This window comes from Cyprinus carpio, chromosome A14, assembly GCF_018340385.1.
Source record: "Cyprinus carpio isolate SPL01 chromosome A14, ASM1834038v1, whole genome shotgun sequence".
In the NCBI taxonomy this organism is placed as follows: Eukaryota; Metazoa; Chordata; class Actinopteri; order Cypriniformes; family Cyprinidae; genus Cyprinus; species Cyprinus carpio.
The window spans coordinates 6813016-6934911 of NC_056585.1; the positions used below are offsets into that span (position 1 = coordinate 6813016).

At 38.7% G+C, this 121896-nt stretch overlaps 5 protein-coding genes across 5 annotated transcripts; 1 reads left to right on the forward strand and 4 right to left on the reverse strand.

Annotated features, from left to right (window-relative positions):
* The first annotated feature begins 16992 nt into the window (after positions 1-16992).
* On the forward strand, positions 16993-23156 carry fgf16 (fibroblast growth factor 16). The gene is made up of 3 exons (XM_042769805.1): positions 16993-17626; positions 20291-20394; positions 22462-23156. Exons 1-3 carry the CDS (start codon positions 17365-17367, stop codon positions 22705-22707), a joined length of 612 nt encoding a protein of 203 aa, XP_042625739.1. The 5' UTR covers positions 16993-17364; the 3' UTR covers positions 22708-23156.
* Positions 23157-26136: 2980 nt separating this feature from the next.
* Positions 26137-74987, reverse strand: LOC109079918 (transcriptional regulator ATRX-like). The gene is made up of 35 exons (XM_042769806.1): positions 74804-74987; positions 73862-73956; positions 73689-73738; positions 72098-72147; positions 71449-71561; positions 71250-71366; positions 68264-68373; positions 68118-68185; positions 64090-65936; positions 62433-62499; positions 61952-62097; positions 59716-59880; positions 59499-59625; positions 53572-53671; positions 53304-53489; positions 53054-53195; positions 52473-52573; positions 52221-52376; positions 51773-51950; positions 48419-48556; positions 48020-48195; positions 47752-47869; positions 45133-45263; positions 44007-44101; positions 43787-43926; positions 41695-41845; positions 41485-41585; positions 39513-39621; positions 39247-39424; positions 38925-39116; positions 31519-31668; positions 29542-29661; positions 29242-29337; positions 28002-28130; positions 26137-27390 (listed from the first exon to the last, which is right to left on the reverse strand). Exons 1-35 carry the CDS (start codon positions 74821-74823, stop codon positions 27166-27168), a joined length of 6087 nt encoding a protein of 2028 aa, XP_042625740.1. The 5' UTR covers positions 74824-74987; the 3' UTR covers positions 26137-27165.
* An 805-nt stretch (positions 74988-75792) lies between these two features.
* Positions 75793-85860, reverse strand: LOC109079916 (nuclear pore glycoprotein p62-like). The gene is made up of 13 exons (XM_019095029.2): positions 85724-85860; positions 84824-85124; positions 82566-82798; positions 82173-82247; positions 81972-82076; positions 78584-78688; positions 78354-78459; positions 78129-78273; positions 77203-77252; positions 76422-76556; positions 76225-76336; positions 76067-76133; positions 75793-75974 (listed from the first exon to the last, which is right to left on the reverse strand). The coding sequence occupies exons 2-13, from the start codon at positions 85090-85092 to the stop codon at positions 75883-75885; spliced, it is 1494 nt and encodes a 497-aa protein (XP_018950574.1). The 5' UTR covers positions 85093-85124; positions 85724-85860; the 3' UTR covers positions 75793-75882.
* A 2870-nt stretch (positions 85861-88730) lies between these two features.
* Positions 88731-96608, reverse strand: cnga2a (cyclic nucleotide gated channel subunit alpha 2a). The gene is made up of 8 exons (XM_042769807.1): positions 96098-96608; positions 94434-94541; positions 94209-94319; position 93672; positions 91359-91531; positions 91141-91248; positions 90656-90762; positions 88731-90527 (listed from the first exon to the last, which is right to left on the reverse strand). Exons 2-8 carry the CDS (start codon positions 94538-94540, stop codon positions 89107-89109), a joined length of 2028 nt encoding a protein of 675 aa, XP_042625741.1. The 5' UTR covers position 94541; positions 96098-96608; the 3' UTR covers positions 88731-89106.
* Positions 96609-98914: 2306 nt separating this feature from the next.
* Positions 98915-120015, reverse strand: LOC109079907 (plastin-3-like). The gene is made up of 16 exons (XM_042769809.1): positions 119857-120015; positions 117543-117652; positions 115460-115623; positions 113188-113317; positions 112870-113002; positions 112698-112779; positions 112359-112524; positions 110952-111094; positions 108380-108475; positions 106231-106426; positions 104690-104768; positions 104437-104554; positions 104176-104312; positions 103866-103989; positions 103620-103744; positions 98915-99968 (listed from the first exon to the last, which is right to left on the reverse strand). The coding sequence occupies exons 2-16, from the start codon at positions 117601-117603 to the stop codon at positions 99836-99838; spliced, it is 1887 nt and encodes a 628-aa protein (XP_042625743.1). The 5' UTR covers positions 117604-117652; positions 119857-120015; the 3' UTR covers positions 98915-99835.
* Between the last annotated feature and the right edge of the window lie 1881 nt (positions 120016-121896).

The following is a 121896-nucleotide window of genomic DNA, read 5'->3' on the forward strand; positions in this document are numbered from 1 at the left end:
AAACAATTGTAGTTCTCTCTCTCTCTCTCTCTCTTCTTAAACCATGTTTTGTGTCATATGTTAGCTATATTAATACCACCAGGTTCTGTGCACATGGTAACGTAAAGCAGTACGTAAGCTGAAGTAATCTGTGTGTACAAGATCACTCTTACTTGCTGAATATTGCAATAGTTGACAACCTATTTGTATACATGAATTTCAGAACCTGTTTCTGACACTGTAAATATGTCATGTCCTGCTGTTACTTGAGCAAAAGCCATGGCAGGTCTACAGCCACTGCCTGAGTTGGACAGTAGACTGTTGCAGGGTGGGACAAAGGGCCCTAGAAAGCCACACTGACAGCGCATCACCATGGGCATCACCATGGAAATTATGGGTTCAGTTGAAAGAAGTAGTATGGGGCATCATTACAACCTTTGTTTCTTGCTTTGTTCCTCCAGAGGCCTGGCAGACTGTGCTGATCCAACACACCATCCACCTGACCTACCTTACCAGGCACCTGAGAGGTTAGTGGACCCATTAAAGGAAGAGATAAGGACAATGAAGATATTGGGAGTAATTGAGCTCTCCATGAGTGAGTGGAGCAGTCCCTTGGTCAATGTCCCAAAGAAGAACAACACACTATATGTCTGTATCAATTACCATAAGCTGAATGCACAATTAAGGTTTAATGCCTATCCAATGCTGTGAGTTGATGACTTACTGGAGAGTATTGGACAGGCACAGTGTATCACCACACTAGATCTGTGTAAGGGGTACTGGCGGGTGCCCCTTGATCGAGGATTATACTAGTTTATTTTCCTTCCCTTTGGCCTGCATGGGGCACCCACCACATTCCAAAGGTTAATGAATCTAAGGCTGTGAGGTATGGTCTGACGCTTACTGAGATGACGTGGTGATGATAGCAACTCTTTGGCAGAGCATCTGAAACCAGAGAGGATTCAAGAGGCAGGGTTGATAAAGAACATAGTGAAACGTGAATGGGCTTAGAAGGAAACCAGCTGCCTCAGGTACCACATGAGCAATGGCAAGCTACAACCACAAGTGGACAAAGTGGAGGCAATTTGGTAGAGCCTGAAACCCAAGATAAAGAAGGAGGTAAGGGCCTTGTAGACTGGTTCAGAAGATTTGTTCCAAACTTTGCTTCCATTTTTGACAAAACTACTAAATATGTGGGCCGAGGACTGCAAAACTGCATTTAACACCTCAATGGAAAAGATGCATTCCAGCCCAGTCCTATACACAGTCTAGACTTCTTACAGCATTTGCAACTCCACCAGTAAGCACTGGGAGCCCTCCAACCCCACAGCATAGCAGCTGGTTTGAGCTGGTGTAAGCTGCTCCTTAGTTGGTCCTTAGCTGGTTATTAGCAGGTTTAAGCTGGTCATGGGAATGAATGAATTATGCAGTTATATAGCGCTTTATTGTGTTTTTTGTACACCCAAAGCGCTTTACAATCATGTGGGGGTCTCTCATCAACCACCACCAGTGAGCAGCATCCACTTGGTGGATGTGCTGGTCCTAAGTAACTAGCTCCTGCTAAGGACCAGCTTATGGACTTTTGGGGGAAGTCGTGGCCTAGTGATTAGAGAGTTTGACTCCTAACCCTAAGGTTGTGGGTTCGAATCTCGGGCCGGCAATACCACGACTGAGGTGCCGTTGAGCAAGGCCGTTGAGCAAGGCCGTTGAGCAAGGCACCGAACCCCCAACTGCTCCCCGGGCCGCAGCAAAAATGGCTGCCCACTGCTCCGGGTGTGTGTTCACGGTGTGTGTGTGTTCACTGCTGTGTGTGTGCACTTTGGATGGGTTAAATACAGAGCATGAATTATGAGTATTCTCAGCCATACTTGGCTGTATGTCACTTCACTTATAACCAGGTTATAACCAGCTTATGACCAACTAAGGACCAACTTAAACTAGCTCTAACCAGCTGCCATGCTTCAAAAAATACCTAACCAACATATGCAGTTTTTTTTTCAACAGGGTGGAAAGCATTTAATTAGATAACATTTCTGTAATGCAGTGTGAGTTTTATCATGTTTTACTATCAGCTTCATCAAACTCATGGAATGAAGGGAGTCAACTATACATGTGCATGTTTTTAGGGAGACCCAACTTTGAAAACTTGATTTTGTGGGAAAAGCGACTTGATAAATGAGTGACTTACAAATGAGGAATATAACAAGTGATCAATTTTAAGGAGGCAATAACATGCAAAGTGTTATCAATACAAAATTTCAAACATGTCTCATGGGTAACACTTGAGTTTAGGGACCCATTCTCACTATTAATTAGTGGGTTATTGGCATGCAAGTAACTAGCATATTGGCTGTAAATTATTACTTATAAAGCACATATTAATGTCTTATTCTGCATTTTAGATCCCTTAATCCTATCCATTTCCTAAACTTAACAAATACCTTCTTAACTATTAATAAGCAGCAAATTAAGAGCTTATGGAGACAACGGTCACAATCAATAGTTAGTTAATAGTGACTGATCCCCAAACTAAAGTGTGAACATTTTTGTGTCATAACTGTTCTTATGTTTATTTTAGTGTGACTGTAACACTATGTTGGCCAATGCCAGTGATAGCTAGTGCAAACCAGGACCATTATTATTATATTCCTATTATTATATAGTACAGACCAAAAGTTTGGAAACATTACTATTTTTAATGTTTTTGAAAGAAGATTCTTCTGCTCATCAAGCCTGCATTTATTTGATCAAAAATACAGAAAAAACAGTAATATTGTGAAATATTATTACAACTTAAAATAATAGTTTTCTATTTGAAATACTTTAAAAAAATGAGTTATTCCTGTAAGCTGAATTTTCAGCATCATTACTACCTATCAGTGTCACATGTAAAAAGTCTATCACATGATCATTTAGAAATCATTCTAATATTCTTGTTATTATGAGTGTTGGAGTCTGTTCTGTCTAATATATTTGATGATAAAAGGTTAAAAAGAACTGCATTTATTCAAAATAAAAAAAAATTCTAATAATATATATTCTAATAATATATTTTCTTTACTATTACTTTTTATCAATTTAACACATCCTTGCTGAATAAAAGGATTGATTTAATTTAAAAAAAAGAAAGAAAAAAAAATTACTGACCCCAAATTACTGACCAGTTATGTATATTGTTATTACAAAATATTTATATTTTAAAAACATAGCTTCTTTTTTTATTTGTATTTTTTTTTTTACTTTTTATTAATCAAAAGTATCCCAAAAAGTATCACATGTTCTGAAAAAAATATTAAGCAGCAGAACTGTTTCCAACTTTGATAATGAATATCATATTAGAATGATTTCTAAAGGATCATGGGATAATGATCCTAAAAATTCAGCTTTGCATCACAGAATAAATGATAATTTAAAGTATAATAAATTTTAAAACAATTATTTTAAATTGTAATAATATATCACAATATTACATTTTTTTTCTGTATTTTTGATCAAATAAATGCAGGCTTGATGAGCAGAAGAAACTTCTTTCAAAAACATTAAAAATAGTAATGTTTCCAAACTTTTGGTCTGTACTGTATATCTTAACATTTTACAATAAGATATACAGTGTTTGTAAATGATAATCATGAGTTACATACCTATCTGCAGTAAAAAGTAAGATGAATTATTGTAATTGAGTCAGTTCTTGACAATGAGATATATGAACAATACAAAGAAAAGGTTTTTATTTATTACTTATTTATTTATTTATTTTACACTTTTGCTGCCACATAATAAGGAGTTGATTATTGTAGAGGATATGCAAGCAAACCCACGTACTAGCAAAAATATGTACTGCAAATATTTGTTTTCCACGTGTATTTTAATCTGCAGAAGTATGAGTTTTCCAAGCATCACTGTCTATATATGTGTAATTTACTCATGAAGAGTGATAAGACATTATGTGAATTTGAATACAAGTGACTTTAAATAAGTATGAGGTGCTTGCTTTAGATCACAAATTAGGTGAAAACAGAAATTTCATTAATAGGGTACTTCTGAAAGGACACAAGTGAATAAACTTGGACATTAATCTCTGGCATGAAACATAATATCTTTTGTCGTAGAAAGTCATGTTCATGATTATTTTTTTTTTTTTTTTTTGGGGGGGGGGGGGGGGGGTTCAAATCGCTTACCTCACCATATACTTTGTTTCTTACAGCAAAAACATCTGGCTAACAGGTTTTTCTGGCTTTTAAAAAGTTTTTTAAAGAGACATTTTATTCCACTGAACAGGGAGAGGAAGGTAAAAGATCTGCCAGAAAGGACTACAATCCATGATTACATCACAACTTTGAGACCTTGTTAGACAACAAGTCAGAGGAACAATGTTATTTCTTCTGAAAATCTGTTTCCATTATGTTTTCACCTGATTAACCTTATTATTGCAACTTTTCTCATAGTGAAATTATTACATGGATGTCAGCTGCGACTGTTTGGCCTTATATGAGACTAGTGTGTAATACACTTAAAAATGCATCAGAGAATAAACTGAAAAATGTGTAACATCAGATAACATAAAATGACTTCAAACTAAAACAGTGTTCTAAGTATGTCTGCATGCAAAATAATTCAAGCAAAACATTTTGAACAAGTTTTAAATTATATAATAGCCCTCGAGTTGAAAATTAAGACAAAATGTGTTGTGACATTTTGTGGTTTTGAAACATTAGTGGTTCATGTTCATAGTCAATGTGATGAACTACACCTGTGGTTACCCTGCCATGCTCGGATTTTTATGTGGAAGCATGGAATTTATAAAGCACAGACTCCAGACATTTTTTTAAACAAGTGTCTATCCATTTGAAGCCCCTTACTAATATCCGCCCTCATAAAAACAAAGAAATCTATTGCAATTATAAGATTTTTTTTCTACTTATTTAACATAATGGAGTATGAGTTTTCAGTTCTCCATTGCATCTGTTAACAAGAAATACCAGCAAAATGTGAACAATGTTAAGACCACCTCCTTTCTGCTCACCATCCTAATATCTAGATATGCAAAAAAATCAGATTCACAGTCTGAACAAGGCATTAGATATATTTGTATTGTATGCTACTACTAAGATGCTACTTCTCCTGAACTGAAGCCTTTTTTTCAATCATGGCCATTGGTTCGTGCAGTATATAAAAAACGAACCAATGACAAAGCCCGCCAGAATGGGTGGGGCATCTGGCTATATAAGTGGCCGTTCGCCACAGGATTCTCAGGTTACTTAGACTGAAGCGATGACTGAGTCGTGCAGCTACATAACACAGCTAGCAACGCAGAACTCGTTCCCGTATCTCAGGGAACCGATGTTACATTAGTAACCGAGTACATTCGTTGACGATACTACACTCGTACTGCGTCTGCTAAGATGCTATGGGAACACAGTACAATCACACCATGCTATGGTAGAGGAACAACTATAAGTATCATAACTTCCATAAGCAAACAATGCCCATAGAGAAGTTAACAACAACCCATGACTTCTTGATGTCACACCCAGCCTGGTTAAACATTCCAGAGTACTCCTGCAACTTCGGAACCCAGGGGTCAAGAGCTGACAGGTGAACTAATGCCAGAGAGCTTGAGCGATATGGTCAAGGGCTCTCTGTCAGATATGTTTGTGTAACACAGCACGTGGCTCTTCAAGCGGAGAGAATCCTGGCCTGCAAGGCTGGGACTTCCAGGTTGTAAAACCTTGCGAATGTGAATGGCGAGGCTCAGCTGGCCGCCTCACAAATATCCGCAATGGACACACCACTGGACCATGCCCAAGATGAGGCAATGCCTCTGGTAGGGCCATACTCCGATGGGACATTGAAGGACCAAGGAAGAGTATGCTAGCGTGATGGCGTCTACTATCCATCTAGAGAGTTTTTGCTTCATGACCAGATGCCCTTTGGTGCGGTTACCGAAGTTGACAAAGAGTTGTTCCGATTGTCTAAAAGGGGCGGAACGCTCAATGTAAATTCTCAGAACTCTGATGGGGCAGAGCAGAGATAACTCTCTGTCCTCTTCAGAGGGAGGAAGTGCAGAGAGTGTAATGACCTGTGCTCTGAATGGACTGGAGAGCACCTTTGGTACGTAACCATGCCTTGGTTTCAGGATGACCTTAGAGTTGTTGAGCCCAAATTCCAGGCAGGCAGGGCTAATGGAGAGCACCTGCAGGTCCCCTATTCACTTTACTGATGCTAGTGCCAGAAGCAGAGTAGTCTCCAGCGACAGTGACCTAATGTTGGTAGACTGTAGCGGCTCAAAAGGAGGGCCTTTCAGGGACCATTGGTTCATGCAGTATATAAAGCACGAGCCTATGGTGAGAAAGCCCGTAAAAGCCACCCAGAATGGGCGGGGCAGAGCCCATGAAGTGACGGTTAGGGGACAAGGCTGATTCAACCTCCTGGTGCCCCCTAAGAAGCGGATAACATTGCTGTTTCTGCCCAACGATTGGCCCACAATAGGGGCATGAGAGGCCACTATAGCCGTCACATAGACTTTGAGAGTGGCTGGGGAGCTTCCCTCCCCAAGCAAATCTTGCAGGAATGACAACACCTCTGACAAATCGGAAGTAGGAGGGTCTTTGCTGCAGTTTAGACACCAAGTGGAGAAAATAGACCACTTAAAGGCGTAGAGGCATCTCGTAGACGGGGGTCTAGCCTCTGAAATTGTTTAAGACTCCCTCTGGGAGGCTCGAAGGCACCCGTCGAGTGGCCAGAGGTGCAGGGCCCATAGAGTGAGCTGAGGGTGCCATATTGTCCCATTCGCTTGAGAGAGGAGATCCCGTCTTAATGGAATGGTCCAAGGAGCCGCTACCAACAGCTGAGTAAGCTCTGATAGCCACAGCTGGTTCATCCAGAGAGGGGCCACCAGGAGAACCCTGTGTTTTTGTTCCCTGATTCGCCTGGTTACCTGTGGTGTCAGGGAGATCATGAGAAATGCATAAAGAAGGAGGTTGGGCCAATCGTGGGCCAACGTGTCCTTGGTCTTCGAGAAATAAATTGGACAGTGAGAGTTGTCTTCTGAGGCAAAGAGGTCTACCTCGGCCTCGCCGAAGATCTCCCGGATCCTCCGAACCGTCTGCGGATGGAGCGTCCACTCCTCTGAGGGGACATTGCTCCTTGATAACATGGCCGCTCCTTGATTCAATTTGCCCAGTATATGCGCCGCTCTCAGCGAGCGCAGGTTTGAGTTGAGCCCATTCCAGGAGGTGCTCTACCAGAATGAAGAGGCGCTCTGAGGAGAGGCCTCCTTAGCGATTTATGTAGGACACCACCGACATGTTGTCCGATCGGATTAGCACATGGTGCCCCTTTAAGACTGGCAGGAAGAACTGCCATACCCAATGAAGCAGACCCAACTGTAGCGCAGGCAATGCTGCAGCCATGAGGCCCAACATCCTCTGAAATGTTTTTATAGAGGGCGAATTGTTCCAATCTTGAAGGAAGCTGCCAGTCTCCGTATGGCCAGAGCCCGTTCCGGCATGACTACAGCTCTCACTTGAGCTGAGTTGAAAATTATTCGCAGGAATGATATTTGCTGGCTGTGGAACAACATGCTCTTGGCAAAGATTGACCCTGAGTCCCAGGAACTCTAGGTGGCCGAGGAGAAGGGTCCTGTGTGATACTAGTTCTGCCTCCGACTGGGCCAGAACGAGCTTTTCTTCTAAAGAAAGGAAGTCTCCAGAGGGAATTTGCGCAAGGATCTGTTTCAACATAGTCATCCTGAACGACCTTTTCATGAGGGCGTGATTTAGGTGTCTAAGATCGAGGATGGGCCAGAGGCTGTGGAAGCCTGACTCGCTCTGAGCTGGTGGAACTGTTTCTATGGCTCCTATCGCCAGCAAATCCATTAGTGCAAGACGTGTGTGTCTTTGCTCTAAAATGAGGTGGGGCCCCGTATGGGGACCCCACACTTAGAAGAAGAAATTTGCTTTTCCTGAAAATGCTTTCAAAAAATGCTTCGCTAGACTTAATGCTCTCATAGCGAGAGCAGTCAGCCCCCATGCATGCTGCTTCACACTTCCAATTTGAAGCTGTCAGAGATAATAATCATAAGTGACAGCATTCTCTTTTAATCCCCTTAAAAAGATCAAACCGTTTTGATGATATTTATGCATAAACACTCCGGCAGATCAAAATGCTGCATGCATTCTCTCAGATCCACTTGTAGCGGACGAGGAGAGGGGCAGGGCCATTTTCATTGAAGAAGGTGAGCCGAGAGCAAAGCAGAGCGAGACATGAACTCTCGTAGTAAGAGCGGTCTGTCTCAACAGTGCAGCCTCAGCATGGGCGTGGCCCAGGCGAGTGGCGCATTCAAATATAAAGCTGTCAGCGATATTGAATCATTGGTGACAGCATTCTGCTCCAAACCGCCCAGAAGGATTGAGCTGCTTGACAATGAGGGGTGCCGATCCTCACATGTAAACACACTGGCAGATCAAACATTTAACTATCAGGCAAACATTTAACTATCAGGCATACATAGTGATAGAAGAGCGATCTATCACCAGATAAACAGCACTCACTAGTGGTCACCACAATACTTTCCACAAAAATTTAAACTCTAATGAAAAAATTAATTGGCTGTTGATAGCCCCTTTGATTTTGATTGGCAGTTAGTTCTGAAACCCATCACAGGGTGTCCGGTAAGAGACTTGGTTAATAGATGTCGTCAACAGGTGTCTTATATCTGGGAATATCCCTGTAACGATAAAACTCCATAGTCACGGGAAGAAGGAGGCGGGAACCGGCGAACATTCAAATAAAACTTTAATAACAAAATAAACATAAAACAGCGCGACAGCCCCTCACGGGCGACTGCCGCACACAAACAAAAACCAAACCCAAAATAAAGCCCAGGCCTGGTCCTCTCTCGTCCTTCATTGTCGTCGCTCCTCTTTTATATCATTCCGATCTCCTCCGTGGGACTCGAGACCGGTGAGTGGAGCAGGTGTCGCTCATTTCCCAATCACTCCACCGGCCTCGCTCCGTTCCCACGGCTCTCGGCCCCGCCCCACTCGTCACAATCCCTTTTATTTGTCACTACAACACTCAGTTACTTTTTGGGTGTATACAGCTGTATGAGGTTTTCTACAAAAAAACAGAAAATGCACATAAGTATAAACATACATGGTAGTAACCTTAGAAAAAACAATGTTAGAAAACAGATATACATATACTGAATAGTGGATAAAAATACAGGTATTCAAGGATTATTTAGGTAGAACAAAGCTTGTTATATCATACATTGCCATAGATTAAACAGCACACAGCTTTGCTATCACATTGTCTAGAATATAGCTTAACAGCGGTGCTTTGTCTGGGCTTGTTCCACGCACATGCGCATAGGGTTATTTACAACTTATGAATACTTAAAAATTAAAGCTTTAACAATTAAAGTGAACCGAATCATACATGAAACTTAAATAATTAACATCAATATGAACATCTAAGCATAAAAGTAATATATAGATTGTGACATCAGTTTAAATTAAAGATTTTATAATTTTGGTGTCTTACATATGCTAATGTACATCGGAATGGCAAAGGTATATATAAAACAGATTAAACGTAATGCACATATCATACTTACAAAGGTCAAATATCACACACTTACTTTTCATTGACGCACAACACCTGTGAAAGTAATAAACATATAGTATGCGTAACGGCAGAGGTTTTATGATGAACTTTATGACGAACTTTTATGCCGCGCAGGATGCTGCGCATCTGTCAATCTCAGCAGAAGAAAAGAAGTGATCAGCACTCATATTATTCTAACAAATTAATGGCCTTTTTAACATCTAACTTGATTTTTACATTTTCATGAGAATATATGATTGGTAGCATCGTAACCCTAAGTAGATCGTAGAACCATTGAAACCATCTCATGATCTCATGATGCTTTTGAGAGACACCACCCTGGCATATACAAAACTTGCCATCATGACGCTATTGCTAAGGGGTTTTGACTTTTGAATTTGAAGTCTGATTGTATTGGTATTGTTTTGTACTCACAAAGCACTGCAGCACAGAAATGTGCATTTAGCTCAGATAAGGAGCCAACATCCCATTGAGGCATCTGCTTAGATCAATAAGAGATGAAGAAACAGATGCCCAAGTCAGGTTGTAGGCAGCGGTTAAAAATGCTGAAAGAGGAGTCATCCAAGCAGAGGCAGGATGCCGCACATTGACCTTGGATCAGTGTCAGTATTGTGGAACTTAGAAAACTCTAAAAATAAAAGGCAACATGAAAAAACCGACTTGCATCATCCTGAACCACACTGAACATTCAAGTGGAATTAACTAATGTGTCTCTATTTGTCAAACGTTGACAGTTCATATTTTGTGGGCAACTTGAGAATTGTATTTATTTTTGTACAAGTTCTGAGATAATTTGCACCATCTAGTGTTTGCGAGTCAAGTGTCAGGCAGGTTGAGCCCGTATAAGGTAGAACAAGTGCTCAGAACAGATGGTATCACCAACTATGTCAAGTTTACTTTGACTGAAGACAACTACATTGACAAACTTTTTAAATATGCATTTCATATGCATGCTATAGCAACATTCGAAATGTCCAGAGAAGTACATGGCTTTGCCTCATAATCTCATTCCCAGAAGAATACAAAAATAAATGCTACAGTAGTTCAAAAATAAGTATTTATTTTATTTACTTACTTCAATTAGTATGTGGTTTCAAATAATCAAATAAGTATATATGAAGTTATTCCTGGGCAATGTAAGTCACTTTATCCTTTTTTCTTCTTCTTTTTTTTTTTTTTTACTCTAAAAAGGTGCAAAATATTCCTGATTATGTTGATGAATATTGATATAGATATTACTAATTATCAGGCCTACATGGAATCTGTGCTAATGTTCTACACATCAACTTTTGTTTTTAAAAGTAATATTTTGTCATCTAAATTAAATAAAGTTTGTTGGGGGTTTGGTGCCTCGCTTAAGGGTCTCACCTCAGTCGTGGTATTGAGGGTGGAGAGAGTGCTGGTTATTCACTCCTCCCACCTACAATCCCTGCCGGACCTGAGACTCAAACCTGTAACCTTCGGGTTACAAGTCAGACTCTCTAACCATTAGGCTACAACTGCCCCCAAAAAGGCTGTCCTGGCAGTAGTGGGGTTTGTTTACATAAACAGTGCCTAGTGATCATATCAGACAAAAATATGGTAAACAGCAGCTCAAATGTGCTTGCTTGATGCGTGAGAACAAATGTGCATTTAATGTGCTCTATATATGTGCAAACTTTAGAAATGTGGGTGGAGTGAACTAGTGGAATGGTACAACTTTCAATAGTTTCTCAAATTTAATTTATAAAATCTTCATTGTTTTTTTTAAGATAAATGAAAGTCTGATGGGTTTGGAACAACATGAGAGTAAATGATGACAGAATTTTCATTTTTGAGTAAACAAAGACTTAAGTTCATAAGGTTTAGTCTGTTTGTCTCACCAAGTGTTAAGATTCTTGAAAAATTCTCCTTTTGTGTTCCACAGAATAAGTCGTAGAATATAGGTTTGGAACCAAATGAGACTAAACGAAGGATCTGTCTGTGCCTAGTACTAATTAGTGGATGACTTACGAACAGTTTGATATGATATTTGACAGTTTTAAAATAGAAATGTATTCCAGTTGATGCAAGAGCCTGAATAAGGCAAACAGATACTGAGATAGATAGAGAGAGAGAGAGAGAGAGGGAGTGACCAGCTGGATTACCATGTAAATAGTTGTGAAGATAGGTAGAGTCTGGACATGTGCCAGGACTCTACAAAGGGTTCCTAACATCTGTTTGACAGCACATTTCTGCTCTGTGTTTGAGCAAGAAAATCACTCTTGCTTGGAATGAGTCGATTGCACATGAGCATGCATAGAGACGGTCGTTTCAGAATTAAGCAGCTCTGGAGTAACGCAGTCACACACTGGCTGCATTATTTAATGGACACGTTTGGCGTTTCCAGGAACGCTGTGGAGGAAATCTTTGTAAATGATCCAGCCGATTGTTTCTCACAACTGTGAATTTAACTGTTTTACCAGTCATTCCATGAATATCAAACATTCTGTGATGCAAGGTGTTTGTACGTCATGGAAAATGCAGACCTCACAATTTATCTGCCCCATGACAACCAGATTGAAACACATCTCGATCACTAGGAGTCTGATGATCACTTAAATCTGCCAATCAGAGGAAAATCAACTACACTGTCTGTCTTAATGGAGGTTAATTTACTTAAATTTGTCTTGACATTGAAAGAAAATGGGGCAAACCATAAGTTAGGAACAGAAAAATGAACACACAAACCCAAACTGCCAAGTGGCCATAGCATTTAAAAAGGTTCAAACGGATAAAGGAGCACGAGTGGTAATAGTGGTCGTCGGGCAGTAATATGGGGGTGGAGTCCCCCCCGCCAGCCCTGTACCTGGAGCATATGAAACTAATTTGTATAACAAATGTTGGTTTTAGACGGCATTCGTCACCCACTGATGGCTCCTCAAGGCCTGGAGAGCCCCATTCGTTAGAGCTTAAGGTAAAGCAAACAAATTAATTAACACTATCTTTACTAGGGATGGCCAAGCCAAGCAAACTCTGAAACACAACACCATTACTTAAATTCACATGCATCTGTCCATGTCTTCTCTCAGCTCTGGCTCTACGTGCCTCTTGCCCTTGACTGAAGTTTGAGGACCACCTGCATGAAAGAAGAGACCCAGTCTGTTATGTCTCAGTGATGAAAAAAAAAAAAAAAAAACACAGAGTCCAGCTCTGCAAACAGCTCGCTGCACGGATCATTTTTCTGTGCCGCGCTGGACACAAGAGTAAAATAAGAACAGATGATATCATACGTTGGGAACAGAGGTGCTTTTGCGTTGCCTGATTTAAACACTTTACAAAATGCCCGATGCAGCGTCACCAGCCCAGAGTTGGAGTCAAGAAGCATTCAAAAGATAGAACCAGACCAACAGCGGGGCCCCTAAAGCCCGGGCCAACACTAGAACCAATCTCCAGGTCCAAACCCTAACCAGACCTCCGAACACCCAGAGCAAGACCTGGTAAAAACCAATACTCCAGACCCAAACCAATCCTGGACCTGCCAAGACCCAGACCAAACCCCATACTTATAAAATGTTGAAATCCCTTTATAGTACTATATATATTTTTAATTAAACCTGTTGGATTGCTGTTATGGATCCTTACAAACAAATTCAAACCCCTAAAAAAAGGGTAAAGTCGAGGCCACTTCTAAAAGGTGTTGAATTAGTTCTGACATCCCTGAAGAGACAAGCAACCGATTTATATCTAACATGCTGTACAAATAAAAGATTTTATTCTGTGTGAAGAGTGAGAGAGGTGCTGGAGCATGAGGCATGATCTTGAGGTTGTTATCTTCACTATATATCCCTGGAGCATATGGGAACATTTTCTACACTCACTCATAAATCAACCATGTCAACTATAAAATATAGCTGACCAGCAACAGATGTCCTTATAGATGTAAAAAAAAAAAAAAAAAAAAAAAAATTCACTAGTGCCGAGAATGCAACCTGCTGAGTTCTCGCAAGCAGTTCCTGTGCAAATGACTGGATAAGGTGTGAATGTGAATGCTCAAAGCATGAGGCAGCATTGCTCTCACACCACAGACCACCTTCAGTCATCACTCCTTCGGGACTGAAGATGAACTGAGGTTGTCTCACAGGGTTCATTCACTACTATGCTGATTTGTTTTTTACTGTGTGAGAGACTGGCACCACTTCTGAGGACCAGTTTTTGATGAGCTAATGCTTGAACTTCAAAAGGCCACTTTTAGTCAGGATACCTGAGAATTGGGAAAAAGAATGTTTTGATTCAGACGGCAGTAGAGTGGTGGAACTATGATGTCTCTTTGTAGGCAAAAACCTCGAAGCAAATTAGCATTTTAGCACTTCCGGTTCCATCGTCCCGGAGTCAATAGGTTTTTTGAATGGGATTTTGGTTAAATCCCTAAAATAAGGTCAGTGGTTCACACAGGCTCAAGTTACTTTCATGTTTTATTCTACGACATAAAACACACCAGTTACACCCCACTTGTGATTTTTTTAAACTGATAAGTTTCTTAAAAAAGACGGTTGCTAACAAGTTGCTAAATGGGACTACAGGCACTGTCCGAGACATTAAATGTCATCACACCAAACAGTTTATCTATTTACAGTGTTTTCCAGTCATAGTGCAGGAAATTAAGTTTCTAATTTATTGATGGAAATTTAGTTTTTTCAATAATTTTATATTGTTGGTCGACAATGTTTTTTTGTTATGCCCTGAAATATAAGGTAAACTATTACAATTATTCCATGTAAACACCACATTTAATGGCCTAGTCATGGTGAAAGTTAAATTTTAACGAGCATATATATTGAGGATTTCCTAGAAGCAAGGATAAAATAACATTTTGTGTACCCACCCTAACAAAGCTGAAATGTGGTACTTTATTCACTAAAATAAGTTTAATCTTACCATATCCAAACACTTGCTCACTCTGCTGTTATTTAATAGATTAAATGCACTAGAATTTTATTGAATAGTACGTGGAGGCACATTTTTTATTAAAATATTCATATTAATCAAGGATTGATTGACTATTAATGCACATTATTTCAAAATGTATAGAATTATGTGTTTTTATATGTGCTTTAGTTATGATTATTTAATTTATTCACAACTTACTATTTATTATTAATGTTTCATTTCAGTTTTAGTTTGGCTCTAGTTTTGTATTTATTCCAGTTTATATGTAAAGGTTAATGTAGCATGGTTTAAAATTCATATACAGAGTAAATCATTTTCACTGAACATGTTAAAAATGAGTTTGATAAAGTTGTGGGAAGCGTGGTGGTGGTGACGCTGAAGGCGAGGGATCGTGGTGCTGTGGTAGCCTAAGTTTAGCTTTTAAGTTCTGGCGCTTTTTTCTAGGCTTCAAAATTCATCAAAGTTATATTGTTTTGTGAAGATTATATTGATGGACAAAACGTGTATGTTTCATGAACTATGGTTGAACACACGTCATAGTTCCCCCCTCTATAGAGTGTAAATCAGTGAGAAACATAAGGAATCTGAGCTCCATAATGCACATGCATCACATCATGCTATGGGGCTGTTGAATGCTTGATTCTGATTGGTTGATGAACATTTTAAGCTGTGCGATATCAGAACAAATAGAAATACAAATGCAAATAGACAAAAATGCAAACAAGAGCCTGTTTACTCTAATAATGAGAGGGGGGAAAATGCCATTGTTTTCTTGTAAAAGCAGCAAACGTTTCAGTCACATGTGACAGCCATGATGCAAAGCATTTTTTAAGCGCGTTTCTGTATCTAAATTACTTCAACTGATGCTGCAAGAAAGTAATTTACCTATTTTGGACCTCTTGTGAAGCAAAGACCAAGCCAGATATAAGAACAAGACTGACCTTTATCTATTCAGATATTAAACACAGAGCACATATTTGACAAGCCATATCTTTATGAGTGTGTTTTATGGATGCAACCCTGCCCTTGATTTGTGAGGTGCACATGGTTTGCTGGACGCCTCTGGCAGCACTCAGCATGCATCATTTCCTACAGAAGAACCCGTATGAAGTTTGTGGTCATCTGGTGTATTTCTCATTCCTATTTCATGTGACACATACATTTCACATTTTATGAAATTCCATCTGCCATGCATTCTCTGTACCGCTCAGCTTTCATAAAATACATCATCAACCTTTTGTATTTCTTTGCTCCTTTAATTTCTGCAGTTGATATCCAGCAGCTGGTCTGGAGAGGAGGAGGAAACACCTGCTTACACGGGGAGGAGGAGAAAGGACATCTGTGAAAACCTCAGACTGGGGTTGTGTCTCAAAACCTACAGAGCTGCCTACCGAGACATGCATCACATGCAGCAACTTCAAAATCCAGTGAATTAGACAGCGATTTTAGATGTGTGCTGTTTTTGGATAATCCCCCAAATTTCAGCAGACTCGGAATATCATCCTAAAGCTCAAAAATGATACACACAAATGTGATGCCTAAAAATGAGCTTTAGGTAGGCATTTCATATGCAAAGTTCAAAGGCCTCTAAATGATCAACATGATCAAAACTTTGCAGAGAAACCTGTTGCACACAATGCCTTCTGTGTTCTGATTGATAGTTTAAAGTAGTAAAGTTTTTAGCAAGTAAAAGGACTTTTAGTATAAAATGTCCACCTTCAGCTCATGCTTCATGTCCTTTTTGCTGTCAAATCTTTACTGATTTTTATGAAGTAAATGTAAGAATAACTTTTAAATTGTTAGTAATATATATGATAAAAATAGCTTTATTTCTACATCTCAATCATCATTGTATTGCATTGCATTTTATGTAAAATATATATCATAAAACTAAGCATTTAACTCACCAAGACATTATATGGTATAGGGATATATACTATTATATTGAATGATATTATATATAATGATAAAGACAACTGATATTTATATAATTTTATGTAGTCTGCTATATTGTTATAAAGATCTCATTAACTTACATTACAAATTATTGTCCATACAAATACAGAATCAGCTACAAATTGCATATGTTGCTCATTTTGGGCAACTGAATAAAATTTCCTCTTTGATCCATATTCTCACAGTATACTATACTAGCCCTAAAACCCTGATGTTTAATGGCTTTACAGGGTTATTGTCAGATAAAATGCTGCGCACTCAGAAAGTGCCAAAAGTTGTGCATGCCTGTAACGTTTAATTATGTCGACTGTTGTGAATGTTAAGATGCCCCAAACTGTTGCAGCCACCTGCCATGCCCAAAAATGTTACACAAACCAGGGTAGGCGTCTCACTGTTACAGGTTACTGCACGCAGCTGATACGCAAGATGATGGCTAGGTACGCAGTTCACTACAGTACAAGTTGCTGCAGGCGCACGTGACACCCAAAACCACTCAACGGCCAGAAATGCAGTCTAGGGAGGCAGCTCCTCTGAGTTTGAGACGCAGCCCGAAACTCCTCTAGAGCCTCGCAGCAGTGCGCGGTGAAAGAGAGCATTAAACACAGACACACAGCCAGCAGAACTTCGCGCACGGCGTGGCTTCGGTGTTTTTTTTTACGCACACGCAGACTTCAGACTCACTTGTGCACCGAGCGACAGACAGAACAGACAGCAGCATCAGGACTGAAAGCTGGAGCAGAAGACATGCTGAAGGTGAAGCAGCAGGGATGTCATCCAGGCGTGGCTCGGGGAGGATATGGATGTCTATATAAATGACTCGTTCAGTCTGATCACGGATGAAAAGAGCGTCTCTCTCCACTCCGCTCTCTGAACACGCAAAGTTTGCTCGCTATGGCAGAGGTGGCTGGATTCCTCGGGAGCATCGATCTGGATTTGCAGGCGTTTCCAGCATTAGGGAATGTGCCTCTGACGGATGGTTTGAATGAGAGATTGGGTCTGATTGAGGGCAGACTGCAGCGCGGGTCGCTCACGGATTTTGGCCACCTGAAGGGCATCCTGCGCAGGAGACAGCTCTACTGCCGCACCGGCTTCCATCTGGAGATATTTCCTAACGGGACGGTGCACGGAACCAGACAGGACAACAGCAGATTCGGTGAGAGCTCTGTCCACCCTTTCATTCATTCGTCAATGCAGCCATCCATCATCCAGCAGTTTTGGGCATCGTTGGCGCACCTGGTCATTCTGAGAAACGACTGCCTTTTTTTTTTCTTTCCAGAAAATTTGATTTTTAGGGAAAGTCCTTTAATAAACGTGAGGTCAGGCAAATTGTCTTATTTATAAACTGCATTGTGCAATCACAAGATAACTTAAAATGGGATATCTTAACGCCATCATAAAAGTATCAAGGATAAGAAAGTTTCAATTTAACTTAAGGACTCAAGGTCAGGACACTTAAAGGTGTTTACTGGACAAAAATAATTTACTTTACTTAACTATCTAAATGGGGACATTGCATGGCCTTGTATATACACTACTAGCTAAATACTAACCTACCTAAAAGTATATATTTACTTTATTCTCATACCGTCTTTACGATGTCCCCAAAAGGAGGTTTAGCTCACTTCTGGGCACAAATTTGTTCCCAAAATATGGTTATGTATACATACAATATGTATATATAAGTGTATATGCACACAAATATATAAAATGCACCGGTCTATAGCGTCCAAAATGCAGATTCAACGAGTGCAGAATCAGTCAATCAATCAGTTTGCTGTGAGTCCGCATGCATGCTGATTAGCTTTGATCACTTGGAAAACTCCAGAGAAATCTGAAATATGCAACTGACTGCTTCTTCACTATAAAGTAATTTGCCAGATCCAGTTGTCATGAGTTCTTTCATTTTAAAGATTGCATGCACAAGACATAACTTGTATGCATAACTTGGGCAGAATTCAGGGGTGTAGATCTAAGCTTAGATTTCAAGTGAGGCAGATATGGATTTAGGAGGTACAAGAAGCAGGAACCTTTTTTAAATTTTGAGTATGCTTCTGGGGTCGTGCCTCCCATGTCTTATATAATCTACACATCATATACATGCATTTTTGCATTTCATAAAATAATTGACAGTAAAGAAATATAGCACAATAACCCTTTTAACACAAATCATTAAAAAAATGAGAAAGAAAAGGTTTGTTAGATTTGAAATATGAAACAATATAGTGTTAAATAAATACAACAGTTCTGGTAGTGAAACTCTAAAAATTACCATAACACATAACTGACTCAGGAATGTTAGTTTGCTCAAGGAGCATTTGAGCGCAGAAGACACTTGGTTCTATATTTTGGTATTTAATCCAATGGGGTTTAGAGTGATTTAGGCGTCCAGATACTTTTTGGTACCACTGTATATCAATCCACCCATTAGGCAAGAGCTGCATATCTCTGAGTCTTACACTCGGCGAACTCCAGCGCAGGGTCAAGGGACGCAGGTGCTTCTCTGCAGTGGAAAACAAGCTCACAGCATGAGGCTGTTTTTCTCTGAAAACGTTCAAAGGACCCCAGCCGACACAGGCACAGACACTACTAATTACAGTGCTAATAAATCAGTCAAGGAGTGCTTGGTATTACAATGATAAACAAATGATAGCAGAGCCCAGACATGAGGATTTTTTTTTTTTTGCATTGCTCTGATCCGTAATCATTGTGCAGGTGCAGCTCTCGCTTGGAAAACAGGAATAGCTCTAAATTAAAGCATGACCACTGTGGAATCCAGTGGTAATGCTTGTTTTTAGGCCGAGACGAGCTGCTTTACTGGATTGGGTGGTCCGCGGTCATGTTTCTGGCATCCTTCTGGCAAATGCGAGCCGTTTGTCGGTAATGTTGCAAGCTGGTAATGTCTTTGATTAAACGCATATGAAATGTGCTTCTGCTTAACCCAGCTTCAGAGAGTTTTCTGTGTCGTCGTTTGGCATCCAAATCACAACATACTCGGTCCAGGTGGTGGTAAAAGGACACAAAGGTGTAGTTTTTGTTTTAGTCTTTAATCAAGAGCGTGCGCGCAGCTGGTTTTGGGTCAAGATTGGGCTGATATCCTGAAAATTGACATGAATGCACAGTGATCCAGACACCTTAACAGAATATCAATTTATATTTAAAAATGCATTTGACACACACACAAAAAAGTACAAAAGTAGTGACAAGAGGCTTAACCAAACATTTCAGAAATTATTGACTTGTTTTGTCTTATAATCAAAGTAGTAGTAACAAGACCTCGATTTTCTGTCCTTTTATGTTATTTATAGGTTGCAGCACATTTTTAAAAGCTTGTCTGCTGAAAGCTTACTTGTAAGGGCACAGGTGAGAAAATTCTTTCTGATGATAAACTCACAAAGTAAACGCCTCCTATAGGACGAAGGCAACAGAATACAGGTATGATGGCCAGTGTCAAAGATTTCCATTTTAAGAAATGACCTGGGTTATGAGTAAGTTTAAACTTGCTTGGTGGAAAACAACACCACAAACATAAACCAGCCAAAGGTGGTTTGGAAGCTGGCAGTCTGGCCAGGTTGGTGCGATTTGATGGGTAAAGGGGGTTTGGGGAATTTGCTCGTCAGACTGAAAGACCAGTTTGAACGAACTGGAACACCAAGTAGATCTGCTTAAAGAAACTACATCCAGTGAACCACCTTAGGCTTGTTTAAGTTGTTTCTTTCAGCTGAGAAGGGAAACATGACTGTACTGCATTGTTGATGTACAGCTGCGCTGCAGTTTAAAGGTGTCTGGTCATTGTCTGACGAGTGCTGTTGTGTGGCAGGTATTCTGGAGTTTATCAGTCTGGCCGTCGGGCTGGTGAGCATACGAGGCGTGGACGCTGGTCTTTATCTGGGGATGAATGAGAAAGGTGAACTCTATGGGTCGGTAAGTCAAACCCCTGTAGTGCTCACACACACTCCAAACAATATCCACCAACAGAAGGTTCTGCTCTATGAAGCGTTCCAATGGGAATGCAGTCAGAGCTGGAATGAGGAGCAAACGACGACCCACCGGCTCATAGTCTGCTCCCCATATGATGTAGAAGTACAAAAAAAGAAGTGTTTCCACTGCTGCCAGCCCTGACCTCTGATCAGCGAGGTCTACGCGTGGCTCACCTTGTTTTTGTCTTTGTAACTTTCCACACAAGAACCACCTCTCAGAGAGAGCTCTCAATCTCAGAGAAGAAAAACTGCCTCTTCATTTTGCTCCATATTTAAAATATTTACATATTTTCCAGGGACACATGAAGCGTGTAACGTATACACACCCACATATCGTGGATATACGAGCTGAGTGCTCTTGGTTTCTTGCATATCTTTGTGCTGCGTGAGGACCACGCTTTTCTCCGCTGGAGCTCCAATCTTAACGGAGACCAGGAGATAAAAGCATGATTTGCGTGATTTGACTTTTTGTATGCTAGCACAGAGAACCATATATAGGAAAATGCGCCTGGCCTCCCCCTCTGCAGACTTTACCATGCTTGCAGGAGAAACAAGCTATCAGATTTCCAGAGACAATAAGCGGGGGCCCCAGTAAGTTTCTGTGGATCCTGAGTTAAACAAACCTATTTAAAGCAAGAAGCGATGACTTCAAATGCAATGCGATAACATCCTATTAAATCAGACTGTAAATGCAGGTCAGACTCAGCCCTGGGTTCACTGTGCAGATTTAAATGCAGGTCCATTTTCTGTTGCATGAAGATAAAGGCAAGAAGGTTACCATTACTGGTGGTTAGCATTAAAACATCATGTAAATCGCGTGCATGGAGCAGTATTTATTCCAAACAGCACACTACCTAATTGAAAGGGCATAGAATCCATCAGTAATTTCACAGTTCCTGGAGAGGTATTCCAGTTGTTTTAAATGAATTTGTTTTCTGAAACTTTTAGTTGATAATCTTATTCTGTTTGCTTGGCCGACCATTTAAACAATTTAACTTTTAAAGTTGACTTTATCTTAAACACTCATTTTAAATGCATCATATTGACGCCAAGACTTGAACCTGGCCCATTGCATGACTGTTCTTTGGCAGGAAAAATGATGTAGCCCCAGTGTCTTCTATTGTTCTCAGCAGTGTAGTCAGCCAGCGAATGTTCACCTGCTTAACCCGAAGTCATCGCTCATGATGTTTTGTCAGTGGTGTAGTAGTAGCAGCCCACACAGACTCTCTCAAGCTGCCGTGTTTGTGATAGAGCGCTGGTTGCATCATACAAAAAGGTTAACAGTTTTGAAGAATGTTTTTGGGTGTAAACTGCAAAGCTTGCCCGTAATGACTTTCCCTTCTCTGGTGCAGGGAGCACCTGCTGTCTGGCCTCAAGATAGTTTCCACTCCACACATTTTGCGATGGTGACGAGGGTAAACTGTGCACTGTGAGAAAGAAACAGTACCACATCTTCACACTCTCATGCTTTCCAGCGCATCTGGCGGTCTGTAAATGGGTGGCGCATGTTAGTTCTTAAACATTTGGTCAAATGCACTTAAACTGCACTCTTGATGGACAGAGCATAGATTACTAGCTAGAGATCACACCGTAGGTTTTTTTTTTGGTTGGGACGTTTCAGGCAGTAGCAGTTTCCCACTTTGATTCACATCTTACATCTTGTCTTTAACCGTTTGTGTTGATCAGGGTGGCCAAATCCTGCTCCTGGAGGGCCACCACCTTGCAGAGTTTAGCCTAAACTTGCTTCAGCACATCTGTCTGTAAGTTTCTGGCAATCCTGAAAACCTTGATTAGTTGGTTTATACGCGTTTAATTGGGGTTGAAGATAAACTGTAGGCAGGTGGCCTTCCAGGAGCAGGACTTGACACCCCTAGTGTGCAAGAAGCTTATTTATCATGCTAGGACACAAGATCTTTCCAATAACTCTTCTTTAACTGACCATTATATTGTAGTGGATATTACATCTCCAGATAATCAACAATGTTTTTGTCTCTTTCTGGCTGCCTTGCAGAAGAAGCTGACAGCAGAGTGTGTCTTCCGTGAGCAATTCGAGGAGAACTGGTACAACACGTATGCATCCACATTCTACAAACATGCGGACACTGGAAGATACTATTACGTGGCTCTGAACAAGGACGGCTCACCTCGAGAAGGCAGCAGGACTAAAAAGCATCAGAAGTTGACTCACTTCCTGCCCAGACCTGTCGCGATCGAAAATATTCCCCAAGCTTACAGAGACTTGTTCCAGCATAGGTGACCAGAACATCTGTCAGAGTTACTGTGTTGGAGAGGCACAGTAGAGGTGCTGGATGGGGAAGACGGATGCTGAAGAACATTAAGAAATACAAGACCCTACTTCTCTCGCCTCACAGCTGTTTATATTTGGGTTCTGGTCCAAAATGAAGAGGCCCTCTCCAATGGTGATTGAGATAAACAGTACGTGTGTGTCCTGGATGACTCCGTTTCCTCTCCTTAATGGGTTTTAAACCACAGAGAAGAGGGAACATTCCTGCATCCAAAGCTGGTGCCAAAAGATGTCTGGAGGAAGAGGTGTTGACCTCAGGGCCTCATAACGAGTGTCATGCAATCACCCTTTCTTCAGACACTTTTTGTAAATTGGAGCACATTTTGGGCATGTTCTCACTGAAAAGAAGAAAAAAAAAAAAAAGGGTCTAAACCAGGGGTGTCAAACTAAATTCCTGGAGGGCCGGAGCCCTGCATAGTTTAGATCCAACCCTAATTAAACACACCTGATCCAACTAATCAAGTCCTTCAGGCTTATCTGAAAGCTACATGGTATGTGTGTTGAAGCAGGGTTGGAACAAAACTCTGCAGGGCTCCGGCCCTCCAGGAATTGAGTTTGACACCCCTGGTCTAAACCTAAATTTATTGAGTAACTTGTCACCTAAGCATAGGTGGTAGTAAAACTGCCTTTGACCACTGAGATAAAACTCAACATGCCCAGTCTGGTGACCCCGGGGCCAAACTTTCATTGAAAGGTAATGATGCAGGACTTACCAAGATGATGGACACGGGGAGCATTCCCCAATCCTCCTGTAGGACAAATGCAAAGCAAGAGTTCTTCAAATTAAATATACCTGTAAGGGCACTTAAAAGGAGAAAGTTGCTTTGAAGAACAATGACCAGCTTCTACCGAATCAATGCCAATTTTGAATAGAAAAAGCACCAATTGTGAGATGGTGAAAAAGTAATAAGGCTTTAGAATCTGTATGACTTCTGTCTACTACTTTTGAAGGTTCAGGAGAGTTAAAACCTTACAAATTTGGTAGAGCAAATCAGCAGTAGCAAAGTGATCAGTAGAAATGAATCATTTTCAAGCAGGGGAAATGAATGATGCTCGCTGAAGGGTTCGGTAGAAGCTTTGGTCATTTGACTGAGAGTGACGTAATGTTCAGGTTGTCAGGAACATTATTAAATGTAAGTGAAAGATGTAAATATGGGCAGACCTATTTATAAGATGTACTATATATTTATTTTCTACATATAAAAAATAATTATAAATCTCTATATAAATATATTTATTTATTTCAAAGGCTCTATTTTGTAATGAACTTGAAGTTATTGGAATTGTAGATTCTACTGAGATTATACAGAAGGGCTAAACCATTTGACCTGAATGACTGACAATAAAATTGTCATGCTATTGTTTATTGTTGGTGACCATATTTGCAAGGATTATCTGTACCAATTAAAATCTGAGAAACACTGAGCTGATTTGAGTTTGACTGCACACACAACTTTTCAGGTACTGTCATGGATTGAATGGTCGTCTTTGCTAAACAACACAGAAACAGAAATGCTGAAGGCTGTGAGAGCACTAGCTATTTAAGTCGATACATAGCAGCCACAAACCATTGTACTTCTATCTATAAGCTGAAAATCTAGTGTGGCCCTTGTTCAGAGGCAGAGCAAGTTATTACGTGTTGATGATTGATTACAAAAACAAACATTTTCTTCTTTGGAATAGTCTGGTCAAAGAACGTAGAGTGAATTTTGACTTCATGTTGTCTTCAAAGTAGAACACCTTTGATACCTCTTTCAGAAAATCTTCAGTAAGGGGTCAATCAGTCTATGAGATGTTGTTTATCTAGTGCAGCGTAAATTCCAGAACATCACCGCAGCATTCACAGAATAATCCAGCTCTCCAGAGATGTGGATGTTAGCTGATGATGTAAAAAGACAGCTCTTGGCTCGGGGAACCTGTGGGAAAGTTCTCCCCAAGCAGTCTATAGAGGCATAAATCAACGCCCTACAGAAAGCGAAACAATACGAGAGAACATGTTGCACTGGTGGGTGTCAAACCTGTTGAAAAGTCTGCAGCACAGCAACATTAATTACCTCTAAAACAGTGATAACAGGCGTAGAACTATTATTAATGAGGTTTTTTGTGAATCGGATGCATTGTAAATCACAGCAACACAAAACTCCCTTGGTGAATGAATGAAGATTTGGACCAGCACTGATGTGGCCCTGAATGGACTTCTATAGGGTTTCGGTCAACTTGCATCATCAGAAACGAACAGAACAATCCAGATTTAAAAACATTCACAACCCCACCCACCACCGATGCCTGACAACATGCTTGGCTCGTTCCTGCTCAGATGATCAATAGTCAGCTTTGCAGCCAGCACGCTCTAACACTTTCAGATACGAAAGTGCATGTTCATGTGAACGGAAGCAGGTTTTAACATCGGAGGATAGATGGTGCAACAGCTGCCCGGTGCTGCAAAGCTAGCTGAGTGCTAATCTGTGCATACCAAGGATGGGATCAACATTTCAACATCTGCAATTGTTGTAATGTTTCACTTTTGGCAGCTTTCTGCAAGCTGTGAACGCAAGCTCCCCTCGGGGGGTGGGGAGATGTGGGCTTGAGGGGGCGAATGGAAAAAAGGGGGAGAAAAACCCTGGCAGGTAAAGAAATGAAAATAATAGCAAGCAGTAGAAACGACACAGCAGATGAAAGACTGAAGGGGAAGAATGGGGTGTATGGGAGACAGCTTCTCAGAGCTGTCTAGAGAAAGCACATCTGAAATTTGGTATTGCTGTCATGGATCTCATATATACGCTCTCATTCCTGTATTCATTTAAATTTACTGAAAATGAGTAACTGTTTAAGTAGTCACTAGTACTCCAACACCACAACTTCCTAGTATCAACTTAAATCAGGGGCACAAGTTTCTCTTGTCTTCTGGTGACCTCATCTGACTGTCCACTGCACTGCTGCATCATGGGAAGGGAGTGGCCCATTTTAACATGCATAAAAAACAACTAGCCAGTATGCATCTGTCCCAAAAGTAATAAGTAAAACCAATGTCTAGAGTTCAAGGTTGCCAACATATAGTTAGGTACAGTAGGTTCTGGGGATTACTCAAACAATATATGCCTTCTGACTCAAATGAGTTCCCATATAGCATTCAAACTCTAAGTATCACCCAAGACCCTGATTTATTTAAGAACCCAAGACAGTTGCTACTATATGCAATGCGTCTTCGCAGAACTCTGGACAACCCATGGGAATTCTAGACCATTCTCAAAACTGATGAAACTGAAGATAATTTTTGTTGTTTTTGAGCATTTAGGACATGGATTTGTACATATAATAATTGTACATATACATATAGAAATTGCACAACTGAAATTGCACAAAAAACAAACAAACAAGACCTGCATGTAACTCATCCTTTTGGTCACTTTATTTAAATGTGATATTAAGTAGCAGATCATATTAATGGCAGAAGTTGTTGGTGTATATGCTAACATTAGAACCTTTTCAGGAGGGGAAACTTTCTCTACATTTCTGAATGACACCCTGTGGATATCAAAGGTCTTATGTTTGCCAATGAAGTGGAGATGTGCCCAAGAAGAGAATACAGCCTGAGCACTAACCTGATAAGGAAAGTGTTGGCATTATCATATCATCAGAACAGGTTTGAAGATCGGTTAAACCACACAAACATGTATCTAATACTCGCCACACACCAACTCAGGCGCGATCCCAATGCATGTGGGGAAAATAAACAGAAAAAAAAAATAAAAAATAAACAGAAAAAGAAATTATGAACAGTACTCACAACAATATGCTAGGCAACACTACAACGAGAAGACTGATGTAACAAAAGTCCGGAGGAATTCAGCACGCAGTTTTAACACAGACATCCCATAGCATGATCAGCAACAACGAGTTTAAATACCTAAAAGCAGATTAGAAAAAAGGGGTTTTAAAACTTTAGAAGAGATCTAGCTGCTTGATATAAGGCCATTTGACTTGACGTTACATTTAAGGCGTCTGCTGCAGTCTCTCTGGAGCACAGTACCAATGACAATCCACTACTAAGAAAGATATTAGCGCAGATAGTATTTACGGGGGCTCTAGAACAGAAACGCTATGGTCCCTCCTCAATCACGCTGTTTTAATTGCAATATAATTATTTATATATGCACAGCCCTTATTTAAAGGGGAAAGATACCTGCAATGCCTAAAAGCATTTGGGGAGAATATCTTCTTCAATCTTAAATACGTGAGAGAGGAAAAAAAGAACTTGAACAACATTAAGGCTATATACACAAAATGACAAACTGCGCTGCCAAAAACCCCTTTAACAAAGTCCCAGGATCCCCTCCCGTTACTGAGGAGCTCAAGTAGGTGTCCTCGCTGTATCAGTCCAGCTGTGTGTACACCGAGGGGTGGAGGCATCTACAAGCCCTTAGACGGGCCCGGGTTCTTGCCCAGCTGTGAGGAGGGGAGGCCCTGGAGAGCCCCGAGCTGCTGGTACAACCCCAGCAGATCCATCTGATTCATGGGGGCCCCAAGACCGTTCTGCATGGCCAGCTGGTTGAGCAGCATACCCTGCCTCGCCATGGCCATCTGCTGCTCCTGCACCTTACGGTTGGCCATCACCTTCTGCACGTACATCATCAGCTGGAAAGGAAACGGAGATCGGATGTTATTCGTCCGTTATGTGGCTTCAGGGTCTCTGCTGCACCTCTCAATCAGAACCGGCGCTTTTGAGATGAACCGTGACAAAGCACAACGCTCTTCGATTACATCTGAAGACATATTTTGACATCCAATATCTTTATGAAATCCCAAGCCTAAAATCACATTTGGAATTAATGAAATAATAACCATAACAAAAACAGCAATCGTTTGGCATACATGCAGTTTCTGAAACAGAGTATGCAGTGCTGCATTTTTCCATTGAACCTTGAACAGCCTTTTCAAGTATAATAACAACAGTTTTTTGTCCCTAGATTTAAGACCTCTTAAAATGATAATTAAGACTTGTTATACCATTTAAGATACTGAGCCTTAAATCTAATCAAACTGAATTTCAGACAGTTTATGAACCTGCTGGGACGCTGAATTAATTCACACATAACATTTAACTATTTTTAACAAATGGGAAATAAAAGGGGTGCCACAGGGCCCCATATGTAAAAATCCTGTTCACTCTATTTAATTTAAAAAGTTAACGTCACAAACACAGGTAGAACATAAGACGTCACAGAAATAGTGAGAGATGAGCGTACAGTTTGTTGCTTGCCGAGGACATCATGGTAAACATCCTCCCTGTGTTTGATTTCCATCTCGTAGCCGGCCTGCCTCCCAAGAGCCATGGACTGAACCTGGGCCTCGGGTAAACTCGGGTTCTCCTTCCACTGCCAAAAACAACACACCTGTTACATCCTGTGGACCTCAACAAACAAACACTTACACGATCATCACACACACACACAAACACGTTTAGCAGTTGTTCAGAACGTAGTCCAACATCTCAAGCTTAATACTGATGACACAGCAAACTATAGGCTAAGGTGTAGGCTTTGCCCCTAAAAGCTCACGCCATGAGACGAGGATATAGTGGCTCGTTGTTATGCAGGTGTTGTAAGTGGTTGTAAAGTCAATAGAGCCATGTTCTGTCCTCCAAATATGACTCAGGCTCATCCTTCAGTGTAGGTCTCTAGAAAACTTTTTGGTAATTTTATCACCCATCCAGAGTTTCATGCATGTCTGTAGCGCAAAGCTATGCATCAGAGGTTCGGATGTGGGGTAAGTACTAACAACAACAGTGATTCTGCTTTGGTAAACACCAAATGCAGAGTGAATTTTCAGTCTTGTCTGGGAAAGTGGGTTGTGCATCATTTACTGGTTATGATGGCTCATAGATTCAACACTGGACCTGGAGCATTAAGGCACTGATATAATTCAAAATCAAAAAAAAAAAAAAACTATTGTGAATTTTGAACAAAATCAGGGCAAAACAAAGTTCATTTGGAGTTTCCGGAAGTGTTCGCTCCAGCTGTTAAACACCGGCTTTTTACCATTGGTCCATGGCAAATACGTAACAAGTAGATGTGGCCTTCTTTGATTGGGAAAACATCTGCATTTCATTTCTTCTGTTCAGTCCGGCGAGGTCAGAAATGAACACACTGGAGAACTGCTTTAAAGCATTAACTCAAGCTGTAACTCTAACCGAAAGCAACACTGATGCTTTTTCCCTCATGTTTAATACTGTAAAGCTGCTTGCTTTAAAGCAACCTATTGCATAAACATGACATGACCTGACTGGAGCGCTGAATTGCAAAGCTGTGCAAACACATCGCTACGATCAGATGCTTTTTTAACTGCTGTTTTCCCACTGCTGTCGATTTGTGTTTATTTTGTGACAGCGAGGAAAGCACGCAACACACATGTATGTATGCATATCAACCGGGTGGTTTCCGCTGGTTCACTTACAGTAAACTGGCATTAAAAAAAGTGGTCACTCACCACCTGTGCGATGATGTCCTCCAGTGGCTCCCTGGGCACTGACTTCAGAGCATTAGTGGCTTCAATCACTTTCTGCCTGCCCTGGTTAATCAAATCTTGAACACAGAGAGAAAGAATAAAGTTTGAGAAGAAACACTGAAAACACTAGACAAGATGAATTTGATATTTTCACAGAAATAACTAGCGTTCGTAAACAGCAGCTGGCAGAGCACAAGCCAAATGTCAGTGCTTGAGGACGCATGTCACAATTAGCTGCCGGCTGAAAGAATGTGAAAAGAGCATGTGGAGCTCATTACTTACCTGCAACTGTTGGTTGCTCATGGAGGCCAAGGCAGCCACGTTGAAAGGGAAGTAAGAGTTTGGTCCTGCTCCCATGCCCATCTGAGAATAGGACGGCTGGTTGGAACGCATGGACATACCCTGAAACAATAGAAGAGCGGGTCCATCAGTCGAAAAGAAACAGGGAGCTTCATTTTATGAGATGAGGTCACAGAAAAAAGTCATAATTGTAAATAATCTTCAAATCAGGTTCGGCCTGACAGATGAGTCAGCCTTCTATCACACTAGCACTTGCTGCAGGGTAATCAAAGCATTGCTTTTTGGACTTAATTTTCCACTCGATTTGCGACTTTGACATGATTTGTCTGCGAACTGGCAAAGACGCACGCCGACCGATAATTCCCAGCCAACAGATCGCTGGAGGATCCAAAAAATCCTGATGTGCACCCATGTGAACCTCTGTTAGGGTCCTGCCCAAGCTGTGTTTGTCTTACGGCTCTAAACAGAACTGAAGGTCAGCAAGACGGCTGTGTTTGTGTGTAAATGAGCTACCGAGGCAGATGCAGCCAGTCCTCTAATTGGTGCACGCAGCTCGTAAACACACTCCACAGCTGAGTGTCCGGTGTTCAGGCCTGGCACGAACAGGTGTGCGCCAGAGATGCCGGCGTGGATCACAGCTGTGCCGCAGACGTGGGACAATCTAAACGGACGCTCTTTAAGTCTGGTTTCAAAATGTGATGCTTACAGTATGACAGTTTTCAACGAACTCCGAACTGGATAGGGCTCTCTAATCACTGCGAGTGACTGCTTAAAATCCACTTTAATGGCTCTGGCAGAGTTAACGATTTTAAGGCAATCACATTACACATTTCTCAGCATACACAAATGATTGTAGCGAGATGATCAAAAGCAGGTGAATTCTTTCCGTTGCATATAATAGCTATGGCCAAGCGATTCACTGATGAAATTACTTTGATTTAAGCATAATATTTAAAACGTCTTGCCAAAAAAATAACATGAAATTTAGGAGGCGGATTACATGTAGTGCAGAATCTGTGCCAATGTGGTATGAATTACACACATGCACACTAATCCAAAGACAGTCTGCACTGTCTCAATGCTCCCAGCAGGTATAACGAACTCCTGCCCACAAATACAGGTCCTGCATTGGGCACTTAAGTTATAGTGATATTTTCCATGCTCCATGTAGTGCAATACGAGAAATTTGGTAATTTTTACTGATGGAGTATTCAAGGGAAGGAGTCTGTGTTTCTATAACTGTAGGTCTATTTGCAGATGAACATCTTTGCAATTTCATTCCTTCTTATTTTTTTCCAGCAATGGTTGAAAGCTTTTTTCAGTTTTAAGTAATTCAACCCCATTATAAAGATTTATCTTTGAAGAAGCATTTAGGTGACTACAGAACTGTTTCGAAGGGAATCAGTGTAGATATTGTTGTGATTGCAAAAGGAATAATTAGTGAATCTGAATGGAGAGAAGGCACTTGTAATATAATTCAACTGCAGAGTCACTTCTCTCCCAAAAATACTCCACTAATGAGGCCTGGGAGTGAAGAGTCTCTAATCTTTAATCAGTAAGGATTGGTGTGCTCCAGTGGGTCTAAGCAGAACAATTACCGCCCAAAGAACCCTCTTCAAGCAACAAACCTTTTTGGTAGTTCCCACTGGTTTGATGTAGCTCTGAATAAAGCTTTCTGTTTCAAGGAGTTTTATGTAAGTACATATGCACACAGTTAGACCTCTCTCGTGTTGTTTCTAAAAGTGTGGGTTAATTTCTAATGATGCTATTACACCACAATATTATTTGTGAGGTGCGGTCCATCGCTGAAGAAATAATCATCAACCTCACCAAGATTCTTAAACAGCTATCAGTAATGAAAAAAATGTGCACCTGAAATATGGCTAAAATCTAACATTATATTTACAAACTTTTATCATTACATGTATATAACAGTAAAGGGCTTGTGTGGCTACACACCTTCTTTTCGGCCTCGTATTCGGCCCAGGCTGCCTTGCGATCTTCCTCACTCAGTGCCTCTTCCTCCTTGTGGTCCAGCAAAGAGTCATGCTCGTGGTAGCCGACGATATGATCTTTGTAACTGTGAAGGAGTTCGGCCAGGAAGGGATCCTGGGATGGGAGTAAGGGTCAAAGAAAGATGGGTCAGCATCCCACATGAACACACACACACAAATGTAATCCTCTAATAATCACCATTACCAGCATAATTATTGAGCTCTGGATGAGTTAAATACTCAAAAATGTTAAATACAAAGGAGTCATATCATAAATTTTATAATTTCATTTAATGTTGTCTGAATGCATGTAATAGATCTTAATTCACTTAGCATTTTTTTATTTTTTATGTTAAAACTGGATTTCCCAGTGAAAATGTCAGACTTCTCTCTGGTGACGCATGCAGGGCTTCTTCTATCATGTAGCCTGATTAAACCTGCCCCTGTAAGCTCACGTTTATGTGTCTCAACATCCAATCAACAAACAATGCACCGAACCAAGTCCCATCCTGCATTTTCATTTGTTGATAATCTGTTACACTTGAAAAGATGTCTCGCTACCTCTATTTCCCTGTGACTTTAAAACAATTTTCTTTTTCATCTTCACTACCTCAGATGGCGTAAGATTCTGATCACCTAACACGAGTCACTAATGTGTGCACATGGACAGTCACGTGGATGTATTCATGCACTGGATGTCAAGAAGTTACACAGGTTCAGAATATGTCTTTTTTGCAGTTTAGTTTCAAGAAACTGCGTGTCTGAACTAGGGTCTAGTTTTAGAGCTCCAAAAGTTATAGTATGTTTTCATAATACAAGCTCTTTTATCTCATAATGAATAAACAAAACAGTCAATTAGCGGTAAGGTTGTGCTGCAAAGCTAAAAATAAAAAGAAACAGACTCCAATCAAGTGTTCACAAGAGCACATATTTAAAATAACTTCGGAGGCTTTCATGCAACTCTGGTATCCATGACTACACTGTTATTGAAAACAACACCTGAGCGGAGCACGATTCACATCCAGGCCTCGTACAAACATGGTTTGAAATTACTCTACAGCTATTGTTTGCTTTTCTTTGTCTTGCCAGCAACTTTACATTAAAAAGGTCAAGATCTAGAAACATCTGCTGGATCCCAACCATATGAGCATAAATGTGTGAGTTGCGTCATCACCCGATTTAGCAGCAACAACAAACAAATTAAAACAAAAACAAAATTAATCATAATCATCATAACGTTCAAAAAGAAAAGCCTCACGATTCTAAATTTAGGACTTCTTAATTGCTACAGAAAAGGTTTAGATAAACAGAATCTGAGTGACGTGACATACAGCCAAGTATGGTGACCCATACTCAGATTTCATGCTCTTTTTAACCCATCCAAAGTGAACAGGGGAGCAGTTGGGGGTTCGGTGCTTTGCTCAAAGGCACCTCAGTCATGGTATTGCTGGCCCGAGACTCGAACCCACAACCTTAGGGTTAGGAGTCAAACTCTCTAACCATTAGGCCATGACTTCCCCATAGGGGAACCCATGAGGTACAAAGTGAGCAAACTGCAATCGTCCTCCAAAGAGCCTAACATGATTAACCAGATAATGGTTTATTTCAAGAATTAAAGATAACGGCAGTAAGACAGGTATCAAAAACAGAGCCATGACTTCTGCATTACAGCAGAGTGTAATGGAGAGCACAGCTACAGATCCGTCCACATCAAGGCTTTTCAGTAAGTGGCTTTGAAAGCTGGAAAATAAAAACACGTGGTGAAAGCAAGCACAATCACGCCAGGCCTGGCCTATACCTTCCACAATCCCGACTGGATGAGTGATGGTAATTTCTGGCTAAGTGGCTAAATTAAAACATGGCTGGATGCTGCCATGTGAGGAACCCCTTCTGCATCACAACCGTGAAAAAGACTGCATGGAAAAGATGATCTCTTGTTAAAAGCGTGCAGAAGACGAGGGGCGACTGAAGTGTGAGCTGCGTGTCTGGAGCGAAAGACAACTCCATGATGAAGCTGTTGTTTGAGCACATTTCAAACACTCGCCATCATGAGAGGGCCGACCTGAACTTATCTGAACATTGGCCAATTTTGAGCCCGGTAAATGGGTCACAGAGCCGCTGGGTCAAATGACAGTGAAGCCGTCCAGGGGAGCAGGGAATGCTGAGATTCCTGATTAATCTCCAGGCTGGAGCTCCGCGGGTGGTCTCATCTGTCTCCGTAACCTGCCCTACATGTGCATCTCGACCGAAGGCACTAATGACGGTAACAAGAACTCCTGCATCGTCATACTGTGAGCTAACCCCACGCATAATGATGGGATTAGGAAAAGGATATCGTTTTACTCCATGCATGGATGTAGAATAGGTTGGGTGGGGGAATGGGGGAATCAGCAGACTGCAGTTTTTTCTTCTTCTTTCTTTTCTCAGGGAAATGGGGAGTGGGGATCCCACAGGAAGTCAAACGGTGGGAGGAAGCATTTTGCTTTTGATCAAAGCATGGAGGTGCATGAGCCAGACTGCTGCAAGGATAAACACTGCCCCAGGTAGGGAACGGTCTATCTGCCCATGTCTGAAGACCACGCTCTTTCTCATCTTGAATAGTTTCCTTGTGAGTCTTTGCAATTTTTGCTGTTTCCCAAGTATGTTTTTGAAAATGGATTGTAGACCTTCACAGGCATCTCTGTAGGGCTTGAGTAAAACATTTACTCTGAGCAATGTTAGAAGGTGCACCAATCATTGAAATCAGACATCCCTGGTGCATATCAATACTACTGTCAGAATGAGTCCTTTCTAGGCAGTTCACAGAATTGTTCAAGAAAACTGACCTTTTGTAGTGCCACTTACAGCAATGATGAGAATGCAACAGGAACCACAGAAATGGTGCACAATAAGGCATACATTGGCCGTCTATACAGGTAATCTGTTATGTCCAGACTTTTCTGGCAAAATCATTTTTTTTGCCTGATCAGTGGCACTCTTAACACATTATTTACTGCTCAACCTCTCTCTGCAAGACATTTTTAAACTGCCTTGAATAGCTATCAATTAAAAGCTGATAGCAGTAAGCATTCTTCTTGCAAGTTGTCCTGAATTAAAATGCTGAAACACACCATTGCTGGTGAAACATAACATTCAAATAAACTGTAAGAGTGCTGCTCAACTACATACATTTACGACTTGGCAAACAAAGCCAATTTACTTAATACACAGTCCCAGATGAACTCTGCTGCTGTGAAAGACACAATCTGTTTCAAAAGGTACATGGTCTTTTTTTTGCCATTTGTTGTCCTTCTGAATGATTTTCAGCACATTTGCAGCTATTTCAGCCCAACTGCCTCTTAAGGTTTTTGATCATGCCACCTCATATTAAATGCAATTTATATACACAAACTCTTATTTCACTCATTACCATGGCTATAAACATCTGCCGTTTGCTCTTTAGAAGACAGGGTGTGAGGAGTGGGAAAATGGAAGCATGACAGACTGCATCCATAAAAAGAAGCAAAAAAGATACAGTAGCTTCAGAAAAGTGTGGAAGAATTTGTGTTTTCTTCAGATGTCTAAAAAGGGGCATGTTGGTGAACAAAAATCTTATCTACTGCTTTAAAATGAAGAGCCTAATGCTTGCCTCAGATTTCACAAGACACTATGTTTGACATGCAGGTGCACCAAACCAAAGAAACCAAGGGGTCTCAAGGAAATGTGAAGGAATGTGAAGGATTGAGATATTTGTAATACCTAACCTTAGCCAGGCAAAACATACTCTACAGCTGCAGACAAATTATACGCATAACCTCAGTGCCCTGATATAAACAGTCTGTGTCTGCAGAGCTCTTGATGTCTGGCACAGGGCCGGATGTCAGGTGTCCATCAGGCCTGCTTCAACTATCATTTTTTCTACCATTTACTTAATGGAATAGGTTAGGGTGAGAACTTCTACGACGCACTGCAGTTCACACCTACAGCTCTTTCATTCAAGTTAGGGCAAACATCTAAAAACGGAGGGTTGGAGGCACCCACTCATTTAAGGAACATCTGGGAGACTTATTAAGACCAGCTCCTGCACCTAATTATCCCAACTTAAGTCTGTTCCTTTGCTCAATGAGACCCAGTCGGCGGGGGAGCCTGAGCGAAAGCAAATTACCACTTTCCCACCGATGGACCACAGTCAGGAAGTGTACACACCGACCCAACCATGTCACTCAAGTCTACCCACGGGTCTCAGCTCTATAATGGGCCTCCGAAGAGCCCCAGGCAAGGCCAGACCCCAAGCTGGGTGGCTCTCGTGTCTGGGCCACAGCACTCTTCTTTGTCATTAGAGTGGAAGTCCGCTAACTTCCTTTGTCTCCAATTAGTTTCTCTGAAAAGCACAAGAACATCCTAAAAGGGGTTTGGAATAATGACTGTTCATCAGGTCGGGGGAGGTTTACAGTGTTCCTTTGAAAACTTCAGAGACCAAGCAGTGAATCAGCGTAACAGATGGCCTTCATGATGGCATGATGTTTGGGTGAGCTGCAGCGGCACACAGGTTCAGAAGCAGGATGTGTGCTTCAGACTGAGAGGGGGCGGGGGAGTCTTCCCAGAAACACCAGGGAAAGTAACATGGGAAAGGAAGGACTGGTGGGAATAGCTGATATCGCCAGAGTAAGTTTATAGTGTACTATTACAAAAGGAATCACTTACACCCTATATCTCAGAGGCTTTTACGGAGATGTTAACTTAACTATCAGGTTTCATTTGTATTTTAATATATAGAATATTTAACAAATGAATAAGATCACATTAAGAGTGCAGGCTTTGCACAAATGAGCTAAAAACAGGACTTAACCTCCAGTAAATGTCTTGTCCACCTCAAGCAAGTAAACATTATAGGTGGCGTTTCATTTTACGTTATTTGATGAGGTTTGATTGATTTTTTCAATCCTTTTGACTAAATTTAGGACAAAGCCTGAATACAGATTTAAACCAATCAAATATATTAAACTCCTAAATTAACTTCTAACGATAGAACAACATGTAAGGATCATCTCTCTTTCAAAAACTTTGGTAATGGGGTTAAACAGTTGAGTTTTACAAACGTGTTAACATTATTGTGAGATGTCGTCTATTTCTTGGTGTCACAATTTCATTAATTACTCATTTTTTTTTAACTGAATTTTTTTTTTTCCTACAATAAAGTGAAAAGTGTCAAAAATATGATGCACAATTTTAACAGTAAAAACCGGGGTGGGTGGGGTGAGTAAATTTATTTAATTGTTTGTTGACTATTTATTTTATGTTATTATGTTAGTTCAAATCTGTCCAAAGAACATAAGATTTGTTTACACACACAAAAAAAGTGCATGTCATATTCTTTTGCCTTATTTAAAAAAAGATCAAGATGCAGACACAGTACACAAGGTAAGGAAAGAGCGATGGGCAGAGGTCTGCCAGGTTTAAACATATTTCCTGTGTTCCATAAACTTGGCGAGGGTATTGTGAGAAACAGAGATATGACTACAGGCTTTGAGGGATGACTGCCTCATCTTCAGACGATTACAGGCAGCAGATTCCATCCATAACAGCTGACTTTCTGCATTCTGGTGCACATATGGCCTAATGTGGTCAATCTGCCACGCACAAAGGTAGGTACCTCCGATAAAAAACAACAAGCTTCCCAAACATTAACTCCAAAGTGAGCGGCTCATGATAAAGTATTGAGGACTTCAGCAGAAGGATGTGGGGGGCTGTATCTTCCCCAGTATAAACCTTCTGTGGTACACAAGACAAATATCTGCACAGCTGTGTGCTTTGGACACATTTGTTGGATGTGCACTGGATGCCTTTGCCTCCAATTAAAGGATCCCAGCATCACTGGTTCTGCGGTATAAAGCTCTTTGGTAAACAAGGGTCACAGAGTGCAGCTGTGTGCTGTTTTGAAAGACTGGATGTACAATCGAAGGCCGATGTGTTCTTGTAAAATCTTCAGGGGTTCTCTCTCGTGTGACCGCACACCTGTGCTTAGATAGGACAGAACTATTAAGATGAGAGCTGAGCACTGTTCTTCCAATCTTCATCCCTCTAGGAAGACTGAATGCTTTGGAAACCAGGCGCACGAGTAAATAACAGCGTCTCAATCCCTGTGAACATCAAAAGGTAATGTGCACAGGATACAGGCCAGGAGCATTCAGCTTCAGCAGTGCACACACGATTCTGCAGTGAGGCAGATTTTGGGGGTTGTGGAATGATTTCTTTCATCACAGGCAGTCTTGGATCACTTAGTGCACTGAAAAACCACTGCAATTAAATATTCGGTCACATGACCACAGTATGACTCCTCCAACGGACCAACGGACCCAATAGGAGCACAGAAATTGAAATCTAAAGGTGTTTGCGAGAAAGATGTTCAGAAATAAATGTATACTTGCAGGGTTGATTATTACATTGTCAAAAAATGTAAACTATATTATCTCCCAGTGATTTGTAAACAAGCTCGGATGCACTATATAACCAACTTTTAATGTGAGTATACTGTATGTAATCTGCAAGTAATCTATACACTATATAGCAAATCCACACAGCACCAGTGTTTATCAGGCAAAATGTAGTTTCATGTAATATACATACATATACATATACGTGCGCGGACACACACACACACACAGTGACCACATACATGTAAATTGTTAGTTTTTTTTTGTATATTTCAACTAAATTATCACCCTGCACTTTATACAAAGTTGGATATAGAAGTATGTTAAACTTTATCTGCATATATACAAGTATACCCGTGTAGGCCAATATATACTATGTGTGACCCTGGAGCACAAAAGCAGTCTTAAGTCGCTGGGGTATATTTGTAGCAATAGCAAAAATTACATCGTATGGGTCAAAATTATCGATTTTTCTTTTATGCCAAAAATCATTAGAATATTAAGTAAAGATCATGTTCCATGAAGATATTTTGTACATTTCCTACTGTAAATACATCAAAACTTAATTTTTGATTAGTAATATGCATTGTTAATGACTTCATCTGGACAACTTGAAAGGGGATTTTCTCAATTGCATCCTCAGATTCCAGATTTTCAAATAGTCAGCCAAATATTGTGCGTTCATAACAAACCATACATCAATGGAAAGATTATTTATTCAGCATTCAGATGATGTATACATCATTGACACCTAAGACTGGTTTTGTGGTCCAGGGTCACACATAGTAAATTACAACTGCTTGATTGCTTGTAGCCATAGACTGCTCAATGTGCGAGGCATGAGGATTTTAACATCTTGTCAATATTAATATCACGATTTTCTTTAAAGCTGCTTTGAAACGATGCGTATTGTGAAAAGTGCTATACAAACAAAACAGACAAAAACGGCGGTTTTCACCTTGGGCAGCATGGGTGTGGCGCGCTTGCTCTTCTTCTCAGAGGGATCGTCCAGCTGGTCGGGCTCAAACGCGTAGAGCTCCGTCAGTTCGTTCATGGTAAAGTGACGTTCAATCTGCTGCTGGTCTACAACTCTGAAGGACAGAGACTGTTTGGTGACTTGACGGTCATAGATCTTCTCCTCCATGGTTCCCTATAGAAAAGAATCACGTCCAAAAACATTACAGATCTGATCTGCCCTGTCTGTGAATAAACGTGGATATTTCTACATGGAATAATCACAGCAAACACATTCGTCCAAATCTCAGAACTAAATTTCTCACCTGAGCCAAAAACCTGTAGACAAACACAGTCTTCACTTGGCCAAAGCGATAGACTCTGAATATGCTCTGAATGTCGTAGGATGGGTTCCATGAGGCGTCGAAAATGATGACCCTGTTTGCGGCGACCAAGTTGATCCCAAGAGAGCCAGCTCTGGTTGAGATGAGGAACAATCGACCCCTGAGGAGAAGAACAAGAACACAAGTGCTTGACAATCACGGAGAAACAGTTCATCGGTTTGCTACTCAAAAGTGAAAAACATCTTTACCGAACATTACTGGTGTCATTGAACTCCTCTGCCCATTTCTTCCTGGTCACAGCGTTTGTTGAACCATCTAGACGATAGTAGTCAATGTTTCTGAACCACTTGCCCTCACCTGAGGAAAGAATAACAGCACAGCCAGTCAACAATCAAGTTCTAGCAAAGGTCTTACGCAGCTGTCATCCCTGGTAGGGTTCGCTGTATATGGAGAGCCTAGGGGAAAGTATGTACCCTACATAGGTGGCAAAGCCCAAAGAACTTGCGTTCAGCAATTAATATTGTGGCCTCCCACACTCGTGTTCGTAATTAACATTTCATATGTTTCCAATTATTCCTCTGTGATCTTTTCATTACAAATCGCAAGGCCTTAAGCAAACATTTTTTTGAGAAATAAAAAAGGCCTAATCATTTTCAAAATGAAAGTTAAAACAGCTGCGAGGGTTTAATTGGGTCTGTGACCTTATTCCAGAGGCTTTATATTTACATGCACATATTTGTGTTTCTGCGGGCACTAAACCCAGATCTGTGTCAGATGTGTGCGCAAATATCAGATATGCAGTTTCTGCATGTAACCACAGTTTGCACTCGCTTATTTGCTGATATCAATGTTCAATTTACAGCAAATACACAGTACAGACCAAAAGTTTGGAAACATTACAATATTTAATGTTTTTGAAAGAAGTCTCTTATGCTCTTCAAATTCTGCATTTATTTGATCAAAAATGCAGAAAAAACAGTAATATTGTGAAATATTATTACAACTTAAAATAATAGTTTTCTATTTGAATATACTTTAAAAAAAAATAATTTATTCCTGTGATGCAAAGCTGAATTTTCAGCATCATTACTCCAGCCTTCAGTGTCACATGTAACATCCAGTCTATCACATGATCATTTAGAAATCATTCTAATATTCTGATTTATTATGAGTGTTGGAAACAGTTCTGCTGTCTAATATATTTGATGAATAAAAGGTTAAAAAGAACTGCATTTATTCAAAAAAAAAAAAAAAAAATTCTAATAATATATATTCTAATAATATATTTTCTTTACTATCACTTTTTATCAATTTAACACATCCTTGCTGAATAAAAGTATTGATTTTATTTAAAAAAAAAAAGAAAAAAAAAGACTGACCCCAAATTACTGACCAGTAGTGTATATTGTTATTACAAAATATTTATATTTTAAAAACATAGCTTCTTTTTTACTTTTTATTCATCAAAGTATCCTAAAAAAGTATCACATGTTCTGAAAAGATATTAAGCAGCAGAACTGTTTCCAACTTTGATAATGAATCATCATATTAGAATGATTTCTAAAGGATCATGTGATAATGATCCTAAAAATTCAGCTTTGCATCACAGAAATAAATGATAATTTAAAGTATAATAAATTTAAAAACAATTATTTTAAATTGTAATAATATATCAATAATATATATATATTTTTCTGTATTTTTGATCAAGTAAATGCAGGCTTGATGAGCAGAAGAAACTTCTTTCAAAAACATTAAAAATAGTAATGTTTCCAAACTTTTGGTCTGTACTGTAATTCAAATAAAAACTGCAGGACTGGCCATAAACACACAACAAAACACACATAATACAGACACTGTACAAACCATATGAAGTCAAGACAGACAAAAGGGAAAGTTGTATAAGATGTTGAGAAAGACATTACATTTTGAAAATGTTTGCACATTTTTTTTCTTTGGCAGTATGGACTGACTCAATGCACACAATAAGACCAGAAACATGTATAAACAGAGTTTTGAATTCATGCTGATACAGAATTTAAAATAATACACTGCACAAAATAATGCATATAAAATACAATATCCTGTCATTGTTTATAAGAAATGAATTATGAAAAGCATGCAGACTTTGAGTGGCAGAAATGTCTAGCACAGAAAATCCAAAAGATTACAAAGCAGCGTGATTAAGGCTCAGGGCAAGCATTCCTAAAAGTGCCTCACCTTTGTACGGCGAAAGCTTGCCTTCCTCTTTGGCTTTGCCTGCCAACTCCAGGAAATCTTCAATGAGGTCCAGAGAAATGAGAGACTGGCTGAACACCAACCTGAGCACACAGGACATGTGACGTCACGTATTTGATCGTATGACACGGAAGACGATGAATTCTGAGCCGGAGGAAGAACTGTTTGCCAATCTGACAAAACTTAACTCACACTTTTTCTTCCAATTCTTCAGCCATGCGGAGGATCTCAAAAAGAAGCACCATTTTCCCAGAATGCTCCAGCACTTCAGAATCCGTCTCGGTCACAAACTCTTTGTACCAGTCAGGGGATGGGCTTCCAGGACCTGAGTTTGACACCCGGACTGAGGAAAACATAACAGATACACACTGTTGTGGCCATATTTGCAGAAGACTCGCACTGGAGGTATCAGATAAAAGTTTCATTCAGTGTCTCCTCTAGGATTTTGTCCAGCTGTGGTGGCAGGACTGTTTCCAATGGACCCAAGAATCATGTGCGCTCAAACTCAGAATTACATTTATTTTAACTAAAAAAGACAAGTAAACAGTAAATAAGAACAAATGAATAAATAAGTCACAATTGAAAGTAAAAGTACATTAAGTTTTCCAGGTAGGTAATATTTAGGCACAGAATTACTACTGAAACTGAACTGTTAAAAAAAATCAAAACAAAAAACAAATTCAACTGCAAAATAACACTGGATAGTCTGTACTGTATAATTAACTAGTAATGACATAAACTGACAGCAGATTTATTTAGGCTGCTAAAGAATTTAGGTAACCAAATAGTTCATGGTCCCCATTGACTTCCATAATATACTGTATATATACATATATATATATATATATCAAATAGTTCATGGTCCCCATTGTATATATAATATATATTATGTAATTGTAATATATATATATTTTTTTGTCTGTATTTTTTGATCAAATAAACAGTAGCAGACTTTCAAAAGTTTGTAAATGTTTCCCAAAACATTACTATTGTATATATTACAGGTTTCAAAAAAATGCATTTTTGAAAGAAGTCTCTTCTGCTCATGTCAAGCCTGCATTTACTTTGATCAAAAATACAGAAAAAAACAGGTAATATTGTTGAAATATTATTTACATACTTGAAAAACCCAAAATTCCTATCTCAAAATAATAGTTTTCTATTTGAATATGTTTTTAATACAAAAAAATAATTTAATTATGTCCTGTGATGCAAACTTGGGGTCGGGAATTTTCAGCACTCATTACTCCAGCCTTCAGCCTGTCACATGTAATGGATCCAGGATCTATCACTTATGATCATTTTGGAAATCACTTTCTAATATTCTGATTTTATTATGAGGTGTTGGAAACAGTTCTGCTGTAAACCATTAATATGGTTTTTGATGAATAAAAGGTGCTGAAAAAGAAACTGCATTTATTCAAATAGCATGAAGTGCGCCAAAATTTCTATAGCTATATACCCTGCCCTTGATTTTCTTTACTATCACTGACATGGGCACCCCCACTGACTGTGGGTCTTGCCCTGATCAATTTAACACATCCTTGCTGAATAAAAGTATTGATATTATTTTTTAATATGAAATGTGAAATTTTGTGAATAGTATTGATTGTTCACTTGGGTTGATCAGGCGCTTACAAAATATTTATATTTTAAAAACACGCCTTAGCTTCTTCTGCTGCTTTTTTTTTTTTTACTTTTTATTCATCAAAGTATCCTAAAAAAGTCTCACATGTTCTCCGGAAAAATCTATTAAGCAGCGTTTTTTTTGAACTGTTTCCCACTGAGGTGCTTTGATAATGAAACAGCCATATTAGAAATGATTTCTAAAGGATCATGCTTGATAATGATCCTTCAAAAATTCGGCTTTACCCATCACAGAAATGAAATGATAATTTAAAGTATAAGCTTTTAAATTAAAACAATTATTTTCAAATTGTAATAATATATCACGTTTAGAGAATTACATGATTTTTTCTGTATTTTTGATCATGAATAAATGCAGGCTTGATGAGCAGAAGAAACTTCTTTCAAAAACATTAAAAATAGTAATGTTTCCAAAACTTTTGGTCTGTACTGTGTATATATATATATATTATGGAAGTCAATGGGGACGATGAACTGTTTGGTTACCTACATTCTTCAAAATATCTTCTTTCATGCAGGTTTGGAACAACTTGAGTGTGATTAAATGATGACAGTCCATTTTTAGCCACTATTAGTAATAACAGCACTGCTTAACTCCTATCTGAAGAGATGATTTTGTCAGTAAGCTCAGTCATACCCTCCTCCACAGGCTCTGCTCTGTTGCGCCCCTCAGGGTTTCCTCCACGAGAGCTTGTGTTCCACTCCTTAATCACTTCCAGGTCATCGCTGTCGGACTTGTCTGAGCTCTGCTCTTTCCCTTTGCCTCGTTTCTTCTTTCTGTACGGGGAGCCAGATCAGTCATTATACAGGCAGCAGACAGGACGGATACCAAGGAGGAGTAAGGACTCATCTCAAACCTTTTGGGCTTCTCATCTTCAGAGGTCAAGCTCATGGAGGACTCCTCTGTCTCTGAGGCTATGAACTCCTCCATGCTGTCCTCGTCGAAGTATCCCTGTAAGCATGGACGGGGAAAAAGCAGTAAAGCAGCTGCAACTGTAATCATTTAAAGGGCTAATTCAACCAAAAATGTAAATTCTGTCATTGTTTAAATTTATGCATTTAGCAGACGCTTTTATCCAAAGCGAATTACAGTGCATTCAGGCTATCAATTTTTACCTATCATGTGTTCCCGGGGAATCGAACCCCCAACCTTGTGCTTGTTTACACAATGCTCTACCACTTGAGCTACAGGAACACAAACTACAGTTTACTCAAACTCATGTCATTCCAAACCTGTGTGACTTTGTTTAATCTTCACAACACAAATCAAGATATTTTTCAATGAAACCTCCATTGAAAGTCCAGCTAACCAAAACGTAGAACATCCAGAAAGGTTGTAAAAGCTTTGTAAAATAAATCCATATGATTTGAGCGGTTTAATGCACGCATTGTGAAGAGCTTAATATGATAAACCGATTTAATTTAGGCTTTTATGCACACAAAGATATAGCACATCACACGTTTGTATATTTACCAAATGTGAAGTGCTCTATGTATGCGTGTCAATCATTACGAATAGATTAAATGTAGGCTTTTATTTAAAATCATATTGTGTCTCTTTTCATATGGATCCGTTTTAGGATAGATTTATGACCATTTTGGATCTTTTGGTTACTGGACTCTGATGGGGTAGATTTATGTCTGTTTTTTTGTATTTCACAGAAAGTCTTCTGGGCTATCTTTGGACGGTGAGTAGATGACAGTTTTCATGTTGGGTGAACTGTCTCTTTAAATGATCTAATGGATTGTCTGGTTTTAACATAAACCTGGGATAGATAATGTGAACCTGAGAATGTACAAAAGTGCTTCTTTGGCAACTTAAGAACATCATTTGGCTCCCTAGTCATTTTTTTTTTTTTTTTGGATCTGGCGTCCTGTATGTGCACAGAAAGCGATGACTCCAGGCAAAGTTTCCCCTCAAGTAAATTCCCCCGGGGTTGTGTTTTCAGAGAAGTCTGCAGTGCGCTGTCTTTATTCCCTCACCTTGTTTTCTTTACTGATATAGTCCAGCTGGAGGCACCACGGATGGGTCCAGATTCTGCTGAGCATCTGGAAATCCTGGAAGAGTTTGGTCCCGGCGCGGCCTCTTCCACTTTCCAAGGCAGAACCGACACCTGTTCAGAGGGAGACGTTTAGCGCCTGACGCTGGCACGGTTTCTAGCCCAGCGTGCCAGAGCACGGCGCACCGCAGCACCCTAAATCCTGAATTCAGATTAGCCCAGAGGATTAAGTGAGCAGGTAAACAAGCTCTCAGCACTGTGAGAGGCTCACGCTGCCCGTTTTCACACTGATACTTAGAGAAGCAAAGCAAATAAATCTTCCACTCAAAAAAAAAAAAGGGAAAAAAAGAAAGGCTTTGATACAAACATCTTAAAACTGCTGTGTGCCATTTCTGCAATTCACCAAGCGGATTTGCCAAACAAATGACTGGCTATGTTTAAAAAGAAACACTAGAATATAGCACAGTGCCTGACCCATTAGTGACTAATACTGGAGTATTTGAAGCAATCATATCCCTTTTAAACATCTCTTTTTCAAAAACACCAATGTTATGTTATTAATAATCTAACCACTTAGATTGTTCTTATCCTAATACCAGGTAGAAACAGGGCCAGGGTATAGTCATCGCTGCACACAAAGCTGGGATAGAATTAGTATACGACAGCAGCATAGCTGGGATAGTTCTTGAACAACAACAACAACAAAAAAGTCACAGCAGCTTTAACACAGTCTAAAATGCTAAAAGCGAGTTCACCTAAATGTAGGGGTGTAATGATTCATCGATATGGATCGATACATCGATACGATGTCTGACGATACGATGCATCGATGCCACACGTAAAATATCGATATCTGTAATATAAATAGGCACCTTATCTGGCACTTTCCACATTTTCACCGCCAACGCGTGCATTCTCGCTCAAACTCAGGGATCAGGACTCGGTATGAGGACTGCTCAAAGGCACACGATGCTCGGGATTTTTTTGTGGAACAGTTGAGCGCTGTGTGAGAAGTTTTCAGCGCACACATCTGAAGCGTGTGCACACAGACAGCTGCACCGCGCGAATACTAAATTGAGCTCTTACACTTTTTTTTGTGCATGGATGAATAAATACAGACAAAATTACATCAAAATGAGCGCTTTGGCGAATTTCATAGTAAACACAGTCGTTTAGTCAAATGTCTTAACGTAAACAGTTCAGAAAGAAAAGGCATGTGTATATTAAATCCGTGCTTGGTTCTTAAAGTGAAAGTAAACTAATAATAAATCTAATGCTGTCAAAGTGCTCACTGCTCCTGACTAAATAACTTTTGTAACATCAAAAATGATTAATCTATATTTAATTTATACAGTGAAGACTATGCAGTTGTTTTACATTTGATTACTACATTACCGTACCATACCTTAAAATGTATTTTAGACTGAGCTGAAACGCAACCTGAAAAGAAGTTTATTGAACTTGTCTTTGTTGTATTGTATTTATTTTCTGCTATTGCTCATAATTTGGTTACCTGTAGAAAAGATTTTTAGCACTGAGCCCATAGTAGCAGCCAGAATTGTTTTTCCAATTATTTATTTTCTGTATTATAAAAAAAAAAAAAATGTGTAGGCCTATTTTTTTTGTTGTGAATGTCCCAACTGAGGTACACAATGTGAAAATTTCAGATAAATGTTCTTGTTATAAATTTTGGTTGCATTTGTGAGTTAATAAAAATGTAGATGGTTGTTTAAAATAGATGTATAATATCAAAATATCGATCTATATACTTCTGTATCAAATCGTATCGTAATCTTATTGTAGAATTTTTTGAGGTATCGGCAAATATCGTATCGCTGGGTATGAGAATCGATATCGAATCGTATCGTGATGAACCATCCGATTTACACCCCTACCTAAATGCAGCATGAAATTGGATCAGGGTTTAGGTAAAGCAGGCCACCAGGACAAAAGCACAAGCATTAAGGCAAAGACAGTGTCTGGCTGGTGGTCTCTGGGGGTCTGCAGCACAGTCACAACAGCAGCGCAGTAGCACAGCAGCGAGCTCTGAGGAAGGCCGGTCTAATGAGCCTCTGGCTGGGAAATTCTCCCAAAGCTCTTCATTAGACAAGGACATGGGAATTGGTTGAGATCGCCCCGTGGCCTGGTGCCAGCTGCCATTCATCCTCTCCCAGCTGCGGAGCTGCTGCAGAACAACCGCGGCCGGAGCTATAACACCACTAAACCACTTAACTGAAAAAAAATCAGAGCTGGGGGGGAAAGGCTGGTTTCGACTCAGACTGACTGATTGTATGACATACATTTGACAATTAACACTCAACATGACAAAGCGTTTAATAACTTAATAACGTAATTTATTCCTGAGTGAAACTGAACATTCAGTACAAACCTGATGTAAAGTGAGATGGATTTTATCAAAACTTGTAAAACTGTGCTGAGATACAATTATTTTATTTTTTTTTTATTTTTTTTTGTTATTTGTTAGTTGGTGTTTGTTAGATCTGATGAGTTCGTTGTGGTTATAATTATGGAAAATGTTTCTGTAACAACAAAGAGCAAATGTGAAATAAGCAGAAGTGTGTAGTGTGATGTAGAGTTGTACCTGTAAAGTGATCCAGGTAGTATCTGTAGAGCTTGCACTGAATGGGTGATAACCGAACCGCTAACACATACTCGTGCTTTGGTGGCAAGAATTTTGTAAGGGCAGTGTAGTCTCTTCTCTGCGGAAAACAACCATATTTACAAGACTGTTAGTTACAAACAAGCACTGAATATTTCACTCATTTATGGATGTGTTTTATGCAAAATCACGACTTGACAAATAAATCTACAACATTCAAACTTCGATTGGCTGTGGTCTTTCGGCTTACTTGGACGCATCCTGCCAGCATCTCGTAGAGGATGTGCGCGCGCTTCTTCATGACTCGGACATCAACGAGCGTGGAGTCCGCGCACTGGCCGTTCTGGATGGGGTTGATGAAGCGGTTTCTGAACTCCTTCACTGATCCCAGCAGGTTCTCCTTGATGAAGTTCACCATACAGTGATCTGAGGGGAGAAAATGACACTTTCACTTGATTTAGTTTCCACGTCAATGGCACAACCACGAACTGCCATAGACTACCTGAAGCATGATGGACCTTTAATACTCCAGATCTGATTGAAATCTGACTCTGGGAGTCAAGAAGCACTAAATGTTTAGAACCATCTGGAGGTTAGTTTTTTTTCTCAATTTAATTAAAAAAAATTAATAACCATATTGGCCACTCACACTCTATCAGGTTGTTCTGCAGCGGAGTTCCTGTCAGCACCACTCGCCTACGAGTCTTGATGGAGTTCATGGCTTTAGAGACAGCGGACGCTTCATTCTTCAGCACATGACCCTCATCACAGATGACAAAATCCGGACCTGTGCATCAAAACATTATACATTCAGTTCATTTCCATCATGTGGATGTGTGCAGGGCTGACATGAAGTGTATACGGGTATATACCAGTAATTAGGAATGTAACGATTAACCGTGAGCCGGTTGAAAATCAATTCAAATGTGTGACGATTTCAAATCGGTTGAGATGCTAAACAATCGTGATTCAATTAGTGGCAAGAGTTTATATGAATGTATGTCTGATGGGAACTTACTGTCTTTAGAAAGGTTCAGATGTTATTTTTTCTTTTTATCTTGCCTCTGTATAATGCATATTAAAGTTCATAAGTGCAGCGCTGCTTTGTTTACGGCGGAAACCAAGGAACCGCTTTAAGCTCCACCTGCTGGCTGAAAGTGAATCTGCGTCTCGTTCAGCTCGTCTGCCGTTTCTGTTTCATGCAGATATTTTTTATGTATAGTTTCACAAAACTGAAGTTAAATCATTGTTTTTGCTTCAAATGTCTAAATTGTACAATCTAATTTAGATTAAAAACTGCTCATGTTGCAAGTATGCAGCATCTTTGTTTGGATCATGATTAAAATGCAGTGGTTGCCTATAATTGTAAATGGAAAGAGAACAGACAAAACCTTATTTTGTTTATATAAAGATATTTATTTTATTTGTTACTTAATTGATTTGGGTCTTGTTTAAAAATTTCAATTTAGTTTTGATATTTACATTTTGTTATTTAGCAGACTTTTTTTTTTATCCAAAGCGACTTACAAATGAGGAGAACAGAAGCAATCAAAACCAACAAAAGAGCAATAATATGCAAGTGCTATATTAGTATATTATTATAGTGTTATATTTTAATTTCACAAAGATACATGCAGCATTTTGTCCAAGCAATAATAAAAGGACACATTTAATTTATAATTTGTCTTAAATCTCGAATATAATGAATTGAATCATGAGTTGAGTAAATTGTTACATCCCTAACGGTAATAAAAAGGTATCGTGATACCTTGCTTACAAAATCGGTATGATTCCTCATTTTACTAGTACTTGTACTTGAAGAATTTCCTGAGCTGCATCAATGTGCAGCAGGACTTCTGAAAGATCTCTTTCAAGAGTTATTGCGCTTTAATGGTCAAATACATACACAATTATGTTAAAATGTCCATCTTGGCTAATGACTCAAGTGAATGTAAACAGCTGAGAAAGAGAACGCAAGTGTATCAATATATTTGATCCGTGCAGCTCTTAAAGTGACAGCAGTCTAATATTCTTGCTCCTGTCTGTATCTATTAATCAAGCAACAAAAGAAAACACAGAAAACCACTCACTTATCTTGACTGACTAACTTTACTAGCTTTAATAAGGATCAGTGTAGGAATGTTTAATTCATAGAGTGAAGACTATGTAGTGCTTTATAGTTTTTATTTTTTTATTTTGATGATTCAATTTCTGTATTATCTCTTACTTGAATGCTTCTGTTAAATAGACCTACTATTCATTTTTAGAAAAAATAATAAATAAAAGAATTAACTATAAGTTCCATGTGGTTCATCTATTATTCAATGACTTTTCCTGTTGTTTTAGATTTTTGTGTTGGTATCGGTTCAGTAGTAGTATCAAGATATTTTAGTCAGGTATTGTATCGAAGTCAAAATTTTGGTATCGTGACAACTACTTCTGACTAACACATTTACAACTAAAGCTGCAAGCAGCGTTGAAAGGGGCCGCAAAAATACCCTATCATACACAGCCCTATTTACAATAGTTTTCCAATTTTAATAAATAAATATATATATATATATGGGTCAAAGACGAAAAAGTGTTTAAGCATAAAAAAAGGTGTAATACTGCTTTAATCTGTTGTAGTTTCCCCCCCCCCCCAAAAAAATGCAAAAAGTTTTCTGTTTTATTTAATTGCAATTTTGTTTTGTTTTTCTGATCAAAAAAATAAATATCATACATTTGTCCCTGATTTACAGAAGACACCCAGTAAAATGTCATTCAGTTGTAACAATCTTGTCAGGCATATTTACAACAAAAATCAATTTTATGACACATTAAAAGACTAATTGCTTTCACCCCAAATACTAATGAGTTGTAATTTTACATTTTTAAACAGCCACTATCCTAGGTTTTGCCCATTTGTCAGTAAGAATTTTTTACTAATTTACAATAAAGTTAGTATGCTCCATTATTCTTTTATAATATTACACGTCAGAATATATTTGTACTGGCTGCACAATCTAACATTATTTCAACCAAATTTTGGAAAAAAACTTATTTGAAACCTTAAAAGTAGACATTTTACTTACATTTAATGTGCTTTCTATGAACACAAAATCACTTTTGTACATTTCTTTTGATGCGGCCATCTTACCGTCTTTGACCCACATACATATATATATATTTTAGGGCTGCATGATTTGGGAAAAGAGTCTAATTGCAATTTTTCTGGTTAAAATAGCCATTTGCGATTTAAAGTTAAAGCGATTTAACATATTAACAAAAAAATAGCAATATAATAATTAGATAAAAATCAATAAGATAATAACATTACTAATTTGATCTTACTGAAAAGTACTGTTTAACAGAAAACTGCAGAGTTCCTTGTTAACATAAAGGCCTATAACTGTACATCACATGATACTGTTATGATAAAAACTTTGACAATAATTTCTTAATTTTTATCAGGAGGTATGTACAAATTAAAAATGCAGTCCATGTCTTTGATATGAAATATGAGCCTTTTATACATCCACTATAGGGAAAGAAAAAAAAAACCTCCTGTACTTATATACACTGGAAAAACACATAGATTATCATATGTTTACTTAAAAGTATTATTTTTTCTATGCATGCCTAAAATAGGACTGAGTGCACATTACGGAGTGCTAAACACACATTTCATTCACACAATATGCTAGAAATGTATGAACTGTTTAAACATGAAGACAATAAACCTTCAATATATGGTTTATCTGCGTTCTTCATGCCATCTCGGGTATTTTCATAATAATAACGAAAATGTATGTAATACAATGCTAATCGACGGTAAGATTATATTTTGTGCCTCGTTCTATAACAATAAGCCACATCAGATCAGAAAACGAAGTTATTTCAAAACACTCGACGTTTTGATGTTTCGGAGTGAAATCAGGTTATAATGTTCTCAACAACAGGTTTATAAACGCTTCTCATTAAGTTTGAGATGCAGTGTATTTTGCTAATGCAGTAAGTTCACCTGGATCAACTAGTGTTTTCTGAAAGATTTCTTTCAGCTTCTTGCTCTTGATGTTTCGTCCTTGCGTGAGGTTGCGGTACATCTCATAGCCTATGATCATGACGCCGCCATCCTCCTGCCAGCGCTGTAAAGCGTACGCTCTCTCCTGAGGCCTCTTCACTGTGGCCAGCTCTATCACCTGAAACACAAGTCAGATTAAACGTCAACAACTCGAAAGGAATGTGCTCCAGTTTACATATACGTTTCTTAAAAGTGCACCAACAAAACTCCTTAATTAAAACTTTTCCCCCATTTTAATTCTCTGAAGTACACACATTACATACAATATGGGCACTTCAAAATAAATGTGTACTTATTTGTTACTTTATTAGTTTCAAACGGACCCTTGTGAATAATTGATGGTAATGAGTAATGGGAAGATCTACGAGATACAATAGCAAATCTCTACCTCTAAACTCTCCTCATCCTCCAGGCCTTCTTGCCACTTCTCAAACTCGTTGAGCCAGTTGAGCACAGTGTTGAGAGGACACACCACCAGAGCTGTGCTGAAGTTCAGCTTCTCACACAGCAGCAAAGTGTGGAGAAACGTCACCACCTGCAGGACGACAAGAGAACAGCAGAGTCAAACACTACCCATCTCCTTCTACACATATTATTATTATTGTTATTATCATTTATTCATTTAAGTTGGATGGTTTTTTTTTGCTAGATGCATTGGGTGGGCCAGAATACAGCCAGAGCCAGAAGACTTCTCCACCTTCTTCACCGACTCACAGCAGCAGTCCCACATGAACTGCACTCCTGCAAACAGAAAACACACCAAACCATCACTTAGCATCTGGGTTCTTCCGTGTGTCCTCCATTTAGAAAAGGACATGGCTATGATGACCTAAAAAATGCATGAAAAATGAGAAAGACAAAACGACAAAATCATCATCAAACATCAATTTCTGGGTATAAGAGCCATGAAGATTTGTTTAGATTTAGTGACATTTTGATGTCATTTTTGGCCCATGTAGCCTTAGCTGCATCGGCAAGAAAAGCAGTTTTAAAAGATATTTTATGTTGAATGAAACTGGTCCCATTTTGATTTGATGACGACTTTAAAAATTGATTTACTTCAGGCAACCCTTTTCATTGACATCGTATGAGCCACAAATACTGAACTGTTGCTCAACCCAAAGCATAAAAAAAATAAACGTGACATCTTTTTTTTTTCTCCCTGGTACTTAAAAAAACAAACAAAATAAGCCATATAAGGAGTGGCGACTGCGGACTCACCATCCACCTGATGGGGTTTGAGTTTGGTCACCAGGTTCCTGTGAACCTGCACTAATGGTTCCTTGGTCTCCTCGTCCTCATCCAGCACCAGCTTTGTGGTGATGGGACACGTGACCTGCGATGACTCCTCCACCACGATAGTCTGAAACCAAAGAGTACCAACTGAGTTTTCTCTGCAAAATGCCAACTATGATTCTGCAGAACAGTTTCACTATGCTGAGCCCTAAACATCTGCATCTTCAGTTTGTACCTCTCGCAGTTTTTCCCTCAGCCGCTCCCTCTCAGCAATGCGCTTCCGCCTCTCCTCTTCCTCCTTCAGCGCATCCCGGGTCTCCGTCCGCAGTCGGTCATCTTTAATGATCTTGCGGATCTTCTTGCGACCTTTGGGTGTTCCTTTCTCATCCTCTTCATCTTCTCCATCCTCTTCCCCTCCACTCTGGAGAACAGAAAAACCAAACACACTTCATATCAACGGTTCTTGTATTATTTTGCTGAAACAGATCTGTACTGTACGGTACCTTGCCACTGGACGAAGAGTCTTGAACCTTAATGCGACGTCGTTTCTTCTTCTCTTTCTGGTAACTTCTCTCACCGTCCTTGCCAGCTTTATTGGACGACCTGCAAGTGTTACCACAACATGTTCCATAAGAGCTGATTCCCCATCGAGGAGTAATTCATTCGTTGTAAAAATGCATTAATCCATAACCTCTAATAATGAAGCAGAAGATGTGGCTAATGCCATTTTTTGATTGGCACAAATAATTGTAAACTAAACACTTAATACATACACTAATTTTTTTGAACAGAGTCTCTTCTGCTCACCAAGGCTGCATTTATTTGATCAAAAATATAATAACTGCAATACTGTCAAAATGCATTACAATTTAAAATAACTGTTTTCTATTGTAATATATATTTAAATACAATTTATTTTTCTAATGTCAAAGCTATTTTTTCAGCATCAAGTCCGGCCTCCCTCATATATGTGACCCTGGACCCCAAAACCAGTCAGTCTCGACAGACGAAAGAAGGCGGAGCGTCAGTGCACGCTTCCTATGACATAATCGTCACAGACCAATGGCAGTACAAAAGGTGTTTTGCAGCCAGAAATAATCGCTTTGCAAAGCAAAAGCAAAAGTTTGCTTTGGCATGCCGTTTCAAACTCCCAAAACAAACACAAAAACGAACTTCGTTTTGGCAGGATTTTGTTTGAAATCACGTCACATCAGTTCGTACTTCGATTTCGCTAAAAGTATATCGGGGCCTTTAACCTGTTAACCAGCACCCCCCATTATGGGACTTACCTGAAAATGCCCTACCTAACTTAAAATTGCAACAGTTCCTGACTTCAGTGTGCTACACACACAATTTTGGTGTCTTTGGAAAGAAGACCCGTTGGGCTTTACTATCAATCATCCAGAGTTGATAATGCTCAAAAAGATAAAAAGTTATAGACACTGAAGTGCCTTGAAAAAAAATTATTTCATATAAAAATACACTAAATCAGTCCTGGAGCAATCCAGAAAAGTAATGGGTTGAAAGTCAGATGTCACATGAGTTTCTATTTCAAATCTGAAGATGATACCACAAAAAATTTGATTCCTGCCACCACTTTTCTGTCTAGATTATGTCTAGTCCACAATCCCCCTGGTATCTGGTACATAACTGCGTTTTGTTTATGCATGTTTTGATGTGTACTGCTTACACAAATTTAGAAAATACATTCCTTATAAACTTTCCATTGAAAAACAGTGATCTGTCGCCGATGCTTGAGGCTTAGACCGGGGTCTCAAACCCTGCTCCTGGAGAGCTACTGTCCTGCAGATTTCAGCTCCAACCCCAATCAAACACACCTGAACCAGCTAATCAAGGTGTTCAGGGCTACTTGATCATTACAGACAGGTGCGTTGGAGCAGGGTTGGAACTGAAGTCTGCAGGATGGTAGCTCTCCAGGAGATGATATATAGTTAGTAATGATTAATTTTGTCCTCTTTCATTTAATCTATTCGTAAACATAGACTCATGCAAACAAAGAGGGTTCAGTGCGCTGGCATCCAGGTGCAGGTTATCAGGTTAAACAATGCCCATGAGGTGGCCAAACCTCTGGTACTATGTGCCCTCAAACCTTCTTGAGTACTAAGACCCATGCTAATATTATCCAATATAATAGCTTACACTACCCAGTGGGGCAGGCACTGACGAGAAATAGGTTTACCCTTATGAGAATCAGCCCATGAGACAACTAACTGATTACTTCTTAATCCCTTCGTCCTGTCCACATAATGACGCAACACACGGTCAGGGCACAATCAATGAAACCGCTCCTCTTCCGATGAGGAAAAAGGCAGCAGATGACAAGCCAGTAAATCCACCTCTCTACAGGCCAAAGCTGACTCACTCACTTTAGGCACAAAGGGTGGATAAGTTTTAGGAGTCATTTGCAAGAAATCCAGAGCAAATGGCACACAGGTTTTATGAACCGACATAGCATGAAATTCACCAACTCGTTTACTTATAGTATTTCTGTCAATCCCCACATGGCATGCAGAAATTGAGACAAGATGAACCTTAATGGTAGAGAGGGCTCTTGAAGAAAACATAAAACCTCTGCCACTGAACATTGAAAAAGAACAATTTGCCTTTGCGCACACCATAGCTCAAACATATCTGATTTCCCATCTTATGCAGAGATAGCCGCTCTCGCATTCTCAATTACCCTTGGAGGTGAACCCGTAACACTTACATTCAACCTCTCACGGGCCAGGTCCAAAAAGCTACTTTGTCCGGTGCCAGGTGAAAAATCTCTCCGTAACAGGAGGTCCCTACACAACGGGAGAGGACAGGGCTGATTGCATCGGAGCTGGATTATCCCCATCAGCCACAGTTTCCCTGGCCAGTTCAGAGCAATCAGTATTGCTGAGTGACCATCAGGAAATGAGTAAAGCTGTACGTTTGCCTTTTGCTATTCACCCCAACCTGTTAGCAATGTATCCGTTGTTACTACTTTTCTCAGAAAAATTGCTCGCAAAAAAAAAAAAGTGGGATCTAAGGACATACACGCTGTGCCGCTTCCCAGTACTGAAACTCTCTCGTTCGCAACAGTCCCAGTGGGATGACAGACACTGCCGAGACAATCAGCCCTAGAAGACATAAACCTAGTCTGAATGGGACTTTTTTCCCCCTCTCTGGTAAAGGGAAAGACCACAAGAAATTGACGATGCACTCCTCTGATAGAAACGCTTGATACAGGTCTGAATTCAGCCTGATACCCAGGTGAATTATTTAATAGTAGTGCAAAACAAGTAAAGAAAGTGCATTCTGTCAACTATTTTAGTGCATGCAATTCACAACATTGTGCAACTGGGGGAAAGAATTAAACTGGGATAAGTATTTTTTTTACAGGTTTTTAGCTAAGGACTCAAGTCTTTCTACTGTCTCTGGTTTTAGAGAAGCTCTGCGGCATAAAAATATGTTCCCACTGCCACTAAAAACCCTCTCAGATGGGGAGCTAGTTGCTTAAGCATATAGGTATTTTATATCTTATATATATATATATATATATATATATATATATATATATATATATATATATATATATATATATATATATATATATATATATATATATATATATATATATATGCTGTATATAAAAATTAATACCAAAGACTTATACACTCTCTCTGTCTATATTACAAAAACTGGTAAAACAAATGAAAAATATTATAACAGTGACACTTCTAATAGTAATTCCACATTGCCATAGCCTATGTTTCTCTATTCACACAACAGCGATTGAGTAAGTGCTGTGCTGACCACAATCGCAATCAATACAGTCGAGATCTCATGATGACAGAACCCAGCTGAATGATGCTTTCATTTAGATCACTAAACTCCAGCTTGTTTGTTTTTCAGATCATCTGTGATGGCGCTTCCGCAATGAAGAGTGAGTGTGTGCACATGGTTGCCAGATTGCTTAAAATAAGCAAAACACCAGGAAGAAAATTTATATATGAAACAGCGAAGCGCTGATTTAAACTCTTGATATCTGGCAACCGCACTCATGAAAGCTCGCGTAGTAGAGGCGTGTAGAGCAGTCTGCAGTACAATTTTACATTTTTGGACGTTCGATGCATTCTTTTTGGAAAGTATGCTTGAATTTGAAATATTTGATAATCACGATATTTTCAAATTTTACATTGTTGTCAAAATTAATGCAATATTATTGCTAATATTCTGTATATCGCCCAGCCCTAGTAGATGTAAATGTCCTTCAGATCTACTGATGTAAACCAGTCTCCAGGAGGAATAACACTGTATAATGTTTTTATTATGAGCATTTTGAACTTGTACTTTCTGTGGTGTTTGTTGAGGTTCCACAAATCTAGAATGGGATGGAGCCAACACTCCAAAAAGAGAACGTACTTCCTTTGAACATTTAGCTTGAATCACACCCTGACACTTCTTTTCTAGAGGGGGGAACAAGACTACTGAGCTGTGCAGAGTGGTGTAACAGAGATTCCGTGACTGCTGTAACCTTTCTTTTGATTTGAAAACAGACCACAGTTTAGGTATTTTTGTTTTGAAAACAGACCACAGTTTGGGTAGTGAGTGTATTTACATTATGAATGTGTTTTAAGCGTTTTTTATATTTTCAGAAATAATATAAAATAACAGAAATGCTAAATACTTCTTAGAAAAAATGTAGACAAAGTTTTAGAGTTTAAACATTAAAGGTGATATATCATGAAAATCTGACTTTTTCCGTGTTTAAGTGCTATAATCGGGTTATAATTTGGTAAGCCCTTCTCTGCAAACATATGAAAAAACAAGCGCTTCAGTTTTTGCTCCCCCCTGTGATGTAGAAAGGGGGTCTTATTAAAATATTACTGCCACTCAATATGCACTTTTCCAACCATGGTGCCACCTTTGTGCTTTTGCAAGTGAAAACAATGTACTAGTAACAATGTACGAGCAAAACGCTAACTGTTCTGGCTGTGCAGACGAGCACAGAACACTATTTAGGAGTCCCAGCCTCAAAGGAGACAAGAGAGCAGTGGATTTATTGATTTTATTTCTGTATATTACGCTGCTGCCACACAGATCTAATATAAACATGCAATTTCTTTCAGTCATAACCGACTGTGTTAGTGACTGATATCTTCATATCGCCCAGCCCTATTTCTAACATTAACTTGTGTGTACTTGAGAGTTAAAGTGCAATCAGACATGAAAGAGCACTGAGTTTAGTATGCATGTTTTTTGTGATATATTTTTTTTTTGAGGTTAGATTTATCTATATCAGAAGTTTAAACTGATATGGCTTTAAAATGCATGATTTCAGCACCACAGACATGATAACCAAAACCAAATAGATGTTTTGTTTTGGCAGAGTATCTGAGGCACAAGCTGTAAAGGCTCCACCCTATTCTGGAAAAGGGTGTGGGGAGCAGCAGCTCATTTGCATTTAAAGATACAGGCACGAAAACGGCGTGTTTCTGCTTGCACTCAAAATAGGCATTTTCTAAATGCCATAATAAATGATCCGTGGGGTATTTTGAGCTGAAACTTCACAGACACATTCTGGGCACACCTGAGACTTATATTACATATTGTAAAAAGGGGCATAATTGGTGCCCTTTAAATTCAGAAGACTGTGTCCACTCAAAAAGTCATGTTCATTCAAAATAAAACAATTCCAAGAGGGGTTCTTGCACCATTGGTGTTCAGGCCCTAATGACAAAGTATAACAGCAGAAGGCTATTATTAATGGTAAATATTTTGTAAAAACACAGAAAATAGCAGATTTCAGCCTGTCACCATCATACAAACAAGAAATATCAAACATACAGTAGTAGTTCTTTACAGGTTTTGGCATTCCACTGCACTGCTTTTCCATTGTTTTTTTTTGTGTGTGTGTGTGTGTGTGTAAACATGCACTTTATTGATGTGTTTGACTGTTGCAAACCTGTTTGACAGGATCTCACATATGAAACAGCATTCTAAACGCACGGTGCTCAAGTTCAACTCGTGTCAAAGTTCAACGTCTCATAGCCTTGCGTTTTTCCCATTCCACTGCCTGTCCCTCATACTTTTCAATCCAAAAACACATTCTGTGTGAATACATGCTTTGGATTTGCGATATGTTCTACATTACAGTCCTTCATAATGTGTGTTACACATGAGCAGTTAATCAGGCAAGCCATCATGCCGTCAGGTCATTGTTTTTCTCTTAACTGTTTTCACTGGTATTATTGGCAATGTGTCTAATTGTAACATTTGCTAATGTTTTTATTCAAACTGTGATTCAGCAATTATAAATAAATTAAATTGTGGCAAACATTACATTCAAATTAATCGATAAAAATCAAAGAAAAAAAAAAAAAGGAAAAAAATGCAAAGTCCCAAGTGTAATGTGCACTCTAGCATCATGGTGCACTCTTACCGTGTTTTGCGTTTACTGCTCTTTTCTTCATCCTCGTCTTCACTCACAGCCTCGCTGAGCGCTGACGCATCACTGGAGCCCGAGAGCGACTGCTCAAAGTCAGAGTCTGCCGAATCATCGCTGCCCACTACACAAACACACATCAATAAATCCAGTAAACACTTCAGCTCATTCACTGGACTCACATGTGCGGCTTTTGTTTAGACTTGACACCGACCTTTCCGCCTGCCTCTCTTTTTGGTTTCTTTCTTTTTTTTGACCGTGGTCTCGTCATCAGAGTCTCCCTCGCTTAGAGTCAACTTCTTCCTCAACAAACGGTGCTTGCGTCCACCTTTCTTCACGTCAACATCTGAGCCAGAGTCTGAAGTTTCATCCTCCTCCTCTGCAGGAAACATCAATGCATTATTCATGACAAAAACACTTCTGCATTAAACTGGATTAAATCTGAATTTAGGGCTGGGTGGTATATAAAGTTTGTACGATATATAATTATTATTTTTTTTTATAAACAATATGGAATGAGGCAATACCATTTATATCGATATAGAGTAGTTTGACACGAGCGCAACTGAAAAATAGTGGAGCTGTTGCAGGGAAAGTGCATAATCTAATTTGTCCTAAACATGAGACATGCCTATATTCATGGTTTTAAAATAACTGGTAAGATACAGTTAGCATGTATAGTTTAAAGTGGTTGCCCCGTCAGATACTCTGACATACATGTGCTGCTGACTAGGGTTGGGAACTCAGAACCAGTTCTGCTTTTTAAAAAGAACCGGAACCGTGAGCAATTTCTAAGTTTCGGTTCCGAAAGTGGTTCTGGTGCGACACGTGGCCAAGCGCTGTGAGCAGCCTTGGCGTTTCCCGTAAAGGATGTCACAAACCAAATAACAGAAAAGCCGCCCTGCCTCTTTAATTACTGAGCACATTGTTTCCAATGACACGCACTCCACAGAGTCTTTAACTGCCGAACACGTTTTCCACAACTGTACACGCACTCGCCCCTTTAATAACTGTGCACATCATTTTGTCTGACTGTACATGTACCAGCAGCGTGCAGCACCTGCCGCCACTAAATTACATTTGTCCCATAATGTCATTAATATACATACTGACTTCAGCTTGGACCACTAAAGTGTGAGGGTTAGATTATTTAGTGTACAGGTGGAAAAATGTGGAAAGCACTCATTGCAACACATCATCTCCTAACTGTATTATTATTTGTAAAATAGGGGCTTTATGGAGTGTGTGTCTACATGGTTATAAGTATAACAGTTTATATTTCATTAATTTAGGGAAATGAACAAGTGTCTCAGCCCTCAAGGGACTGTTTGGCCAACCTTATTCCTGCTTGAAAAGCAAAATGTTATTGATAGTGTAAAAAAAATCAACTTTGAAGCACATGCTGATTGATGGACTAGCATTACTCAACATTACATTCAATAAAGGTAAAATAGTAAAAAAAAAAAAACATAATAGTTCATTTAAATGGAACCAGAATCGGAACCAGAAAATTTCTAATACCCAAACCTACTTATGAAGATCTGTGTACTGTAATATATGTTGAATTTTGACATTGCCAACCTTTAAATTAAGTTGACAGTAAATAATAAACAGTATTGAGCATTGAGTAGTTGAGTATTGTGCATTTTTCCTTACCACTATTTTTTTAATAGTTGTTTAATGATTTTAAATGGAACCGAAACCGTTAGGCAGAACCGGAACCAGGAAATTTCTAACGATTCCCAACCCTACTGCTGACAGAGTGTGTTTAAGATGTGCTGTTTTCCTCTGTGCATAACTTACATTTCACAGGTTCATTCTCCATCTGTAAATGTTAGTAAGTCATGGAAATATTTCCATTTTGCTGTCAGGAGTAGATGAGCCTTCTGCACGCGATTCTCCGCTAAACTTCACAGACTTCAGCGAACCAGCACCACCGCGCTCATGCACGCCAAACACACGGCACGCAATAATTCTGACTAAAATATTTTTTGCTAATATATTTGTAGTTAGACAATAAATGTGTCATGCAGAATTTTAAACCTACAAGTAAGAGTATTTTTATGATGGCACTGTAAATGAGGTAATCAAAATAGCCTAATACAATTAGTTTGTGCTTTTCATTTTTAATTTAGTGAATTGCGTTGTGTTTAATGTCACAATATTATAATGTAATGTGATTTTAACCCTTTTCGCACATTACATGTAGCACAGTCTACATGTTTACATTCACTTTCTTTGGTTTTCATAGACTTTATTTATAGACATTGTTTTATTTGTTGGACGGGATTGGGTGTGAAAGGAGTAGAAGAAGAAGAAGAAAAATTTTTTTTTTTTTTTAAATATAAAAATAGAGATATATATTATATATTGTAGTTATTCAAAAAAAAAATAAAATGCAGAGATATGATCTGGCCATATCGTCCAGTCCTATCTGAACTAACTCTCACCACTTTCGTCTTGCTTCTTAGCACCATTTTTTCCTTTCTTTGGTGAATCCCCGTCCTCTTTGTCTGCGTTTTCATCATCAGATGAACTGTCAGCTCCAGATGAATAGTTGGCTTTGATCTGCGCCAGAAGCATCCTCTTGGCAATTCTTTCAGAAGAGACAGAAACGAAATTTGTCCAGAAGTCCAGAATAATACATCTTATTACTTAAACTTGTGATTTTCCCATTCTGAGACATTTTCATGAAGGTAACTTCTTTGATTATCACAATCAGAAACAAGACTGAGGCAGTGGGAAGCTCTGAGCCTGAGAGGATTTATGAGTTTTATGAGGTTCCACAGTTAGAGGATTCAATGGAGTTTAGGTTTAGATTTTTAAAATATTTTTCATTTATTAAATGTTTGCAAAACCCACAGACAGGGGACATCTTGTGATTAAACAGACATAAAAACAATTCACAGCATGTTACTTGTAAAATCATACCTATTCTCTGGATCATCGTCATCATCCACCACCTGGGAGGATTCAGCCTTCAATTCAATTTCATCACCCATAAACAAGAAGAAAAAAACAACACTTATAAACAGGGTTCGTACAGAAACTGCAAAATGAAATTACATGACTTAAGGAATTTTCTTGCACTACTTTTTTGGTTTTCAAGGATTAAAACCAGAGATCTCACTTATCAAACAATATTATCATCTTTCAAATTCTAGCCTAATAAACTAATAAAACAAAATGGAAAGTTGTGATTTTTTAGGCCAATATGGCAAGGAACTATACTCTTAATCCGACGTAATAATAAAGTAACTTTGCTGCTGTACCATGGGTGCAGCAGGCGCAATGATATGACGCAGCGCCTGAAAATAGTCCCCAGCTAGGTAACTAAAACAATTGCCAGACAGGAGGGTGTTGTTAAAGATCAGAGGCAATGCCCAGCCACGCTTAATGGGGATAGTGTTTAATTTAGAGGGCTCGAAAATAAGGCCCGGGGCCAGCATGAAAGACACTCGGGACAGTTGACAAATTTGTCACTGGCCCGATCGGGCCACTGCTACATCGTCACGAAAGTTTATCATTTACACACGTTTTTAAGCCTTGCTAATTTAGAAGTCCAAGCAATTTAAAGCATTCAAGCAAGACACGAAAGGCAACTCCATTCAGTACTCGCGCTGTGTTCTGTGTGTGCAGTGTGCAAGAACCCAGAATAGCTTCTTTGCGCACCTTCTTGCACTTGAACGGACAAATGCATACAAAGGTATGTCAAAATACCCTTCTTGGCAAGTACCTTTGCAGCTTTAACAATGATTCTTCTATATTTAATTTATACAGTGGAGCACAGATGCACCTGTTTCAGACTAATTCCGTTCCAGATTTGGAACTGCACTGCAAGCATTTTTCAAAATGTCATTTGTGTGGAAATATTACGAAGTGTGTAAATGACCTTTAACAAGAGACACTTAAGACTCTCGCAAAGAAGAGAAAATACCACAGCAGGCAGAGCAAGATCACAGTTCATGATGTGCAACATATTGGAAGAAAATCCTGAATATTGAATTGGGGGTTTATAGGAGTACATGGCATTTTCTTTTAATCTTGTCTCTGCACATTATGAAGTAGTGTTGTGTTAATGTAGCACTGCTAACAGCGGTACCCGAGGAAGCACTGTACCGCTGCTGTCCCATGAGCGCCACCTGCTGTCAGAGAGTGAATCTGCGTCTCATTCAGCCTTGCATAGATTCAGTTGTGCTATTGCTTGTAATTTGTTCATCTGTTCTCATGTACGCACTGTTCACTAGTCTTTAATAATGCTGAGGCTATATGTGTTAGGCTTGTAGCTTCTGCTGTGGTATTAAAATTAGAATTGAGAATTGTAATTGGTATCTAAAATTTTGGCATCATATAAGCTTATAAGAATAAAAGATAACATGGGTCAAAAACAATGATAACAGCAACTGTTTTATTTTTTTAGAGGCAGGGCTAGTGAATATATTTGCAGGGCAAGAAAAAATTGAGCTGAGCCCTGATTTATTACTTCTTTTCTACCTTTTCTTTTCCCTAATTTGAAATCAATGATCAATATGCAGCTAATACTCTCTGCCAAACAATGTAGATTAATTGAACCATTTTGTCAACTGACCTGATGACTGATGAAAACCATCAATACTAGCCATCACAGACTCAAGTATTGGTTTAATCTTCTGCTGATCGCTGTCTTCGTCTGAGTTAGCGGCCGGCTCCTCCTCCTCTTCATCACTGGAGGAAAACTCTTCCTTGGTTTTAGGCTTTTCTCTCTGTGACCTTCGTTTCCTCTCGAATGAACTTTTAGTACCTTTCTTGCCCTCTTTACCGGATTCACTCTCTTCCTTTTTGACCCTTTTGGGTGTTTTCTTCCCACTGCCGAGCTTGGACAGGTTCTTGATCTGTTTCTCAAGGTCAGAGTTGTGGTTCGAGGAGTCCGATTCTCTGCCCTTCTTTTTTTTGGTGCTCCTTTTCTTCGCTGTTGATGACTTTTCTGAATCTGAGGAGACCATATCGAGTTTACGCTTTGGCTTCGATTTTGTTTTCTCGGCAGAGCGGGAAGCTAACGTCTTCTTGGTACCTTTGCCAGAAGCGCTTTCAGGTTCACTCTCATCAGAGCTGGCCTTCAAGGCAGCCGCCTGCAGGACCTCAGGGACTTCATCCGAGTCTGAATCACACGGCTCCTTCACTGCGGCGCTGCGCTCTTCTTTAGCCGTTGACCTCGGTTTGCGTTTGCTCTTCACCTCCGGTGACTTGCGCAGCGGTGTGGTCTTCATCCTGGGGGAGCGTCGGCTATCTTGACCCTTCTCTGGCAACGTGTCACAATTCATGTCTTCTGAAGACGACTGTTCTTTGCTCTTATCTCGTTTTATGGTGATTTTAAGAGGTACAGGTGTTAGTTTGACAACAAGTTTTCTACCCAGTTTTGTAAGGCTCATATTGGAGTCCACAACCTGAGCCTTGGACGCTGAATCAGTTGAGTTTTCATCGACACGCTCTTTTTTCTTTACTGCAAGACTCTCGACCATCTCAAAGAGCTCCTCTGGGACAGACGGTGGAACAGACACGATGTCTTTATCAAGAGACGCTTCACCTGCTGGCACTGAGCTTTCCTCAAAGTCAGGGTTCTCTGCCATTTCTTGCTCTTTAGCTTCACTTTCTTCAGACTGGTCCTGCGGTTCTTCTGGAGAGGGTGGAAGGCTCTCCTTCATTTCAACATCAGCTGAGTTACTGTCCTGCTGGTTTTCAGTCTCTTCTACCACAGGCTTCTGGTCCTTGGTGGTGCAATCCAATCCATCTTCTCTGACAGGAGCAGGGTCAGCGTGGTGCGAGTTAACAACCGGATGATCTGTTTGTGCTGGTCTTTGCTCCTCTCCGTTTTGAAACTTGAGGCCTTTCGATTCAAATTCTTTATCAAGCGATTCCTCCAGAGCCACGTGGGCCTTTTTCAGATCAGCCAAAACTGATTTGAAGGCCTTTAAGTGTCTATTACTTACCGCGCTTACTTCGCTGCCTTTTGACGTTTGCTGGAGGAACTGTACGAAAGTACGATTCAAACCGTTTGTGGTCTCAATGAGTTTTTTGGTCTTCTTGACGAGCTCTTTCGGAACCGTCAACGTCTTACAGGAAAAGGATAACGATCCCGCTCCGTCTGAGTTGTAATCCTGTCCATTCACGGCAGTTTTTTCTCGCTTGCTATGCTTGTGTTTACGATCTTCACGCTTTGTTTTGTCACCGTCTCCCCTGGGCTTTCTGTACGACGACTCCAGATTGAGCAAAACTTTCTCGCAGGTTTTAACAAAGTCCTGCAGCGGCTCAGGACGGCACACATAGCAGTGCCATTTGCTTTCTTCATTCATGATTTCAGACAGCTCTTTTCGTCCAAGGTTCCTCAAAATGCATTTTTTGCAGAAGGCATTGCTGCAGTAGTCACAGCAAATCAGATTACCACCCTCCGCACACCACCTGAAGGAGAAACAACATCAGCCCGTCATTTGGGTATAAACGGAATTATGTTTGTCTAAGGACTACCAGGAATTTAAAGTGTTCAAATTACTTTTTCATCAAATCCAGGGACGGAAAAATATTTGCAATACTAGGGAAAAAATGTTCATTGACAACTGTGTGATTATTAGTGTAACTTATGCATGCATGCATGCTTAGGTGACCAAATGATTGTTCACTTTGTATTTGTTTGGTTTTTGTTTTGTTTTTAACCCTCTGGAGTCTAAGGGTATTTTTGGGGCCTTGAGAAGTTTTGTCATGCCCTGACATTTGTGCTTTTTTCAGTTTCTTATAAATATCTAAATGGTTAAAGTCTAATCTCACTGTAATCAGCACAAACTGGGCTATAATAATAATAATAATATGTGAGCAGCATGTATGTACATGATTGTATTTTTGAGAAAAAAAAATGTTATGCGTGGTTAGTGAAAAACTAAAAATGTTAAATCACTTGAATAAGGCAATAAAACACATACAGAAAATTGGTTCCCGGGACTTTTGAGAACTGGAGCTTGTAGCCTAGATTTTTTTTTTTTTAAATGATGTGAAAATCATCTTGTTTACTCACTTACAGAAAACAATATATTGATTTAAATTTTCTAAGACACTTTTTGTTGTTAAACGTCATATGCGAGTAGGCGTCAACTATCATGAATTCACACCTGAGAAGACAAAGGCCTGCATAATGAGCTGCATAATGAGCCATTCAGTCAGCTGTGTCACTGAGAGGGATGAGTTACAAGAAAGAATGTGAGGACAAAATAAATCTATATAATTTTATGTTTGTAATTTATTTAGAATATATTTAATTATCCCACAACATAATTTAATATTCACTTGTGAGTGCAGTTAAACAGTTTATTAGGAACAATCAAAGGTGACTTTCAAACTGAATTTTTTGCATCATTACTCCAGTCACACAATCCTTCAGAAATCCTTTTAACAATCTTATTTTCTACAAAAAAATCATTTATTGTTATTATTATCATTATTATTATTATTATTATTATTATTATTAATGTAGAAAAGAGCTGAGAATATTTTTTTTAGGTTTTTTAGGGGGGATAAATTGAAAGAACAGCATTGTTTGTTACATTTGTTACAGTTACATTTATTGGTACATTTATATTATTTACATCAAGCTTTTGAATGGTATAGTAGTGTATATTGTTATTGAAACTTCATGATAATTCACTTGATTATACATTTAGTCAGGAATTATAGTTTGGAAAAAGTCTTTGGAAAAAGTCTAACTAGTAAAATGTTTACACGTTATGTGAAAACTAGTACAAGTATATAAATAAATAAAAAGAGACTTACTCATGTTTATGATCTCTGCTGAATAAAGTGCTTCATTCTTTTTTTCTGAGGAAATCCAAATCTCAAAGTCCTCACCCACATAACATCTTTTTGGGGTGAATTATGTCTTATTCCTCTCATCGCAAAGCAAACAGTAAAATAAAAAAAACTTGAAGAACAATCTCGCTGCGTTGTCTTCTGTTGTGTGGGCGTATTCAAGCCGCGCGCTTCAGTGAAACATTATAATTTGAATAGCGCGCTCGGCGCGGGGGGGCGTGGTCGCATTAGAAGATAATGAAGGGAGACGTTAAAAACGGACATCGTGTTGTTTTCATATGGATTTACTTTATCACAGAATATTTGTTTTCGGCAGCACTTGTTTAGTTTTAAAAGTAGACATGTCAGGCTTTCTATAGCTATCTCTCTCATGTCTCTTCGTTGAGTATTCACTGAGTTACAGTTCATTTTAATGACGTGTTTGTAACTGAAGATCAGCGCAGACAAAGGCTGCAGACAGCACTCCTTGTTTGTTATCTTTATTTTATAAGTGCACAAAGTTTTGTTGTTATTATGTCTGTATACAAAAAAAAAGTAGACCCTTTACAGATTCGATTGATGTATTGCTCTTATCTGTACGATCAAAACTGAAAGTGTAATTTAAGTTCTTTTCAGGGTTATCAGGAGAAAATACCCCCTAACGCGTATACACATTAATCGACTCCAGAGGGTTAATAGCCACATATTTTTATCGTTTTTTTAAACCAGCTCGGGGTGCATCGTTACATCCCTAGTTGGTATCGTCGCAGATGTAGTGTTATAAATAAATAAATGTTCTGCACCAACCTGCATTGCTCATCCATTCCTTCTTCATCCTTGCTGATATCGTCACTCATATAATATTTGAAACATGACTGTAAGAAAAAGGCATGCATGTTAATGACAGAGATACAAGCACGTGATTGGCTGTAACATGTCAGTCTGGTTTCTACCTTGCAGATAAGAACATGCAGTGCGGGATGCTGAAAGATGGCATCCTTCTGAAAATGATTGACTTGCTGTCCACACGCTGTGCAATTAAAAATCTCCTGGAGCTGCTCGTCTGTGAGAGATTAAAATATAAATGAAGATAATAAAAAACAATCATACTGCAATGCTAAGACTTCACGAGCACTCGACTGATTATTAAAAAAAAAAATAAAAAAAAATTATAGTTAGTGATGTAATCCATTACATTGCACATTTCAGGTAATATAATCAGACTAATTTTAATCTAACTGGTTTAACACAATGATTTAAATAGTATAATCTCAATATTGACAGAAAAAAAAACTAAAAGAAAGGAAATATATTCCATATTTTTTTTGAAATGAATTGAGTTAATTATTTATTTTGCGTTGAGTGAGATAGTATATTAGATGTTGATTTGTTTGTTTGTTTGAACAACAAAAACCAATGCTATGTTATTTCACCACATCATATCAATAATTTGCTCTATTATAATTCTATTATATTACATTGACTATTTGTCTTTTACCATATGTTTTATACAGATTGTTACTAGATGTATTAAGTTTATTATTTGTAATGTTAATGAATAATTATTTTTTATGCTTATTGCTTTCATTATGATTATCTATTTTGTTTTTTAATTTATTTACTTTACATTTTATTGGATTTCTATTATATTACAATGAATGCTACACTTTTTACAATTGATTTACTATATGTGTTACAATAATAATAAGAACATGCATATTGTTATCAATCTAGTGTCGGAAATGTTTTATACAACAACAACAACAAAAAAAAAAAAAAAAAAAAACTCTAAAACTTCAGTTGCACAAATGAAAAATTCCATTAATGCCTAATACTTGTTATTTCTACCCAAGAATTACCCTAAATGAGCAAGTCGGCTTCTGAAAAAAAAAAGAAAAAAAAAAAAAAGAAAAAAAAAGAAAAGAAAAAAAAAAAATTGCTGAAAAGTTGCTCGATGTGGTGCCAGGAACACATTTTTAGCAAAAAAATAATTGTTTGCAAATGTATTTTTTAGGAAAATCTGACCACACCCACAAGTCACGCCCCCAGCACTTATTATTAAAAATATATATTTTAGCACATTAAAAGATATATCTTATATTGTAAAAATACATACTGTCCTGTAAAAAATAAAAAGCAGCATTTAATAATCATGACAACAATATAATAATATATTATAATAAAGTAGTTTAATATATTATAGTGAAGTTTGGAAACATTAAAATTATTAATGATTTTGAAATAATCTTTTGCTCATCAAGGCTGAATTTATTTGATCAAAATAAAGTAAAAAAAAACAAAAAAAAAAAAAAACAGAAATATTGTGAAATGTTATTACAAATACAAAAAAAGTTGTAAATTTTAATATATTGTAATGTGTAATGTTATTCCTGTGATGCAAAGGAGATCGGTGTCACGTGATCTTTTAGAAATCATTACAATTTATTTGCCTCTCAAGAAACATTTCTGATTATCATCGATGTTGAAAACAATTTAGCTGCTCCATATTTTGTGTGGAAATGATGAGGCACTTAATTTTTCACGATTTTATTGATAAATATAAAGTTAAATGAACAGCATTTATTTCCATTTCCATTAATTAAATTTGTTAATGCATTTATTAAATAGAAATAATTTTAAATGTCTTCACTCACTTTGTCACTTTCATGCAAGATGAATACAATTATTAATTTCGCTCTTTTTTTAAAAATCTTATACAAATATTTGAGAGGTATCGTTTCCACAAAAAACGTAACATTGATAATAATGAGAAATGTTTCTTGAGCAGCAAATCAGCATATTAGAATGATTTCTGAAGATCATGTGACACTGAAACTTCTCTTTATAAACAACAGATTTATAAACTTTTCTAATGACGAATGTTGCGTTCCTGCAAATGAAACCAACTCAAACCAAGCGCAGCACTAACAGTGAATCACAACTAAAAACAGTACAGTAACAGCAGACACACTACAGTCTATTATATAATTACAGCACAACTGTTGTTAATTTTATGACAGCACTACCAATCTCAAATTCTCAAAGCCATTCATAAAAAGTCACGGGTCGAGTAACATGTTTCAGCGCTGATTCTACTCACGTTTTGAATCATCTGAACGCTTTAACTGTCCTGCAGATGCACCATTCCGACCGTGATGTTTCTTTTCACAGTTTATTAGGTAATAGCTAAAGGCCATTTGCACGATTTCAATCATCATGCAGTATAACTGGACCCTTCCAAGATTATGTAGGAAATCGGAAGACCCTCAATCACCTAAATATACATCTAATTTATTAACTAGAGATACACATGGAGGTCATATGTGACCCTGGACCACAAAACCAGTCATAAGGGTCAATTTTTATTTTTTGAGATTTATATTTATTCTTAATGTTGATTAAGTTTTTCATTGATGTATGGTTTGTTAGGAGGACAATATTTGGTCGAGATTCAACTATTTGAAAATCTGGAATCTGAGGGAGCAAAAAAATCTAAATATTGAGAAAAATCGCATTTAAAGTTGTTCAAATGAATTCTTAGAAATGCATATTACTAATCAAAAATTAAGTTTTGATATATTTACGGTAGGAAATTTACAAAATATATTCATGGAACATGATCTTTACATGATTTTTGGCATAAAATAAAAATCAATAATTTTGACCCATACAATGTATTTTTGGCTATTGCTACAAATATACCCAAGAGACGTAAGACTGCTTTTGTGCTGCAGCTTCAGTTCAGTATATATGTATATGTTTTGCAATTGTATTCAGCATTTTGTTTATATGTAAAAATGTAAATAAATAAATAAAAAAAAAAAAAAAAACGGTATTTGACCTAATGTTGATTATTTGAGATAACCAAACACATAACTAGACTAGTTCAATATCTTTTAATGAGGCATGGGATTATTAACAGTACAGGGGGTAACTCACCGGGACGTTTCCGAGCGCCGTCCTCTTTGCCTTTACTTCCTCTGCTACGAAACTCCGGACCGCGGAACTCATCTTTAGCCTCGCTAGCGACCGGTTCTGGCTTCACCACCACTGTGCCTGCGAATCGTGAAGCCAGGAGATTCAGTCGCCTCTTAACATCGCGCTTCATCACTTTAAAACACCCTCACAGAGGACTGACCTTGTGGCAGCTTGCTGACATCCAGACTGCTCTGCATGCTGTCTTCTGTGCCGTGCTCACCTGCCCTTTCAGATTCATCTACGGCCGTGTGCTTGGTCACAAATGAAGGTTTTCTGTCATTGACAATAGAGGGGACATCGCATTACATTCCACAACAATCCAAAACTACAGCATCACTGAAATATCTCAATAGTTTCAGAAGAGTAATGCACACACCACTACAAGCAACCGCAGCAGCTGACAGAGAGAAATACAACACCAGCATGTCTAACAGTACACATCAGTGCAGTGAAGACATGACTCATGCTGTGCTGCGTTCTCATTCAGGAAGTCAGAATTTCCAACTTCCTTTCTAGAAAAAAAGTTCAATAGCAAAAGCACTGGAAATCCAAAAACCTGTAAGATTAAGACGACGCCTAAGGACTGGAGATGCACACACAATACAATCACGAAACATTCATAAAGCAATTGAATGCATAATGCAGAATTTTGAAACTTTATATGTCATCTTCCAATCACTGGCCGACAGAATATTGTGAGCTCATAATTCTGTAATGTCAAATAGGGAGTAAAACACATCTGATTTTGTACGGAGCGCAGCATAAGACAAAACACAAGGTTATCCACTATTAACTTCAGCCCAACTCACCTCTTGGAGCGTGAAGATGAGGGTTTGGTCATTTCTGAGGAGCAACCAGGCTGAAAAAAAATGAAAAAACACATTTTATTTCAGTGATAAGATATCCATATCTCACCAGCTCCACCCTCAACATTAGTCTTATAGTAGTTTTGCATAAAAGAGCCTAAATCGAGCACATTGTCCATCATTTAGCAACAACTACAAAAAAAAAACTGGTCCACCTGAATATTTTAACCCAAATATAGAAGTGATAATTATCGGTGTGATAAGCTTTGAGGTTATGGAATAAAAAGGATGTGCTGGGTATCAATGTAATCTCCTTGTCTTTTATAAACTTCCTGAAGAAGCTTTTGAAGCACCAGTCCAACAAACTGAAGATCAAAGCATGACCATGAGTCACGTAATTCATGCTTTATTCATGCACTAAATCATTCTTGTCCTACGACAGAGAACGAAGGCAGAAGCGGCTATTTATTTTCCCAGTGAAGCGTGTTGCTAAAGCTTTATCGTCATCCTTTAACAAATCTGCCTCAATCTTAATCGTGCTGCTCTTTATGTGCATAAAACTGGACCTGATCTAGGATTTGAGTGAGGCTTTGCAAAAACTGTACAAGTACAGTCAGTCACTTACATGTCATTAAAAAGAAAAAAAACTAAATATTGCTCTAGTCCATCTCAAACTGAACTCTGAAGTGCACATTCAAGTACAGAGGTACAGAAAAATGCCCTGCTGCTGTAGCCGGACAGGACACAGTGTTAACTGTAGAATTAACCCTTTAACTGTCAGTTTCGAGGTTCGGGGGCCGGCAGGATTGTGGTGGGGGGCGTGAATGTACAACCCCCCCCCCCCCCCCCCCCACACTATCCAAACTTAAATTGTTGTATGTTTATAAACACTTTGGAATATAGACCTAATGTCTCTTTTTAAAGAAGAAAATTAGCAGATTTTGGCAAAAGTGGATTTTTTTCAAAAAATTAAAATATCAAAAAGTTATAGAAGCTTAAATGTACTGTAAATAAAATGTGCTATATTAATTTAATTATATTTTATTTATTATAAATATTTTACATAACAGGTTTTACTTTAAAATTGGTATAAAATTAAAGCCTTGTGTCTAAATAAGTTATGTTCCGAATTTGAAGTTGATATAAAAAAAAAACTGAGGTTCCTGTGAGATTTTATTTAGGGCGTCATACCACAAACAGCCACCGGGAGCCATCAAAACTCCTTTGAATTTTGTTTAAAGAATTTTTTTCCCTAGATTTCTCTGTCAATTTTACTTCAATACTCAAAATAACCACACCAAATATGGAATCCTGAGACTCAGAGCTTTCCAATGATATGTTTGTTCCCAAGATTATAAAAAGTTTTGATTCTAAAAGACCGTAATGCATTTTGTAATATGACACTTGACTCCGCCCACTAAGGGGGAGGAGACCGCCATAAGATTTTAAAGTACCATTTCCATGGTAACGCAATGCTGATTACTAAAAGATTTTATAGAGAAAAAGGACAACAACAAAAAAGAGCCCCAAGTGTCCCACAGGTGGGACGGTGACAGTGAAGGGGTTAAACAGCAAAACCAGACTCTAGACAAACCTCATTCATTCTCTCATCAGGGCTGTTTGAGTCACTAGCAGACATTTTACCTGCAATATGAGAAAAGCACACACGTTTACAATTAAGAAAACACTGTATATGTGTCTGAAATACACAGAGACAACTATTTATCCTTATTTATGATGTTTCTGGCTGACAGTAGGGATCCTCACCATTGGAAATGTGTGGAGAATCAATGCTTTCTTCGTCTGGAGAATGACCCAAGAACTCATGAAGTATAGTCACCAAAGTATTCAGCTTACTGGACCTGAAAGAAACACAACACACGGTTTAAATAAAGACGAGAGACATCCACAACAAAACCGACCACCGATAACACTAACGATACTACTGTAACCGAACTCAATCTGGAAATTCAGTGTAAGAAGCTTTCAACACGTTTATTTTATTAATACATAAAAAGTTACATGAGAGTGGAGGCTGAATCTGAAGGTGAACGGCGAGTTAAAGCGAAAGCCGTTATTAGTGTGAGGAGAGTTTGAGGTACTTTCTTTCTCGCGCCGAGGAGGCTGTTGATTGACAGGCGGCGTCATCACTGAGCCCGCCTCCTGTTAGCGCGCGACGCACGCAGCAGCCGGTAACAAGACGGAAGACACGCACTGATAACAGCTAATATAAACAAACCGCTCGGCTCGTGCCTTCCGCTGAAAGCAAGGAAACGCCACCAAACGAGGCACACCAATAAGACTAAAGCAGGGAACCAAGCAGGTCGCTCTACAGTTTAAGTTAGTGCTCGTGACGTCTGGCTACTTGTTTGACACAGATTGTTATCCACTGACTTCCCTTCAGCGCTCAGGCTGATGTTAGAGGAAAACACCCGAGAGACACAAATTCGACATGATTCTAGGCTCAAACGCCCATTTTGATGAAGTGCTAAACATTTGGTGGAGAAAGGCCTAGTTCTCGCAGTGCATCTTCAGCTGCTGGAGACGCGCGATGGGGTCCACGACGCAAACATGGCACTTCATTTGGATATCGATTCCCATAAAATATGTTCGTGACGCCCCCTAACTATTCGCAGCACTAAAGCATAGAAGTGAAGTGCACAGATGCATGCATGCATTAAGTTACCCGGCTACATCCCTTACACCCACCTCAAGATCTCCGTGCTCATCTCACGCGCGGAGCTTTGAAACGTCACCGGTTTGGCACCGCGAGGAAATGTGTTTTTTCATTCGATCCGGTCAAGTTTTGTTAATGCGGGTAATGAAAGTAAGTACTGGTTTATACCGATCAGGGCAGACAAAGCGAGAGCGCCATCTTGCCGGATGGCCGGAGACGCGCGGTTAAGTTCAAGTGCGCGCGCACGCGCGCGCTCTGAATGCACTTAACACGAAAGCACGCACACGTGCACTGCGCGCAGTTCACGCCACCGTCTGCGTCCTCACTGAATGCATTTTAAAAAAACACAGAAATATCGTAAATAATGCGCAGGAGAATGCATGCATTTAATGCAAAGAAAGTGCAGCGTAGAAGGAGAAATTAGGGCATGAGTTTTACCAGGAATTCCGGACCCATGCTTGTTGTACCGGCGCGTGCCACTGTAAATGTGAAAAATCACGACATGCATTATGCATTATAATGTTATGTCCCCAATGTGCCTAGCATCCATGCCTTTGCATTCTGCTATCCAAACATCTCCGCTCCTCGGACACACTCGTGGTTCATGCTACACACAGACTGCATGCATGTGGAGGGGAGCATGCACCTGCACATACCTGCAAATGTCGGTCATTTCGTCTCCTTTTAAACCTGCAACCTCCTGTAAAATATGATTTTTTTTTTTTTTTTTTTTTTTTTTTTTTTTTTTTTAGACGTAGGTTAAGATTGCTTGATGATATTAATCAGTGATGGGATCCACGTTGCTACGGTGGAGCTCCATGCAGCTGATTGGCTCGTTTTATAGGCTAAGTATTAACCAGGAAGAGAAACTCCCTTCTTTAGTGAATGTATTGTTCATTTTATAACTTTAAAAATTGCTCTGATTTTCCATCTGAATTTCTTGATCACTAAACTCTGAGAAAAACCCATGATCATTTTGCAAATTGCATTCAATATGAATAATAATCAAGAGGAAATCGGATACAAAGAAATTATTTTATTTTGAAGCAAATAACAAAAACAAAAATGACATTCATTTACAACTGAATGAGGGGAAAAGAGAGCTGCATGCTCACTGGAAGTTTATACGAAAGCTCTTCTCTTGTTCCTTGCTGCGGCTTTCACACAGCTTCGAGACCTCCTCCACTCGCCTGTGGAGCAAAACTGCACAGAAAAGGTATGTGTCAAGCATACAAGCTAACATTTCATCAAGCGTTTAATGTGTCAAAAGCCATTTAAGACAAAAGGATACCAACCAGAGTTCTGTTCTACCCACTGCAGGGAGTCCATATGTGCATTGAGGATTTTACAGATCTGCTGAAGCTGAAAAACAACACCAGTCCTTCTCAGTCCAGCTCACACAACGGTTCATAAAGAGCGTTTCTGTCGGGACCATCGATCGTATTTTACATACCGGGTCAGTGGTGTCAGCAGGTCCGCTGGAGGTGTTGAGGTGCTCAATAATCTCTTTCAGATCTTGGGACATTCTCTTGAGTTGCGCGTCCACGTTTTCCGCCAACTTGTAGCTGGATGAAAGATCATTCAAACACTCAATGACTTCACAGTATAGGAGGAAACATCAGGTCCTTAAACGGCTGTGTTTGCTCTTACGTTCTTTCTCGTTCTTCATCTGCATTCTGCATGTAAATGGTTCCGCTTTGCTCTTTCACAGACTCCTCTAATGGACACAGAAGATCCTCCAGCTCTTTCTGCTGGGACAGGATGAAGTCCAGCTCCTGATCCAACCTGCGTTACAAACAACGAAATATCAGAAACACAAAGTTAACATCAAACATGAGAACAGACAGTATACATGCATGCTGAAGTTACTTGATTGTGACTGGTCAAAATAAATTTGTATAAATGAGCACTAAACTATAACTGACAGATGCCACAGGCAACCAACATTTCCTGCTGTGCCAGTTTCTATTGTATCACTCTTAATTAGGGCTGCACAATAATTCTTAAACTGTTAATCACTGGAGAAAAAAAGTTTCACATAAGCACAAACCAAGAGAATGTCAACACGCATGGTTTGTTCACAGATAGTCACAGCACAGAGTGCAAACAGCCATGTGACAGAAACAGACTGGCTGTATCACACTATTATTCTCAGTAGAGATCAATAAACTCCAACTTACATGTTTGCAGCTGTTTTCAACTCATAAGCACTTTTCGTGAGGGTGTGTGCACATGGTTGCCAGGTTGGGAAGATTAAGTAAACCACTGGCCAGAAAATGTATCGATTTATGAAACTTAAAACTCTTGAAATCTGGCAACTGTAACCATGTGAAAGCTTGTGGAGGCTTGTTAGCAATGCAACAAAGCACAAATGCCACATTGAAATAAAATGTTATCAGGATGAACAACCAGCAAGCAAATAATTGATTACCTTCGTTGGTCCAGTTTCACTTTTTCCATATCTTTATGTAAAGCAGTTATCTAAAAGAAAAAGAAAAGAAAAAAGAAAAAGATTACTCGTCACTGGAAATCTGTTGCAATATGGTTTTAGGCAGTAACACTAGATTCGGGTTTATAGATGGGTAAGTTAACTATGGGTGTCCTAATGTGGTTTTGTGATCGAGAAAGCAATCCAACCCAATAAACCAAGCTGTATAATCATAATTCACAATGGGCAATGTGTTATATAAAAAGCAGCAGTGTCTGTTTCTGTGGGTGAACACAGCATCACAGCTGAAATCCAAAAAGCACCTCTTCATCTTAAAAAGTTGTGTACTTGCTCTTCTCTGAAACAGGTGCAATGCAAGAAAGCTGTGCCGACAAAGCCTTGATTCACAATTCATTCTGGAAATGTGTGTATTTGTGACCCTGGAGCACACAGTCTTAAGTCGCTGGGGTATATTTGTAGCAATAGCCAAAAATACATTGTATGGGTCAAAATTATTGATTTTTCTTTTATGCCAAAAATCATTAGGATATTAAGTAAACATCATGTTCCATGAAGATATTTTGTACATTTCCTACCATAAATATATCAAAACGTAATTTTTGATTAGTAATATTATTTGCTGAGAGGTTGTTTTGAAAATATTTATTGATGATTTTTTCATTTTTTAGACTTTTTTTTTGATTTTCTGATTATTTATTTTCAAATAGTTGTATCTCAGACAAATATTGTCCTCCTAACAAACCACACATCACTGGAAAGCTTATTCAGCTTTTAGATGATGCATAAATCAAATCAAGTATGCCTGGTTTTGTGGTCCAGGGTCACACGTATAATTCTGGGGTTGCTGTAACTCTACAAAGATGGTGTATGTGGCAGCAGGGAGAAAACAGATGAGTCTATTTCTCTACCTTCTCTCCGTTCTCCACCAGCATGCGGTCCCAGGCGTTGACCTGAGTGGCCTGCTGGAGAAAGTGTCGCTCCTGGTCTTCTAGTTCTGAGCTCCACTTGTTAATCAAAGCCTCCAGCTGAGCGTACGACATCACTGGAGCCGTGCTGACGGAAGACCACAAGAACGCTCAACGCTAGAAAAACGGCACAAAATCAAACCGTCTTGAATGTGAAAAGCTTTGTACCTGGTTGTGACGATGGCAGATGAGGAGGTGATGGCTGGTGCGGTAGATGCTGCAGTCTTCAGTCCCAGAGAGAAGCCAGTAGTAGCTCCAGTGCTAACAGCAGCAGCTAAAGACACAAACACACACTCTCAAAGTTATTCTCAAAGAATAAGTCACTGATAGGACAACTACATACTGGCCTCGATTATTTGTTCAGCATGTATTAATGAACAAAGAGTAAGAGAGGGCACCTGTGCTTATAGCAGGAGCGGCTCCTAGAGGTTTCAGGGACAGGCTTGTGTTAGCGATGGATGCTGAGGTCCCCACAGGAGCCACCGAGGCCATCGACGAGCCCACTGACAGAGAAATGAAAAGACTGTCACGATGATTTCTCTAGAACAGTCCTAAATGATCGTTCCCACACTTTAGTCCAATTCACTGCAATACGAGATCAGGCCCGCCTAAGACTTCTAGCAGAAGCTTTTCTCCAAAGTTTGGCTGCACGGTTATGACAAAAATCATAATGGTCCTTTATTCCCTTGAAATTATAATTGCGGATTATTAATTACAATTATCACAATCTACACTGAATGATGTTTACACCACTGTTTAAAGCAACTGCGTGCCATATCTTTATATGATAATAAACAAGCTGAAAAACAACTAAAACCAATGATGCTAGCTTAAATTAAAAACATTAGAGTGGAGGCTTAAATGAGTTTGAATGGCTTAGAAATCATACACAGAAGGGAATTCTGATTGAGTCTCAAGGCATTCTGGGAGTTTAGATGTGAATTTTGACGGTTGCGAGTGTTAATAGTCTTGGCTCATCTGAACATTCCTCAATGTTAGTCTATGGGATTTTTATGATTTTTAATCTTAATTTTTAGGAAAACTGTAATTCCGATCAGTTAGAAAAGATATAGCACACCGAGTCAGATCAGTCTGAAGAGCTGGGCTGGGTTTGGTGGTTCTAGTATGAAAACTCTAGGATGAGTTTCAATTACAAATTTAGTCTCAGAAGAATTCGCTTAAATCAGTAAGTTGGCTTTTCAAGCAAACTTAAGCGCAACAGCACACACAAAGAAACACACGTTAACAAAATCGAGTAGAAAATCGAGTGAGTCAATGATTCAGTGAGCCGTTCATATAGACACTTGCTTCATTTACTGAATGAATCAGCCGTTTAAACGAATCAGTTGAATCAGTGACTCACTCATTAAAACAGTGACTTGCCGCCACCTACTGGTGGTGTGGTTTCATATTTAAAAGTTTTATTGCATTTGTCCAACATTTCATATTTGCATGTTAAAAAAGCTACACAGTTTTACTGAGTAAATGCATTAATGGAAGCTCTTATTTTCATTAAACAGTAATGTAAATACATCTAAATGGCACTCTTGATGCAGCTTCTGTTTCCTCTGCAGTTTGTTGACACTGATGTCATTTGAATGGTAACAACCATACAGTGTTTTATTATTATAACTGAACGTATTGATCAAATGTAAGAATTTGACATAAACAATGACATGTATATTTAATAAGGTTAAGAAAATATCATCCTTCATAAAGTTAAAAAGTGTCCTAGAAATCAATTTAAGTAAGACCTGATAGAGCACTGATTAGACAGCATCTAAATTTGGCTTTAGATTCAGGACTTGTTTTTCAGCCATTGTTTAGCTGGTATTACTTGTGTGCTTTGGGTCATTGTCTTGTTACATCACCTCGCTGCTCTAAAGCACGAACTCATGAACTGAACTCCTGGTGTTCTCCTGTTAAATGTCTTGATTCACTTTAGAATTCATTGTTCCTTCAATGATTTAGGGGTTCAAGGGAATGTAGTTGATCCGTGATCCTCGCCCCACAGTTTGGTGTGCATGTGGTTCAAGGGGGGTTCCTTTCATGAAACATCATTCTTGAGTTTTGATTGAGTAACTTATAGATCTGTGTGCAGCTAGAGTCGCGAACGGTTTCATCCAGTTCACTTAAAGAAAAAAAAAACCTTCAAAAGAATGACTTGCATTTTATGAATCACTAAGGACCACTGTTTCAGCTAAAAATCTTCTTTACTGATCTACTGAGAAGAGGAAAAAAAAGTCACCTATATCTTGGATGGCCTGAGGATGAGTAAGTTAACAGCGAATGATCATTTTTGGGTGAACTGTTCCTTTAAGTGTTTTACTGATAGTGGACACATGGGCACAGTTTCCGTGAGGATTGTTTTTTTTTTGTTGTTGTTGGGTTGCTTCTGACCTCTCTTCCAGTATTGTCCGCCGTGTTCTTAGAGTTATCTTTTCTTGACAAGACCAGATTTGCAGTAAGAAGTAGTAACAATGCTTTGTGTGTCTTCATCAGCGCACGTGTGCGACCCACACTTCCAAACACTACTTAATTCACTCCTATTGGCTTTTGGAGAAGCCGTAACAGAATTGCACTTACTTTTTCCCACCTGCCCCATCAATGACCAATCATAGTCTTCAATAAAAACTAGATTTTTATAAATTAGCTTAGATTGTTTTTGTCTATAACTGTGACTTACAAGTAATCAATGCAGAAATCCAGAGCTTTTCAACTAAACCTATTCTTGCCACTGTGTGTGTGTGTATACATACAGTACAGACCAAAAGTTTGGAAACATTACTATTTTTAATGTTTTTGAAAGAAGTTTCTTCTGCTCATCAAGCCTGCATTTATTTGACCAAAAATACAGAAAAAACAGTAATATTGTGATATATTATTACAATTTAAAATAATTTTTTTAAATTTATTATACTTTAAATTATCATTTATTTCTGTGATGCAAAGCTGAATTTTTAGGATCATTATCACATGATCCTTTAGAAATCATTCTAATATGATGATTCATTATCAAAGTTGGAAACAGTTCTGCTGCTTAATATTTTTTCAGAACATGTGATACTTTTTTAGGATACTTTGATGAATAAAAATGATAAAAAAAAAAAAAAAAAAAAAGCTATGTTTTTAAAATATAAATATTTTGTAATAACAATATACACTACTGGTCAGTAATTTGGGGTCAGTAATTTTTTTTCTTTTTTTTAAATAAAATCAATACTTTTATTCAGCAAGGATGTGTTAAATTGATAAAAGTGATAGTAAAGAAAATATATTATTAGAATATATATTATTAGAATTTTTTTTTATTTTGAATAAATGCAGTTCTTTTTGACCTTTTATTCATCAAATATATTAGACAGCAGAACTGTTTCCAAAACTCATAATAAATCAGAATATTAGAATGATTTCTAAATGATCACGTGATAGACTGGATGTTACATGTGACACTGAAGGCTGGAGTAATGATGCTGAAAATTCAGCTTTGCATCACAGGAATAAATTATTTTTTTAAAGTATGTTCAAATAGAAAACTATTATTTTAAGTTGTAATAATATTTCACAATATTACTGTTTTTTTCTGTATTTTTGATCAAATAAATGCAGGCTTGATGAGCAGAAGAGACTTCTTTCAAAAACATTAAAAATAGTAATGTTTCCAAACTTTTGGTCTGTACTGTATATATAAACATAGCATGCAAACACATAAATGCAGATGTGCCTTTAAAGCAGATCTGTTAGTAGATGGCTTGGTTTGAGTATTGGAGGTGGAACAGAACTCACGTGTGAATCCTGTGGCTGGTGTTGAGGCTATAGGAGCAGCAAACAGAGACGACACCGGAGCCGTCAGGGACTGACTCTGTGCAGAGCTGATAGGAGCTGGGGTGGCTAGACAACAACAACAACAAAAGATGCATTATATATCAAAAGTTCTCTTTCGCCAGTTTTTCTCATATTAGAACAGCCACACTACATATTACAGACCTGAAGTTTTAATCCCAAAGTTAATTGCAGATGTTGGGGCCGTGGAGGCAGCAGTAGACGCTCCAAGAGTCAGACCTATAAAACACAAATTAATATAATTAGACAAAAAAAGCTTATTTATATACTTCCTTCTTAAAGGACCAGTCTGACACAATGTGATAAAGTGATACAGTGTGTATAACAAACTCCAAGTGAAGAAAAAAACCATGAAACGGATTGACGGTTTTCATTCTCTGTGCTGACATATTCGACTGAAACAGGAAGTCTGGCTGGCAGGACTTATCCTTTTACTGAACCTTTATTTTGAAGTCAAAGTCAAACATTGGTGACAGGGGCATTATCGTTTCAGAGAGCATGAAGCATTCGATGTCAAGACGTGTCCCTCTGTATTACCTGTGGACTGAGCCCCTAGAGAGAGCGCAGGGGTGGGCTGTGCTGGGGGCGCTGAGGATGCTTGAACTTTGGGCATCCCGAAGCCGAACCCCCCCAAAGGCTGCTGGGCTGCAGTAGTCTGCGTGGGGAGACCCCCGAAACCGAAGCCCGTCCCAGCAGTCGAAGCCCCCAGAGTCACACTCGTGGTCGCAGGCTGAGATGCTGCAGGTGTGCTGAATTTTGGAAGGGAGGCACTGGATGCAAAGACGTGAACAGAGTTTTTAAACATTACAGACTTGACATTACACACTGTCCACTTTCAGTTATACAGTGGATATTTCCGACTCTGGATGTCCAGCCATTTTAAGAGCTGTGACTCACTGCACACCCATTCAATTCTACAATTAAAGCCCTGACACACTGCCCTGACGGAGCGTTGGATGGATAGAAAGACATATCATACATTTTTAGGCTCCAGAAAGAGCCTGAAATCAATCAGGAACACAGCAAATGTCCGAAAGCACAAATTAAACTCACCCGAAAATGAAAATGACCCCATGTTTTACTCACCCTCAAGCCATCCTGGGTGTAAATGACTTTCTTCTTTCAGACGAATCCAATCAGAATTATATAAAAATCGTGCTGGCTCTTCCCAGCTTTATAATGGCACTGAATGGGTGTTGATCATGGGGTACTTTTCATTTTTGGGTGAACTGTCCCTTTAAATTCTTATTGATCATTAAGCTAACAACACTGCTTAAACACTGTAAACAGTCAACATTAATTATAGACAGTGCAGCAGTGCCTGGCCACCTTTTTAGTGGCCTTGTTTTCAGAAGTATTTTCCCCTAACTTGTCTTTTAATAATTTACTAAAAAAAAAAAAGTCTTATGATTAGAAGCCATGAACCAAACCAACCAGCCCCGACGTGAATCACACCAATCACTAACTTTGTTTTGAAGTATTTCAAAATCAGCCAAAAAGATACACAGTACAGGTCAAAAGTTTGGAAACATTACTATTTTTAATGTTTTTGAAAGAAGTCTCTTCTGCTCATCAAGCCTGCATTTATTTGATCAAAAATACAAAAAAACTGAAATATTGTGAAATATTATTACAACTTAAAATAATAGTTTTCTATTTGAATATACTTTAAAAAAAAATAATTTATTCCTGTGATGCAAAGCTGAATTTTCAGTATCATTACTCCAGCCTTCAGTGTCACATGTAACATCCAGTCTATCACATGATCATTTAGAAATCATTCTAATATTCTGATTTATTATGAGTGTTGGAAACAGTTCTGCTGTCTAATATATTTGATGAATATAAGGTTAAAAAGAACTGCATTTATTCAAAATAAAATAAAAAAATTCTAATAATATATATTCTAATAATATATTTTCTTTACTATCACTTTTTTATCAATTTAACACATCCTTGCTGAAATAAAAGTATTGATTTTATTTTAAAAAAAGAAAGGAAAAAAAATTACTGACCCCAAATTACTGACCAGTAGTGTATATTGTTATTACAAAATATTTATATTTTAAAAATATAGCTTCTTTTTTTTTTTTTTTTTTTTAATTTTTATTCATCAAAGTATCCTAAAAAAAGTATCACATGTTCTGAAAAAAATATTAAGCAGCAGAACTGTTTCTAACTTTGATAATGAATCATCATATTAGAATGATTTCTAAAGGATCATGTGATAATTGTAGTATGGATTCAGCTTTGCATCACAGAAATAAATGATAATTTAAAGTATAATACATTTAAAAACAATTATTTTAAATTGTAATAATATTTCACAATATTACTGTTTTTTCTGTATTTTTGATCAAATAAATGGAGGCTTGATGAGCAGAAGAAACTTCTTTCAAAAACATTAAAAATAGTAATGTTTCCAAACTTTTGACCTGTACTGTATATGCACATTTTTAATATTATTATAATTTTTTTTTTTCAATGCAAAATAAGCAGTTTGAGAAAGTCTGGAAACTGACCCGACAGTGCATTCTGCTGTTGAATATGGTAATTTAAAACAAATAATATCATCTGATTGCTTTAACAAAAGTACATGGATTAACAACCTCAAAGCTCTCAGTAGGTTTATAAGTCATCATTAAAAATCGATTCGGATAAAATGAACAAGGTTTTTACTTACGGAGCACGGCTGTTGCACTCTATTCCGTGACAGAACTGTTTATTATTGCTTTATTAAGACCAACATTATAAACATAATCGAAAACATCGATCCGCCCCAGATAAAATCTCACCCAAAAGAGAAGCCTCCACTTGAGGTGGTGCTCTGAGTCTGGGCTCCGAAGCCGAATCCATTATTCTGCGCCGGCTGAGCGAGGAGTCCTGCGATCTGAGACGACGGGTTTCCAAAGCTCTGAGCCTGGGGCTGGCCGGTCCCTGAAGAGAAGGCCCCTCCCGCAGGAGCGCTCGTCTGCAGCCCGAAGCCTGTGGCGCCCGCAGCTGTAGTCTTAGGGGCTCCGAAACTGAAACCTCCGGTGCCCGCCTGACCGAAGTTAAACGCCATAGTGCTGCAAGTGACGAGAGAGACTTCCAGCCCTGCAGAAACAACCATCATGCATCATTTAACTGCAAAGCTGTTGAATTTATTTTCCTGAGTTTCAAGAATGCTGGTTAAAGCCACTGTGTGCTAAGAGTGCACATATTTATGTCATACAGAAATACATCACTATTTAAGGACTAGATGATTACATGGGTTCATTAGAAGTTGTGTCATATTGTAGACACAGAGTAGATGTGTGCAGCCAACCCTCAACTCTGGATCTCTGCTGCTGCTGTTTCTTGTTTTGCGACTATAATGTCCAAAAATGTCTTCTAGGCTTTGAGAATATGATTGATATATTGACTAATGTTTTTACTGCCCCATTAGTCTCTTTATAGAAGCATATTAAAATCTACTGATAGCAAAAGCAGCAGAGCAGCTCGTGTGCTTCATTAGAAACTAACATTTAGTGTAATCGGTTCATTCAAATGAATGAATGTAGTTTAACTTCAGTGCAGACACAGCTCCTCACATTAATGCCCTCCTCTGCACAAGTACATCGCTCATGCTAGTACTATAGAAATGGGACGGGCAGACTAAATGATATAAAACACTTCATAACTGTAAAACACAGAGAAACATAATTAAAACTTACACACAGTACTTCACAGCAGCTCCTGCGCAGTGTGCGTCACATGCGCTGCTCCTGTGAGGACCCCTGCGTCTACTGTCTAAAGCACTGCCTGAGCAAAATTACAGTTGGTTCTTACGCGACAGATGCTGTCAAAATAGTCCCTACATCAAAATAAAGTTAAACTGCGGCATCAAATAATCAATCAATCAATATATATATATTTTTAAATGTATTTATTAGGATATTGATTTAATTATAATTACATTAACAACAAAGGCCTAAAAGTATGATTATAAACTTACCATGTTGTTGTTGTTTTTTTTTTTTTATTGTTGAGTGTTATTTGGTTCTGCAGACATTTTATTATTTTTTTTTTTTAAATGAAAGATTTAAGTCGATTGATAAAGACAACAGTGTTGCATTTTATTTGGTTCTGCACACAAAGTCGATTGATTTATAAAATTAATTGACAATAAAGACAACATATGACTGTGAGTGTTAAGATTAAGCAAAATTTATAGGTTTTTGATTTGAGGGAGGTTTAAAGATTTCTTTTATTTATAAATATGAGTTTTTTGATTTTAATCGGTGTTTGCTTTGAGGGAGGGTCACAGACTTCTGGGGGGTGGGGGGGAAGATCCAAAAGGTCATCAGAAAGTTGATGCTCTCAAGACGCCTTCTGCCTTAATAGAATTCCTGCTTGAATAGAAAGATCTCACGCTAAGCATGAGTTATGCTCTTTTGTATTTTGCTTTTGACAGGAATATTACACATAGCCCTGCTGAAAAAAAAAACTTGAGTTAAAAAAACGATGGCAGTGGTTCATATGCTGGTTAGGTATTTTTGACGCTGGGATGGTGATTTATGCTGGTCCTTTCTGGTTTAAACTGGTCCTTTGTTGGTTTTATGTTTAAACTGGTGGTTTTGTTGTTGGTTTATGCTGGTCCTTTTGCTGGTTTATGCTGGTCCTTTGTCAGCACATGACCAGCATTATTAACCAACAAAGGACCAGTTTAAACCAGCAAAGGACCAGCATAAACCACCATCCCAGCGTCAAAACTTACCTAACCAGCATATGCTGTTTTTTTCAACAGGGAGTTGATAGGTTGTTATTTTTAAGTTGTAGGTTCTCACATTCAGACAGATTTAAATTCAATCCAGAGAATTTCAGAAAGTGACTAGTCTTATTATTTATAATATAAAATGTAGGACAGGACTTTAATTTCAGAAAGTGACTAGTCTTATTATTTATAATATAAAATGTAGGACAGGACTTTAGTTCAATTCATCAGTTCACACTCAAATATAAACGTGATCTTGCAGTTGATTGTGGAGGGATGATTTGTTTAGAAAATATTAGGCTTTTAAACTTACACATTCATGCCTACTTTTAGCAAAAGATGTCACATTTTTAAAAATTGATATATGGCCACAATGATCCTTTGTAAATTTATTTAATAGAAATTAAAGAAAAATTACGGTAACACTTAATTTTAAGGACCAATTCTCATTATTAAGTAGTTGTTTTCTGAGAATGTATGTTATAGCATATTGGCTGTTTTTCGGTACTTATAAAGCACATATTAATGCCTTATTCTGCATGAGCATATGATCCCCTAATCCACCCCATACCTGAACTTAACAACTACCTCAAAGAACTTAACATTTGGACCTTAAAATAAAGTGTGACCCAAAATTACATTAATTTGTTATGAGAAAATATATCAACACGGGAGCAGAAACTGTGCTCATCACACGATCTGTAGAGTTCCTTGATATAAGATATGAACAGTGTATAGCCAAAGTATATTTGAGTATTAACAGTGTTGTTGTCTAACCCATGATTTAACACAGATATAAATCCAGTGCTATAGTAAGTGTGAGTATTCATCAGGGGTAACCGATTAATCCTGCTCCTTGAAAGCTAAAACCCTGCTCCAGCACACCTGCCTGTAACCTTCTAGTGAACCTGAACATCTCAGACAAAGGCACTCGGTGTGAGTTACACTCTCCCTCTGCTGGACAGGCTCATGATGTGCACTCTGGACAATGCAGGTTCTTTATTGCCATGGATGGACCGTTAACATCCTCGATTCCATCCTATTGCACTAAAGATTTGTTAAAGTGGAAAAAAGTTCTTCACAATAAGTAAAGAAATTGTTAAGCACTGTTGACTGAAAGGTTCTTTAGGGAACTTTGTGACTGTTAAAGAGTACCTTTTACAGCCTATGTGTGTTTGCACTAAAGATTTGGGGGTGCAATCTGCATTGTCATGTGACCTTTAACACTTCCCTAACATTCGCACAACTTCTCTCCTGTCGCTTCATAACTATATTCGTCGAATCTTGCTCTGGAGCTGGTCATAAGCAGATGTATTTCCCTCTGTGACATCACAAGTCCCACAATATCAAAACGGACCATTTTTGGAGCTTTATTATGCTGTGTTTACAATGAGGAGGACATTTATAAGCCATGGACCTTGCAGGATGTTTTAATGGTACAAAGACCTCTTATATTTCAAGAGGTTTTAAGGAAATTTCTGTAAATTTAACAAATAATGTCCTGGCAGAAAATTACCAGCAGGTTACCTTTTCCATTTTTTTCAACCAGTTACATAATTTGATGAACCTATTTCTTGAGTTGATTTATACAGGTTGAGGGAACATAATTTCATTGAATAAAAAGAGCAATGAAATGGTGGGCTCTCCTAGTCAGACTTGTCTGTCTTTACACAAAGGATGATGCTTCAGTAAGTAGACTGCAAGTAATCATTGAAGTGAAAACATTTGGAAACACTTTTTATTTAGCAATACAAGGCCTAAAACAACCAACAGCAACTACAGCAGGACACTCCTGCCCCACAAACACAATAATAATAATACAAATCAGGTCAATATGATTATTTTATGTGGTGCTAGATATTCAGCACAGCTAACATTGAAAGAATCATGAGAGCAGCTGTGCTCAAAAATGTACAATACTGCCCACCCGTAATAAACATTAGTATGTTTATTTTATGTGGTGGCTGGTCATGTGATCTCAACATGGCAGTACTAATGAAGGATGATGTACAATAAAACATTTTTCTAAGTCTAGACGTTTTTGTTTGTTTCTTGAAGATTCATAAATCTGGAGTCCCATCAGTTAAATGTATACCCCAAAAGTGCTGTTCGTTTTTGATGTTGGAAACTTTTAGCAAAACTTTACACAAAATGCAAAAATAAAACAGTACACCTTTAAATGGGGTGGGCAAAAGCATATGTTTTTATAAGACAGTCAATTGAGGTCTGTTCCATGGCATTTATGAAACAATTTTATGTTCTTTCTAGTGTTCATATATTATCGCTATTGAATGGTCATTAAGACCACTGTACTGTATAAGGTTCTATCTTAGAAGCAAGTGCTCAGAGCTGGATGTTGACCTCACTGTGTGTACCGTCACCGTCAACAGTGCTTTCATTGCCATCCGAGAGGAAGCCGCTGCCAGAGTGCCATGTCCTACACTCCAGTGCTGTGAGTCTCTGCTTCAGCCGCTGTTGAGTAGCTGTGTACTCAGCCAGTAACCGAGCAAACCGAGTCTGTAGTATTTCAAAAGAAGCTTCCAACCTCTCCACTTTCTCCTCAACCCGTTCTTCCCCCATGCCACCTGCGTCCAACTCCTCCAGCAGGCCCTCCTTCAGAAGGATCTGTCTTCCCCTCTCTTCCAGAGCTTTCTTAGCATCCGGATACTCCATTACAGCCTCCATCAGGTCATCCTTTGACAAACAGAAGAGGTCAGAGTAGCCAATGCTACGGATGTTAGCGGTGCGTCGGTTGCCCATTTTGCTGCCTTTGATGTTGAGGATGCTAATCTCGCCAAAGCAGCTGCCGGCCGTCAAGTGTGCAAACTGGGTCATCCCATCATCAGCCACAACAGCAAGGCGACCCTCCTTTATGATGTACATCTCTTTTCCTATGTCCCCCTTTCGGCAGATGTAGTCTCCGGGACTGAAAACCTGTGGCCGCAGCTTGAGCACCAGTTCCACCAAAAGCCCAGCTTCACAGTCCTGGAAGATTCGGACCTTCTTCAGTGTATCCAGATGCACGTTGATGGCGATCTCAGCCCGCAGTTTGTTGGGCAGATTCTTTAGGACATCCTGCTCATCAATTGCTTTCTTGTTGGTCCACAGGTAGTCGAACCATTTGATGACTCTGGCTTCCAGCTCTTTGCTGACCTTTCTGAACTGCATGTAGTGTTTGATGGCATCGATGTGAGCCTGGAACTCGGCCCGTGTGGCATTCATGTTTGATATCATGGCTCCTATATTACCAACAATGGTGGCAAAAATGAGAACGCCAACAAGGAAATCAAAAACAACAAAAAGATACTCCTCATCCCGCACCGGAGCCGGCATTTCCCCAATGGTGGTCAGTGTGAGGGTTGACCAGTAGAGGCAGTAGACGTATCCTCGAGTGAGTGTCCCAAACTCAGGGTCAGAGATGTTTGGGTAGACCCACTGGTCGGATCCGAACCCCAGAGACTTGGAGATGGCAAAGTAGATGCAGGCATTCCAGTGAATGATGACTAGGATATAGAGCACCAAGTTGCAAATGCGGAACATGTTGGGGTAGTTTGTGCGGGTCTCGGTGCGGTCGAAGAACTCAAACAGACGTGAGAAGCGCATCAGTCGATTGAAACGCAGCTCTGGTACGTGAATGCCAATGGCGATGTAGGCTAGATCCGTAGGTAGTATGGATAGCAGGTCTAGCTTGAATTGCATTGTGTGAAAATAGCTTTCTCTTAACTTGGTAAGGTCCTTCACCAGAAGACCCTGCTCAAGGAAACCTATAGTGAAGATATACATTGTCACTTCTTCATGATTACTCATATACACCAAAGCACCTATTGAATTAATAAAGCAAAGTGTCACAGCAACTCTTCCAAAAACATGATAGAGGCTGGAAGATTCTGACCTGTTCTCAGTCTCACACAGGTGTCCAGTATATAAACGACATCAGAGAGATAATCCAAAACCAGCCACAGAATGAAGTTCCTGGTTTGAAGCTCATCAAAGCAGGCCCTGTGTTTGGGATATGAATAATGAAACACCATCAGCTTCCGTCAGAACTAACCCTTTCACATATGACACAAAAACACTTATTTACATGAATCATCATCAAAATGAGAACCTAGATCACACACACTTGCTCTTGAGGTCTAATTATAGCGCTTGGATTTAATGGAAGAACAGCTGCTACAAATACCTTCCTCACAGGCCCGACATGCAGCATTCAGAATCCAAAATGAGTAGGTTTATTGTATTCAGGTAATTTACTGTATAATTTGCTGACTAGTTTTACATTGGATCATTTTAGAATCTTAGCTCAGAGATGCTTTTGATCTTCAGTATTTCACACTCTGCTAGAGTGTAGATAAATGGACATTTCTTTTGTCTTACCTAGCCACCACAAAGCACCAGTTGTACAATACAGCTGCGGCAATAACAAACAGCCAGCGGTAGTACAGGTCATCGGCGGGTGCCAATACGAAAACATCAGACTTTTTCCTGGTAACCAAATGCATTTCGACATTTTATGTGGTTACATGTATGTTTAACAAGGCAATGGAGATTTTATACAGCTGTTCAGAAGTAATGGTGTGAAAGCACAGACTCACTTGGTTTTGGCACTGTTGGATCCATCTTGAGCATCGGGTCTGATACTTATCCGACTGGGAGCAATTTGGAGTTCAGGTCCTCTGAAGCGCTCTAAGAAAGAATCTGGCCTTTCCTCCTCTTCCTGCAGGCTTTTATGGGCCCATTCTCTAAGAGTGACCACCATACTCACCAACTTGGAAACAAAGGGAACTACAGTAATGAATCAGTGTCCATCTTGAGCAATCAGGGTCTTCCCGATATGACCAGAATTTTATTTCAAGTGTTCACCTTTCCACCAAGTCTTAAAAGAACAGACCCAGAGACTTGGTGCTTGACACTTGTGGTTAAGTTCTCATGAGTTTCTCCATCAACACTGATATTGAGGCAGCTCTTCAGTACAGGTCTTGACCTTCAATCAAACATTCCTGAGCAAATAATCTCCCAGTGTTGTACTAAATAGCCGTCTTGAAGTTCCCTGACTTCAAATATAAGTGATATTTCCTTTGTTTATAAGGGTGTCCTGTATTGTTTCAAAAATTGATTGATTGACTCGGTTCAAAAACTCTTGTACTTGACATTTATCATTTATTATCTTGTGCCATATTGATTTGTCTTTGTTCAGCTTTAAACTGATGATAATAATGATTAATCAGGAGAAAGAGGAATTGAATGAAACATACTATACCCACATTCCTTCTCTAATCTTTTACAGATAAATCAGATCTACAAAGTATCACACTCTGTATTGTGTTATGTACTCCAAACTTGAACTTCTTTCAACATGAAACGATTCCAAAAACATGCTATTAATTAGAGATGCAAGGTATAAGCACAGCGATATATATCACAGCACCCCCAACAAAACGTGAAACACCCATTTCAGGTCATGGAGTCTCTACTAATGAGCTGATGACTGGAGTCAGGCGTGTTTGATTAGGGAGACATACAAAATGTGCAGCATATGTTTGCATAGCAAAACGATGGAAAAGTGGCACAGTGGAATGTGTTCTGTGTAAATGGCTCATAATACGCCACAGCAGGTAAAATGAAATAATAGATTTGAAATGCATCCACAGTATATTTGTACCTTGTTTGGTAACCTTGTGGTAGTGGTACATTATATTTAACGTTAAAGTTAAAGGCTTCGAGGTTCTGTACTGGAGTGGTTTGCCTCTTATCTCAAAGGGAGAATGTTTTCTGTCAAAGTATGGAATTGTTTTTCTTCCCATGCCCCAATACATCACGGTGCACCCCAGGGCTCTATCCTGGGTCCTCTTTTGTTTTCATTATATATGCTTCCACATGGTCATATTATACAGAGACACAATTTATCATACCACTTTTATGCTGATGACGCTCAGCTCTACTTTCCTATCAAAAATAATAATGGTTCTTTGTCTGGCCTTTTTGACTGCCTGTGTGACATAAAAGGTTGGATGGACATGAACTTCCTACAGTTAAACAATGACAAAACTTAAATTGTTATCTTCGCCTTACCAGATAGGACCTCTGACATAGTTAATCAGTTTGGTTCTTTATCCTCAAATGTTCATGACTGTTTCAAAAATCTTGGTCTCATTTTTTATTCTAATTTGAGTTTCAATAAGCAGATTAGCACTATTGTTAAAAGTAGTTTCTTTCAGCTAAGATCTATTGCCAAAATCAAGATGATGCTCTCTAAGAAAGATCTTGAAACTGTTGTTCATGCTTTTATTACCTCAAAGTTGGATTATTGCAACTTTTTATACCTGGGTTTGCCTAATTCAACTGTAAATCATCTGCAGATGGTCCAAATGCAGCAGCCAGGCTTTTGACTGGCACTAAAATGTGTCAGCACATTATTCCTGTGCTTGCCTCTCTCCACTGGTTACTGGTTAGGTCCCGGATTTATTTTTTAAAACTTTGCTTTTTGTTTATAAAGCTTTACACAGTCTTTTTTTTTTGTCCCATACAATGCTTCAAGATCCTAACATTCTTACAATCAACTACTTCTCTCTGTTCCTCGCTCACATTACAAAACTAAAGGTGTCTGGGCCTTCTCAGTGGCTGCTCCCAGACTCTGGAACAGTCTCTCTCTTTATATTAGATCTTCCCCTTCTGTTTCTACTTTTAAATCTTCCTTAAAAACTTATGTATTCTTTATGTTCTGAATGATGGTGTTTACCCTTTTTACATGCTGAAGTGCCCTTGAGCAAGGTGTGAACCCCCATTCTGTTTTAATATTGTTGTTAATTTTTTTTTTTAATACCTCTGTACAGCATTTTTTGTTTTAATACCTTGCACACTTTATTTATTTATTTTTTTAATATTGTTTTATTTTTTGTTTTAATAACTCTGTACAGCACTTTGGTTGCAACTTCTGTTGTTTTGATCTTTTCTTATATAGTGTGAACAGACTTGTTGATTGTGTGTCGGTGTTGATTGGATGTTGAGGTGTGGCAGTTGAACATGAGCTTACAGGGAGGAGCTAAAGAGGACTGAACAAGTGGATAAGTCCTGCATACATCACCAGAGAGAAGACTGGTGTTTTTACTGGACTATTCAGTTATGACATTTTAATCAAACATTACGAGGCCAAAACTTATTCAAAAGTTAAAAAAACTGAAACATATGCACTGATGATTTTTTTTCCACAATCAGCTATATCACATACATTTAGAAAATAGACAGGGTGAATTTACATTATATATTTTATGATACAAATGATATATTAAATTATATTGACTTTATATATTCTGTGCATTTGAAGTAGAATATATTAGAAAAATTGTGTTTTCCAATTGTAAAATTCATCAGTTTGAGATTCAAATTCCAAAGCAGGCCATTCGTGAATAAATCCAAATGATCTGAAGAAGCTGTGCCCCGCTCACCTTGACAGCGCCCCTCGGCCACGGAAGGAGTTCTGTGAGTTCAGTCCACGCGCTTCGAGGGTGGCCACTCGCTGTAGCTCGGAGGATGTGTCATCACATATCGACTGACCACTGCGTTGGCAAAAGAGTCAAATAGGCATTTATAAAGTCTGACAGACCGTATCTGACCATTAGACAGCTGAAGGGAACTGCTGAGTTCTAAAATAGCATGAGCTGCGATCTCACCGGCTGAGAGTGCTATCAGCGCGCTCTGACTCATCTTCAACAGACGTCTTCACAGAGAGTCTGTGAGCTGATAAATCCATGCTCTCCACCAACACTTGGCCGGTCATGCTGGAAAAGAGTTTGTTGTGGAATAAGACCTGTCTCTGTTCAACTACATGCTCTATAAAACACTGTTGCATAAGAGTTTTAATAACAATGTATGTGACATTTATATATATTTAACAGGGCTTTCAATTGATTTCAAATGTTATCAAATTAATTGCTTATGGTGAACAGTTAATAAAAGAAAGAGTGTGAAGTTAACATTTTCAGCTCAAAAGTTTATTTTTATAATAAATATATGATGGCCTTCCAACCTTTAAAACTGCGTCTTTGTGAACTGTTGTGTTTAAACTCTTAACATGCAATAACCAATTAAACACTTTAATCAATAAATGTGCTCAGCTCATACGGACACCCAGCTGTTTTTGTACATTGATAACACATAATGAAGATGTTTTTTGTTTGTTTGTTGTTTTTTTTTATTTTTTTATGCTGAATAATTTTTTTTTGTATTATATCTGTACAAATTAAAATAGTAATACTTGCAATGCAAAAATACTAGAGTGAACAAATTGTCACATCACTGAAGACAACATGTTAGAAAAAAACAAATCAGATAATACATGCTGCAGATAAGTGTTTGTTTTATGAATCTACAAAACAAAATAAAAGTGTCTTTATAAAAAATATTATACTATTATCTAAAAAGAGATATTGTAAACTTGTCTCTTCAGGTTAAATGGACAGCAATATATTTAATCATGTCTGGCTTGACAAATGTTCTCAATATTGTTGGGATATATAAAAGTTCAGTTAATATTTAAAGATTTATAATTTTACTGTAAAAATATTTAAATCATATATTTGTACAAGTAAAATATACTGCAATGCAAAAGTAGGCTACTGCACTATTTTTGTAGAAACCGTGATATGTTTTTTAAAGGATCCTTTGATGAATTGAAAGTTCAAATAACAGCGTTTATTTGAAATAGAAATCTTTTGTACCATAAATGTCTTTACTTTTGATAAATTAAAGGATTTTTTTTTTAAATACTGTTTTTACTTTATTTCTGATCCAATAAATGCAGCCTTGGTGAGACTTCTTTAAAAAAAAAAAAAAACAACTTAATTCCAAACGTTGACCTGCAGTGCACTGTATGTAGTTAATAATCACTATATCTAAGTCGATTAGACTTAATAGTTTAAGAATTGGCCAGTTGTCCTCTTACGGTGCGTTCCGGTGTCTATGGAGATAATTAGACTTCATTTGGCAGTAACTAGAAAAGATCCAGAAATTTCCATGCACAAACGGCAGCATTTCTTGAGAACGGGCCGGGCTGTAGTTGAATTGAAAATGATTAAAACTGTAAAGCTGTGCACAGGCTCTGAAGCATTTTAAACACACAGTGATCACAAGATGACCAGAAATGACCTCAGAATCCAGATGATTATGGTTGTATTTGAAGCCATTGCTCTGACCAGCACTGAATATCCTAAAATATTATTTAGATGATTCATTCTTACTATTACTTTTCTTTAAATTAGACTATTAGATTTCTTTAAATAGTATATAACAGTGCATTGATGATTAAGGAATAGAAGCGTTGTGTTGATTCACTCACCTGCTTGTATTTTTGAGCTGTTTCAGGTTCAAGTCCTGCTGTATTAATTCTTCATGAGTTTGAAGAACGTGCTTCTGAAGTCTTCAAACATCCTTCCTCTCCTAAACTCTGACTTCAGTGCGGTGATGTTTTCCCGGTTTGGATGATGGATTTGTGTGTTTATCTGAAGTGAAGCGCTGTGGTGTGACTGAAATGAGGCTGAGTGTCTGGAGGCAGGAGGGGGACGAGAGACACATTAGCATACGCCACTTCAGACATCACACACCTCCTCACATCTCACTCCTCTCTCCCAGCAGCCTCAGCTTCAATCTCAGTGTGTTTTCCCCTGTCCTCTGATGTGTTTGCATGTCCAGCGCAGTTGTGTGATTGAAAGCTCCTCCTGTGGTTCCTGAGAGCTCAGGCTTCTTGTTATTCCAGCAGATGCTTGTGTGTTTGAAGTGCTCTGATTGCAGCGCTGTGTTTGATGCTCATGCTTTGCTCTGCTCAGCACTTGATCACACACACAAGGACTGTTTGCTGCTGTATCCTCAACCATGTCCTGTTTTTACTGCTGCTGTCTAATTGACACAAGAGAAATGATGACAGAAATTCTGGCGCAAATCAAATACTTATACATGTATATAATAGTATGCCTAAAGGCCCATCTGATGGCTTTCAAATTGAATGACAATTATTCTACACATTATGAAATGTTTTTATTGTAAATTCATTTTTTTGAAAACTACTTATGTGTGAAATGACACGTCAAAGTTAGTTTTGAATAATATAAAGGCAGTGGGGTGGTGTGTTTGGGGTCAAAGGTCACCCAGTATGGGTCAAACCTGATATAGCCATATAGGAGGATCTACACTATACCAGCCTACCAGATATTTTTACATTTTTTTTTTTAAGAATTCTCTTATGTTCACCAAGTCTGCATTTATTTGATCAAAAACACATTGAAACCAGTAATTTTTTCACCCGGACCCTCCTCCTCAGACTTGACGCAGGTTGCCAGATTGACGACACCAACAAGAACAAGCGCACGTGATGATGAATGAAATGAAATACGCTGTGTTTTCCACCAACTGGCAACCTGTGGTGCTGAAATAAAATTGGGTAAACTGGCAGTGGGCGGGTTTCACAAACCAAAACAAAAACAGACATTCCGGCCACACATTTTCAAAGAATAACTGACTGAAGCATTGTTTTTCAGCTAAACAAGTATGTTAACTTGTCATGTTAAATATCAGCAAATATATTATGGTATTTTTATGCTTAAGTAGAGTCAAAAACTTACATACAGCACCTTTAAGTGTGAAATAATTGCAATGCTCGGGCAAACCGCTATAGAGTTAGATCCGGTGAATGCGGTTTACAGGTTTTATATAAAAAAGAGAATGATGAGTTAGAAATCTGTAGAAATCGAATACTGCAGTGGTTGCAGACGAAACAGATCTACACGAGAGCCAACGCTAATGTAAAGACATGTCAAATAAAACATCCGTGTTTTAAAGAAAAGTGGCTTGATTAGGTGGTGGATGATGAGACAACAAAACTCTGAGACATTTATAGTAGTCTGCAAACTCTACATGGGGATGTTTAGATAACTGTGAAAGAAGTCACATGTTCATGTTTTTAAAAAAAAAAAAAATATTGATTTTTTTTTTATATCAATTATATTATATTAAAGTCTATAAATAATTGACCTCAAAAAGGGAATTCATGAGTAATAACTGCTTCATTTTTTTCATATTAGCTATATTATATTAAATGAATTATATTATATTATATTATATTATATTATATTTTTTTTTTTTATTTTATTATATTAAGTTTTTATTATTTTATTATATTATATTATTATTTCATTTTTTTCATATTAGCTATATTATATTAAATGAATTATATTATATTATATTATTTTGTGTTAGATTTTTTTTTTTAGAATGATTTTTAAATAGCATTTCTTGGTAAGTAACACAGCACTGTAAAAAAATATTTCTCAGGTAACCTAAAATGTTATCCATTTAGTTACATCAAGGGTCAAATCAAATATAAATAGCACATTACAAAAGTTACACACTTTTTGTGTATGCTGGACAGGTCTGGTATAAAGAATATTTTTGGTGGCTCAGCTCAGGTGGCTGAAATATCCGGCCAATAGAGAAAGAAATAGGGGGAAGATTGCTTGTGACCTGAGATATTTTCCCTCAATAAACTCCTAATTTGCTGCTTACTGATAGTAAGGCAGTTATTGCAGCAGTTCTGTTTAGGTATTGAGTATGGTTTAAGGGATCTAGAATGTGGTCATGCATTATTATTATTACAATTTAAACTAACTGTTTTCTATAGTAATGTATTTTAAAATGTAATTTATTCTTCTGAGATGCACAGCTGTATTTTCAGCATCATTACTCCAGTCTTCAGTGTCACATGATCTTCAGAAATCATTCTAATATGCTGATTTGCTGCTCAAGAAACATTTCTGATTATTATCAATGTTGAGAAAAGTTGTGAATCTGTGCTTCCTAAGTACTAATAAATAGCCAATGTGCCAGAAATATGCATGCTAAAAAGCAACTACTTAACAGTGAATAGTGTTCCCTAATCTGAAGCTTTACCTGTTTTTACTGTGCTCTGATCAGATTTCTTTAAAAAATACTTAAACATCTTAATTATTCCACAATTTTCACTAGGAGTACATTTTGGAGCTAGAATATTAGTATTCCAAAATAAACCACAGTCATTTATTAGCCTTTTTTAACCAGAATAAGTCTACATGAGACTGTTTATGACAGAAAAAGAAAGAAAAAAGAAGACGTGCTAAAGCTGAAATACAGTTGCATTTTCTGCTTTATTTGTATGATGTTTTTCAGTTACAGACATTTGGATTGAGCTGCTTCGGTCCATAGATAACATGCTGCCGTATGATCAGCCACTTCCAGTTTCATTCCCGGCGACAAAGTAGTTTATTATCATCAGACGGTGGTAAGGTTTTTGACACTGACCACATGTGATGACCTTCCTCTGCGTCTACGTTTATTTGTCATCTTCATATTAAACAAACAGCATGGATTGGTTAATGCTTAAAGCTTTTAAAGCCTGAGTGTATTGTTTTTAATAAAAAATATAGATCATGCATAGATCATTCTGTCTGGATGTCTCTTGCAGGTAAAAAGAGTATGCATATACATCAGACAGTAGAGATTTGACTACGGAATGTGTTAAAGTGTCTCACTGAAACCTTTCTGGTTCTAATTCTGTAACATATGAAACATAAGGAGAATAAGCGGTCCAATTTAATGACTCAAACACAATCATGTTCTGCAGAGAGGCAATACTGCATCTAGTAAGGCCAGTCGTGACTCTAAATGTCCAAAGCTGTCAAAACTACACCTATCACTCGTACATACATCCTTTATCAATTATGTAAATAGAGTATTGCAAAGCTGAGTCTGACATGGGTTGGATCCAGCGAAGATATGCTTTAGTCATCTTGAAATTCACTGAAGATTTAATTAGGTATTAATTTGTCCCTTTTGCAGATGGAATCGTAATTGTTTTGGTCCCCTTCCATAAACTTCAAGCCCATTTCAGCATTGCAGTGCTGCCAAACTTAAACATGATTCTTTAACATCTGGTGGCATTATTTTTTTAAATTGTGGTTGTAATAAATTTACTGAACCAGAAGCCTTTCAACCAGCAAAATGGCTTGTGGGTAGGACATCAGCGCTTGATTGTCCGCAGGGTCCCGTTTTATGCCCTCTTCATCCCTCTGCCCATTAGACACGCGAACACGGTCATCACCATCTTGGGTTTGACCTCCACTAGATCATCAGGCAGGGCATACACACGAGCGCCAATCTTCCTGGCCATGGATACAGCATACCTGCAAGAGAGACAGAAACAACCTCACTGTACTGGGAAATATTACACAGACTCCACAGCCTTCATCATTTGTGTCATAATTAGGGGCAGAAGAAAATAAATCAATTCTGCAAATGCACTGTGATTCTCTCAACTATATGTGTGCGCGAGACAGCTGTATTCTGCTTGCTGCTAATTACACACTCTCTCTCACACACACACACACACTCCTTATCTCACTCACTCTCTCACTCACTCACACTCACTCTCTCTCACAAACACACACTTACACACTCTCTCACTCACTCACACGCACTCACTCTCTCACTCACTCCCTCACTCGCACACACTCACTCACTCGCACGCACTCACTCACTCACACGCACTCACTCTCTCACTCACTCCCTCACTCGCACACACTCACTCACTCGCACGCACTCACTCCCTCACTCGCACTCACTCACACACTCACTCACTCGCACTCACTCACTCACTCACTCACTCGCACTCACTCACACACTCACTCACATGCACTTACTCACACACACTCACTCACTCACTCACTCACTCACACGCATTCACTCAATCGCACGCACTCACTCACTCGCACTCACTCACACACACACTCACTCACTCACTCCCTCACTAACTCGCTCTCTCACTCACTCGCACGCACTCACTCACTCACATGCATTCACTCCCTCACTCACTCACTCGCACGGACTCAGTCACTCTCTCACACTCACTCACTCACTCACTCTCTCACATGCACACACACTCTCACTTACTCGCACGCACTCTCTCTCACACTCACTCACTCTCTCACTCACTCTCTCACACATTACCACTCACTCACACGCACTCACTCTCTCACTCACTGACATACACACACACTCACTCTCTCACTCACACACACTCACTCAATCGCACGCACTCACTCACTCGCACTCACTCACACACACACTCACTCACTCACTCCCTCACTAACCTCGCTCACTCTCTCACTCGCACGCACGCTCACACTCACTCACATGCCCACACATCTCCCTCACTCACTCACTCGCACGGACTCAGTCACTCTCTCACACTCACTCACTCACTCACTCTCTCACATGCACACACACTCTCTCACTTACTCGCACGCACTCTCTCACACGCACTCACTCACTCTCTCACACGCACTCACTCACTCACTCACACGCACTCACTCTCTCACTCACTCACACACACGCACTCACTCCCTCACTCGCACACACTCACTCACTCGCACACACTCACTCCCTCACTCGCACGCACTCACTCACTCGCATTCACTCACTCAATCGCACGCACTCACTCCCTCACTCGCACGCACTCACTCCCTCACTCGCACTCACTCCCTCACACGCACGCACTCACTCATTCACACGCATTCACTCACTCACTCAATCGCACGCACTCACTCCCTCACTCACTCTCTCACACGCACTCACTCACACTCTCACTCACACGCACTCACTCTCTCACTCGCACACACGCACTCACTCACTCAACACACGCACTCACTCACTCACACGCACTCACTCACTCACACGCACTCACTCACTCACTCACTCACTCACTCGCACTCACTCACACACTCACTCACTCACTCACTCGCACTTACTCACACGCACTCACTCACTCACATGCACTTACTCACACGCACTCACTCACTCACTCACTCACACGCACTCACTCACTCACTCACACGCACTCACTCACTCACACTCACTCACTCACTCACACTCACTCACTCACTCACTCACTCACTCAACGCACATCACTCACTCCCTCACTCGCACACCCTCACTCACTCGCACGCACTCACTCCCTCACTCGCACGCACTCACTCATTCACACGCATTCACTCACTCACTGGAACGCACTCACTCCCTCACTCGCACGCACTCACTCATCTCACTCGCATTCCTCCCTCACCTCGCACGCACTCACTCACTCACCACACCATTCACTCACTCCAATCGCACGCACTCACTCCCTCACTCACTCTCTCACACGCACTCACTCACTCACACTCTCACGCACTCACTCTCTCACTCGCACACACGCACTCACTCACTCACACGCACTCACTCACTCACACGCACTCACTCACTCACTCACTCACTCGCACTTACTCACACACTCACTCACTCACTCACTCGCACTCACTCACTCACTCACTCACTCGCACTTACTCACACGCACTCACTAACTCACATGCACTTACTCACACGCACTCACTCAGTCACTCACTCACACGCACTCACTCACTCACTCACACGCATTCACTCACTCACTCACTCACACGCACTCACTCACTCATTCACACACACGCACTCACTCCCTCACTCGCACACCCTCACTCACTCGCACGCACTCACTCCCTCACTCGCACGCACTCACTCATTCACACGCATTCACTCACTCACTCAATCGCACGCACTCACTCCCTCACTCGCACGCACTCACTCACTCGCACGCACTCACTCCCTCACTCGCACGCACTCACTCCCTCACTTGCACGCACTCACTCACTCACTCACACGCATTCACTCACTCACTCAATCGCACGCACTCACTCACACACTCACTCACTCACATGCACTTACTCACACACACTCACTCACTCACATGCACTTACTCACACGCACTCACTCACTCACACGCATTCACTCACTCACTCAATCGCACACACTCACTCACTCGCACTCACACACTCACTCACTCCCTCACACATGCTCTCTCACTAACTCGCTCTCTCACTCACTCGCACGCACTCACTCACTCACATGCATTCACTCCCTCACTCACTCGCACGCACTCAGTCACTCTCTCACACTCACTCACTCACTCACTCACTCACTCACTCACATGCACACACACTCTCTCACTTACTCGCACGCACTCTCTCACACGCACTCACTCACTCACTCACTTACACTCTCACTTACTCGCACACACGCACTCACTCACTCGCACTCACTAACTCACACGCACTCTCTCACACATGCTCTCTCACTCACTCACTCACTCTTACTCACACGGACTCTCTCACTCACTCACTCACTCACTCACTCACTCACTCACTCACTCTCTCTCTCTCACACACACACACACAAACACACACAAAACATTGAATAAGTATATAAACTTGCATAAAGCCTTATCGATGAAGCAATATACAAAAGCAAGTGCGGGATATCATTCTCGGCTGTGTGTTACGTCGTGTGAGTGGTTAAGTGCAACTGCATGGTGTGAAATCAATGTAAACAGTCAGTTATGTCTCAAACACAGGACAAAACATCTGCTATGTTAAAGTAGATTTGTGCATTAGTGTGAATGTAATAAACAGCAGCAATGCTGAGAAGAAGAGAAAAGTCAATCACTGCATCAGTCTGGAAGATTTCAGATGTGGAAAACTTTTTGTTTACTGCTTGTAAAGATTATATTTGCTTGTATGTTTTGAAGCTATATTTAGTTGAATTCTTAACATAAAATCACTGAATATTTATTTTAAACTATTTTAAGATTATTTGATAAATTACTTGTATCAGATCATGATTTTCAAACCTAGTCCTAACTGACAGTATTGACTGCATGCATATATTTTGGGCTTCACACACAGTGGCTATCTAATGAGCACTCATACTTTGCATTGTCCAGTTTGTCTTCATCGCTAAGGCTTCCTCTCTTCACGAGGTCGTAGTGGACGCAGCCGGGCTGGATGGCATCAATCAGGTCCAGCACCGCCAGACTGGAACTGATCTCTTTGTCCTGCAGTCCAGAACATTACACTTACTTCTGATATTCAACCAACACATGCAGCTACATGAATACAGGGCTGCTGTATGAAGCATGCACATATACGCTAGCAGATAAACGCAGGCTTGTGCACCTTGAAACTGGAGATTTTGGATGATTTTCCTGCTCCCGCCAAAGTCTTATTAACCCAGTTGACGATGATGTCATCGTTGACCTTCTGCCCATCGCCCAGGCCCTCAAGTACATTCAGAGTGTATCTGGACAAAAACGCAGCACACAGACTCGTCACAATCAGTTCACTAGCACTTACACTATTCAAGCTTTACATTCACATACATAAAATCAGAGTTATACTAAATTTATCATTCAAATTCTATGTATGTCTGTATTTAATTTCATCTTATAGGATGCATCTGTGTGTCTGTTATTAGTTTGAGTTGTACCTCCTCATGAGTTGCCAGACCAGGGCGAGAGTGAGCGTTGGGTTCCCATCATTCAAGTCTTGCCCCCCGATGCCCACCAGCGAGAAATTGGCTTTGGTCTTCCCCAGTTCCACAGCGTAGTTACAGTTTTTGTACCTCTGAAACAAAAAAAAAACACACACACACACACAAGAGACTGAGGATGTAGCAGCACGAGTGCTCTGTGTCTGTCAATCATTCTGCATGTGTTTGGAAGAAGGCTGATGACTGTAGAATGAATACCTTCTTCATGTTGGCCCCTAGTTTAGGATATGGAGGCTTGTTGACTTTGTTGTTCCAGTCGACAGGAACCTTGATCTTCTCATAAAGTTGCAGGATGACCAGAGCATCCTGAAGGTCACTGAAAAGGCCGAAACACATTCGTTTCATTTACAGTTACAATGTTACACTTGAGGTGCATTTCATTCCTCTATCATCTTGATTTGGATTTCCTGACACAGGTTAAGATGTGAAGGTAAGGGAGCGTGGGATTTACCCGTATAAGTGATTAACATGAGGATTGACACCCAGAGAATTCATCCAGTTTCTGAAAGTCCTCTCCTCTCGGGTCTCTCCTGCAGAAACCGAGCGAAGCAGGGGTTAATCACAGGAATTACAAACACACAGAAGAGTTCATTTGCTAAATGCTAAAGAAGTGTTTGTCATTGTTATTTAATTTTAACTAATATAGTTATAACTGACGTTAACAAAAAGAACCGATATTTCTTCATGATCGTAAGTGACTGCATGAAATTAATTTTATATTTTAGTTTACTTTGCTTTATTTATTCCTATAGGGACGGTGGGTTTGGAGCACATTCACAGACATGAGAAATCACAACAGCATACATAAACATACACAATATACAATACATAAATGAATAAGTGAATGACCAGACCAGCTAGTCATCGGTTTATCAACTATGACATATGTTTTTTAGTAATTAAGAGTAACAGTGAGTGATGATGTTCTTCAAAAAACACAACTAATAATAATAATTAGTATATGAATTGAAATGACATGGAGCATAGTATGTACATATGATGATTTCTGTAACAAATCATTGCATAATTTTAGGGTTAATTCTACATCTGGAAAAAAAAGTATTTTGACCCATAATTTGGGTCTGATCAAGAAAATAACATCTAGTCAGTCAGGTTATGCAGGTTAACATTAAATTTAATATTTTAATTAAAATAGAGAAACATATTGCAAACTGTATTACAATACTCCTCGACAACAGGTCATTGAAATCAATGGAACAGTCACCATAATGTGTTCAAAATGTTCACCGCAGAAGAAAATGACATCACGTGATGCTTTTTTAGTTTTGAGGGGGCTGTTTATTTAGTAACAGTTGATCAATTTAAACTCAATCTATTTTTTAGTTATAATAAGTTATATTTATATTTATAAGTCTAATGTGAATTAATAATAAGCTATTTATATTGTAGAAATAAATGAAATATAGATACTCTTGACCTTATAATTTTTTTTAATCATTATTTTGAACACAAGACTCATCAGGTCAAAAAGTGGACACTGCAAAAACAAATTTCGGGGCAAGTAAACCGAAACCCAGTGTGCACTAAATATATGCGTGAGATTATAGCATGCATTGTCTTAATGGATGAAATATGATATTTCAGAAGAAAATTGTTAGGAAAAAATATATAATTATCATCAATGGACAAGAAAATGAACTGAATGCTAGTTATAAACTGAGGGTTAGGTCTGACTGCTTTTTTTTTTGTGTGTGTTTGGACCACAAGAGGGCGCAACCTTCACTAAAAGGGTGTTAACCGTTAGTCTGCAGGAAATGAGGCAACCAGGCCCTCCCTTTAAATCTCAGTCTGCCTTTCACCAGTTTCCATTAAAAGCCAAATCCTGAAAATGCCTTCTGTGATGCCATCCGGTATATTTTTGGAAGAAATGCCACCCATTTTCATGAGTCATTACGTGGCACATGTATTTAGCAAATGCTAAAATGGCAAGATGAGACAGGAAAGAACAACAATCATAAGCAAAACACCCACCCTCCAGAAGTCCCCAGTTGATGTCTTGATTCTCGGGTTTGGTCAGCGCTGGGTACTTGTTGAAGAGATTGGCCACAAAGGCCAAGTTGAGTTTAGGGTTGCCAGACACGACGTCAGTAGACGTGACAAACTGTCTGCATCCCAGCCTGTCTGCCTGCAGCAGCATACACTCGGCTCTCTTCAGGTCATCTTTCTCCTGCAGAACACACACCAGGACAAACTGAGACGCTTGCCAAATACAATTCACTGCATTCAGCTGCTGCCAAATTAACTAATCTCCCCCTCTCTACTTCAATGAGTCCGATTTGCTTAAGCCACAGATGCAAAACATTCATCTTTTCTGTCCCATGGGTCGGTGAAAAAATAAGAGACAAATCAAATCTAATGTAAACACTTAAGAGAAATGGCACAGATGACGAAGTACGTGGACATTACTTGAGCCAGATTCATTTGGCACCTGCATGAACTTCAGAATCAGTTAAATGTGTAATAGTGCAGAACTCCAATCAAAATGATGTCACGTACAAAAAGGGTTCGTGACAAACTATAGTGAGCTGCTCAAATCAATCAACGATAAGACAAGCAATGAGCAGCTGCCTTATATGCTGAAGAGATACTTATATAATATATATATATATATATATATATATATATATATATATATATATATATATATATATATATATATATATATATATATATATATATTATAATGAGCAGCTGCCTTATATGCTGAAGAGATACTTATATATATATATATATTTATTTATTTATTTATTTATTTTGTGGCTTTAAACATTTTGAAAGCATAAGTTTTTGTAAAAAATGGAGTAAATAAACTTTAAAAGTTTGGGGTCAGTATTTTTTTTTTATGTTTTTATCGAAATTCATATTTTTATTCAGCAAAGGCACATTAATCAAAAGTAACAGTAAAGATTTTCACTGCTACAAAAAAAGAAATTCAAATAAATGCTGTTCTTTTAAACTTTTTATTTATTAAAGAATCCTGAAAACTATACATCACAGTTAAAAAATATATATAATATATGATAATAAAAAAACTGATAATAATCAGCATATTAGAATGATTTCTGAAAGATCATCTTACATATATTCAAACAGAAAACATTTCTTTTAAATTGTAATAATATTTCATAATAATTTTTTTTTTTTTTTTTTTTCATCAGATAAATGCAGTGTGTGTGAGGAGGAGAGTTTTTATTTTTATATATTTTAAAATCTAAACTTATTATGCATTTTTTTTTTTTTTTGTGTGTATATATAGATATGAGATTGTTTGAAACAGAATGCCAGACATGGAGGTTCAAGCACTGAAAGGAAACATTATTTGTGGTGTTGTGCTCACACTAGCACAACACGACGGCAGCAGAAAGCTGAAACAGTGGCTGATGTTGATGATGAAGTGACCCTGACTGTGTCCCAGCGCTACAGCAGCTGCCGGCCGAACCACAGCCACCTCATTCAGCACACAGTCAATAACAGCTGCTCCGGCCTGTGTGTGGGGTTAAATACACTCACACGAGTCACCCGGCACTCAATCATCAGACCTCTGTCTGTTTAGACGCTGCTGGGAAATGGGCAATGTTGTTATTGTCCCAAACCAGTGAATGACTTGAATCATGGCGTACTGGGGGTGGAATGTGGCATCCGCAGTGTTGTGACTGCCACGGGCCACAGACTGGAACACAATGTGCAATAAACAGTGGCTTTCTGCTGATTTTAACAAAGTTCCGACTGGAATTCACTATCGTTTGGGAAAACACATCCTGCTTAGAAACCACAGCTTTTGATTTCAGCATTGATTATAACAATCAATCCCAAGTTTGCATACACTTTCACCCTCTCTTGCCGAGTTTAGACCCCCAGAGACACACTTGTGTTTGAACTGCTGATGCTTCTCCAAAAAGCAGGAAGCTCCCAGTCAGAGGCTTTCAGGAAGTCCCCAGTGTGTCTCAACACACATCTGAGATGAATTGCCTCCGTCCTGACTTACAATGAGCTGCTACACAGTGACTGAAGCTCTGATCTTCTGACACAAACCTTTTTTATTTATGTTTGGTTTATGGTTTATGACACAGAAACGCACAGTGAATGATGTTAATTTTGTAAGTGTATCATTTGAACTCACGCTGAAGCCTGACATGTCAATGTCAATACGATCTTCACCCTCCTTCTGACCTTTTGGTGCGATCTGGTTGAGCAGGTGGAAATAAGCCCTCGAGTCCTGCAAGAGTGAGAAGAGAAAAAAAACTTTTAATGAACGTAGTGTAATGCTGCCTTCAAGTCCTGTCTGTAGGATTGTATTCATGTATTCACACACCATAGTGGCATAATCACAGGATCTGTTGTGCCACTGCGTTCAACAGAAAACCATGTTTACTTATTTTTGTTTTAAAAGCTGAAATAAAACAATTATTGATTATCAGACTATAAAATCATCAGTTTCAGTCATTAAAAATGATGCTAATCTCTCCAAAAGTCTGGTGGGAGTTTTTCAGCAAAGTTTTGATCATTTAGAGGCCTTAGATATTTGCAGGCTTTATGGGTTTAAAGAATCATGTCATAAGGTGGTATTAATCATATTTAAGTTTTCATTGTGAAAATTGCTGGTGCAACTTAGTTTCTATGCATTTTGTGCTCTGTTGTTGAAGAATAAACAATAAAAGCTTGCCAAAAACACTATGAGGCAACAGGCTTGTGTGACTGCATTTCTATAAAGGTCCAACACCAATATCACAAAGGACTTGAAGGCAGCAGAATACAGTTACATTGTAAATTATATTTAGATGATGCACAATCCAGAGATATCTGTGAAAATATCAGAAAAGCACAATCATGCATGAATTCCGAAGGACATGAAGGTGGTAGATGTGACTGAATAAAACCAAACAACAACAAAAATGCATACACTGTAACTGATGTAGCAGTACATTTGGAAAAGTACCTTTACACAGTTTGAAAAATCTGTTAACTGCAGCATAGAGGGAGATAGAGACAGATGTTAGTTAAATCATTCAGTAGAGATCAGATTCACCAAATCTCTTTTCTATGAGAATGAACGAGTCAAGTGGGCACTCGGGTCACACACCTTTCATTAGACACTAAATGAGCTCTCGCATATTTTACAAGATTCATGTCATCCCAGAGCATTTGAAAGTCAAAGTAACTGCCCTTACACTGCCTTTATGAAACAGAAAATGAAGTTAGCTGTTATGTAAATTCTAATTTGGATAAGTTCGGCAACATGTCTCCATTCATTCGAGGCTGAGAATTATTTCACCTTTAAAAGGAAAGCTAAAGTAAATCTATCATCTAACCATTAGCTCAAGAGATTTATTATATGCAAAGCATCTATGTAAAACTTCCCATTTTACATTCACACACGATTTACGCTATTAAAAAAAAACAACTTTTTTTTTTCAGGTACATGTCATTTGATATCTGTATATATGCTGTATTAGTACAGTATATCTCATTTAAAGTCATTCTTAACTACATGTACACATTTTCTGAGTGTGGGAAAATCTCCCTTTCACAATGCTAGGGTGCTGATGTTCTGATGTTCTGAAGTCAAAAGAGTCCACCCACTCTCAAGGTCCTATAATATTGTGTTCTCTCGCTCTCTCTCTCTCTCTCCATATAAACTTATAAATGTACAATCAGTGTGTAGGAACTATATTATTTTGTTTTCTTGATTTCGTATGGGGTTGTGTGGTAGTTTAACATTTTAGTGATTTTGGGCTGATTAGTGAGGAGATTTTTTGTTAAATTTGTGAATATTTATTACATCAAAAGTGGATACCGTTTGTCTTTCTTATCCAACACACCTGATTCAGATCATCAGCTTATTAGGGAACAGCTCTATGAGATCAACTGAGTGCGTCAGATACGAGAAACATACGAAATGTGCAGAGCGGTGGGTCACCAGGACCAGAATGAAGAACCACTGCTGTTTAATACAAAGACTAATTTTAAGTATAAGCAAAATAATAGTGACTGCCTTAAACACCATTCAAAAAAAACAGGACTGTATCGGAAATATTCACTAAAATTTGACCAAGAAAATTACTTATTTTTTCTTTATATAAATATATTTTGTATGTTTATTAAGGGTAAAAGACATTTTAGTCTTTCATTTAAAGTGAACATGGCATCAACACACTGATGTGCACATAAATTTAAAGTCAAATATTTTAAATTAATTTTTTTGAAGTTTTTATGAAGCTTTTTTTTCTGAAATACATCACGTTAAGAATCTAGAATGTAGTTTCATGTAGTCTGTATAAAAGATATCTGACAACTGGTGTCTTTGTTGTCAGGAGTGAAATGTGTGTGAGAGTGTACATGTGATGCAAAAGAAACATTGTGAACTTTAACATCCATTACATGACAATAATACATCTGTACAGACTGAAGTTATTTCAATAAGCAGGAAATCATTTTTATATCAACGATCTTGATAAGAGAATAAAAGCCCTCATGTGAGAGTGGTACTATGCATTTAAAACTTTACCGTAGGATCTCCAACAACAGATTTCATATCTTACTAAACTAAATAAATATAAAAGATATGCTGGACTACTACCACAATTATCATGCTCAATATCCTCATGAAAACATTAGGAGAGACAGAGATCTGATACTTTATTAGCATGCAGACACAAAAGCAGATCACAGTAAACAAACACATTACGACTGACCTTAATATCATGGCTGAAGTTGTTGATCTTGCTCCAGCCGGCATTCTCCAGGTGGAAGTTGGCCCAGCGAAGCAACAGTTCCTCTGGAGACAGTTTCATCAGATCCTCGAGTGTCTCTCCATCCCTCAACAGTGCAGCCAGAGCTGAAAAAAGACCATGTGTATTGTGTATCCAGAATGCTGTGTGTTGTGTGTTCACTGTTTATTGTGTGTTTTATTTTTTGAAATTTTTTTAAAAAGTGTATGTTTTTGCATTTGCCGAGCACTGATAATTTTACAATTTCTGTTGTGTTTCAGAAAGTCAATTCACTTAAATTCAAATTGACCAGGCTCTTTCCATGACCTCAAAGTGCACCACAACTCAATTGTTAATGTTTACTGTATTGCCCATACTTTTCCCACCACATTCAAGTAGGCAAAGTTAAACTCACAACTTTAAAAACTCTACACTAGCAGAAAATTACAGACCAGCTTCAGTTTTTTGTTCATATGAAAATCCTTTTTTTTTCAACCAGGTCTCTTCTTTCCTTTCACAGATCAAACAAACAACTGGAGTACCTCAGGGTTCGGTGTTGGTCCCTTTCTTTTCTTCATTTACACAGTGTTGCTGGTACTTACCATCCAGTCACATGGATTTTTCTGCTACTGTTACACTAAGGACATGCATATCTACTAAATACTTGCATGGATCTCAGCTTGGCTGACAAACTTTGGCCTGGATGAAGGAACACCCCCTAGCTACAATAATCTCTTTTTAGCAAGGCCCATCAATAATAACCCCATTTTAGACTAGATTTAGATTAGGCTATGTCCTTCTAGCTATTCTCCCTGCTCACACACACAAACCTCTGCAAATGATCCAGAACACAGCCACATGTTTATGGGCTTTTAACCCAATGAGAATACAGAAGACAGCGCATTTGTCTCACTTTTACTGGTTGATGGTTGTTGCCTGCAGTTCAAGGCACTGATGCTTGTATACAGAACCATCAGTGGATCTATAAATGCCAAGCCAAGGCAATTATATTTTTTGTTTATCATTTGTCATCCAAGTCCTGCTTTGTGACTAATCATTCCTGGCAGTCTGTCAGATGAAAAGCAATTTTATATAATAATATAAATGTTTATTGACTGCTAGGCGACTCTCTCTGTTAAGGCACAGGGCCTCTGGGACAGGCCTAAACTCCCTTAGGTTTAATTTGGGAGAAAACAAACTGTTCAGTCCAGTAATGAGGTCAGATATAAGAGCAAGTCTGCCACAACAGTCAATTCAGTCAGTTGGGTTATCGTTTAACTTCTTTAAATGAGAGCTTTATCTGTTTGTCAGGATTCCTGGATGTTGTTATCAGCCATGACAATGCCAGCACTATTTGGACAATATGTGCAACCGTATTTGTGTAACACATACCCTCATTTCTGCTCAGCTCAATGTCAGCAAACAGACCAATTTTGATGATCTGCCACAGCAGGCCCAAAACCAGATGAGGTTTGCCTTCCCGAAGGTCCAGAGCCCCGATGTTGACCACATGACAGCCAATGGCAGAGGCCGAGTTAAGAGCCAGGTTAAGATTCTCCTGCAAGACAGAAGCAATGACCTCTGTTAGCTTCAAATCTAACACATATGTGATTCGAAACAAAAGGACTAAAACCATGCAAGTGTTTTGAAGTCATATTTCAAAGAATAATCTTAGAACAGAGATGGAGCCAAAACAGAAAGAAGAAGAAAAAAAACAAAACAGAACCAAACCTGTATTGTGAATGGTGTTAGTTTCTTCTTGTTGATGGTTCTCTCATCAATAGTATCAGGTACTGACAGGTTGATCATTTTACTAAAAGGAAACAAAGGCACATGCATTTAGGAGGGTTCTTAATATAAAATAAAATCACAGATAAGACGTTAAGGAGTGAATTTTACTTACCACAGCACAACACCATCACCTACAGCCTTGAAGAGATCATCTGTATTGGGATTCATGGGCAACACATGTTTACAGTCAGGGTCCTGTTCCAGCGCTGTGTTGATCCAGTTCACGAAAGCAAACCTTTCCTCCTCTGGACAAAGACACAGAAAACAAGATTGCATACCATTAATATAGATATGCATATGGCAATCCATGCAAAGACCACATTTGGTCTTTTTGGTCTTTACCTCGGCCAGTGGGAAGTGCGGTGTATATGTTATTATATCAAAAGGAAGCAGGGGTTTGTTTGATCCACTGAAAGTGATGCATTTTTACCTGAGAAGGAGTGCTGTGTGCCTGCACTGGAGAGCTCAGACGTGCCGCCGATAGCCAAGATACCCTCCTTCCTGTTGATGGCCTTCCGGAAGCTCTTTGCAATGTCACTGCTCTTTAGCTCTTGAAAGATCTGTGCAGACACAAGGGACCATAATATTATTTATAAAGTCATGCTGAAATGCTCAGATACATGAACTGTAACTGTTCAGCACCCAGAGAGGTAACTATTAACTCAGTTTACTTGTCTGAAACTACTTTGCATAATAAAACAACAAAAATAATAATAATAAAAAAAAATGTTCTCCTTGATATTTTTAATAGGATACACTTTATTTCGATAGTCCACTTCAGACATTCTACTAACTACTGTATAAGTAGCTACTACTGTACGTCAGCTAACTCTCATTAATTTGCAACTACACACCAACTGGCTTTCATTAGAGTATTAGTAGACTTGGGTCAGGTTTAGCAGAACAAGTTGACTTAAAGTTACTTAGAAATCTGTTGGGAGCCATCAAAAAAGTGTTAGCAGATATTAAGCAGACAATATTGCTCTAATGACTGCTGGCTGTCATGTAGTTGCAAAGTTACTTATGGTTAGTAGAATGTCAAAAGCATACTATCAAAATAAAGTGTAACCTTTCATTGTGTAAAATCTGTCCCTTGACGCCATGCTATGTTGTAAAATAGTCACTGCACAGTGTGTCATGCCTAACAACAGCAACTTTTAGCCTGGGACTTTAGAATTGACTCATGCACCTTATTGCTTTAATACACAGTAACCAATTGATCCACACATGAAGAAGAAAATATGCATTACTATTTGAAAAATACACAAGCATACATGTGGTCAAACATACACAAGGTCTTTGAAACTAAACAGATGCACATATCTTCTGACGTGTGGCAAGTGTGGGTAATTAAAGCATGACTGTCTGTGCCAAGTGGAAGATCTAGTGAACGGAGGCTGCTAGCAGCTGCTCATAACCTCCTCGCAGCAGTGCAAACAAACACAGGGCTGTTCAACAGGATGACACGCCGTTTACAGAAAGCATCAACAGCAGTTTTAATATTATATATCCACAAGTACTGAGTGCAAAAGCGTCTCATTATAGTAATTATGATTTTTTTTATCTTTTTGAGAGAAGTCTCTTATGCTCACCAAGACTGAAATCATTCTAATATGCTGATTTGCTGCTCAAGAAACATTTCTTCTTATTATCAGTTAAAAACAGTTTTTGCTGCTTCATATTTTTGTGGAAACTGTGATACACTGCCATTCAAAAGTCTGGTAAGACTAAAGAAAATGGCAGTAAAGACATTTGTAATGCTACAAAAGATTTCTATTTCAAATAAATGCCATTCTTTTTATTCATCAGATAATCCTGAAATAAAAATGTATCAGGGTTTCCATAAAATCATTAGGCGGAACATACAAATCATAATCATAATTGTTCCCAACTTTTGACCGGTAGAGTTAGTTTTTGGAGATTTTTGGCCTATTGTTTTATCTTATGATCTTGTAGATATTCTGCAGATCTAATCTAATCTAATAAACAAAGTATTTTGAGGCACCATAACAACATTTGATACTAATTATTTGTATTCCATCATTCTTTTCCATCATAACGCTGATTACTAAAAATGATGCAATGGTGAAATGCCATCTGCATTCAGCTCTGAAACTCTAATCTCAATGTACAGTGCATTATCTGTTTATGCTGAAAGCTACTGCTGATTAAGCAAATCAGGGATTAAAAGCTGTAAATGGTGCCTTCTGAACAATTTGTTGGGTTTCAAATTCAGGTTCAACTAAACAACCTTACATAGCATCCTTACTAACTTACTAATTCTGACTAATTCATTAATCATGCAGAAACCTTTCCACTTTAACCATTCAACTGTTTTCTAAAAGATGTAACTTGCATTCACCCAATGAAATCTCATGCGTGCACAGCACAATATCTCAACAGTGTATGTGATCATGTCATTGCTTTTTTTTTTTTTCGTACAACAATAACATTTGATTTTCAAACTTTAACTCTATAGACAGAACAAAGCATTGAAACACTGGGCTCAATTTTATTATCCAAAGCATCACAAGGAAAACTGAGAATTGAGATTTTTGTGTGTAGCAAGTCTTTAGCATAGTTTGGATGTGTATGTAGATATACATCCTATATGTAGGATGTAGATGCATAATTTTTTTTAGATATTAAGGAATGAATATGTCCTGCATCCATAAGGAACAGAACGGTTTGCAGACACTTACAGACACAAACTCATCAAAGCTGATCTTGTTGTCCTTGTCTTTGTCACCCTCTTCCATCAGTTTCTGGATGATCTCTCGGACTTTGTACCCCGGCAGGGGCAGATTGGCCTCTTTGAACAGGTCGTGGAGCTCATAGTCAAAGATGAAGCCATTGCCGTTCAAATCTATGGAGAAAAATGAAAATGAGTGGTTTAGTGTCAACATCTTGCATCTTCCCAACAAGTGCAAAACGTTTTGGTTGCAACTGGGTTACGTTGCAGTTCAACAGCTTAAAAAAGTTATGAAACCTCAACTACAAAGAAAAAAAAAAAGTTAGGAAATGCAGTTTAAATAGTTTGACGAGTAAAAACGATCAGCGACAAACTCTGAGAAAATTAAGAAAAACAGCATTTTATTGCATATGTGCATGCAAAATAAAACATTTTGGAAATATGAAAACATCTCATGGGTACGTTTTAAGCAGCTTCAAAACATCAACATAACATATCAAAACAAATACATCTATACACTAAAATGAAACATTGCAAAAACAATGAAAATGTTTATATTTATAGAATTTATGCTTATGACTAAAACACATGCCACATTTTAATGAGTAACAGTTCAGGCTAAACACATTTTACTGAGCTGAACTTCAAGTAATGCATTCTGGTATTATCCATAAAAGAGACACGGCCTTAGATTCTGGCCAGAACAAGGTCTCTTGCCATTTGCCAAATATGTGGAAGTAGAGAGAATGCCTGTTTTGCTAATAGCTGGCTACAGTAGGCAGGCCACTGCATTTGAATCAGAGCTGTTGTGTTATAGGGTCTATCTAATAAATGCTATCTGAAATACTAAAACAGATCAAACAACATTAAAATAACCAACAGGAACTGTCAGCCACTGGGGTTTTTCTAGTATGTGCATTATAACCATGACACTGGCAACAGTTCATGCCTCAATTTTCTGCCCAGCCTGCTGGTGAAATCAGATAAATGGGAAAATGTAGTCTGAAGCACATTCCTATCAAGGACCATGAAAAACATCCAAATCCAAATTCCACAAACTGCATATACTCTACACTCTTAAATGCATTGCTTATTGTAAATCTACTGACATACTATATTGATTCTCTACTGATGCAACACTATGCAACACTCAAACTCAGTCGCTGATATGGATGTTCCAGGCATTTCAAAACCACTTTGACAAAATCCACTTCTGAAGTACCTTAAGAGCTCATGTGAGTGTATATATATATGTTCAAGAAACCTCTGCTAAGAGCATCAGCCAGCATTGAATAGATAGCTGCTCACAGTCATTTTTATTTTTGAGTTTTGGTGAAATGGACATTCAATAGAGAACTGAAATCTCGGGTTTTATTAAAAACATCTTCACTGACATTTTTAAGATCAATGGGAATGACATGAAGTAAATGATGATATATTTTCATTTTTGGATGAACTAACACTTGGCTAACTTGGTAACTGACTTGGTAAAAGCACCAAATTCTGCAGCTGACAATCTCATAGTTCAAAATACGGCAAATACTCACAGTACATGCTACTGAACAAATAAATAAATAAGTAGATTAAAGTCCTACTCAGAGTGAATCTATAGAAACACAATATAGTGTGTAAATATACACTATATACACTATAGTTGCAGTAAACGGTTTCTGGTTTGGAGACAATGAGGACAGTTCAAGCGCCAGGCAACAAGAGATGCCAAAATCTTCATGAGTTCAAATGAAAAACCCAGATGTGTCTCTGAGCAAGAACAATGCAGACTGTTATAGGACAAGACTCACATGCAGTTAAGAGGACTGATAACAACGTTACAAAACAATCACTTCACAAATAACAGTCTAGAGTTTCCCAATCAATGTCATTTTAAACCAGAATCTAAATGCCATTTGAAGAGCTTGCTAATCCTAATTTTGGCTTTGTACAGTGATGTAGCTGTTTTCATTTTATGCAAATAAAACAAAGACAAATCAGTAGAAATCACAAGATACGTGAAGGAAAAGGACACCTTCAAGGGCGGCACACCAAGTAGTGATTAGAGTAGACAAAACTGGTCGGACAGGAAGAGCACTCACCGACTTTCCCAAAGGCCTCCCGCAACTCTTCCAGCTCGTCTTTGGATATCTTTCCTGCCATCTCCCAAAGAACAACCTGAAGCTCTTTCAGTCAAATAAAGTGTGTCCTTCTGTAAAGAGAAGAACAAAAACTTTATTGTCTGAGCCTCCAAACTGTAGTAACTGAACATTGGCGACTGTCTTCTAAAAGAGAAACCTGGAAGAGGAATTGTACATATATGATAAGACATCATAAGACATGCAAATGACATGCAAACGTCTATCAAGCATGCAACAGAGTAGACTATATTTGGGCAAAATGCATGTTCCAGAGGGCGTGTCAAAGCAGGTCCTTTTGAACGCAACCTCACCAGAATGTAAGTAACGAAGTGAAGTGATTCTTTGCCATGACAAAGATCGAAACACAACTACATCTATTTAAAGCCCTATTCATTGTGTTCAGATGACTGGAAATCAAGGCTAGTAAAAGTCTAGCAAAGAGTCGCATATCCAGAAAATTGTAAAAGAGAAGCTAAAATAGATCAACTAAAAGGAAGAGACCAATCCACAGCCAAAAGTCAAAGTCTGGACGTGTTTCTTTGGAAGATCAGTGTGTTATTTTATCACAGAGTTATGATAGATGCGTAAAAATCTGAATACCAGATGTGCTCCGACCTGAACTGTCCAACAGTCGGCCTGCTTTTGTGTTATTGTGAAATTCAGCCTAACAACTAAAATCTTAAATACAAAGGCCCAAAAAAGGTTTTTGCAACAGTGTCATAGAAGAGCAAGTTTTGGTTCCCCAAAGAACCTTTCAGTAACCAATTCTTAAAATAACCATTTTTCTTAAGGTGAATAATATTTTAATAACCTAAAAAAAAAACTTTTTTTGTCTATAAAGAAGCTTTTGTGCAATGGAAAGTTTCTATGGATGTTAAATGTTCTTCAACATAAGCATAAATCTTATCACCCAAACACACAGTGAACAGTAATAAACTATACACTAAAACAAAGTAAATATTTGTCCAGGATATCACAATAATTAATGCAGTCCATTTAATTGCAATATTATAGCATTGGCATAACATTTCAGTGAGAGGCAATGAACACATTACGGTAACATACCGTTTGAACTGACACAACAAAATTTAAATTGTTGAGCAGAGTCCAGCCATAGCAACTGAAACGAGAACAGATGCAGCGTCTCAGCCTCAGTCACACTCTGCTGTACAAACTGACCTGAGATCTGCTCTTACATGCAGAAATCACAGCAATGCAGCACTATAAGCTGCCAAAGATGCATCTTCCGGTTCCTTACAAGTCGTCATGATGAATCAGGACACACCCGTGGTGCATGTCAACATCTCTATTCCCATAGCTGTCACTCCAGCTTGTGTTTTTTGTTAACTCTTTGTTATGTCATTAGTGGTGCAAACCGTCCTACCACACCCTGGTGGGACAGCATAAAGTTATAGACTTCTAAAAATGTTTAAAAATAAGGCAAAGCCAAAGTTACATAATGACTTAACTGCACATTGTGTACATAACCCTTAAAGAGAGCACCCGACAAAGGTTGTTGGCTGATTTTGTCTCAAGGTCTACATTTGATGTCATCCTTCAACTATTCAGAAGGCCAACATGGAAACTTTCGCTGGAATTTTTTAGAAAAAGACAAAAACAAACGGGCAAATTCTCCACCCTTGTGGCATCTCTTTCCCTGAGACAGCACTGTGCTCTACATACCATCAGTTTGAATCTTCCACAATTCAACTGCTTCTTCACAATTCAAGTATAGATGCATTTTAATTTTACTAAGGTTTGTTTACTTCCTAAATGGGTGAAGAGTAGTGTGACCTCATGATACTGAGTCATGCACCAATCTAAGCAACCAGAGAATCCTGTCTAGTCACTAGTTTTCAGTGTCTCTAAGGACTGCCAGCACTGCATGAGTGACTGAACAAAGTCAAAAGCATTATGCAGTGATAATGTTACAAAGAAAAAGAAAACTGCCATCAAACTGCTTTCTATGGGTTCTGATTCAAAAACAGAAAACTGACAATGTGCTCTAACACACAAAAATTGATTTACCAGTCTGACAAGATGCAAAAAACACTTTAAAACCTGACTTAAAACAGCGGCCCCCAGTTTACCCCCGAGCTGCGTCCTTCACTCCAAACAGATGTAATAAATCTGAACTCAAACAAGAGAGAGCTTTTACAGATGCTGTGCACTTAGCAGAGAGACAGAAACAGGGAGCATGCTTTCCCTAGTGTATAACGTTAATGAGAGAATGGGGAATGTAGAGGGAGAAGAGAAGAAGCAAAGAAAGACTAACCGTCCCGACGTGAGCTGAGAATGGAGCTGTAGGCACCAGCGGTCGCAGCAGTAGAGGCAGTACTCCCTCCACACCCTTCAAGGCTAATCTGAAACACCAGCATTCCTGCCTGCCTCATAAAGACCTACGGCAGCGAGTCATAACACTTCCTGACAGGCAATGGGAGTAGCGGTCGGCGTGTCTGCCGGAGAGGGAGGAGGCACAGATGGAGAGGGGGAGGGGAAAGAGTGCATGCTTTTCTTTTTTCTTCACTACCAACATTTCAATCCCAGATGTCCTGAGTAACGCAATAAAGTCGCGCAAGAGAAAAGGGGCAGGGAAAAGTTCAATGCATCTCTTAAATTCACAAATCGTCACTCGCCTTAAAACATCCTGCTGCTTTGAAAAGTCGCTACTGGAGAGGAAAAATAACACAGTGGACAGACATATGTTGAATCACTCGAAACTCCACTGAATCACTTGGAAACCCATGCTGAACATGTGATATCTTTGCATGTTCAAGCAGTTAAAAAATACATCATGTGAGTGCAAAAACTGCTGCCGTTAGACTTTGAAATAAATAAAACATTTTGTAATATCCTCCCAAATCTATCAGTGTTAAACTCATTTCAAGGGCGTCTGAGCCTCTATGAAACAGACTCATTCATTTGCTAAGGAAACGAGCCGCATGAGAAATACCAGAACATTCCCAGAGATAGACCTTAAATGAGGGCCCGGTGACCACAAAACACACCCTTACTGCTCCAGTTCAGCATTAAATTAATCAAATTTGGCATCTGCATCATAATCTTATTTCTCAGCCTCAAGCTCAAGTTGTTGGCAAACTGAAAATCGATTACAAATGGCGTATTGCTATGCATTTGCTAGGGCCAAAGTTAAAATAGCCCATCTTCACATATTTTGACCACTAGATATGGCTCCTTTTTTTTTTTTTTTTTTTTGCCAATTTCACATAATCTTAAGTCTTTATGAACAAGAATGGCACAACTCTCATGATCTGGTTTATGGGAGTTTGCATGACAACAAACATAAGCTCATTAACATATGACTGATCACATTCAGATATCAATGTTTATTTAGCAGAAATGTGGCCACACCCTGATGAACAACAGTGTGAACTATGTTGTGTTTCACATGCAATGAGGTTAGGTCATTTACATATAGAGATCTATACAACATAGACTCATTTGAAAAACGTGCCACAACCCACATTTTTGCAACACTCCAAAAACTTACCTACATACATACATACATACATACATACATACTTCTACATTTATTTTAAAGAAGAATTGAAAATTATTGGTTTTTGCAAAACAACAACTTTTATTCTTTTTCAACACAAATGATGATTACAGGAGCAGATTATCAATTAATCAAAACTTACTTTATCACCTTTACCACAGTGCATGATTTGTCATACATTTTTTGACTTTTGCTTTACATAACCAGCTCCATATGCATGGCTTTTCTAAAAGTAAACTTGCTTGGTAGTCCACCTGGTATAGCGCTGAAACACGAGTCTCGATAAAAGAGCTCAAAGAGCTATAATGGCGTCATTGCTTCTGCACAAGTATTTTATGTCACTTTTGCTTTTGAACAAATCACTTATCAGTTTGGTTTAGGGTCGGGTTTAGTGTAAATAGCATTAACCTTTTAGCACGACTCACTTACAACATCCATTATAATAAAACATTGCCAAATTGTCATGAAATAATCACTATGTTTGCAGTGGCATTTAGTAACACTGGCTGCACACAAATCCTTTACAAACATTATTAAACATTTAAAAGGTTCACATTGCATAAATTACAAACATTTCTAGACACAACTGAAAGGTTCCTTTCATTATATCTAAATGTGTTTCCACCAAACCACAGAAGAATTCTATGAGATTTTGACATACCTGAAGATCAGGTTACACCAGAACACAACACAACACATCACCTGTTAAACAAGTTGGATCTTGAAGATCAGGAACGTTCGGTTTTTAGGAGGCAGTAAATCCACTTCACTGTGAACCAATGGAGATCACAGACT

Excerpts from the sequence above, each read along its gene's own strand:
- fgf16 (XM_042769805.1), top strand. The coding sequence starts at position 17,365 with ATGGCAGAGGTGGCTGGATTCCTCGGGAGCATCGATCTGGATTTGCAG. Across the intron at positions 17,627-20,290 it reads ACAGGACAACAGCAGATTCG|GTATTCTGGAGTTTATCAGT; the intron begins GTGAGAGCTCTG and ends GTTGTGTGGCAG. Across the intron at positions 20,395-22,461 it reads AAGGTGAACTCTATGGGTCG|AAGAAGCTGACAGCAGAGTG; the intron begins GTAAGTCAAACC and ends GCTGCCTTGCAG.
- LOC109079918 (XM_042769806.1), bottom strand. The coding sequence starts at position 74,823 with ATGAGCACGGAGATCTTGAG. Across the intron at positions 29,662-31,518 it reads AATACGAGGCCGAAAAGAAG|GGTATGTCCATGCGTTCCAA; the intron begins GTGTGTAGCCAC and ends CTATTGTTTCAG. Across the intron at positions 27,391-28,001 it reads TCCTCGGCAAGCAACAAACT|CTGATGATGTACGTGCAGAA; the intron begins GTACGCTCATCT and ends TTTCCTTTCCAG.
- LOC109079916 (XM_019095029.2), bottom strand. The coding sequence starts at position 85,092 with ATGGCGTTTAACTTCGGTCAGGCGGGCACCGGAGGTTTCAGTTTCGGA. Across the intron at positions 77,253-78,128 it reads TGGTGGAGAACGGAGAGAAG|ATAACTGCTTTACATAAAGA; the intron begins GTAGAGAAATAG and ends TTTTTCTTTTAG. Across the intron at positions 76,337-76,421 it reads GATGAAGAACGAGAAAGAAC|CTACAAGTTGGCGGAAAACG; the intron begins GTAAGAGCAAAC and ends TCTTTCATCCAG.
- cnga2a (XM_042769807.1), bottom strand. The coding sequence starts at position 94,540 with ATGACCGGCCAAGTGTTGGTGGAGAGCATGGATTTATCAGCTCACAGA. Across the intron at positions 94,320-94,433 it reads GCTGATAGCACTCTCAGCCG|TGGTCAGTCGATATGTGATG; the intron begins GTGAGATCGCAG and ends TTGCCAACGCAG. Across the intron at positions 90,528-90,655 it reads CTGTGTGAGACTGAGAACAG|GTTTCCTTGAGCAGGGTCTT; the intron begins GTCAGAATCTTC and ends TCTTCACTATAG.
- LOC109079907 (XM_042769809.1), bottom strand. The coding sequence starts at position 117,603 with ATGGCAGGAAAGATATCCAAAGACGAGCTGGAAGAGTTGCGGGAGGCC. Across the intron at positions 113,003-113,187 it reads CACACAGCACTCCTTCTCAG|AGGAGGAAAGGTTTGCTTTC; the intron begins GTAAAAATGCAT and ends GTCTTTGTCCAG. Across the intron at positions 104,313-104,436 it reads TAGGGGCCAACATGAAGAAG|AGGTACAAAAACTGTAACTA; the intron begins GTATTCATTCTA and ends TTTTTGTTTCAG.